Source organism: Aulonocara sp. 'chitande type north' Nkhata Bay, linkage group LG5 (genome assembly GCF_057382095.1).
Source record: "Aulonocara sp. 'chitande type north' Nkhata Bay isolate Kocher_YH1m ecotype deep benthic linkage group LG5, A_spYH_male_GT1.1, whole genome shotgun sequence".
NCBI classification, from domain to species: Eukaryota; Metazoa; Chordata; class Actinopteri; order Cichliformes; family Cichlidae; genus Aulonocara; species Aulonocara sp. 'chitande type north' Nkhata Bay.
This window is the reverse complement of record NC_141348.1, coordinates 9,215,316-9,359,494: the sequence shown is the minus strand read 5'-3', so window position 1 is coordinate 9,359,494 and position 144,179 is coordinate 9,215,316. Positions and strand designations below refer to the sequence as shown.

The 144,179-nt window shown below is 40.5% G+C and overlaps 1 protein-coding gene and 1 pseudogene across 1 annotated transcript; both read left to right on the top strand.

The window, feature by feature from the left end:
• The window catches only part of LOC147329843 (uncharacterized), an 8,661-nt pseudogene extending 5,574 nt beyond the window's left edge, over window positions 1-3,087 (top strand).
• Window positions 3,088-40,563: 37,476 nt separating this feature from the next.
• Window positions 40,564-109,844, top strand: fbln2 (fibulin 2). Its single transcript, XM_086291207.1, has 17 exons — window positions 40,564-40,680; window positions 43,223-45,132; window positions 77,227-77,350; window positions 78,391-78,520; window positions 79,155-79,335; window positions 84,181-84,390; window positions 86,078-86,197; window positions 90,050-90,151; window positions 95,929-96,063; window positions 99,229-99,366; window positions 100,699-100,842; window positions 101,900-102,028; window positions 103,064-103,189; window positions 103,908-104,024; window positions 104,762-104,890; window positions 106,295-106,418; window positions 108,144-109,844. Exons 2-17 carry the CDS (start codon window positions 43,302-43,304, stop codon window positions 108,502-108,504), a joined length of 4,101 nt encoding a protein of 1,366 aa, XP_086147333.1. The 5' UTR covers window positions 40,564-40,680; window positions 43,223-43,301; the 3' UTR covers window positions 108,505-109,844.
• Window positions 109,845-144,179: the final 34,335 nt, after the last annotated feature.

Below are 144,179 nucleotides of genomic sequence, written 5' to 3'. Positions count from 1 at the left end.
GGTCTTATATTCTTATGATCCTGTTTATTTGATGAGTATATCCTTCTGCCTTACTTCACATATTTACTGCTGCTTGGCTAGCTTTAGTCACGGTAGCATCAGCACGGGTAGAAACATCAGAGACATCACATGTAGCTTGTGTTTATGTTCAGAGTGACATCTGATTTAAAAGCAGGCAGCAAAGCACTGAGCAGCATATCAGTCAGCACAGAAAACAAGTGCCATAAATGTCATCAATTAGGCTGGAATAATTTGTTTCTAGTGGCTTCTATTGTAAGTGCTTTGCATTTCAGCATGACATCCTGTATGTGTCCTACACTGAGGACACTTGAAGCTGGTCATTTTCTTAGAATGGAGCTAAAGATAAAACCAAAACAAAGCCAAACTTTCATAAGAAATCTTTATTCTGCAGTAAGGGACATTAAAAACCTAATAATGTTATCATTAAAAATATTAAAATGTGAAGTAATCATAATTTTTGCACAAAATCAAAATAATCTGTTTATGCAATACCAGGAGCTGTAACCTTTTCCACTCTGTTATGCTCAGTCGCTGCATCTTCATGTAAGACACGTTTGTTTGTGTGATCTTTAAAGCTGTTCTTCTAAAAAGTTATGCAATCTAGGATTTTGAATGCTGATTGCTTCAAGCTGCAGCAAATGTATCTTTGATACATTCAGTCATGAGTATTTTATACTGTTATTATTCCTGTTAAGAGTATCTGGAATATGCACTTCTTACAGTGGCCATGTTACACTGTGAGACATGAGTCTCCTGGAATTAGACCTCAGTACTGTTAAAGTTGAGTTACTGACCCGTTGCTGTGTCAATAAAAGTGCAAAAAATAAGAGTGCTTCTGGTGTCTTGCTTTAAGATAAAGTCTCATATTTTTTGTAGCTTTTTGAACAGATGGTGTCTTATTCTCAGCAATTTTTTCTAATTATTGTTCTCAGAGTTGAGATTTAATTCTTATATTTAACTCAATCAAGAAAGAAACAATTCAGTCTCTTTCCTTGTCCATCCATCCATCCATTCGCTACCGCTTATCCTTTTCAGGGTCGCGGGGGGCGCCGGAGCCAATCCCAGCTGTCATAGGGCGAGAGGCGGGGCACACCCTGGACAGGTTGCCAGTCTGTCGCAGGGCTCTCTTTCCTTGTAATAAGTCAAATTTTCTTCATTTAAGCACAAATTTTAGACAGTTTTGTCTAGTTAAAAGGCATCGATTAATTTCTAGTTTTAACAATTCTAGTCAAGGAACTTTTGCTCAGCCCACTGGCAGATTTTTTTTCTTCTCAAAACAAGAAACTTTTGTCAGATTTAAGAATATGTATACATATTCTTAAATCTGATGTACACTGATGCATACATCAGTGTTGGCTGTGGAATCATTTAACATTCATTTTATTTTGGGTGTCTCATGTTTTTGGCATTGCAATGATGTATTTGTTCATGTACATATAGGAGAATTTAAAGTTGCTATTTTTTATATGTACAGTTTTGTGTGTGTCCATCTACCCCAAATCAAAAGACAAACATCAATGGAAAACATTTTGTGAGCACTTTATAATTGGCCTTGCAGCTATGATGGCCACATTGCAAATACTGGTTACCGCTGGTGTCGGTATAGCTAAAGCTAGTTAACCAGCTACATGTATTTAAAACATCAACAGACACGTGGCCATAAATGCTGTGTGAACGTGAAATCCACCCAAGCATCCCACTATGGTAAACAACTTTTTTCACTTAGCATTACAAAAATGGCTTTCAACTTTTTACATCCACCAGGTCACTGGCAACCTATCTGAGGCTGCTTTAGGCAGAAAGGTGAAAATGTGGTGCTCTCCCCGAAACATATTAGGATTACAGGACTGAGCCAAAGCTTGGGCACTGCAGCGACAGCTTTGACTCATCCACCCACATCAAATTATGAACTCACTCTGAACCCTCCTCTCTCATTCATACTAAATGAACACTCCTGGTTGCAACTGTCAAAACCACATTAGGTACAATGCATGCTTTAAGTGTTAAATTCAGAGTAATTTGATTGATTGAACAAGTACAAAAACGTAGGTATTCGCACTTACACAGTAAATGTTGCCCTATATGTTGGGATGCCTTTTTCTGGAATATTAAATAGTTTCCTCCCACAGGCCAAAGACATGCATGTTCAGTTGAATGGTAACTAAACTGGTCGTAGGGTAGTTGTGCAGTTGTCCCTCAGTGTTAACCATGTGGTGGATTTGGGACCAATCACCTTTCACCCTATAGTGAACAGGCATTGGCTACAGCCAAGCTACAACCCTGTTTTGAATGTGTATTTAAAAAATGGATGGAAATAATTATCAAAAAAGAAAACCTTAAACCCCTTGTACTAATTCATTTCTGCTGTTGAGGCTACAGTTTGGATTTGGCTTCAGATTATTAAGTGTGAAAATACTTTCCCCATTTGGCCCAGTAACATACAATGAAAGCATGTTTAAGTGTTTAATAACAGCAGACAAGGGTTCTGCAATATCACCGTGAAGGTGGTACGAGGGTTTTAATCCTAGTGTTTGTCATTGCATTCAGTTGTTCTTTGCTATTTTGTGGCTGATTAGACCTGAAGTGGCTGTAATCTTCATGTTTGTTGTTTGCCATTGCTACAGCTGTACTCTGAAAGTTTATGGCTGTAATGCAGACTTGCAGTTATTTGAAAGATTCAAAGGTGCATCTTTGAACAGCGTGAAAGCCGTATTGGGGTACTTATCCTGGAAGCTGTTTGGAAACACTCAAAACCAAACTGAAAGGCGGGCCATAGTGGTGTCTGTGCTAATTAGTTAAAGCCTTTGATCTGGCATGCTGCTTTTGAATGCAGCTAAAAGGTTTAGTGCAGTCTACCTTTAATTAGGACTATGAAAGTGTTGCTGTTGGAGGTTTGTTCTTAATACACAATGCCATCACAGCTCGTCAGAGCCTTTCTGTGTCAGCCAGTTTTTATTACTGAATCTTATGTGCCAAAATAGAACTTAAAAGCTGTACTGTATGTTTTTGCTGTGTGTAAACACTGAAAATTCCTTCTATGCATTTATCATGACATGAATAAATTCTATAACAACCAATGAGGTTCTTTTCCATGTTTTAAACCTTAAATTAATTCTTCATCTATTAAAATGATCATATTCCACATGACTGTTGTGCAAAGGAGGTCATACAATTTTACATTACTGACTAAATGTCCTGGTACAGGTTTGTAAAAGTAGCTGTTTAGTTTCATGTACAGAAATCAAACTTGGTCACCTGGGGGTAATTCAGTTTTGGCGTTCTTTCCTCAGTGCGAAGCCCATATATACATAAACAAGCAGACAATATAATAGCAACAGATCCTTATGATTCCTTAGCATAGCCATAGGCAGCATAAAAGTGGATGTAGCCACCTCACCTAAGACATTGTGAAGTCTGATTCTGAAGCCTTGAAATGAGTGTTTTTGCCACACCCGTGATGATTGCTGAGTAATCAGTCATAAGTTTGTAATCAATGAGCATATCCTGGATAATCTTCCTTTCTGAAACATGCTCCAAAAAAATTACGAAATGGCTAAATGTAGTGTTCGAGGGTGACGGAATACATGAACAAGCGTTACGTATTTAAAATACAAAATATGAGTAACTGTATCCTGTTACAGTTACTGCTTAAATCTTCACATCTGAAGAAGAAAGGGTGGAATCTAACCGTGCAACCAAGCTGCTCTCAGTGCCACTTCAGCATCTTCAATGTACTATTGCTGTGTAATATATTACCATTACTGAAGGCTGCATTACAACCTGCTACCTGCAAATAATCATGTGCAGTTCTGAAAGCAGACAGAAAGAAAACACATTACTGGTACAGAAATAGTTTTCTTTATGAGATCACTGCAAAAGGTGCAGCCTTACCTTATGTCCACCCTACTGTTACTCATTTTCCATTAAGATTGAAAAATCTAGTTGGTACTGCTTTCAGAACTGCACATGATTATTTGCAGGTAGCAGGTTGTTAATGTTATCCATCAAGTCTAACAGTCTGCAGTCTATGAACTAGCCTCCGCTAACACCAGCTAACAATGTTCATTAATAGTAATAAATCACACAGCAATAGTACATTCATTTAGCATGACAATATATTAAGTAATCCAAAGTATTCAGAATACGTTACTCTCATTGAGTAACGGAATACGTTACAAAATACATTTTGGGGCATGTATTCTGTAATCTGTAGTGGAATAACCTTCCCAACACTGGCTAAATGCTGTCGACCTCTATAGGACATGAAGCCCTTTTTCAAACCACACATTTCATCCCCTAGTGGCCATTAAAAAAATGTGCATTTAAAACTGTGGCTATATATGGTCCAGGCCAAATTCATTGTAGTTTAGTGTTTTATATGTGTTTTGTATAAGACTCTCTTCTGTTGAGAGTTCTTCTTTCTGCTCTGCAGATTGGTCCAGTCCACGAGCTGGCTTGTCAACGTGCCTGCTGCTTAAGCTACATCTATCTAACACACCACAAAGATGTTGATAATTTAAAACAGGAGGGGAAGAGATTTTTTTGTTCCTTGAAAATAATTTAGGAACCACAGTGTGCCTTCATACTTTGGTGGCTTTTACTGTGTTTATTATTTATTACTAGTATCAATGTAACATTTGTAGTATAATTAGTATAACAGAATATTTTTTTTATCTATAATTAAATTGAGATGAATATTAGTTTTGTAGCTGGATGTCACAGAAAGCTGTCCAGGTGATAAACGTAAAGTTGTAATAAGGAGCTGCAGATCTGACTTTTGTAGGAAATTCTGATGATTATCATGTATTTGATAGCAGGAATATTTGTGGGATTAATTAGCAAGACTCCTGTAAAATAGGACAATTAGCTGCTTTGAATTCTTTTTACGGTTTTAGTTTTTTTTGTTTGTTTACAGCTAGCAGTGCGTTTCACAAAACAGTGGTGACTGGTGGTTATATAATTGAAAATTAATGATTCCCACCAACAACAAGCTGTTAAATTAGCTCTTAATTCTATGCAAGTTCAGAAAATAAGCAGCCCATTTATACTATCACTTTATACAGTGAGATTTAAAAACACAATCGCAGTGTCAGTGTTTTAATTATTGCAGCCGATTATTAAAGAGGCTAAAATGACAATGGACTAAAAGTAGCGGTGACAGCACAAAGCAACATCCGAAAGACAGTCGTCCTTAAGAAAAAAATGGGTCAACAAGATTTTTGACATAATTCAAATTAATTGCCGGTCAAGTCACTGATCACCTAAATTTGGCTGTTTAATATTGTGCACCAATGAAGAAGAAACACAAAGCTCTCCAAGCTTGCTAACTGACAGTTTACAAACCTTTTAGCTCATTAGCTAATCTGCTACAGACACATTAAGGAGGGCAGCAGTTGGATGATACCCTCTGAATTCCAGTACCTCCAGTCTTACATGAATTATGTAATTCAAAAATGTTAAGTCAGGCCTCCTGCAGTCTCTCAAATTGTTGATTCCATTTAACAATGAGATGAACAAACTTCTGTTCCAGACACAGCTTCTGGTGACCACGTTACAGACAGACAACTTGCATTGAGTGTGATGTATGAAACAACAATGCAAATGGAAAACATCAGAATCATTCAGAGGTGGATGGTGAAATTAGCATAATATATCAATAATTTATCAAACAAATTGGGATTCATGATATGTAAAGATCATATAGATATTTGCTGATTTATAGATATAGACATCCTGAAGGTGTCAGAAGAAGGTAGCATACTGCTCCAGATCATTTTCCATTAACTTCATTTGATTGTTGCAGCCACAGATGATAACTGGAGACGCATAGAAAAGTCTAAATAAAGCTGCAGAAAAACTAACCAATAGAAAACAGGCCTACAGAGCCTATAGAAGCAGTATAAAAACCACGTCTACAATGAGTCTAAGTTTGATATTGAAAACACACAGTGACCACATTTGGACTATAAATAGCCTGTACACGGAGGTCCTATGGACATCACAGTAAATATAATACTTCCAGTGCACTCGTTAATACTACAGCAACGTGCATTAGTAAGGAGCTGTTGTTGAAACAGGTCTGTCGTACCTCATAGTGAATATTCTAAAGTAGGTGGGCGATGTTGTTTTAAGCAGGCAGCACACCTCGAAATCCATAGTGTGGTAAACACCTGTGTGCTTACTCATTTAAAGGTATTTTTATTTTGTTTATTTTGTTAAAGGCTAAAACACATTCAAAAAACAGAATAGTTGTAATTGATATCCTAAATGCTGTGCTCTTAAAGAATGCCTTTTAACCTAGTTATACACTACAAAGTGCTCTACAATGTTTTCATTTACTCATATGCAGTCAATCATACACTGTATATTCAAGATGAATTTAGCCACTGGAATAAAATGAGCTGATTTTGGACTCTGTATTTTGAGGCTTTGCTGTGTATTGGCTCCTGAGAACCAGCCTTTTCATTTGTTTTGCCTTTAATGGATATTTGTTTTTGGGCTCTATCGTTTGACTTATTTGATTTATTTCTTTATTTGCTACCCTAATAAGAGGACATCCTGGCCTTTCCAATGATCTGTCATGTGTTTGGGGGGGCTCCTTTAGCTCGAAATAATCACAAACAAGTTAAACTGAAAGATACTTGTTTCCTCGGCTCTCAGGGAGATATTGTTGTTTCTTTTAAAGAGCCCTAAAAGGGTTCTCAAAGTCCTTAAAGATTTAAGATTTAAACCTATTTTAGATTCCAAAACGACCAACATGATGACTAAAATAGCTTGTGCTGTTACTTATTACTCATCATTTCTGCCCCAATCCGTCTAACAGTTGTGATGAATCAACTGACAGCCCAACTTTTCCATCCCACAGTCATGCTGCTCGAAAGGCTCACGGAAAAAAATAAATAAATAAAATGTACAAAATTTAAGCACACGTGACAAAATTCATGTTTAAATTGCTCCTTTTCAAGCTGAGATACACACTGAGCAGAGTGTTCTTGTTGTGATGTTGTTTTTAGTCTAGCCTAATTCGGGGCAGCTGATTGGGCGCTGTTCATGCCTCACTTGGGTTGGATCATGTGGAGAGGTGAAAGCAGCACCGACGAGGACTGCTCAGCTGTCTCGGCGCATGTCCTGATGAACTCCTGAAGCGGTTCATCTGAGGTAAGACGCAGTCCAGGGGCCAGGCACACAGCCAGGGAATCCGGTTTAATGATGTTTCCTGCAAGGTTTCTTTGTCCTAGCGCACCAGCACATGGTCTCCAGGAAATGATGTCTATCTGCCTGTGAGCAGACATATGTTACCATAACAATACCAGATAGCCACATCACACCACAGACTCTGCATGACTGTATTTCAGAGTTTCCTTCAGCAAGTATAATAACACTTAATGGTGCACCCATTACTGCAATAGCTTTCCTACTTTGCATCACTAACGAGCTCATTTGTTGAACTAGGTCTGTCATACATCACAAGTAAAGGTGGGTGATGTTGTTTTAAGCTGGTAACACGCTGTGTATCGCATAGTGTGGTAAACACGTGTGTGTTTAGCCATTTTCATTTTATTTTATTATTTTATTTGTTTTGTTTAAGGCTAAAGATTTGCATAAAACTGAGTAGTTGGAGTTGACATCTAGATCACAACCTGACTGAGATGCTGTGGTGGGACCTTAAGAGAGCTGTGCATAAACAAAGTTAAAAGTGCTAAAATTGGTCCTACAAACTACTGAATCCTGGATTGCACTTGTTTTTTGTTCTATAATAACGACACTGTGACACGCATTGTTCATCTGTATCAAAATCTGCTGGAGGGCAGCTGATCCACAACGATGCTGAGCTAATGAATATTAGTGCAGGAGTATTATTAGATTGATTTTAACCTTTGAGTCCATAATTTTGGAAGCTGAATCCTAAATCGAATAGAGTAATGTTTTGTGTATTACATTTGACATTCTTGCTGTTTTCAGATACCCATGCAGTGCTGTCTGGAGATCCATTTCATTCTTTGAGCAAATAACTGTATTCAGTGGTCCAGTACCTGCTTCACAGATTTTAAATGGTTTTATTTGTCCCGAAATAAAAGTTCACCTCCCCTCCGGTTATGGTTTATAGTGGTAAATATGACATCTCCCTACATGCCCATCAAAGCAAAATTATTAAAAAAGACCACGATTAAGAAACATCAAGGTTCACTGGCTGTGCTGTCAGAATAAATGGGCCAAGCCAGCAGAACGGGAAGGAGATCTTACAGGAATGGAAATTTGATCATGCAGTTGTATTGGGGTTTTCTCAGGTGTTTACACTAAGTCATCAATTACTGGCGTGTTTTGCATAATGTCAGGTCTGCCGTTGCGTCCGATCAAAGTCTGCTGAAAACGCATTCACTGGCAAACAGGTTCAAAGCTGTATTTCTTGTGCCTATCTGTCATTGAGAAATTTGCAAAAACATGGTCAGCCCTCACTGTTTTCTTTCGAGTCACAGAGAAACGCGATCTTTTAAAGAACACAGACTTGGTGCCTCGGCCATCTTACAACAAAGCCTTCTGCAAAGAGAGTTTCACTAAGTACTCCTAATGACTGTTTATAACTGCAGATCAAAGTGAGTTTCTGGCATGGCCATAAAATAGCTGAGAGCAAATTTTGCATGAAAGTGCCTCATTTTCTGGGTTATTGGCCAAACATTGAGTAAATGTTGGTAGACCTTTGGCCCATTGGTCTCTGGTCAAGCTGAACGTATGAGAGGGACGTTGGAGAAGATTCAAACTGACTCTGGCTTCATCAGTCACTTAAAGTATGCATTAAACTAACCACTTGCTACATGGCGGCCTTCCAGAAGGACTGACTAATGTCAGTTTCAATTTTTCTGTTTGACAGTTTTGCCAAGGTGGATGAAGCTTGATTTGCATCCCTATATAAAGTTCAGGAAACTAGTTAGAAAAGCTAATGTGAAGTTGGCTGTGAAGGTTGAGTCGGTCTCCATAGACTGTGAGCATGTTTACAACCTGGTACATTAAAAGTTGTTGATGGTAGATAATTGACCCTTTTCATCAGTGTTTGGAAGAATTTCATTTAAATGTGTAGCACTTTTCTACTCAAGCATTCCACACAATACGTCTCTTTCACTCATTGTCTACACCTAAGTGCTTTATATTGAACATTCATATCAGGAGCAACTCAAAGTTAAATATTTTGCCCATCTTGCATATCTGGCCTGCACACTGGAGCAGCCAGGAGACTGAACCACCAACCTTCCAGTTAGTAGATGACCTGCTCTACATCCTGAGCCACAGCGAGTACAGGTGCATACCACTGTTAAGGTTTAAAGTTAGAGACATGGCTACCCTGACAGGTGTGCCAATACAAAACCTGCAGTCATCAGCTGTCTGCTAGGTATCATCTCTGCCAATTTATTCACTGAGCTGCAGTGATTCACCATATATGTGCTGTTTGTGCAACACAATTATCTCATAAATAATATGGCTTACTGTATAAAACAGAAGTCTGCACTTCAGTGTGAAAATGTCAGTTATTTTATTAGTGTTTTACTCCACACTATTAAACACATATCTGCTAATTAGTGCTTGTTGGTGGCCAAAACACGTGTTGTAGAAAAACCTGTGGGTGTTGTCACAGTAGCTGTAGCCATCTTTTATATATTATTATATACTATTATTTTAACCAGACACAGGTTTGAAGGATAATTACAGTTTATTTTAACCTGGTGAACTAATGACCCTTAACATGTGCTGTCCTGTATTAAAAAGCAGCATTTAAGTTTGGGCACACTACTTCAAAATTATTATTTATTGATAGAATTATTTATGGCTCACTTAGCGCTAGCTTCCAGAGCTCAACATCCAAAACATCTGACAAAGCAGGACGTTTGGTGATATTTGGTTCAAAAACGGCTCGAGATCTTTCAGTGGTGATTGTTGCATATGCTGCTTTCAAGTCGTGTTAATAAATGTAAACTTAATTATGGTTATTAAGAAATAAATCAGAATTGAAGTTTGCGTTGAGCAGCTCCTAGAGTCAGAAATCAGTCTTGCTGTTCAATCCAATCATCAGTTAACCTTTTATTATTTCTTCCTGACATTTTGCCCTGGGTGTGGTATGAAGAAAACAAGTGAATTATCCATTTTTTAAATGAAAAAATTCTGCCTGTTTAACCTGAAAATGTATTTGACGAGAGCACCGAGACTGAACCAAAGCAGGAAAAACAGACAATGAGGCGAAAGCTACTAAAACGCACATTATAGTTCTTTTATTTGTTTACCTGTCAAGTCCTATGAATGAACACATTTAAGAACAAGGAAACTAAATAAAAAGTAATACTTCTAACCTAGAACTACGATCAGATCTCAACATGTATGCCTTTGCCCCATGATCTTGGTCTAATCCAACTCTTCCTCATTATGTGTGAAGACATTCACCGTTTCACTTGGATGTCACTTCATGGTTGGATAGAAACATCCGTCTTTTATGCCTTTTGTAAGATTTCTCCTCAAGTAGTTTGGTTTTTGCCAAATTTTAAAAAAGGTTTCTGAGTTCATTTCTAATCGGTCAAAGCATCAGCCAGTGTCATTAAAAGGTAGAAACAGCAACATCCAGAAACGGTGTTGCAATTACTCAGTGGCACCAAGTTTCTCCTGGGAAATATGTCACTGAATGCAAGCCTAACTGAGACCCTGAATGGGGAGAATTGGGTTCTGAGTTAACAGCTTCTGATCCCAGTGTGACACAACTGTGAGGTGCAGCTGTGACAGACTAGTTATGTTGTCACAGCTTAGGTAACATGTCTGACAACAAAACCCACAAAAATCTCAACAAATCTTGTTTTCCGTTACCCTCCTCCCTTCCTCCGGATTAGTGTTCAGTGATTCAGTCACCTGTGAGCTCAGAGTCAGTGAGATATTTGTGGCAGACAGACTTTTTGTCATTGTTTCCCACCAGTTCACTGAATGCTTCACAATGGAACTTATTTACAACCTAATGGGTAACAAATTACGCAATTCTTCTCCTGCAATGCAGCGGGAATATTAAGTTGTTGCACTCTTCCTTGTCAGATTTGTGTTGTAAGAAGACTTCCCACACACTGGTGAGTATTATCTGTTTTTTAAACTCCCAGTGGTTCGAATGTAATCACAAGGACTTAGCAGCCATCTTCAAAGACATTAAATGGATATTTTCTTTGTATTAGAATGCAGGCAGTCCATGAGTCGGCAGTTTAAGAACAGATTTGTTGTGCACAAGCAGCGAGGCTGGTCCTCCCACATCACACTGACTTCAAGGCTGCAGTAACTGGGTTAGACTGTCTGATTTTTTCAGAGCCAAACATCAGAAGAGTTCTACAGCACCTGTCCAGAAGCAGCGATCCATCATTTTCAGCTATAAACAGGTAGATCTGAGTACATTTAATGGAGCTGTATAAATGCACGCCAGGTAACACGATCAATGTAAACAGCCAGAATTTAAGTAAGAACATGGCAGGACAACCTAATAATGTTAGAATGTGCCAGAACAAAACAACATGGCACCTTGGGCTGATAAGCAATGCATTTAACACGAAGTTTTAAACATAGTGATGTCAGTATCAGTTCATTCACTATGCGCTGCAAACTCGGGTCGCTTCCTGCTGATGCTACTCAGTTTTGTTGAATGCTTCTAAACAAATCTATAAAGACAAAATAATGTCTCACCCCGTGGTTCACCCTGCACACTCTTCACCCATCCTTTTAGCCACGGAGGAGGAATAATTACAAGCTTATTTTGAAGTGGCAATTAATTTCAAATGCAGTGTTACAAACAGCTCCACAAATGGGGGTTGGGGTTTATCAGGGAAGGTCAACTACTAATCAGAAGGTTGGTGGTTTGATCCCCGGTCTGCATGCAAAAATCCTTGAGGAAGATACTAACCCCAAGCTGCTCTCCAGTGCATCCATAGGTGAATGTTAGATAGAAAGGACTTAGGCATAGCATAGTGTGAATGAGGCGTGTTGCATAAAGTGCTTTGAGTGCTCCGGGAGAGAAAAAGCACTATATAAGAATCAGTCCATTTACCATTTGATAGAAACAGGATCTGATCCCCAGAGACAGGAACATTCACCTTGGTAACAGTACTGTCAGGTGTTCTGTGGCTTGCAACAGTCTTAGATTGAAGAGAAGTCTAACCCTTGGGCTAGAGCAAGTGTTGTGAGGGCCAAACATGACCCAAATGTCACCTGAATTTTAGGCCTAACCTTAGTGCCACATAGGCATTAGTGCCTACATGGCTAACTCTGAATCAGCTTCATCAGTCAGGGTTAAATGTGACCCTTAGAAAACTGCAAATGTGTTTCACATATATATTAGAATAGGAACCAACCATTTACCAAATACAACCAAACTGGTGTTTTTATGCAGTTTGGATCATATTGTGTCTGCCAGCTAAAAGTGCAGTTGCTGTTTTTTCCAAGAACAAACTTGACTGTTAGAGATGCAGAAAGACACAAAAAAAGAAAAGCAGAGAAAGATGAGGAAATATTATTATATTATTCTGACATTTAAGGACTGCTCAGTCGTGTTCATGTGCAGTGGACCTCTACACAATGTGCTGCAAAAGTTATCTGGTTATTTCAATTCAATGTTGTTTATAGCTGCAAATCTCAACCGCATTCACAGCATGGGACTTTGGATTGTAAGGTGAAGATAATACAGGGAATACTGCAACAACTGAACAACTCCCAGTGAGGAAGCATGTGGCAACAGTGGGAAACAGGAACCTCAGACAGAACCAGGCTCAGGGAGATGCAATGACCCTCGCGATTGATTCAGAGTGAGGGGACTGAGACAAAGAAACACTGTGGAAGAGAGCCAGAGTCTAAAAGTAACTAATGATTAAATGCAGAATGGTGTATAAACACAGTGAGTGACAAAAGGTGAGTGAAGAAGAAGCACTCAGTGCATCATGGGAAGTCTAGGCCTGCATAACTGAGGGAGGTTTTGATAATAACAATTAAATGTTGTTAAAAGGTTACACAATCATTGCAAGTGTGTAAATGCACGAAGAGCAGTAAAGCTGAGAGCAGCAGCACAGGTCAGCTGATCACAGCCTGTCCTCAATGAAGAAAGCTCACATTGTGTTTCTTAGCGCTGCTATACCGATCATAGTGTTACCCCACCAGCCAAAGATCACTTTAACCCAGATAATAATAACAATAAAGGAACATTTCCAGCGTGCCAGTTCAATAAACACAGCAGCCATTATGTCACTCTAATTACACAGCTCGTCCTTTTATTTGGATGCTGGTTTTATTCAGCAACAAATTCCACGGTGCCGTTTTTTGATTTGTTAATTAAATGTAGGCGATCCCTGTACACGTTTTTCTTTGAACGCTAACAAAAGGGTAACACCCACTGGGCTGCTGTATAACATTTAATGAAACGGGTAGAGTTGCTGTGCATGAAAGCCTTTGTTCACTTACAGTGAAAGACAAGGACTGTGAGTACACAGCCTTATGAGGTGATATTATTGTATTTGCTTGACACTCTGTTTTCTTTTATTATTTTCACTGAAGGCATTTTCCATTTACCTGGTGTTATTTTTATGATCCACCTCCACAACAGTTGGGAAGCTGTGTAAATAAAAACAGAACACAATGATTTGCACATCTCATAAACCCAATTTTGTTCACAATAGAACACAGAAAACATTAAATGTTCAAAATAATTGATATGTTTACTTGATTTTTATATTTTAAGAAAACTATTATCACTTTGCGTTTGGCAGTAGCAACATGAGTCAAAAAACTTGTGATGGGAGGACAAAAAGGTGGAAAACTAAATGTTACAAAGAGAAACGTTTTCCAACTGACAACAGGTCAGTGACACGGCTGGTGTAGTCTTAGAGAGACGTAAAGATGGTCACAGGTTCACCAATCTGCAAAAAAAAAAAACCTCTACGAATGTTTGAATTTCAGAATAATGTTTCTCACCATGAAGACTTTCAGTATCTCACCCGCTAAAGTACAAAATATCACAAAAACACCAAAAATCAGCAGCTCTATCACGCAAAGAAGAAGCTGTATGTGAATGTAATCCAGAAAGCTGTCTTCTTTGGGCCAAGGCTCGTTTAAAATGGACTGAGGCAAAGTGGAAAACTGCTTTGTGGTCACACCAATCAATTCTCGAGATTCTTTTTTTTAAACATGAATAATGCGGCCTTTGGACTAAAGAGGAGGAGGACCATCTAGTTTGTTACAGCACTCAGTTCCATACGATCATCTGATTGTGTGGAGGTGCATTAGTGCCTATGGAACCGGCAGCCTGTACATGTGGTACCATCATCGCAGAAAGGTATAGACGAGCTTTAGAGCAGCACATGTTCCCATCCAGACAACGTCTTTTTTTCGGGAAAGGGCCTGCAAATTTCAGCAAGACAAGGCTAAACCACATGGAGGGGTCAGGGGAGGAACGCACTCTGGAAAACAACAAACTAATAACAACTCCACGGCTTCACTTTCTTACTTTTTTCAGGCTCAAACATTTATCTTTTTTAGATGTATGTCTTTTATCTTTAAACCGTGCTTCAATTTTCTGCTCCCTTTGTTTGTTTGGCAGCATTTAGGGAATGATACTGGGATATGGGGAATCAATTTTTAGTTTTCATCCAAATATCATGTCTCATTTGACCTCTGACCTCACTTTTACATTTCACATCTGCTTTCCTTTCAAGTTGGCCACAGGTTGCGTTCTATCTTTAAAGAAAGCATTGTCAAGAGAAAGAGAATGAGGTGTCTAAAAAAATACTGTAGTATAATAATTACATATTATTGATTCTCTAGGATGCTCATATGTGTCCAGTTATTTACAAATCAACACCCATCGTCGATGACCTACTCCTACATTATGCTTGTGTAATCAAAGTAAATACCTGTCATGCTACCCTTGTCTGATTTTTACTGCACTACAAACTTCTTAAAGTATGTTTAAAAAAATAAATAAAACAGAATGTTATTGCCTTAAAAGTAATTACTGCTGAGAGCGTGAGCTGCCTTGGCACAGTTTTGCTTCCTGTTTATTCATGTATTTGATTAACAGCATGTGTGTTGCATTTTGAGATTATTTATTAAATATTGATGTTGGCATGCCTGGCCAGATTTCTGATATGTTAAAATAAAGTTGAGTGCTGCTGAAAGAGACCAAGACTGTTACAGAGCAGTTTGTTAGGTTCTAAATAAAATAATTAAAAGGCCACTTTGAATGCAGTGGTTATGTGTTTAAGTGAAATTTATAATTATATACATTAAATTGCCCGCAACAGATTTAAGCTGCAGAGACAGGAGTGATTCACTCACTGGACATCACTTTGAAGCTTGAAGCTAGGTTAATTAGCCTAAGTAGCCCTCTATTGAAAGAGGCCTGGTAAAGGAAACTTGGTCTAAGGTACAGAGATCTGTCGCTGGGGTAATCAGCAATCTTAATCAAACGGCCAAGATGAGCAAAGGACAATCTCTGACCGTCCTTGAGTTGCCCACCCGAAGCTAAACCTTCAATCCTGCAGACTGTCTGTGGCGAAACCTCGTGATGGCAGTTCACAGACATCTCCAGCCAGTTTGTCAGAGCTTGACAGGATCAGCCAGGAAGAAGTGAATAAACTGCTCAAATCCAGCCTCACCCCAGGAGACTCAAAGCTGTAATTGCTGCCAAAGGGGTTTTACTGCAAAGTGCTGAATTAAAATTCTACATACGTCTGAAAAAATAAATGTTTGCCTTTTGGTTTTATAGACACGTTTATCTTTTTCATTATGCATTTTTGGAAATTCAATTAAAATTCAGTCTACACTGTAAAAATGTCAAAAATCTTCATCTGTGCTTGCAGAGGTGCTCAGGGATTTAAGCTAATGATCTCAGTCTAAAATATGTCCCACTACCCAAGTGTTCAATAGTAAACACTACACCTTTCCCAACTTTGTATTTCGCACTGAAGTCAAAAACAACACAACTCATCACAGAAGCGTGGAACATTTTACATCTCCCCTCAGGGCAATTCACCCGGCGCCTTCTTTTATCATATCTCACTTAGTGCATATGCCTCCTGTGGCGAAGACTGTCGTTCAAACAGTTGTTGCTAGTCTGTATTGTGATATGTGATGTTGAGCCAAAAGAGCGAAGCTGGCAGCTGTGTGTGATTTGTTGATATCTTGAACGGTATGAGTCAGGCTGCCTCGCTGTTTGGCTTGCTCTGAAGTTCCTGCACCCTTACAAATGGCCATGAATTATTCAAAAGCTGAACTTGTAATTCTAGCCCCTAACCAACAGGCGGCCCCGTGATGAGAGAAGGCAGTTTGCTGGCTATAATGCTGCACTCTTTGGGGTTGGAACATGTTTTCTCACTTAACCTTCCTGCCTTCTTGGGACCTTTTTGTGCCACTGCTATGTGTTAAATGGCTGCCATTTCCACTGTGTTCAGTGGAATATAACCAAACTTGCCACAGGATAGTTTTTACCTGTCAATGTTAATATTCCAGTGTGAATTCCTTAAATCAGCCTAAAATGGCTGAGCAGCAGAAATCCCCACACCCATCACCCTGGGGACCATTTTCTGCCCATTGACTTCCATTATAAATGCTATTTTTCAACCCCAAATTATCATCATATGATTTTATTTTTTCTTCTTTTCTTGGATGTCAATGAAGACTCAGGGCCTTGAAGTTTAAATTTTTAAATTGCAAAAAAAATGCAAAAAAAATAATGGCAGGTCAAAATGTATGTTGGTGCCAATCTTTGGTCCATCTAAAGGCCTACTTATAATGACAATCACATATTACTTCAACTGGTTTTTTGTGGAAATATTTAGTTTCGTTTTTTGGTTTTTGGGGCTTATAACACAGGGCGCTCATGTAATAACACTGGGATTTGAAGGGTTAAAACAACGAAAATATAATTAAAACTTTACATGAATATTTCAGGGAGAAGTAGTTTTACAAGGTTGGCTAATTTAAAGTGGAATAAAATATGGATATATGGTCTTTTTATGGCGTGGCTGAGAATGGTCCCTAGGGTGATGGGTGTGAGTTTTTTAAAGGATGGCAGGAGGGTTAAACAATGAGACTTTTTAACTTTTAGTTTGTGTGAGTGTTCTGGGCAACAGAAACCAACAATAACACGGGCAGGAAGTATGAATAATGGATTACACTCCCAAAATGCAAACACTACACAGCAATCAAGGATCCTCGCTTCTGTTAACCGTAGACCTCCATTTGTTCACAGTGATCATTAGACAGATTTTCTCTGAAAAAGAGCTCATTATGTCTGCCATGAGAATGTAAGCCTGGACTGAACAACACAAACATGCACAGCAGCACAAAGCGCTCAGCTTGTCCCGAACGGATCTTCTTGGAGATGAATGTGACATATGATTGGACATTGGTGGTGTTTGGGGAAGGTGGTGTTGAATTGAAATTGGCTTTAAACAGAGGAAACATTAAGAGGTTTGTGCAGGAGAGGGGTATAAAATCGCAGTAAAATTACATCAAGTTGCAGACTGAATTTCTAAGAGCACCCAGCAACTGTCAGCAAGAAACAACCACAACATTTAAACAACGAGGATTTATCATCGGTGAGTCTGTCTGTTGGATTCACTCACTTGTTTTGTCTACCAGAAATAGCCCAAATGTCCCACAACCCAAGCTTTCAAAGTCTTGTTTTGTCCAGTCATGAGTTTAAATCAAACATTAGTTTATCAGATGATAACAAAGGCCCCTTAGTCCTTGATCTAAGTGATCGTGTCAACGTTTTGTTCTGAAGTGAGGTCAGCAGCACTGACAAATCTGTCAAAGCAGCCAGACCCCGAACTTTAAGCCATAGCAGTGCCCTAACTAATTATCTGCCAAGTTTTTCCCTGGAAATATGAAAGGAGCTACCACCGACACGTCTTCATTTTTCAGTTCCGGATGTTGCATCTCGACTAGCGCACATTTTACATGCACTTTTAAACACAGCCACTAGATGGCCTTCTGGGTCATTAGGTGAACAGTCTCTTAAGAAAACAGCATACTTAAGAAATCCACAGTCTGCTGTGACTGTCATATTCTCAGATTTTCATTTAAATGACCATATATTTCTAATTGAAGCTTTTTATTTTAAAATTTTGCTAAATTATAGAAAAATGGCAGTATGTATAAAATGGCAATAAGATAAGTAGTGTCTGAAATAAGAGTCTAGTTCACGGTGCGGTTAAGTTTTCGTATGATCACGCTGTAAGGATCAGGAGTTACATCCAACATTCCTTGAGCCCTTGCTGTGATTGTTGGCATGGTGAGTCTCCTGCTTTCCAAGGCTACAAATCACAGCAGACAATGTACCCTGAAAAGATTTCTCAGCTGTCAGTAATTCAACACATTCCCCCAAATTTTGCTTTTTGTCCAGTTCCTACTCATAAAACTATGTATTCCCCTTCCTATTATCTCATAAGATGTCTGTAGGTGTGTTCAAGGCAGGAAAATCCTGCCAAACCAGAGACCTCTGGAGCCGCTGGACCACACAGGGCTCCAGACTGAGCTTTCCTCCTTCAGTCCACTAACAGCCGCAGAGACATGGCCCTCTGCCTGGACACAAACCGAACAATAATCAATCAAGCTGTTGACGTATTGCACCAAGAATCACTGCAGACTTCCAGTGACGGGAGTAAGTGATGAGTTTGTGTCTGCGTCTCTTTAACACTGGTGTCTGCGGTGTGTTGTTGTTCTGCTCTGGAGAGATTTAGATGGTATTTTGCTTAAATCGTCTCTTACATTCTTTTTTTCATTAGAGTTTATGATTCAGGTCTGTGAGGTGTTCAATACCCAGAAATCATGTAATGTGAAAGTGATGATTTTATACCAAAGCCTGAAAAGCCACAAAGAGGCGATGCTGAGTACAGCTTTCTTTGGCCTGAGCCTTAACTGCTGTTCAGGAAATAGTTTGTGGAAATTTGTTGACATTCTGTCTAACAGAGAAATAGAAGGGAAGTTCCACATCGAAGCCATGCCTCGGGATTAAATGTGAAAGATCCTTGAATCAGTTGGCCTGTTAACTCACTCTCTGCTCCAAAGTTAAAACAAACAACTGTAAGCGCCACCTTTAAATTTTGTCCCGCTAAAGTCGACTGCAAAAAACTGGAGCTAGCTAAAGATAGCAGCTACTTAACCTTTAACATCCACTAGTTCAGGCTTTCTAGATTGATTGGTGCAGTTGTGGTTAGTTTTTGTTATCCACAGAAAAGAGAAGATTTTTCAAATTTCAAATGTAGTTAATATGCATTTTGGCATTACGGTTTTTCTCCTACAAGCGTTTCTATTTATGTCTTTAGAAGCTTAAAAAGGTTGTTTAATAGGAAGTACAGCTTGTAATAAGTTGAAATTCTGAAAATATATAAAATAAATGAAAATATAGAGCTGCTCTTTTAATTATGCCAATAAAATCACAGAAAAACAAGACCAGGACACCATAGTCAGTCCAGCATCCACTGAGGTTTAATGACCAAGCTTTGTAAAATGTTTTGTCTACTTGCACAACCTCAGTTGAGTCATACACTCTCACAGGATGAAGTACCTTACCAATTTTCTGGTCACTGCATTGTTAGTGCAGACTATGTCATCACAACCCTGGAACCACTTATACTGGCTTTGAGTGAACTAAAGGAGGCGGCGTTATTTACTGTAACAATGTGCTCAAAATGAAAATACAAAAAAAAAAAAACCCTGATAAAAACAAACAAAAGATAGACTAGAAACTAAGAATTTTGCAACTATGAATTTACAACTATAACCAAAGGGTCCCAAAACACACCGCAAGCAGGAATGACACAACAACAAGCAGAGGGAGAGGATTTAAATACAGGTGATGGGCAACAGGTAGGAATACAGGAGGAACAAATCAGCTATAACGAGATGGGAGCAGAGCAAAACTAAACACAACACATATGAGACAGGACTACCAAAATAAAACAGGAAACACAACATAGAGACCGAGAGCGAGGGAGGCATAACAGGCTAGGGACAGGGAAGGGAACAGACTACATGACCAAGTAAATAAGGACTATAAATATAAAGAGTTAAACTGGGAAGCACAAATCAAGACTACGAAACAAAGATCACCACAATAATAAAGAACCGAGGTCTCAAAATCCAGAAAACACTACAACTCTGAAAAAAACACATGAAACTCACTGAGGTCTTTTTCTGAACACCAGTTGTCATAACTCAGAAAATACAGTTTAAATAGAAAAAGATTTTAGTTTTTTTAGTTTTTTTAAGTTGTCTAAAGCAGCCTACTCCTTTCAAGCTGTTGCAGCATCTCCGTCTGTATAATCGTACATTTTCTGCACCCCCACAGTAATATATGCTACCACTGCTTGCGTGCATGCTGTCATGCCTTCCTTCCCTTCTCAGGAGATAAAACAGGTCATTTCCAAATGAGAAGGTCAGTGGTTTGATCCCAGGCTCCTCTGGCTGAAGTGCCCGGAAGGTGACAGGATACTGAACCCTAAATTTCCCCATCAGAGTGACTGTGGGCAAGATAGTTGGAAAAGCACTCAAAATTTACTATCAGGAGGAGTGACACCAAAAGGCATCAGCTGTTAAAATGTGAATGTTGCGGTACCTTAAGGTATTATTGTTGTACGTAGTGTTGAATGGTGCAGGATTTGGTATCAATACATTCGTCCAATTCTATTTATTTATTTCTCAAAACAGACTCTCTTTTAATGACACCTTTCTAGTCTTAGTGACCACCTTATAGACATTTGTACCTACAGGGGACATTTGCACTTGTTATACCTTTAGGAGCAGAATCTGACCCTTACTGTATCCCTGTTTCTTAGAGTGTAGAAAACTATTTTAAAAAGACGGTCTTAAAATATCCTCAAAGGAAGTCAGAAACATATTTTCTAGTGGAATGCTACAGGTAGTGATTTTTTATTTTCTGTATTTATCTGAATATCTGAGACAAAGTGGTAACATTTGGTGAAAGAAAGCATGGAAGAGTGGTGTTCAAGTTCAGGAGACACACCGGGGAAGATGTTTGGAGACTCAGAGGTTGATTATCTGACCCATTAAAACTGTTCCTCTGGGAAACCGGCTGCTCTTGCTGTGCAGGCAGCGAAGAAATCATATTCTAGCCTTCATTTGATCGACCTGCTGGTGGGCCTCGGATGGAAGCCAGGCATTTATTTCAGCCGTCTCACAGGAAGTCTCTCAAACCACCACAAACAAGTGGAGAAACCACTATCCACATCCAAGCTGCCACAGTCAATTACTGCAGGACCAAAGATCGCAGAACACAATAAGTCTTTCATAACAAGGGATCATCTATTAAAGTTTTTTAAAAAATTTTTTACAACTATTGTAGCTGACATGGCAGAGCTCCGCAGTTCTGTTTTTTAAAAAATGTGTTTGCATCATCAGGAGTATATAAGGAGCCACTTTCAGTCAGTGGAATAGCCTGAAAAGTCTATAAAGTCTATAAAGTGAATTTTATTGTAATTTACCATTAAATATTATATTTGGGCCAGTGTGATAACTCCTTTAGCTTCTCTAAGGCAGGTAGTCCTCCTATCCTCACCTTTATCTGCATTCAGATGAAGTCAGTCTGCCTTTACACTTCCATCTCAGTTGATCCACATATTGGCACGAAATCCCAATTTAACCTTGGGATGTTATTCTTACAGTTAGTATTATTTCACTGATGGCACATGAAGGAATGAGCAAAACACATGTCGCCTGGAGTCCCATCCACACTCTGCCTGCTGCAACTGATTCACGACTTCCATCTCAGGAATTCTTGGCAGGACAAAAAAGAAGAAACCTGAGCAAAGAAAAGCCTGCGAAGACTTAAAGCTACATAATGTCAGGCCTCATAAATGAGGCAAAGCAGGGCTTGGGATTTGAATTCAGTTGAACATGAACCGCTCGATGCATTCTGACTAAAAGAGGGATTATTTTGAAGTGTTTTAATCAAAAACAGGCGTGCATTCCAACTCAATCAAATTGGTCATGTTAAATTGGTTTACATGGATCAGGCTGGCCACGACTCTAACTCTGCAGCGGAGAGTCGGCAAAGTCACAGAGACGGCAGCTCGCAATATGATTTTTGTTACTGAGACCAAATTCACAAAAAGCATATATACATATATGTATATGTATATATTTAAATAAATTTGATTTTAAACATTTCTACTTGGGGTGATACATAGAGTATACAGTGGGGCAAAAAAGTATTTAGTCAGCCACCGATTGTGCAAGTTCCCCCACTTAAAATGATGACAGAGGTCAGTAATTTGCACCAGAGGTACACTTCAACTGTGAGAGACAGAATGTGAAAAAAAAATCCATGAATCCACATGGTAGGATTTGTAAAGAATTTATTCGTAAATCAGGGTGGAAAATAAGTATTTGGTCACCTCAAACAAGGAAAATCTCTGGCTCTCACAGACCTGTAACGTCTTCTGTAAGAAGCTTTTCTGTCCCCCACTCGTTACCTGTATGAATGGCACCTGTTTGAACTCATCATCTGTATAAAAGACACCTGTCCACAGCCTCAAACAGTCAGACTCCAAACTCCGCCATGGCCAAGACCAAAGAGCTTTCGAAGGACACCAGGAAAAGTATTGTAGACCTGCACCAGACTGGGAAGAGTGAATCTACAATAGGCAAGCAGCTTGGTGTGAAAAATCAACTGTGGGAGCAATCATCAGAAAATGGAAGACATACAAGACCACTGATAATCTCCCTCGATCTGGGGCTCCACGCAAGATCTCATCCTGTGGGGTCAAAATGATCATGAGAACGGTGAGCAAAGATCCCAGAACCACACGGGGGGACCTGGTGAATGACCTGCAGAGAGCTGGGACCAAAGTAACAAAGGTCACCATCAGTAACACACTACAACAGCAGGGAATCAAATCCCGCAGTGCCAGACGTGTTCCGCTGCTGAAGCCAGTGCATGTCCAGGCCCGTCTGAAGTTTGCCAGAGAGCACATGGATGATACAGCAGAGGATTGGGAGAATGTCATGTGGTCAGATGAAACCAAAGTAGAACTTTTTGGTATAAACTCAACTCGTCGTGTTTGGAGGAAGAAGAATACTGAGTTGCATCCCAAGAACACCATACCTACTGTGAAGCATGGGGGTGGAAACATCATGCTATGGGGCTGTTTTTCTGCCAAGGGGACAGGACGACTGATCCGTGTTAAGGACAGAATGAATGGGGCCATGTATCGTGAGATTTTGGGCCAAAACCTCCTTCCATCAGTGAGAACTTTGAAGATGAAACGAGGCTGGGTCTTCCAACATGACAATGATCCAAAACACACCGCCCGGGCAACAAAGGAGTGGCTCCGTAAGAAGCATTTGAAAGTCCTGGAGTGGCCTAGCCAGTCTCCAGACCTCAACCCCATAGAAAATCTGTGGCGGGAGTTGAAAGTCCGTGTTGCTCGGCGACAGCCCCAAAACATCACTGCTCTCGAGAAGATCTGCATGGAGGAATGGGCCAAAATACCAGCTACTGTGTGTGCAAACCTGGTAAAGACCTATAGTAAACGTTTGACCTCTGTTATTGCCAACAAAGGTTATGTTACAAAGTATTGAGTTGTATTTTTGTTATTGACCAAATACTTATTTTCCACCCTGATTTACGAATAAATTCTTTACAAATCCTACCATGTGGACTCATGGATTTTTTTTTCACATTCTGTCTCTCACAGTTGAAGTGTACCTCTGGTGCAAATTACTGACCTCTGTCATCATTTTAAGTGGGGGAACTTGCACAATTGGTGGCTGACTAAATACTTTTTTGCCCCACTGTAAGCAAACTTACACTTAGGGTCCACTCCACTGTTATGTTATGTACGTGTGTGTGTGTGTGTGTGTGTGTGTGTGTGTGTGTGTGTGTGTGTGTGTGTGTGTGTGTGTGTTGGTTTTGGTCACAGCCACAGACTGTATATAAAGATGGATGTAGATGTTCTTTGTTGGTTGGTGATGTTGTGAAGCCTCAAGCTGAGAGCTTTTAGCTGTTGCTGAAAGACATCACGAGTGAGCAGTCGCTGCACTAACAGTTCACTTGATCAGTTTGAAGTAGATTAGATAAACAGTTGTTGAGATAGACAGAGATGCTTGTCCCAACGTAAAAAGGGATCGAAATGCCAAAATAAGAGCTGCTTTAAAATGAGCTTACTGTAATGTATGTTTTATTGAAATTTCTGACTCCTGCTTATTTCACAGTCATGTCAAAAGGTAAACCTCTGTATGATTTAAAAAATGGGCTCTGTTGTAGTTTTGCATACACATGCATCTTCATTAAATGACAGTGATGGAGGTATAAAACTGGTGTGCTCCCTTCCCAGCAGCCACACTGTCCCTGCCACGAAGCCCTTTCAAGCAGCACATGCACCCTGCAGTGTCTACCATCAAAAATCCTTTATATTGGCTGAGACAAAGAGACTGTCGAGGACTTCTACAGGGGTTATCTAAGTCTGTGCAGAGGCCTGAATACTTTAAGGGGAAGATCAAATGGAAAAGTATACGCTTTTGTTCTGAAAATCAAGTCCTTCAAGTGCTTTGAGTGCTTTTGTCATTCTGCAACACATCCTCTGTGCTGTCTGAATTTCTCTTTGTGGCACAGTTCGCCCCAGTTGTAACACAATCTTCCCCCATAAGGTAGAGCAGAGAGGATAAATAGTTATAAAGTTTTAGTTCAATAAAGACTTGCAGATGATCTGTATATTGTCATGTTATAAGCTAAAACAGATGTTATCTGTAGAAACAAAGCACCTAAAGGAGAGAAAAGCCTCTGCAGATTTCTTGCATGTCTCTGCTTCCCACTAGCTGCAGACAGAAAAGGAGAGTGCAGGAAGTTGTGAGACACTGATTAGCTGCTGAGACAGATGGCGTTAACTGTGTTCCAGTGAAATCCAGCAGACTGCCCACAGCCCCGGCTCCCACAGGCCTCAGCAGAGCTCTGGATCACATAAGATGCACCCTGAGAACATGCCACAGGGAAGTTCCCTTACTTTGGCAGCCAAAATCAGGTTTCCAGCACCAGCACAAGATTTACTTTAATATCTCTTCTTCCTTGCTTGTGAAGTTCTATTTCATATTTTTGATCCACATAAAAATAACCCATGTTTTCTGGAAATAACAAATACTCCTCCCTGTACAGGAATAGCTATTTTTGATCAGGAAATGTCCCAGGGCCAGGTGGCATCAATCTCCTGCTCACACCCCAAAAATGACAGAATCTTTTTCCTAAAAACCATCCTTCCCCTTCATGAATAGAAAAAAGTTGCACTGTATAATTCCTTAAGGGTTCAGGATGATTCGAACAAATGAGCACCATACAGTTAGAAAGTCCACTTTCTGTACAGCCGGGACAGTTAGAAAGCTTGAAGTCACGGAGACAAACAATAATCAAGCGCATAAATGAGCAAAAGTTTTCATTGTGTTCGATGTAGACAGAGAAAGATACAGCAGATGTTAAAGAATAACAAAAGGAAATTCCCAGGGAAACTTCACTGATGCCTTCTGTCTGTTGTTTGCACACCTTTACAAGTGGTGTCCATGGTTATTGGATTTGGAGGTTTACTTTGAGGACAAGACAAAATCCAATCTGTGCTCACGTTTGCTCATGATCTGGTGCTAGGTATAAATAACAGATACCCAGTACCAGAAGCTCAACTGTAGTATTTTGGCTGCTTCTGTCTGTGTTGTGTTTGTTTGTTTTTAAGTCTGCAGTGGTAAATGGTAATCGGACTCAATCAATCAATCAATTTTACTTATGTAGCACTTTTAAAAACAACAACTGTTGACCAAAGTACTGTACAATAAAATAATCAGATAGATAAAAATAAAATAAAAGATAAGAAAGTAATACGAATAAAATAATGACAGACTCACAGAATTAATTCCCATTCTTATAAACTGCTTTTCTAATAACCCAGAGCACTCAAAATACTTTATACAACATGCCTCATTAAAAGCACTACTTTCTATCTAACATTCACACACTTTCATACTCTGGTGGATGAGACCATCTGGGGGTTACGTATCTTGCTTAATGATATTTGGCATGCAGACTGGAATACCTAGGGGTCAAACCACCAACCTTCCTCCTGCTCTACCTCCTGAGCTACAGCAAACCCAGTGACCATATGTGTGGGATGCCAAGTTATCAGCTAATGATGTTTAGTTGTGTTTAACTGTATCACTCAACTGGACCTCACTAGCATGTTTGTTCTGTTGGTGCCTTTTTGGAGCTGCAATACGGTCATTAAGTGATGACGTGACGAATCCTACTTCCGGGCCTAAAGTAGTCTGTGTTTAATATGGCTTTTGTGTTGTTAACATGTTTAATGTTATGTATTTTCTTCTATTTAATCTCAAAAAGCTCCTAAAACAGTCAGTGATCACTGTTGACCTCCCTCGGCTTTTATTACCGCTAACCATTTATTTAAGCTCAGTTTTTAAAACCTTAGGATGTAACTACAGCCCAGCCCATGCAGCAGTATATGAATGACTAACCTCGTATTGTGGATAGATTATCTCAGTTGTTCTCCTGGCTGAAGTTTGGTCCTTTTACAGCATCCTGCCATGCGATTACATTTGTTCCTGACCACCGAGAACACTCACGTTCAACTTTTATCGAGTGGAAAAAAAGTTAGCTTGTTTATATTATGCTAACATAGCTGTGTCGCTAGCGGTCACGTAGCACATCATTATATACCAGCTAGCCAAACTTCAGTAACCCTACAAACGTCACTGCTGTTTAGTTTTCTGTCTTGGAAGTGATAACAGAGCTGTACGTTTTAATTTGTTTCCAAAACCCTGCAGTCAGGACATGCTATATTGTATTTAGATAGAAGCTAGCGAGCTAACTTCCTGCTAACTTCTAACTCCGTTAAATGTCATAAATTCCATTTTCATGGATGCCTGGATGTTAAACTCAATTGTTACACCTGGTAGAGCAGAACGCTGATCATTTTATTAAAGATGAAAGACTTTAGACAGTTTTTCAACTCTCAGTAATGCCATAGTGATCGTTTGATATATGGACCTGCAGCGGAGTTTAGGTCCAGACACGGCTAGTGACGTCAGACTTTACGACCGGATTACGAGTCAAGTAGTATCACCTGCTGTATGGAACAAACCATCCAAGAGCACATGGTCTTGGATGGTTTGTTCCATACAGCAGGTGATACTACTTGACTCGTAATTGCAGCTCCAAAAAGGCACCAACAGAAGAAACATGCTAGTGAGGTCAAGTTCAGTGATAAAGTTAAGAGGAGCTGAAGCATAGCAAAACGCTACCATCAGTGTCGGGTTCTGTTGGGGTGTATGCTAATCAAAGAAGTCATGTCCTTAAAGTTAACCTTTGTTGTATCCTCAGATGAAATGACTCAGGGCACTTAAAGTTTGGTGATTCTGTATCAAAATAAGGTTCAAAAGCTTTTTTTTCCTTTTTTCTCCAGGATGTTATATTTTTACCGCCACATTTTACCGCCCCTCCCTGAGCCTGGTTCTGAGGTTTCTTCCTGTTAATAGGGAGTTTTTCTTTCCTTTTCCTTCCCACTGTCACCAAAGTGCTAGCTCATAGGGGGCCATATAATTGTTGGGTTTTCTCTGTATGTAATATTGTAGAGTCTACCTTACAATATAAAGCACCTTGAGGCAACTGTTGATGTGATTTGGCGCTGTAGAAATATGAATTAAACTTAATATTTGCTGCTACCAAATTATCCCATAGACTGAAATTCAGAGTCTGAGAGTGCTACATCTCTGTCTTAAAATACCTGTGGTCAAGTAGTCATTACACAAAACAGTTTTTTGGCATTTCTGAGTTTTCAGCCCAGAAGGCTGAAAAATAAAACCAAAGTGAGATGTACTGGTGCATTTTCAGTGCTGGATCTCTTCCACTATGTCAAGCCTATTGCCCTTTTAATGGAATTTTATTCTGGGAAGCAAAGTTGCAGCGAGCCAAATAGACATTTAATTTGAAATGTGTATTAGTGTAGCCAAAGAACTCTGCAAGCCTGACCCACTTAGTATTGACAGTCTGAACCCTGGAATGGAAACCTGTTAGCATCCAGCTCACTGACCATTCATTGAGGGTGTGAGCAAAGGTTTCACAGCTTGGTTAGCTTCCACCTCTTTTTGTATTTGGAACACGGAAATGCAAAGACAGATTACTCTTATGCATTTTGGCATTACACTTCTTCTGTAATGCCAAAATGTACGAGAGTTCATTTGAACTATAAAGTCTTGTATCCATCCATCCTCTCCAACTTATCCAATTCATGGTAACAGGATTTGAAACCTATCCCAGCTCCAATACGGCAAAAGGCAGGATACACCCTGGACAGGCTGCCAGTCTGTTGCAGTGCTAACACAGAGTGTTAGCCAACCATCTGCATCTCTGGGGAATTTAGAATCACCAGTTAACCTAATACCGCATATTGCATGTCTTTGGACTGTGGGAGGATGCTGAAGTAAGCACCTTGAGGCAACTGTTGTTGTGATTTGGCACAAATAAAATTTAATATAATTGAGTACCCAGAGAGAACCCAAGTAGACATCGACAGAACGCGCAAGCTCCGCACAGATGGTGGGGATGAACCTAGGACCTTCTTGGTGTGGAACAACCGTGCTAACCACCACCCCACTATGTGGGCATCAGATGTTGGATTTACTTGATTCAATAGTGGACATTGGTTGCACACAACTGTTTTGCTTTGGCAGAAACTTAAGCAACTGAGTTAAATCAACACAACTTATTCATACTCAATGAACATGTGCATTTTGTGTTGATAAAATGCAATTGAAACATGTTTAGATGCAGTAAGTTGAGCTCTAGGAATATTGTAATGCTTCACAATTTTGTCATTTTATTTCAACACTATTCAATAACTTTTACCCCAGTACTACTTGGTCACTTAAATACTACATGCTGTCTTCATATTACATAATGTTCAACAAAGTCTAGAGTCTGGTCATTCAACCTAAAAATTGCATGGATTTACAATGACTATCCTCATCCAGGTTGCAGGGGGGGGCTGGGGCATAACCCTGAAGTGATAGGTTAAGAGGCAGGGTACACCCTGGACAGCTCACCAGTCTATAACATAGAAACAAACAACCATTTGTCACATTCACAGGTAATTTAGAATCACCAATTAACCTAAATCTAATAACTGCATGACTTTTAACTGAATACCCAGAGAGAAACCACTGCAAACGAGCCAGATTGTGGATTTGAACCAAGGCCCCTCTTGCTGTGAGGTAACAGCACTAATCACCACGCCACCAATCCAGGCTTAACAAAAGTAGGAAAGCTATGATTTCAAGGCTTGATGCTGAATTTTCTATACATTTTTGTCCTTGACAGGTTAAACCACAATAAATAGCGATAGCATACACGTGGTGTGTGTGTGTAGTTGTCTGCCTCTTATTACCCTGGTGATTTCCCTGCAGTTTGAGATCTCGTGCGATCTTGTGAATTTCATGAGTCCAGCAACTTACCACTCTCACTAGATTGTATCATGACATCTAAACAAGAACAAATTAAGTTCTTGAATTTCATACAGATCCTACATGATTTTATTACGTTCAAGATAAAAACATGAAATTTCAGACTGGGAGGGTGTCGCAAGATTTAACATTACTATATTATTGACTTACTTCACTTGAACATGATATGAACAATTTAATCTCTCTGTATATCATGTCGTTTCTACACTATATAGTTACACTTAACTTTAAAGCATGAGGCAATTATGTTAACTACACGCAAGATGCTTACATAAATCCAAGAGATGGCCGGTCCCTCCTGGTGTCAGCGGTGAAATCACAGATGGTCAGTCTGAAATATTAACAGGAGATGTGAAATAGTCTCAGCCCCTCTCAAGGAGTCTGCTTTGAAGAGGACAAATATATTTTACATATATATATATACATACATACATCGTGTGAGTGTCTGTGTATGTATCTTTATCTCATTAATGACACAAGTGGACTAAATATAGATGTGACCTGAGAACCTGACTGCTGGACAGCTGTGCACCACTTCAGCAGCCCCGCCCACCAGCCTGTGGGTGACACACCTGCCTCTCAAGGTGTGAATGATGTGATATTTGAGGGAGTGGGAGGTGGTGAGGGTTACGTGACCAATAGAGAAATGTATGATGTCACTCAAAGCTTGGCTTGCTTGCTTAAGTAACCACGGTTACCCCATTGCTGTCATCAGCAGAGCCAGCAGTTTCATTAAGGCATGAGGCCAAACGCACATTAAAGTGTAGACGTTGGTTCTTTTAGTTTGGTGTTCCGGAATTTTTGCTTTCAACAAAATCACACCTTGATACTCTTACATTTTATTAAGACACTCTTTACACACATTTGAAATGTGTAAAGTTTTACAGCCAGTCTGTAAGGTTATTAGTGTCTCACTTACTCTGCCTTGGACGGGCTAGCGCTGTCAGAGTGGAATGACCCATTATGACTAATGCATAAAACTCTCCTCCTAATGTGACACTGGGCTGGCACTTTGCCTAAGGCTCTTACCTCCACCTTTGGGGATGGTGAAACAATTTAGGTGCAGCCCCGATGTCTAGACTTATTGCTTAATAATCTTATTGCTTTAACTTGCAAATTTGAATAAAAAGTAGTCCAAATGAAATCTGGAACGTTTTTCTTTGTACAGCTGTTTTCAGTTTCAAGTCATATGTTATAGACTCTGAGGACCTCAGTTAGCCTTTTGTGGCCAATAATGGTGATGGTGATTATGTGGCTATTAAACCTTTTTCTGCTGTTCAAAACATTTTGGTTACTTCAAACGAGAGATTTTCTCACCTTGTGTTTCCGTGTTCTGTTTTAAACCAGACCAGAGAGCAGGGCCAAAGCCATGTCCCATATTTTTTTGCAACAGCTTCTTGCAGCCATCAGGTGAGGCAAGCAATGTGTAAAACATCTTTTAACATGGCAACATGAATACAGTGAGACAAGATACTGTATGTAGGAAACAGAAAAATGTATAAATCCAGTTTGCATTGAGCTTGAAGAAGCATGTGTATTAGTTATATAAAATCCAGAGCAAAACAAATGTGCTTTTCTGCTGAGACATTGGAGATGTTCACTTAGAGACTCGAGCACATGTTGTGTGTTTTATTGCCACAGAGCCTAAGACTTCCAACACCCCGGCCCAAGGGGTGGATTATGTCACCTGAAAGCCCTTTTAATCATCATGTTGGAATGTCCTGGAGCAAATGTGTCACATCAACCTCTTTAGAATTCACATTTACTCCTAACACTCTTTTAATGTCACGGGATTAGCACCACCTGACAGATGTTTTATTCTGGTCAGTTTGTCTGTTTGAGCAGCTAAGCAACACACACACACATCACTAAGCAGAACACAAATGGAGGTTTTGGCCTGTGGGACCAGTGGTGTACAACTGATCTGGCCCGTCGGGTTTTACTGTGAGACTAAAAAGTGTGCTTGGTGCATTCCTAAACAGAGACGCTAGGTGAATACCTCTTCAGGGGCTTGATGTGGTGATGCAACATGACGGTCACATTTCTCAACAACCTTTAGAAGACATTGTATTATTTTGTCCCGGCAATCCCTGAGCCCCCCCGACTCAGCCAAATCTGCTGTCCATATGGAGTAGGAGCATTTTTTTGTAGTTTCTCCAAAACCACTGCTCTTTCAAGGCTGGATGAAACAATGGTGTACTGTTGACATTCAGCATGACTATTGATTGGGGCGACATTTGCAGAATTCAAGGGCTACTGTAATTGTTACTTATAACATGTATGTAACTTTGTAATTTTAACATGTTGTCGCCTCTTGGCCAGGACTCCCTTGAAAAAGAGGTTTTTAATCTCAATGGGACTTTTCCTGGTAAAATAAAGGTTAATAATAATACTCATTTGAGTAGCTGTTGTAATAAACTGATTGGAGAAAGAACACACTGAGCACTTTTATTCTTTTATTTCCAAGTATGCAACTTTATGACCCATTTGGCAGGTAGCTAAAACAAATGTTTGTTCTTATATTAATGGGTTGCCTGTAACCTGGTGGATGCTAATAGGTCGACATAGTATTTTTAACAACTGGTAATGTGAAGGTTCCACAGCTGACTCCCGGGGAGCCCAAGAATAAGAAATAAGACTTAGTCTTTTACTGTCACTATCCTTTTTCAGTTTATCATTTTTATCCATTCTTGCTATTCATCTTTCATTTGTCTTTGTTTTTCTCATTTTCTGTTTTGCACCTTGCATTTTTAATGCCATCTAGAATGTTTGAGTAATCTGCTGTTGCTTGTTTGTTGAAAGCATCAGCTATGCTTAATAAATCATAACATTTGTAATTCGACAGAATTAGCCTTTCTACTTCTCAGCTTGTATGTTTTTTTTTAATACATGTACCATAAAGTGCACTGCTGACCTGATAAAGATATGAACATGACCAAAATAGCTGGATGAGGATCCAGAAATCTGCAGGCAGGGATTTTCCAGAGTAAACAAGGACAATGTGTAATATTTATAAACCTTGTCTAACAGAAGCGATGTTCATTCAAGACAAAGTTCAGAGTGTTATGACATGATGAAGTTCTCAGTGCCACAGCTTCACTGACTCTCCTCCAGGTGTGGCTTTGTGTTTAAAGGTAAGCTTAGAGCATTAGCTCACTCCCAGCTTCCATCACAACAAAGGCCGATAACAGGCTGAGGCTGTGGATGTTTGCTTTACTTGAGGGCTCATTCATCAGCTCAGAACAGAAACACATCTTTCTGTCAGTGCAGGATTGAATCAGTTCTGCTGCAGCCGGTCTTTCTAACCGTACGGGTTAAGAGGATGAAGGAACATTTCAGGCAATTTGCAGTTGGTGATGTCAGAATTACACAGTTGAAACTTTTGGGCTGTAATGCCACGTTTTTTTCTTCCTGTGTGAAGACATGGGGAGCCAATTTGGAGCAATGCATAATTTGGATGCCTCCTCCGTATCGAGCAACATCCCCTGGAATCCAAAGCTCCCCGCTGAGTGCCTGCTACTTGCCCATGCATATTTCATGAAATCAGAGGCTGATTAACTGAATGGGTGCGAATAGTCAGATTCATCAAAATAATCACTTAATATAAAGATCTTTTTACTTTAGTATAGGTGAAATTACCTTTTAGATAAGACATGACATTTTATAACATTGTGCATATATTTTAATTTATAATTGCAGTGCACAAAAACAGTTCATTAACTGGCAGGAACTAAAGGAAAGTACAACTAAATTCGCTATAAAATAAAATAAAATACTGGATAGCTATGAAGTAACTGATTCCACTTTTTGTGTGTAATAAGAGATTAATAAGAACAGAGGTTAGCTGTCTTTTAAGCACATTACTTTATTATCTTAGTTAGCTAACTCTCAAGAAAACTTTTTTCTTCTCTGGTTTACTTGTTAGACTCTGCAGCAGTTCTACAAATTGAGTTTCACATAAGTACCCAGTATTTTGTTATCTTATTTTCTATAGGCAGGGTAACAGATGAATGTAACCTGCGTTCTACTGAATGGCCCCACGAGGGAGCAGACCTTGCAGTTGACAAAAGAAATTAGATAAAAGTCTGATGAGTTTAAAGGCTCAGTTGCTAGTTTTGGGTTATACTTAATGTCACATTAAGTCCATAAGAACGCTAATGACCTGTCACATGTCTGCCTGGTACAGAGCCGCATTTATCACAACCAACATGGTAGTAGCTGATGTCTGTTTCTCTATGAAGGCCTTAATTTCTAATGTGTTAAATTAGATACGCTGTATTTCCTCTGCATCGCCAAGGTCCTCATTAAGAGAAAACTTATCTGCTGAGATGATGAATCTTACAGTAATTTGCTCATTAACTCGTAGTTCTACCTCTGTTCCAACACACATTAAACACATTTGTCTTCTGTCTGTTTCCCATCAAAGACCACAAGTTTTCCACACTATGCAAACAACCAAAGTCTAGCTCTAGCATTTGTTGAAAATGAGAAAGTTGGAAGTCAGGTTGATTCTATTCCATGGGAATCTATATATGCACTCATAGATTGTCAACCACAAGAAGTCAGTAATTTATAGGCTAGATGCAACTCACAATGCATCAAAATTACTTTATTTCTTTGAATACTATTTCATTCACTTCCATATTCACACACACATGCATCAGCCCACATTTGCTAATTTTAGTCTTGACCTAAATGATTGCTTATTTGTTCCTCAGTAGTCAACATGAAGCTATTAAACTCAATCAGTGCACAGAGGAGAAAAGTGTAACATCCTGTTGACTGGCACAGGCAGCAGTCAGAGCACATGTCTGTCAGTGCTTCCTCTTTGCTTGCTCTGCTCCGTCCAAACACACAAACAAGCTGCACTGCCAAACGAGGCAGGTCAGCCACTAACACAGACAAGCTGACACAAACACAGACCTGGCATTGTGATGCTCATTTTTCCAGTTTTATTCATCAAAACTGACTGTGTTTGGTGACACTGTTTTAACAATATAAGTGGAAAGCTTCATTCTGTTTTGTGCAAATTGGCACCCTTTTGGGTAGAAAGGTGGTCAGACAGTGGGCTTTTGTTTCTTCCACCCAGGTGACAGTTTTTGATTTAGCTCGAGCCATAGCTCTTGTGGGTGCTCGGTACATTCATGTGCAAATCCAAACACAGATGGAGCTCAGCATGGATCCACTCTATGCAGGGATTAGAGTCTAGATTTCAGCACATATTATTCTTATGAAACAGTCCACTGACAGCATGCTTTGCACTTACTTATAAATGGCCTTTAGCTACTTTACCCAGTGTTAGAGATATGGGGCAGGGCTGCTTTGTCCCCTACAGTGCCTGGCCAAAGGAGATTCCAGAGCATGACAACACCCACTTCCCTCCTCTCTTCACAGTTCACCTTTGTCCTGCAAATCAGCCTGCAGACTGAGGCCCATGTGAAGGTCAGTCATCTCCATCTTCTGAGCCTATGTGCTGACTCTTTGTGCGCAGGCTACATATTTCTATAGTGCTGCCATGATGCTGTCAGTCACTGACTTCAGAGGATACGTGTTCTAATCCTTCGTGTTCTACAAGAATTTGCAGACTAAAAGGTTTTGGCAGAAATTCCCAAAACCTTTTAGTCTCCCCGTCAGTCAGTGATTTGGAAAAAATGTTCCCATAATATTTTATTTATACTTTGAGTACACATTACACTCTGAACATAGTTAGCCTGGAAGCAATTTAATGCATTTATTCTTTTAGCCAGAAACACGAAGACGGACTGAATCAAAAACATTCCAAAAATTAAATATCTCCATTATGTTTCACTGTATTTCCACCCATAATTAAATAATGCCATTCCAGGCAAACTAGAGTCAGTTGAGACATCAACAGAAATGCGTATAAACTATTAAGAAAGCAATGACACATGATAAAGACAGGATGTGTAGATCATTTGCATGATGATCACGTCACATGCAGCATTTTGGTGACCCATGTGTGAACTCCTGAGCAGATGCTGGTGTTTGAGGTGCACCGTGTGCCCTGTGTAATGAGGGGACTGCATGATTAGGTGGCTAATGTGAACCAGCTTGTCTTTTGGTGTGGTCTGAGATAGCTTGTGCATTTCGCAATTAAAATTTTGAAAAGGCAATAATAGGGAGTCATGTGTAGCCAAAGAAGCAAACTAAAAGACAATATAATATTATTATTATTGTTATTACTCATCATCATCGTCATCATAACATCTGGTCCTGACCAGGTTCTAAAATGATTATTTATTCACAACCTCAGCAACACATATGTGTGCTGATATGTGTGCGGTGTGCTTAAGCGCTTTGATTAAATTGAACTGAAATTAATTATTTATTCAATAAAAATGAGGCCAAAATGCTGAAACTGTGTAAATGTGCCCCATGCTTCAACACCTTGTACAAGAAATAACAATAACTTGCAGATTTGCTGGTGAGCGTTAGATTATTGTCCTCTTGCATGAGTCTGGCTGAGTCAAGCTTTGCCTCTAGAAAGATTTAGTATACAAAGGTGTTTACAGGATACGCAGGTCCTGTGACAACAAAACAAGCCCCAATCATCATCCCTCCACCACCCACCATGCTTGATAGTTGTTATGAGGTGTTTGTGCAGATATGCTTTGTTTGCTTTTCACTAAATGTGGCTTCATGGTGATTAAACAACACAATTAGCGGGTGTAGGAACAAAATGGCACTAAATTTAATTCAATTCAGTTTTTTATATAGCACCGAATAACAACAACAGTCACCTCTAGGTGATTTATATTGTCAAGTAAAGACTCGACAATAATACAAAGAAAACCCCAACAATCAGACGCACCCCTTTGAGCGAGAACTTGGTGACAGTGGGAAGGAAAAACATCTTTTTAACAGGAAGAAACCTCTGGCAGAACCAAGCTCAGGGAGGGGCAGCCAACTGTTGGAACCAGTTGGAGGTGATGGGAGGGAGACATGACAAAAGACACACTAACAGGAGCAACATCTTTGGTGTCTCCCACCAGACAGCGGAACAAATCTAAATTCATGTTGTAGCAGATATGCCTGCTGCTACACATTCCACGTCAGCCCACTAGAGAGTTCATGTGTTTCCTGTTTGAGCTGTTTATTGGCTCTTTGGTGACAGGCTGCCACTTTTAGAATGATAGAATTCTTCATTAATTTCATTTTGAGAATTCTTTGAATGTCACGTTTCTTCTTCTTTGAATGTCATGTTTCTTCTTCTTTGAATGTCACGTTTCTTCTTCTTTGAAGACAGTTTCTCATTTTCCTCTCCTCTCCTGTTTTTCTCGTGTCTTTCTAGATCTCTGAGAGTGAAGCGATCCCACGTTAACAGCAGCATTAACGTCACAACTTTATTGACTTTTTATGAGGAGAAAGACAAAAAAGGGTATTTCTGGAGTAGCACCATTAACTAAAAGCAGTGACAGGCTGCAGTATATGAAAAATAAGCTATTGATAATTGAAATAAACAAGTGACGTACAATCACGTCTCTGTACTTTATCGGAAATATCAATAAAAATCTACTTTTGAAAGTTATGTGAGTATCATACAGGGAAGTGCAAGGATTCAACCAGGAATTATGCACTAAACCTGCTATTCCACATCATCCTGGGTCATTTTAACCTTTGGTTCTAACAGTTTGGCCCCCATGTGATCACTAAACCATACAACAAGGACACCAGCAAACCCTGAGCCAGATGCTCACGAGTCACCCCACATGTGAAGTATGTCTGTCTGAGCCTCAGCTCCAGCCTTTCTAAAGGCTCGTCTGTGTCTGGCTGCGTTGCCTTTATCACACTGGGCTTCTACAAATCTCACTCATGTGTTTTGAAGTCCCACTCAGTGTTTTATAGCAGGCTTAGCCTGATCTTGTTATGTCCATGCAAAACCCAAGTTTGTTCTCTACACCATGGCAAGCTCTGTTTTTCATCTTGTTATCGTACACTGTGTCATCTGTACGACATCACACAAAGCTGCATTTAACTCAAAGGAGTGGCACAGACAAATCTATTTTTATATGTGGAAAAACAAGACAGCTGGGCCAGGGTACAGCAGATTTTATTTTTTTTAAAGTAGACCTACTAGCAAGTTTTGACATGTCCTTCCACTGACCCAGCTCTGAACACTCTGAATCTATTGTTTTACCTCATCTTTCATCTCCACTTGAAAGCAGGCCCACTCCCCTGGCAGCGGCCTATGTCGGCAGGGCCGATGTGTTTATCACACCACTTCACCTCAGGCCCTGACAGTTCCTCATTAGGACTTTTATATGAGCTGCTGGGTGTCGTCCAGACTTACGATTGTGTTACTTTGCTGCAGCATGATGAGTGAGTCCATTCAAATGTCATGCATGCCACATTTCCACCCAAACACTTGGTCTCCCTGTGCTCTTTGAACCCACACTCCTAATTTATGATAAATTTAAAATGACGCCCAAGAGGGATACTTCAAATAAAAGACACAAGATAGGCCTAGCTGTAAACTTGCTTAGCTTTATCCCAGTTGCTGTTTAAGGGTCATGCTCCCTGAGAACATATGAAAATTGGCTAAAGCTAAGTTAGTTCTTTAACATGTGTGAATGCAGAGACACGCTCAGATGGATTACATGTATATTTATGCCTCCAGGGAGTCGTGTACTCAGACAGGTAATCCAAAACAGACTTGTGTTTGAAGGAGATTGGTCCATTGTGTGCAGTCAAGATAGCTCATGGCCTTGTGTCATGAATGATGTGCAACTGGCAGGAGACAGACAGCATCATGAGTTATGAAGTGAGCACACGGTTCTTGTTTAACCAAGGTTACAGCCTTCAATTTAAGAGGTACATGCGAGACCCTTCAAGATGCAGCAGTGGACAGAGGCTTAAGTTTACTCTGGGGACCAACAACATGGCTCTGAAGGAAAAATGAGGGAGTCCAGAAACACAGTTGCACTGCTCATATAATGTTTTACTGCACAAAGCAAGCTATGAGAGGAGAAAGATAGCAGAATGCATTCAGTTCAGCACCTTCCTGTCAAAGTAGATGATGACTCTGGTATATGTGGAATATTAGGAAATAATCATTTTGTACATTTGCCAAAATTCTTGATCTCCACAAAAGGGACATTTTGAGAAATTTCCAATGGGTTTCTGGAAACTCCACCCATATTTGGTATACCAGAAGGCAATATTACAACACAGAGTAAGGAAGTTGAACAAGTTTGATCTTTAAGTTTCTAAAACTATATTTGTTTAGCATGTTGTTAAACAACAACCCAACCCTCCCCATCCCAGTGATCTGGTAGATGTCAAGAGGTTAACATAAACACTACAATTAGCAGAAATTACAAGCCACCACTCTATATTTCTTGACAAACAACAGAAAACAGATGTGTAACAACAAGTTCTCAACACGAACCGACTATACTAAATCATCTTTGGTCACTAAACACATCAGTAGCTTTTAGTGCGTCCTCATTAGAAGACCACAAAACAAGATAGAAACTGCTGAGAGATGCTTTTGAATAAAAAGAATATGAATATAATATCAATAAAAACGATCATCTCGTTAGAGACAATGTTATCCTGTAATACACATGCACTCCACGACACTCTCTGACAGCAGCAGCATTCCCAAACACTGCTCAGGAACATCTTGAGGAACTCACCAAAGAGTCCAAGGCATTAATCCAACTTTTTCCCAGGAAATGTCGTGTGGAACAAGTTTTATCCACAGAATCCACACCCTAAAACCCACCCAGATGGTTTAATGTTGTACTGTGAGCCGCTTACAGACTGTTTATTGGTGAATTGAACATATATCAGCTTGAATTTGCAGCAAACCAACCATACAACGGACCTGAAGACAGTTTGCAGCAACAGTGATGTGTGAACTGTGATCTACTACATGTACTCGAGTGCTTTTTTTGCCTTAGAAGAAGAAAAAGTGTGAAAATAAATTGTTAAAGAGAACGACCTAAAAGATGCCATGCAGGCAGGTAGACAGGTGGACAGGACTGTAATTACTGCTGGGCTCTTTACAGCCCTTTACCGAACAACGTGAACGCATCAATCTTTTTCTCAGTGTCTTGATTATGAAGCTTTATCTGATCAGTTAAACCTCTGGAACGACCCATAACAAATCTGTGTGGGTACATATAGCCTGTCTGAATGTTAAAACACTCTTTTGTTAGGTTTAATCAGACACAAACCTGTTTCCAAAACAGTGCTTTCCTCTGCCCGGGTGCCACTGCACCTCAGTTGGTTCAGCTCACCTGATGAAATGCTGCAGGGGCCTGGGTTTGATTCATCTCTGGACCATTTCCTGTGTGTCATTCTCCTAACGCTGATGGCTTCCAGGTTGTATTTATGCCAATGCAGTCAACTGTTTTTGCTCTTTATGTTGACTGTTTACCTGCACATAACCAAATATCAAATATGATTGGTCAGCACTCAAAGCAAAAAAAAGCAAGACATTATAGACATAACATCTCTATGATATATAAAACTGTACACTGACATTATTTCAGGTCTCGTCAAACATTCGGTGATGCTACGTGCTCTATGCATGTCATCCTCGAAGAAATCAGATGCTTCATACAAGAATAAAAGTGATCATTCAGAACTGCCTTTGACTGGTTTGCTTCCCTGTAAGAGGACAAGGATCCAAACCATGGCAGCATAACCAGAACCAGAGCAGCCCTCACTGTAGGCCTCAGTGTTTAGGTTTTTACTTTACTTTACTTTGTCACCTGTCAATGTGAGACTTTTGTCAGTCTCCTCAATATAGAAATGAAAAAGGGGGCTGGAAACAAGTCCAGGGGCATTGTCCTCCTGAAAAGAGCCCTGTGTCTGCTTTATAGGCACGGTTTTAATTCACTCTTTAATTACTGTAATAACAACTTGTTATTTTTAACACCTGTCCTGCCAAATCAAATCTTTAGCAGTTGTATTGTGTGGGCCCATGCCCGCAGAGCCTGCTCTTCATTATGGATCAGGATGGGATCTCCTCCGGAGTCTCCAGCAGGGAAACTTTTTGTACCTCCCCCTCAGCCTGCCTGCTTGGTCCCAACAGCACGTCGATGGTCAAAAGGTTCACATTTGGAGGCGCACAGAGGACCGGCGGCTCTCTACAAGGTAACACAAAGCAGCGTCTCTGCCCGGCTTTATTCCTTAAACAGTATTTGCAGCTTTTCGTCGCCAGCCTGTGCGCCGTCGTTAAAATCAGGCTGAGCTTAATTCCATGGATGTTGCGCTGAGAACTTTTACGCGTCGCTCAGCACAGATGAGCTTTTCCAAACTTTCTCCGGTGTTCACGTTTGTTCCGTGTCTGAATGCGGTGTTGCAGCAACTTTTTTCCCACAGTTATCAGGTGAAGACAGGTTGCTGCTGTTTGTGCGAAAAGATGCAAAGTCTTTCGAAACCCTTCTGTTTGAATCCGCTGTAGCCGCACTCATTTATCAAGAGAAAGTTACAGATGCGATGAAGACAGATTAAAACAGCGGCGAAATTGTAGAGTTGCTTACAGTTTGTTTGCACCATATGGTCGCGAGTTTACTGAGGGGGACTTTTCTTAACGTCTAACGCTGTAAATGAATATTTCTGCCTGCTCTCCAAAGCGAGTTTGCACTGCACAGATGAAGACTGGTACTGAAAACTTTTTTTAAAGTAAACACTATTTTGTCAGGCCTTGTCAGAGCGATGCATTACTTACTTCAGCTGTGTGTGTATAGGTGTATGTGTGTGTGTGTGTAGGTGGGTGTGTGTGTGTGTTTTGGCAGGCAGAAATGAAGGAATCCCCCCCCCCCCCTCCCTCACAGCTCTGGGAAACACCAGGCTGCTGTATTTCCATTCCTCTGCAGCCGTTCCTTGCCAGCTTTTATTGTGTCTGCTGCAGTAAAGGTGCATGACACTTTCACTGACACACTGTCATGAGCCAACTTATAGGTGTGGTTACAGAAAGCCTCCAGAATAGCATGAAGTAAGCTGCTATTGCATTACATCGGATACATCTGTATGAAAAGGGGCAGTTAAAAGGGGCTAGCATTGTGCACCTCTTTTCCATTAGGATGCTGTGAGATGGAAAGAGTTCAGCCTTGATGCCTTTTGAGAACTTGCCTGCATTTCAGAGGCAAATGTTGCTAGCATCACATTTCAAAAGTTGGTACAATTTCCAGCAAATGGGGGAAAGTTTCTTGCGGTAGCTCCAGCTACACTTGTTCACATTGGTGGTTTAAAACCAGAAATTTCAAGGACCTGTGCTGTTGCCTGCTTTTCGACACTAGCACCACTCATGTTTGCAGCTAAAACGAATGGAAATATGCTCTGGATTAGGCCCCAGTACTGTGTTGGTGAAAAGGGTTCTAAGAGAGTGTAATACACAGTTGCCACAGAGTGAATAACAGCGTTGCAATAATTGGCTCATTACAGGTCTCTACTTTATATAAATTTGGCTTCGATCTTGTGTAGTTCCCCTACTTTCTGGACCCATATAATTATGATGGAGTCAGATTTTAACCACCTAATTGTGATTCACTTTATGGCAGGCTCTGACAGGAATTTCCTCCAAACCTCCGGGAACTTTTTTGAAAAATCATAGTGATAAATGCTTCTGATAGTTTCTTGACACTGGCTTTAATGCCAACATTTTGATTTGTGTTTTTATTTATAAAGTTTTATATTGAGAATTTATGGCATGAGGTAAAACAAACAAACAAACAAACAAATAAACAACAAAACAAATTAAAGAAATTAGTTTTTAATTTAAAACATATAATGAGCTAAGCAGTTCAAATCTGTTTAGGCCATGAGCTGTTTTGCTCATCAGATGTATTACTCATGACTCAGGTGGGATTAACAGACGATCCTTGTTTGGAGCAGAATTTCTTTTTTTCCTGACAACAATGTTCATAGGAATTCTCTGTGGAATTCAGTGCTTAGAAACGTAATGTCAGTCCAAGAAGGGAGGGTGTATTTATTTGCAGAGATGACCTAAAGGTCAGGGAAAAATGTACCTAGTATCGCTGATGATGAATTAGATCAGTCCAAAAGCATTTTTACAAAAGCATAATATGTAGTTCTTGGAACGCTCTCAAAGTTAGAACATGTAGTGTAAGGCAGCATGGGTTTTTGGCACATTCTGTATGGTAAAATAAGTGAAAGATTTTTTCCTTCCTGATGAAGTGAAATAATAAAGTAAATAAAATCACTTTGAGTCTGAAACTTCCAACAAGAATCATTATTTAAAGGAGGCCAAGCACTTTGGTCCCTACCCTGCTAATTACCTTAGAGAATGTGCTTTTCTTAAAGTGTAATGACTTTCCAACAAACTCAGCAGCCAGACTGTTATGAGGCATCTCATGTATGTTCAGCTATTAGACTGCTAGAGGTTGATTGCAACACAAGATTATGAGAGGAATGTTTTTATGGAGATAATCACAGATGCACTATAAATTTAGAAGCTGGGCAGATTCCAGGTTTCATCATCACAGCCTGCATAATGATTCATAACAGTGCACTCCAGCTGATGATAATGACAAGTATGTAGTCTTAATGTTAAAAAGATGGCAAGGCTGTAAAAATTGGACTCTTATGCGCTAAACTGGGAAGCCAGAGGTTGATTTTCTTGCATTTTGAGAAATAAACCTGTCTTTCTGTCTTTTTTCCCTGTTTCTTGCAGAGCAGAGGTGATTCGCATGAGTCATTAAAGATAATCTAAAGACTTGATCTTCATCATTACTGAACATATACCAGGTGCCATGGCTCAAGCTGAAGTAGTACTACTGCAGTGTGCGCTGTTTTTTTTCTACTCGAGTGTCTGTTTGTGCCAGCTTGATTGCACTGGCACAAACTGTCCCCTGCTGGACAACTGTATCGAAGAAGTCCTGGAGAGCGGTGCCTGTTGTGCTTCGTGCTTACAAAAAGGATGTGCGTGCGAGGGATACCAGTACTACGACTGCATCAGTGCTGGGTTCAAGAATGGCAAGGTGCCCGAGGGAGACTCCTACTTTGTTGACTATGGTAGCACCGAGTGTTCCTGTCCTGTAGGAGGGGGCCGGATCAGCTGCCACTTCATCAGCTGTCCTGATATGCCACCAAACTGCATCGAGGTTTCCGAGCCTGCAGATGGCTGCATGCAGTGCGAACGAGTTGGATGTGTTCATGCTGGACAAAAGTTTGAGGCTGGATACTCCTTCCACATTGACCCTTGCCGTGTTTGCCACTGCCCTAATGAAGGGGGGAAGCTCATGTGCTACCCGGTACCAGACTGTGATCCGCAGCAAGTTCATAAACCCATGTTAGCTGCACCCACAGAGGATAATACAGTCATCAGGCATGATAATTTCCCATACAGGTTTGATCAACAAGGCCACACAGATCAATTTGCCACTCCTTATCACCTTCCTAATGGAAATCTTCCTCTCTTTAAATTGTCACCGCTTGATAAAGAGAAACCAGAAGACTATGATTATGGTCCTACAGACTTTCCAGAGACCTACCCACAGTCTTTGCTGTTTCCCACCCCATCTTCCTCTTCCTTTAAAAAAGTTCTATCTGTGTCCCAAGGCTCTGTCAAACCTGACCGCATCTCTTCTCTTCAGAGCTTTGACAGGCAAGGCAAGCAGGCGCTGAGAGAACGATATGGAGTTCGTGACCATCCTTCAGGCAGAGAAGAAGTGACAGAAAGTCCCCTGAGACTAGAGCAGACTACTGACATGCCAAATATGCGTGCCACATCTTCTTGGCAGTTCTCGCAGGGTCTAACAAGTTTGCAAGGTGTCCTTTTTAATAATTTACGTCCACAGACAGATTTAGACGATTCATTGCATGGCCACAAGAGTTTGGGTAGTGTCGTATTTCCATTACACAGAGAATTAGAGAGTGAAAAACATACTGAGTATCCACATGCGGGTTCAGAAAGTGCCATTTATCCTCAGAGAGGCACTGAAACTAAGGCACATAACAAAAATACATCAGATAGCGTGGCACTGAGGGGTTCTATCAGTCAGACCAATGTGAGTCTTCCACAGAGGGGTACAGAGATCCAATCCAGTCAAGAGAGAGGATCAGATACAGTACATTTTCCACTGTACACCATGGAAAGCTCAGAGGTTCCCATCCATCCTGAGGCAAATTCAAATGGTCCAAAGGAAACGCAGAAGCTACTCACAGTTTATGAGAAGGAAAGGTTGAATGAGGAAGAGATGCAGGGGGAGAAGCAGGAAGAAATAGTAACTTTTCAGAATGTGTCTGGGCCTGAAGGAAAGGATGTGCCTTACACTATCGACACAGTGCAAGAGAGAAGCGAGGAGGACTCAGAGAGCAGCTTTCCAACCAGCATTTATGAAAAGACTACTTCTGAGCCCGTCACTCCTTCCCAAAGGCGGCCTGAATCCCTGACAACACCTGTATTCCAGTCTATCACCACCACCCAGCCACCAATGAGAGTTACACTGGAAGAAAGTCAGCCTGGTGGAGAGCCAAATCAGATGGTGATTAACCGTCACAGTGAAGGAAGACAGGAGGAAAAGGAAGGAGTGAAAGAGATTGAGGAAGATCGCCCTGTTTTACCCATCAAACCCGAGGAGGGTGAGTAAAAAAAAAAAAAGATTACACAAGCCTTGCTATGCATGTTTTCTTCTGGATCCTAATTTGTGCTTTTTTTAGCATACAAACATAAACGGCAGCATGGATTTTTTAGTACAATTTCCATATGAAACTTGGATTAAAATTGGGGTTAAACTAACAAAAAGCTTGTACAAAATAATTTTTAGACCTGGCAAAAATGTAGATGTGTCTCATGTCACACAGCCTCGCCTCTGTCAGTGCGCCCCAGGGCAGCTGTGGCTACAATGTAGCTTGCCATCGCCAGTGTGTGAATGTAGTGTGAAGCGCTTTGGGGTCCTTAGAGACTAGAAAAGCGCTATACAAATGCAGGCCATTTACCATTTACCATGTCTACCTCAGCCAAGTGTAAAAACGTTCTGTTTCATTCTGTTTCTAATGACAGCCTTGTAACTTAAAAAAAACATTATTATCATGAATCAAATAGTAAAAGTAAACTTCTGAAGCAGTAGGAACATTTTGAGCAACTTTGTTTCTTGTCCTAAAGAGGAGGAATTTTTCATAACTGCTTTGCTCCTTACTGGGTCGGTGTCATCTTTCTGAACTTAACATTTTCCATTACATTGTAGCAAATTGACCTTGGCAGTAGAGATATGTAAGATTAATCACTTCCCCTTTTTAATAACTTTAGTCAGTTTACACCACAGCTCTAAAACCCATTTTATTTCATGGGTAAGATATACTTGTATATACTATACTGAAAATTGTCTTTTTTAAATGTAATTAAGTACTTTGACATCCATGCAGCACTCACATTTAATAAACAATCAATTTCCAAAAATAAAAGATAAATAACCTGAAATATCTTAGCATATCGTAACATGTAAATTATATTAGTAGTACTTTGTCTCTTTATGATTCAAAGACAATGTTGATCTTTCAAGGCACTTTTGACATTCTATATGTTTCACTCCTGTGTAGCAATGCTGGTACAGTGGAACCCCGGCTTACGAAGACACCATTTAATAAAAAATTCAAGTTACGAAGGCACTTAACGGCAATATTTCTGCCCGTGGTACGGCAAAATGCCCGTGTATCCGTTTCAGAAATGTGTTTTGCTGTTCCACGTGAAAGACGTATTGTTGTTGCAGTGCGCTATTTCGTGTGCTTTTCGTTTGCAATTAGCCTATCGTTCATTCATAATGGGGCCGGCATAAGGCATAAATATGAAATATCATTGCACAGTGTACATACGTACATTAATTAACATAAATGTAAGTTTTAGTATGTTTAGAATTAAATTCCATAATGTTATGTACATGTACACGTACGTATGTATGCATGCATATGTATGCTTTCTTCAGCCTCCACCAAGAACTTCGTCTTCAGCCAGCATCGCCTCACTCAAAAGGCGATGGAAAAAGGTGCTTCGAAAATTTTGACTTACGAAAGACCCTCTGGAACGAGTCGGGGTTCCACTGTATTACTAAACAGCCAATAGCAAAGTATTTTATTGAAATCCATTAGAAGTAATAATCCAGTGGGCCTGTTTTACTGGATTTATGCAGAATCATCTGGGAAATGTTACCTGCAACATGTATGGGAAAAGCCGACCTATTTATGAATGCCTGCTACATGCTAACATCATGAAAACATCCTTCACAGAGATTCTTTGCGTTACATTAATGCAGAAATATATACTTTATTTCTAACATAACTGTTCTGGTTTCTTTGACATCATGCACATATTTGTTTGAGGTTTCTGCCAGTTGTATTGATGTGATACAACCTGTTGTCAAAACCTTTGACACTGTATTCACTGTAGTTTTAATGGATGACACTGACATGTCTGCAAACACTCACCAACTGCTCTCCAAGTCGTAGTGAAACTGTGAAAGTGTGTCCTAAACTGGAAACAGGAGAAGTAACAGTAGTTTGCCTTTGAAATAAAAGTCGCACCTTTTGAAGAGTGTTGTCGAGTGTCTGCGGACACATTGGCATCTTCTTGTATTGGACGTATTGGACGTTTATTCCTGAGAGTCTAGAAACATTATGTTGACGATGTTTTTGATGTAAATTGCATATGCTTGAACTAACATTCGTAGTACCTCATAAATAATTTTAAATACCACATTCATCTATTCATTTATTACAGTCATTTAAGACTGCCTTCCTGATGTATAGTTGTACAAAGTTGCCTGCACTTTCTCTGTCCCATTCTAAATACCAGTCATGTCACATGTGTATGGAAAAAACAGCCACATGTCCCTTGGTGTCAGAGCAGGCACAGAACTAGTGAGTCCAGGATGTGTCTGGAATAGGAGTCAAACACTCCTCCCATGGCAAACATCCGCTCACAGCAGTCTCCCACCCATCACCACCATCCTTCACCCTGAGCTCGCTCAGCTCCCTCGCAGGACCTTATAAATTCTTTCTGGCCACCTGTGTCAGCTGCTTTGATTTGAGATGTTTCTTTGTTGGTAATGTTTTTGTTTCAAAGATTTAGAAATAACATTTCTATGGTATTTATTTACATTGAAAAAAGTTATAGCATTGAAAAAGAAAGACACAAAAATGTGGCTGTAGTTTGAATGACAGGACGTGGTAGTTACACAGATGGTAGACCGCAACGTCGCTGACTCAGTTATATTTAGCTGGTCAAAGCCTTTCATATGGGACTGAGAGATAAATAATCTATTGCTGGTACACGTGAGCTGTTTTTTTTTTTTAAGGATGTGTGTAGCACGAGGCAGCAACAGAACCAGACACTGGTGGCCTGAAGGGCTTAGAGATACAGAGTTACATGTGCAGTGGCTACACTATCCGGTTGTTCAGTCTGACGTCACTAGCCGTGTCTGGGCCTAAACTCCGCTGCAGGTCCATATATCAAACGATCACTATGGCATTACTGAGAGTTGAAAAACTGTCTAAAGTCTTTCATCTTTAATAAAATGATCAGCGTTCTGCTCTACCAGGTGTAACAATTGAGTTTAACATCCAGGCATCCATGAAAACGGAATTTATGACATTTAACGGAGTTAGAAGTTAGCAGGAAGTTAGCTCGCTAGCTTCTATCTAAATACAATATAGCATGTCCTGACTGCGGGGTTTTGGAAACAAATTAAAACGTACAGCTCTGCTATCACTTCCAACATAAATGAAGACAGAAAACTAAACAGCAGTGACGTTTGTAGGGTTACTGAAGTTTGGCTAGCTGGTATATGCATGTGCTACGTGACCGCTAGCGACACAGCTATGTTAGCATAATATAAACATCATCACGTCATCACTTAACAACCGGATTGAAAAATACAAGCATTGTGACAATTAATAGCATGACCTGAACACTGTAAATCGATAAAATGATCCTGTATAAGACAGGATCATTTAACATTATATGTGTTTATAATGTATTGTATAGTCTGACTAAGGATTTGATTTAAAATCAACTATTTAATCAACATTATTTCATTTGTGGTGTTCCCAGTCAAAAGTGACCACTATAGGAAATGAATGGGAATCCACCCACCCCCCACCCCCTTTGGCCTCTGACCCCCTGAATGGCCCAGTGAATGACCAAATAAATGAAACCAACTGAACGACCCACTGAATGACTCAGTGAACGACTCACTGAACTACCCATTGAACTGAATTTGGTGGTGAAAAATGTTTGTTATGTTAATATAAGACTTGTTAAAACTGACTGGTCCATTGTGACTGGGAACATTCGAGTAAGGGAGGTGGGGGTGCACACAACCAGTTTAAACATAATGACCAAATTCTTTAATTTCATTTTTTCCATAAATTAGCAGTTTTATAATAGGAACTTTGGGTCAATTATTCTGAAAATATGTTAGCAACCAACCCATGTTGTGGAGTTGGGGTTGGCTATTACTTTATCTAAATCTTATACGTTTGGAAAGTCTGCTTATGTCCCCTTAAATGGTGCCACATTTGTAGGGTTGAGCAGCAGAGTTTAGTATGTGGGTTTTACCCTCAAAAACAGTGACAAGTAATCGACTAAACACAAAAGTCATTACTTTTTGTGCTCAGCTGAGACTGAAGAAGTCACTTGGATGAGTGATGAAACGTTTCTCCCACTGAAAACGCTGCGTCCAGATGAACAGAATCGACCTTTTGGAATGTGCTATATTTAGTTATGTCATAGGAAATTGAGTTTTATTGTTTGAACGGTTTAGAGACCCCAACAATATGGTAAATGGACTGGTTCTTATATAATGCTTTTCTACTCTATCTTGAGCACTTCACATAACTTGTGCTTTCACCCATTCACACCCATTCATGCTCTGATGGATGCATCGAAGAGAAACTTGGGTTAGTATCTTGCAGACTGGAACAGACTAGGATTGAGCCACCAGCCTTCTGGTCAGTAGGTGACCAGCTCTACCCCCTGAGCTACAGCCACCCACAGGAAGCATAATATTATGGCTTAGAAGCCATGATAATAGCCAGGGTTATTCATTAAAAATGCTCCGAAAGGCACCAACAGCACGCACACACTCAGGAAAGAGGTCCAGTTTTAATTATTCAGAGTAGTGCATGAGGCCTACCAAACACTGGCTGTGTCACCTGCCAATCAACGTGGCCATACTCCTTACTGAGATTGGAAGCTATCCATAGAGGACAACATTATTTTCTTTTTCATTCATTTCCTGTTACTCCTCCCTGTGTTAAATACTTTTGGCCTTTTACGAATGAAGAATGTTAGCATGCAGGACTGTAGAGGGTTACTCTGTTAGTGTGTGTGTGCATTCAGCACATTTCATTTTTATTGAGCATGTGGATGATAAAATGTTCATTTGTTAGGAGGCTGGTTTTAATAAGTATTGTGATGAAAGAATGTGACTAGGTAATTTCTGTGCACCACATTTGATTTATTTTCAGGCCATTTGCAAAGTAATTCATTATAATAGGGAAGGATTTTTCTGCAGGACATTGCCATGTCTTCTGTAGCATATGTACTGTAGGATGATAAACTAAGGAGAAGTTATCTGTTGGGGTGTGAAAGTGCCCTTATTCCAGATAACATGCTATCTTCAGATAGAAACACTGCAGACTACAGACAGGTAGCTTCTGAAAACCGTAAAGCAAAGATAGAAGGAGATTCTCGCAGGGCTTCTCGACAGGCTGCTGATCAGCAGCCTGGCATATCATATCAGGGTAGCACAAGAAAGGCATGAAAGATTTTGCAACTCTTTAACATCTGGCTCAAGATTTTTTTTCTCTTTTCTTTTTTCAAAAACTGGCACTGTGGTAATGTTTTTTCTTGCACATTATGTGTTACAAAATCATGTGCTTATGTTTAAGCATTTGTTGTGCTTTGTGACTTTCTCAGAGTCACCCTGAATTAAATAAATTTAGCTGTCCCTTAGAGCTCGCTACTATACTCATATATTAATCACAATAAAGTAATTATTTTGGAAGTGAAGGAAAATCATTAGTTTGTCATAATAAACCTGCATCCCATCTTTTCTTGCTAACTTTTACATCTTATCAAGTAGGTTACACCTATGCTTTGACCAGTGTGTCTTTGTCCTGTCTTCCTCCCTTCACCCCCAGCTGGTCGCCCCTCCCTGAGCCTGGTTCTGCTGGAGGTTTCTTCCTGTTAAAATTGAGTTTTCCCTTCCCACTGTTGCCAAAGCGTGTGCTCACGGGGGGCTCGTCTCAGTGATGGGATTTTCTATGTTATCTTTGTATTATTGCAGGGTGACTTTTTAATTTCTGGGGAAAAAACATTTCTCCCTATTTCGGGGGAGCTTTAGGGTCCCTAATAATATATCAATCATAAAATTTGACACCCTGCGCCCCCCCCCAAACAGATATTGGTTTGTTGCTTCAAGGCAACACTGTGCAACAAGGGCAGTCAAACACCAAGTTATTCTATAATAAGTTTTATTAGTACAACAAGGATGAACAAATAAATAAACAACAAATAAACAATGTAAACATTTCACAGAACAATAAAACACCAAAATACATCCAACATTTGACCATAACCCCACACACACACACACACACACACACACACACACACACACACACACACACACACACACACACACACACACACACACACAATTACTTTACCCCCTGACCCCTGAGCTCCTAAGTGTCCCTCAAACCTGATTCAGGGATCCACTCCTCTACTTCACTGTCACTCCCTGAAAGCTCACTGTCCTCACTTTCTGAGGACAGAAAGTGCACATTCCCTTGGTTTCCTTTCATAAAAGCTTTTTACGTCTATGTCCTGTAATTATCAGTAGATTGTAAAGTAAAAAACATTGACTATGATCATATAAATGCACACAAACACATCTCTACACACATATGCTAATGAATTATATTGCCTGAAAAAAACTGGGCTAACTGCGCAGTGTTGCCTTGAGGCAATTAATGTATATTTTTTTATATACATTTATTTCACTATAAACATGTAAAATAGCGATCTTTATCTTACCTCCTAATGGAGATGTCTCTCATGTAGGGCTGTTCGATATAACGATATATATCGGATGACGATATAAAAACGTCTATCGTTTCATTTTATGATTTGTTTCGTGGTGTCGCAAAATAAACTGTTTACGGCAATATTTTTTCATGGTTTTGATGGTCACTGTAGTGGCTATATTAATTTCTCTCTTTCACTTATATTTAATATAACCACACTACGGACGGACAAGCACCTGTTTTTATGCGTTGTCGTTAGCAACAACGACGGTAAAACCATCACGTGTCCGCTTGTTTCTGTTCCACATAAACCTTTCACAATAAAGCTCAAGATCCTGAGACTTTTCAAAATAAACTGAATCACGTGAAAGAGCAGATTATTTACGGATGAGAAGTAAAAAAGAGCCACCAGGTGCTAAAAAATAAACCTTAGACTCAAACGTTAGAACAGGCTTTTTCCCCGCAGCACGCCGTGTAATAAATACTCACAAAGAAAACGGTGGCCGTTACAACTTATGTCTAAAAATGTATCGTTTCATGCATCTGTTAAAACACTCGACTCCAGCTACACGACGCCCAGCTGGAAACACTTCCCACAAGTCGAGCTGCCCGAGATTCACAGAATTTACAGAAAATGTTACATTTTTGTGATTTATATCGTTATCGGACGATAGAATTCTTAATTTAATTAATACCTGATTAGGCAATTGTTAGTCCCTTACTGTCCACCGGGTCACCAGCAACTCATTTAAGGGTTTGGGTTATGCTTTAGTGACATGCCAAATAGAAGCTTTTACAGACTCTGGATGGTGTCACATATTACATATGATTATATCAATCTTCCATGCCACAGTCACACGAGTGCTGTCCTGTTTAAAATGGAATAGCATAGAGGCTCCGTTTTGAAGCACTTTAAAATTTGGCAACATACTTCCATCAAATTTTGAGAATGAATGTCCCCTCTGCTATGTGTCTGGTGCCTTTTCTCTCACTTTCATTAACTTTGAAACCCATTCAAACAACCAGCATAGAATCAATGTTAAATTTCAGAGCATGCAGAAACGATGTGTTTTATTTTGGAGCAGTGAGTGCTACTCTGATTGTGTCATATGGCCAAAAAGTAATCATAAACAAATGTTTGTTTTCTGAGATAAACAGATGGTAACACTAGTTGTTCTTGTATTTTTATTGTTGCTCTTTTCAGAAAACTGATCATATAACAGATAAGTCAGGACTCCTCGACCTTCCAGCCCAAAAAAGATCATAGTTTCCTAGGAAACCTTAATCAAACAGGAAGTGAAAAGAAAGATAAATAGCTAGTGAAACTGAAAGTCAGTTTCAGTATGCAGACATGAGTGGAACTCTAGTTTGATATTTCTTTTTATACTTACCTCTACATCCTTAAGAAGCTTTACCTTTTCCCAGGATTCATCTGTAAATAAGAATATGTTCTATATTTGTCTGGTTAAATAAAGGTTAGCTGGTTTAACCATACTTGATGTTTGTCTTCAACACAGTTAATATTGACATAAAATCATATTATACAAATATGTTACAAATGTCTTTTGCTGGTTAAGCACCAGCTACTTAGGTGCAGCGATTTCTGTTGACTAAAACTTCATATAAAAATGTAGCATCTGCAGGATTTAAGTGTGGCAACAGTCCGTGAGTTTAAGTATTACGGTAAAGAAGCAATTTTGCATTATGCAGCTCCACCATCAGTTTTCTGTAAAATACGCAAAAGTTTAAATTTTTTTAAAGAAGCAAGTGTCCTCTGCAAGCAGTGAGTCGTAAAAGTTTCACTCAGCTATTCAGATATCCCAAACAGTCTGTCAGAGAGACGGAGTGGCTGATCAGTCAAAAAAGGATGATTTATTCTGTCAGCGAGCTGCTTCACACTCCCCGTCTCTGGACTCAGGTGAGTCAGTCTTGAAGTCGCTTTTTAAAGGTTACTGTCAAGATAAATCAGGCATGACGACAACAGCTGTCTTTGTGTACAGTAATGTGGCTCAAGTCGCCATCTGTTACATCCCCACTTCCAGATGGGATTTGGGATTCCCCCGAGGTAAAAGATTCTGATTTGAAATGGAGTTCATTTTAGAAAGCCAAGAGACATTGTGTAATGTAAATGTGACAAGAAACACTAAACTTTTATAGCTGGCATAATGAAAGAACACTTGCTAATCCAGCACAGGGAAGTACAGAAGTGCTGTTTTACCAGTGAAAACTCAAGTGAAGTTTCCCCTCACTGCTGTAAAAGTCATTTTTTTGCAAGGAACGAGGAAAAGCACAGACAACAACCTGATAAAAACTGAGAGAATGGACACAGACTAAATACACTCACCACAGACAGACAAGTAATAAAGTGCAGGGGAATGCATTAAAGAGAACAAAGGAGGGAAGTAAAAACACAGAAAACCACAGAAAACAGGAAAGAATGGCAATCCACACAGGACCCGCTGAAAATGAGACTTACAATAATAAGAAAGGATCAAAAGAAAGACCTTGACAAAAATATTGTTTTTGGATGAAGTCTTTTAAATTATGAACACAGAAAAAGTTGGAAAATGTATTTTATTCATTTTAATGAATAATAAACACATATAAATAAATATGTAGATGCCAACTATTCACTAACCTGGTATGTAAATCCAGTGTCTACCACGTATGTCATTGTGTTAGCTGTGGTAGTCGTGATACTTTTAGTGTTCTGCAGGCTTCTCTTAGTTATGGAGAGTTGCTCTTGGGAGTATGCAGTTATAGCAGCAGGACTTAGAGACTGTTTTGCTCTTAAAGGCTCCCAGGGGTATACATTTTTGCCAACTTAGTGATGCTTTTTCTGGATTTGGTAACTTTCAAACCCCCCGTAACACTTTTAGTGTTACAAGGGTTTAACTTTTAAACTTTTTTGCCACCAAATACTCACATTTGACATTTTGCTTTATTTTTTTTATCTCATATGTTTTGAAGAGAGTTGCACAGTATAAAGTGCCAGTGTACGGGTGAGCAAGAAACAACTTTATACAGACAGCTTCTCATTAGCTATAGATTTGTACACATAATAATAATGGACAGGAGTAATATCCAGATGAGCAGAGTGAGGACTAGACAGAAAAGCCAAATCATCTTTATATTCACATAGTTTTTGGTTTTTATATAGCTGTAAACGTTTGCATTGACAGACAGGTTTAAACTTAAAGGGATAAGTTGGCATTAGCTTGAACGAAAAGCTAGATTCAAGAAGTTTGTTATCATCTACACCGCAAAACACAAATGGTTACGCAGAGCAATGAAATTCTTACTTTGCAGGTTCCCCTCACACGACTAAAAGAAAGTAATAGTAAGTAAAACAGTAAAACAGTGCTGTGTAGATCTTGTAGTTTACATGTGGGTGCAAGTAGTTGCAACACTGTCACAGTGATAATAGCTCTCTCTCTCTCTCCAATACACACACACACACACACACACACACACACACACACACACACACATATATATATATAAAACACCCAGCACGCCCCTGCGGGCGGTTTATCCTTCAAGCTCGGGTCCTCTACCAGAGGCCTGGGAGCTTGAGGGTCCTGCGCAGTATCTTAGCTGTTCCCAGGACTGCGCTCTTCTGGACAGAGATTTCCGATGTTGTTCCCGGGATCTGCTGGAGCCACTCGCCTAGCTTGGGAGTCACCGCACCTAGTGCTCCGATTACCACGGGGACCACCGTTACCTTCACCCTCCACATCCTCTCGAGCTCTTCTCTGAGCCCTTGGTATTTCTCCAGCTTCTCGTGTTCCTTCTTCCTGATATTGCTGTCATTCGGAACCGCTACATCGATCACTACGGCCGCCTTCTTCTGTTTGTCTACCACCACTATGTCCGGTTGGTTAGCCACCACCATTTTGTCCGTCTGTATCTGGAAGTCCCACAGGATCTTAGCTCGGTCATTCTCCACCACCCTTGGGGGCATCTCCCATTTTGACCTCGGGACTTCCAGGTTGTACTCAGCACAGATGTTCCTGTACGCTATGCCGGCCACTTGGTTATGGCGTTCCATGTATGCCTTGCCTGCTAGCATCTTGCACCCTGCTGTTATGTGCTGGATTGTCTCTGGGGCATCTTTACACAGCCTGCACCTGGGGTCTTGCCTGGTGTGATAGACCCCAGCCTCTATGGATCTTGTGCTCAGAGCTTGTTCTTGTGCTGCCATGATTAGTGCCTCTGTGCTGTCTTTCAGTCCAGCTTTGTCCAGCCACTGGTAGGATTTCTGGATATCAGCCACCTCCTCTATCTGCCGGTGGTACATACCGTGCAGGGGCCTGTCCTTCCATGATGGTTCCTCGTCTCCCTCCTCTTTCTTGGGTTTCTGCTGCCTGAGGTATTCACTGAGCACTCGGTCAGTTGGGGCCATCCAATATATATATATCTATATATATATATATATCTATATATCTATATATATATATATATCTATATATATATATATATATATATATATATATCTATATATATATATATATATATATATATATATGTGTATATATATGTATATATATATATATATATATGTGTGTGTGTATATATATGTGTGTGTGTGTGTGTATATATATGTGTGTGTGTGTGTGTATATATATATACCCTCCATGGAGAAGGAGGCTAGAGGGCAAGATCAAAGTAGCACGGAGGGAGGTTAGCCAACTAACGGAGTTGCAGAAAGGTGCGACAAATAAGGTGCCTAAGAAATACAGCAAGCTGTCCATACCTGAGGCCTTGGAAACTGCCAAGCAAAGACTCACAGCCTTGGCCAGCCGCTTGAGGAGGTACACCAGAGAGATAGAAGGCAGGAGAATAAACCAGCTGTTCTCCACAGAACCAGCAAAGGTGTACTCTCAGTGGCAAGGGAACAATAAGAGAACAGCACCACCAAGGCTGGAGACGGAGCAATACTGGAAGAGCATATGGGAGAAGGACGCAACCCATAACGGCAATGCTCAGTGGCTAGAGGATCTGAGGGCAGACCACAGCGACCTCCCTGAACAGGGTCCACTAACCATCACAGTGGCAGATATCCAAGAAAGGGTCTCCAGTATGAAGAGTTGGACAGCACCAGGGCCCGACATGGTTCACGCCTACTGGCTGAAGAAGCTGACTGCACTCCACGAGCGTCTGGCAGCACAAATGAACCAGCTGCTAGTTAACGAGAGACACCCGGAATGGCTAACTGAAGGCCGGACGGTCCTGATCCCCAAGGACCCCAAGAAGGGACCGGTCCCCTCCAACTACCAACCAATAACCTGCCTCAGTACTACATGGAAGCATCATATCGGCTAAGATGAACAGGCACATGGGTCAATACATGAGCGGGACACAGAAAGGAATTGGCAAGAATACCAGAGGCGCAAAACACCAGCTACTGGTAGACAGAACAGTCAGCCGAGACTGCAAGACCAGACTGACCAACCTGTGCACTGCCTGGATTGATTACAAGAAGGCCAATGACTCAATGCCCCACAGCTGGATACTGGAATGCCTAGAATTGTACAAGATCAATGGGACCCTAAGAGCCTTCATCAGGAACTCAATGGGGATGTGGCGTACAACACTAGAGGCCAACTCCAAGCCCATAGCACAAGTCACCATCAAGTGCGGGATCTACCAAGGAGATGCTCTGTCCCCACTGCTGTTCTGCATAGGCCTGAACCCCCTCAGTGAGATCATTAACAAGACTGGCTACGGATACCGACTACGGAACGGAGCAGTTGTCAGCCACCTCCTGTACATGGATGACATCAAGCTGTATGCCAAGAGTGAACGAGACATCGATTCACTGATCCACACTACCAGGCTATACAGCAATGACATTGGAATGTCGTATGGACTGGAGAAGTGTAGTCGGATGGTATCAAAGAGAGGGAAGGTAGTCAGAACTGAGGGGATTGAACTACCAGAAGGCAACATTGCAGACATAGAGGACAGTTACAAGTACCTGGGGATCCCGCAGGCAAATGGGAACCATGAAGAGGCCGCTAGAAAGGCTGCAACCACCAAGTACCTGCAGAGGGTCAGGCAAGTCCTGAGGAGTCAGCTGAATGGTAAGAACAAGATCCGGGCCATCAACACGTATGCCCTGCCCGTGATCAGGTACCCTGCTGGGGTAATAGGCTGGCCAAAGGAGGAGATAGAAGCCACTGACATAAAGACAAGAAAGCTCCTTACCATGCATGGAGGGTTTCACCCCAAGTCCAGCACCCTGAGGCTGTACGCTAAGCGGAAGGAAGGGGGCCGGGGACTGATGAGTGTCAGCACCACAGTCCAGGATGAGACAACGAACATCCAAGAATACATTGGGAAGATGGCCCCAACTGACCGAGTGCTCAGTGAATACCTCAGGCAGCAGAAACCCAAGAAAGAGGAGGGAGACGAAGAACCATCATGGAAGGACAGGCCCCTGCACGGTATGTACCACCGGCAGATAGAGGAGGTGGCTGATATCCAGAAATCCTACCAGTGGCTGGACAAAGCTGGACTGAAAGACAGCACAGAGGCACTAATCATGGCAGCACAAGAACAAGCTCTGAGCACAAGATCCATAGAGGCTGGGGTCTATCACACCAGGCAAGACCCCAGGTGCAGGCTGTGTAAAGATGCCCCAGAGACAATCCAGCACATAACAGCAGGGTGCAAGATGCTAGCAGGCAAGGCATACATGGAACGCCATAACCAAGTGGCCGGCATAGTGTACAGGAACATCTGTGCCGAGTATAACCTGGAAGTCCCGAGGTCAAAATGGGAGATGCCCCCAAGGGTGGTGGAGAATGACCGAGCTAAGATCCTGTGGGACTTCCAGATACAGACGGACAAAATGGTGGTGGCTAACCAACCGGACATAGTGGTGGTAGACAAACAGAAGAAGACGGCCGTAGTGATCGATATAGCGGTTCCGAATGACAGCAATATCAGGAAGAAGGAACACGAGAAGCTGGAGAAATACCAAGGGCTCAGAGAAGAGCTCGAGAGGATGTGGAGGGTGAAGGTGACGGTGGTCCCCGTGGTAATCGGAGCACTAGGTGCAGTGACTCCCAAGCTAGGCGAGTCGCTCCAGCAGATCCCGGGAACAACATCGGAGATCTCTGTCCAGAAGAGCGCAGTCCTGGGAACAGCTAAGATACTGCGCAGGACCCTCAAGCTCCCAGGCCTCTGGTAGAGGACCCGAGCTTGAAGGATAAACCGCCCGCAGGGGCGTGCTGGGTGTTTTTATATATATATATATATATATATATATATATATATATATATATATATATATGTGTGTGTGTGTGTGTGTGTGTGTGTGTGTGTGTATATATATATATATATGCAGAGTATACAATATTAAGGTGTATATGTAGAGATATGTACAGAACTGCAAATTTACAGGTTAGAGGTAATTACAGTTGTATTATGTTGTGTATAGGTGTGCAAAATTGCAAATTTTGAGTTATGGATAAACAGTTCGACATAGTCAGTGTCTAGTCTGTCAGATCTACTTAACCTGAATGTTGTCTTGACTTTCATTTTAAGAGAATCAAGTAACTCTATCTAGGAGGAAAGACTGAAGGTGAAAAAAAGCAGAAAGCATACACATATAACACGTTACCTTTGTATACCTTTGTGTATTAAAGTTGTTTTAAAGATTTGGAAAGAAAAAAAAGACACTGCCTTGCAAACATTGTCAGTCCAAGTTTTAAGTGTTAGCTCACGGTTACAAAAGATTTTGCAGCCAGTCAGTGACTAGGCTAAAGAATCACAGAAACGTGCAGTTAAGTATATTAGTGGAAGAGTGGAAAAACAACGCTGGCTTGTCCGTTGCTTGTTTGGCTTAAGAAAGGAAACTCTCAGCCTTGCTTTCAGAAACACTGGTAGCTGAGAACATCTTGACACTGTAATAGCTGGGGACTGTTTGCTCCAATACACAGTGCAGCCTGGAACACACAAGCCTGAAATCTCTGCTCCGAGTGAAGTAATTGTTGAGTCGCTATTATTCATCATCAACGAGATATATCGGGTTGTATTATGTTGTAGACATTATTTATTACAATAATTTTTTATTACACCTTTAAAAATAAGATGCCCAACATGAGTCCTCACTGAACAGTTTTGAGATCCAGATTCAAGGTCCTCAGACAGTCCCCAGAGAAAAACTGCAATCAAAATGCCAGTCACACTCCCAGGCACTGACAGATAGGATGGTCATGGAATATGCTTCTCACAATCTGGACTGCTCATGGCTGTCCAGCCAAAGCACGTTTACTTGTATCATCAGTTTAACAGAATTTCTTTCACTTCTGTGTGCTGAGCTCATCTAGCACACTGTGCCAGTCCTGCATCGAGGTAGTCTGCACATGTTAAGAATATCCGAGACCAAAATTTCCATCTGTTCACAACTAATCACCCGGCTTTGTCTTCCATACACAATAGCAAACACTGAGCCAGGGTTCTTTTGGAAAAACAGTGACTTTGATCATAATTTTGGACTGCATTCAAACAGTGAAGTATTTACAGAAAGCTTTGAAGATACAGGTTTGTAGAAGTGATTTACCTCTTTAAGGAATTACCATGAAAACTGTTCCAAATGAGTTATGCACAGCACATGATGATTTGGTGATTTACCACATGTGAGTTTGGCTGAAATGACTGAGACTGATTGAGTGAACAGTTAAATTACATCGCATCACATACACTTTCTATTCAGTTCAATGTTATTTATTTACATAGAACCAAACGACAACAACAGTTGCCCCAAATCCCTTTTTATTGTGAAGACTCGCAATATTAAAGAGAACACCAACAATCAGACAAACCCCTACAAGCAAGCACTTGGTGACAGTGGGAAGGAAAAACTCCCTTTTAATAGGAAGAACCCTCTGGCAGAACCAGGCTCAGGGAGGGGCGGCTATTTGCCGCAACCAGGTTATGGCTGAGGGGTGGAAGACAGGAAAAAAGACATGATGTGGAAGAGAGCCAGAGTTCAATAATAACTAATGATTAAATGCAAAGTGGTTTATACACACAGAGATTGAAGAGAGGTGAGTGAATAAAAAACAGTGCATCATGTTAAGGATTCAGGGTCACCTGATCCAGCCCTAACTGTAAGCTTTATCAAAAAGTTTTAAGCCTAATCGTAAGAGGGTGTTCCAATTCCACAGAGGGGCTTGAAGGATGAAGATTTAGAAAAGAAGGCTCTATGGGAGTAATATGTATTTATATATATATATAGATATATATTTTTTAAATACTCACAAATTATTCTTTTTCCTTGCAGAAATAAAAATATACAGAAGTTAGAGACGCTAATGCCATTTGCGGTTTGTCCTTGGCCCTGCTGCTTGCAATTGAAACCAACACTGTTTATATTGTCCAAATGCCTCCTCAAGCACTATTGATTGGGGCCATTTGAATTATGGTTATTTATGATGACTACCACGCAACGGCAAAATAATTAGTGTTGGAGGCTGAGAGGGAGACATTCTTTTATTCCATCGTTTTGGAGGAGAAACACAGGATATTAAATGGCTTCCATTTACATACAATTAAAGCAGCAACATCTTTCTACAACTGACACTCCATTTTACTCATTTACTCATCATTAGTTCATATAAAACAGTTGTGATTCAACAAATGCTGCTTGTTAGTTCCAAACAAGCACTCTTGTACACAGATGGTGATAAGATTTTATAGACAATCCGTCTTTGGAAAATTGGGTGACAAAGTCTGATAAAAATAAATAATTTGTTTATTCAAGTATCTTCAGTGAGCTGAAGACTTTTTTTTTCTAAACAACAAAGCACCAGTTTCTTGGTTTTGTTGTAATAGGTTCCCACTACAGGAAGGTAGTGATGGTGAGATGAAGCCTCATGATGAACTGAAGCTTTCCATCCAATTGGTCGACTCATGGTTCGAAGCATTGTGATGATTCATTTGCTCTACTGCGCCATCAAGTGGACAATTCAAGTGAAGCGGGCTCTTTGATTATAATGATGTGTAAACCTTATGTACATCTGGATAATGACACAAACTAGTGTTTGGTGCTTCACTTTTTAATAAACTAAAAGACAGAAATCAGATTATAGGATGTGTAGTGTTGTTTATTTATATTTTGGTGTTTATCATTTGTGATATTTATTACTGTGTGCATACTTTATTAGGAGAGACAAAATTAAAAAAAAAAAACATCTCTTCCTTGCTGGTTCCATCGAAGAAGAAATGCACAAGTAACTATGTAGCACGTACGTAATCCAATTCCACAACATGGTGTGATGGGGAATCAGCTGTTTTCCTGCCCATGTTATTTCGAATCTGGCGCGAACCGATGAACCAGTCCCTGAATCAGTCACGTGGTACGGACTGCCCGCGAGGCCTCGAACGTCACTGCATACGTAATCAAAGCAAGCCTCGATACGCGCTTCAGAAAAACGCCCCCGCGATTACCCGACGCACGATTCGAAGCTTCGACACACAGGACACATCACTACAGGAAGGTATCATACACTATATTGCTTCGTTTGTGCAGACAAACGAGGTATCCTCTCGTTTGTCTGCACATGCAAATAAACTTGAGTGACATCCAGACACTGATGTTGCTCTATTCGTGCCAATGGTATTCTGTCAGGTTAAGGTCAGGACTCTGCATAGGCCAGTCAAGTTCTTCCACCACAAACTAGCTCATCATTGTCTCTATTCTGCCTTGTGTTAGGTGCCTCCCACTGTGCCTTGTAAATTGTTGTTATTGGGCTCTGCACCTTGAACCAGAACAGGAAGTCTGCCATGTTAGTTGGGGTAAGCAAGTGCACATTTGGTGAAGGGTTCAGTAAATTAACTGCTGCAATCCTCATTCTTTTTCATAACTGTATTAATCACATTGCTATTTAATTCTTTTGTTGATATGTTTTAGTTTCACTCCGATTCAATGGTATATGGTGGTGTAGCTTAAAATAAAGCACCTGGAGCTTGGATGTAGTCTTATGCATGAAGTTTGGCTGGCTGCTGAATTGTGTACCTATGCATACATACACAAACACAAGGAGAGCAGCAAAGTCTCTCTTTGATTTTACATGGTCTACTAGTTCATGGCTGAGTTGCTTTTGTTCCTAACTACCTCCACTTTGTTATAATACCACTAACAGTTGACTGTGGAATATTTAACAGTGAGGATAATTCACAACTGGACTGGTGGCATTCTATCACAGTGCCACACTGGAATTCACTGAGCTCCTGATAGCAACCCATGTTTTCACAAATGTTTGTAGTAGTCTGCATGTCTATGATTTTATACACTTGTGGCCAGGGAAGTGATTGAAACACCTGAATTAAATTATCTGTTCATGACCTTTTGGCAATATAGTGTCGTACTTGGCTTCATGCAAATATAAAATGCTTGCATCCAGCAGCTTATAGTATCTACCTCTATCTATCCACCAGATCACCAGCAACCTATCAGGCACTTTATATTGTAAGGTAGACCCTACGATAATACATACAGAGAAAAACCCAACAATAATATGACCCTATGTGACCCAGCCATCTCTCACCAGTTGGGGTGAGCAGCCTGCGCCTATTGCAGCATAACTAACGGAGGATTCAGGGTCACCTGATCCAGTCTTAACTATATGCTTTAGCAAAAAGAAGTAGAGATAGTGTCTGTCTCCTGAATCCAAACTGGAAGCTGGTTCCACAGAAGAGGGGCCTGAAAACTGAAGGCTCTGCCTCCCATTCTACTTTTAAATACTCTAGGAACAACCTCCAGATTTCTGCTTGAAAAGTCAGATAAATCTGAGGTACTCTGCACTAAAAATCTTAGAAATATGGTAACAAGCCAGATACTAACTCTGTATGGCATTATCTTGGCCAGTAATTAACTTTTCAGATGGTAGCCTAATGATGATCTCAGAGCAGCAAAAAGAGAGCCATGGCAGCTTACCTAGATCACCTCCCATCAGACACCAGAGGTTTATCCACAAAGCACATGCACAAACAAACCAGAAAAAGCTGCTCGCCTGACTCTGAACCACCTCTGAAAACACTTACCCCATTCAGACTTCAGCTTCTCTGCAATCAAGTGCAATTAATTTTGCTTCCAAAGACAATAGCCAACTGCAAGCACAAGATGGCAGTAATCAAAAGTGCGCATATAAACAGGTATTAGAGAATCTTTATGACAGGATGCTTTTTAGATAAAAGTAGAGAAATGTTTTTACTTTAATATATTTTTGTTGATGATATTTTTACATTTCACTTCCATACAAGCACTGCTTGACTTGCTTGTCACGTTGGAATAGTGCTTGGACATAACAGCATATCATTTGGCTGCAGGGTGTTAGTGCTTTGTTAGCTAAACAGGCCAATGAGAAAGTTTGTATATGCTAGCACTGATTAAATGCTGTACCATGAACCACAGTTTTATGGTTTAAGGTGATTCTGTCTTTATCAGTTTTTTAATGGTTGTAATGTGGTGAAAATTTGTTAATGATAATGAATTATGTAAGGGTTATATTCATGCTATTTTAGGGTATATCAGTAGTAGATGCAGGTTTTTGTAGGTGAGCACTGTTGCTCATTTATCTTGAAACAGACATTCATGATATCTAATGGCAGTGTAAACACTTTTTCTACCTTTAAATCTTCCCAGAAACTGGAAAACATAGTTAGGACCCCTAGGATTAATTAATTTAAGCATGGCAAAGTCATACGGTCATGAGGAAAATTTTTGACAGTGGCATAAATTCTAAATTATACTTTAGGTTTTATTTAGATTGCTTTTACGTTTCTGTAGTAAAGAACAATTTCAAGCATTTTATTATTTTCAAAAACTTTATTGGCAAAATTTTTTTTTTTTTAATTTAGGCAGTGGTGCCGCTGCCAAAACGTTTGACCAGTATTTTGTGGTAGCCAATTCTAGAAACTATTGACTGCAATGGCTTGGAAAAGAAACAGTCAAAACACACTGTGGCAAACACACAGCAGTTTGTCCCAGATGCTTGTGTAATCACGTCTCATTATCTGAAATAATTTCAACAGAGCATTTCCATTGCACTGTTTGCAGTCTGAGCCACACTTTCTGCTCTCTCAGGCAGGACAGTTTTCCTGGTTTTAGCTTTTCGTAGACGTAGCTTTAGATGACTGATCGTTCAGATGTAGAATTATGTGTGTATCTGTTTCCTGTTGGTCAACATAGATATGAAGTTACAGATGTTTATTCTGAGCCATTTTTAAGATGTTCTGATCTCTTGAAAAACTGTTTTGGAAAAAAGTCTGATAACGTCCTTTCCACTTTAATAGTTACACTGTAGTAGTAGTAATTAATATTAGCTCATTCAGGGAAAGGTGAAAGGTGGCAGAGCAAATGTCCTTAATAGTCTATAACAACAGCATGAATACAGCACAGGATTAACTCCAGTTTCTTGGAGTCACCTCGTGAAGGTCGACATCTGACCCTTTCCAGATCAAGCAGTCACAAAGTAAGAAGGAAACCCTTCAAATGAAGTATGCCAGGCTCTGCAGCAGCAACAAATCATCTGGCTCTCTCATACTGCTGCCTGCAGTATTGACTTGACCAAGACAGAGAGTCAGTCATTTAAAGACAAACAAAACAAAGGAACACAATCTCAATTATTTACAAAGTGTTTTCCAACCCTCGGGTGCCCTGCATCTTCCCATTGTCTCCAGGCCTCTGATATAACATAAGAGCTTTAAGTACCCCAGGTTTTTGTTTTTCGTTTGAAACTTGTCTCCATCTCCCTGTGTGCATGTGTGTGTGAGGAGGAAAAGAGAGCGAGTGAAAGATAGAGACAAAGACATTAATGAGAGAGCCCTACAAACCCCTACAGCCCTGTCCATGGGTAATACTGCTGTTATGAAGGTCCGCTTCCCTAACCACTGCTGCCCGACCTACTGTATGACCCCAATCACCAAAACAATACTCCATTCTCTCCAGCTAAACACAGACTGCACAGATGACTATCTGGGAATACTGTCCACTAAATATTTTACTTTGTAGAATACTGGTGTTATGGCTGTTCCAATATTTACATAGTGGCCCACATCATGGCATAGCAACAGAGCACAATGTAAGGATACGCAAAAGGACGCGCATTTCATTCGTTTCCTTTTGCTCTGCTGTTGTTTTTTCATCACAGAGGGGAACAAAGCTCAGCTCTAAATATCAGCGACAGATTTCTTTTAATCTTTTCTTATTCCCAATAACTGAAGATGCCTCTTAAGATGTCTGCATTCAGCATCTGGCATAGATGTTGTAAATAGTGGATGATATTGATTCACATCTCTTGTTACCCTCTTGCATATCTGCTTGATGGCTTTCTTTTACATATCTTGAGTGGATCTGTGAAAGCTTTCCGTCTCTCAACATGCTCTCGCTCGCTTTGTTCTCAGTGGATATTGGGGCAATTTTGCTTGTGAAGCCTCATTGGCAGGAAGTAAATCCTTTAAGTAAAAAGTAGATAATGATATAGAAGTGGCTTCCTTCTTCTTATCTGAATTTAGAAAGATGGCTTAGTTTGCTTTTGTTACCACTCTAGTCAGTGCACTTTCTTTGCGACCTGCCAGAACTAAAGTGGGGCATCAAGCAGCTAATCATCCAGAAGACTGCATTTGTTTGTGCTTTAGGACTTTGTCATGAGACAGAGTCAACAAATGCTTGGATCTACTGTTGAGTGCATTCAAATCTTTGCTACCTCTTGATGAGGAGGAGGGGTAATTGGGGAAACAGAAGATTGTTATTTTTGCAGCAAACTAGGCCACAAATATTGGTTCACAATGAAAACATGAAACAGCGAGCTGAATGAAAAGTAGCACATTATACTGTCCTGGTTGCCTTTTCATAATGGAAACCACACTTGCATCACACAAGGTGAGCACCTCCAAATTAACCAATTAAAAACTATTTAAAAAGCACAGTCTTACCAAGGCACCTCACATCAGGAAGTGACCAGTCTGTTTAGTGCCTGTTGCTACAAGTCAGCCCTCGAGAGCTTGTATGAAGTCCACAGTTTGTTAGGCTTTTGCTTGCTCATATCTTACATTCTGAAGACTTTCCCTCACCATGATGAACTCCTGGGCAGCCTTCGAGCATCCATTATGCCTGTTTTGGAATAAGAGTATGACATCGGAGTGCTGGCATAAACTTGTTATCCAATATCCTGTCTTAGCAAGAGAGTTCTCCCCCAAGTAAATTCAAGGACCACAAAGTGGCCAGATTTAACTTTTCTTCCTTCTACTCTGAGAACTGTTGTAAACATCCTGATATAAAGACTGAGCATTTGACTATGGGGAAAAATTGACCACTGTTGTTGTAAATACATTATGAGCGCTTTAATTATGTTGCTTGTTGTTCTTTTGTTCATTGTGATTCCTTTGCTCATGTGGGGAGGCTGTGAGCCTGGCTGGATCTCTAGCATTTGCCAGTGACTACTGCAATACTTTGGATAATTTTACAGGACTGTAGCTAGTGCTATAGAAGAGGAGCGAGCATAAGGGGACAAGCATTTTTTAAGTGGCAAGTAATTTCAGTTCAATTTATTTATCAAGCTCCAAACCACCACAATAGTCACCTCAAGGTGCTTTATATTATAAGTTGTAGACCCTTCAATAATACATCAAAAACCCAGACAATCAGACAACCCCCTCTGAACAAGCCCTTGGCAACTTTGGTAAGGAAAAACTCCCTTTTAACATGAAGAGATTTTAAGCAGAACCAGGCTCAGGGAGGGGCAGCCATCTGCTGAAGGAAGGGAGACAGGACAAAGATACGCTGTGGAAGGGAGCCAGAGATGAATAATAACTGATTAAATTCGGTGTGGGGTATAAACACATGGAGGATGAAGAAAGAACAATATTATGAGAAGTTCCCATCAGCCTAGGTCAGGGGTGGGCAATTCCGGGCCTCGAGGGCCGGTGTCCTGCAGGTTTTAGATCTCACCTTGGGTCAACACACCTGAATCACATGATTAGTTCGTTACCAGGCCTCTGGAGAACTGCAGGACATGTTGAGGAGCTAATTTAGTCATTTAAATCAGCTGTGTTGGCTTAAGGACACATCTAAAACCTGCAGGGACACCGGCCCTCGAGGCCTGGAGTTGCCCATCCCTGGCCTAGGTCTATTCCAGCATAACTGAGGGTTCAGGGTCATGCGATAAATCCCTGATTAGGAATTTTTTCAAAATGTAAAGTTTTAAGTCTGATTCTTAGGAGAGTTTTAAGTAGAGAGGGTGTTGTGGTTCCACAGAACTGGAGGCCAAGGTAAGGCCATCCAGAGTAAGTGTCTCATTGGAACCCATGTTTCTGAGATTAGGGCAGAATACAATCACTTCAGTTTTATTTGAATTTAGAAGCAGGAAATTAGAGGTCATTCAGGCTTTTAAGTCTTTAAGAATATTGATCTGTGAAACCAGCACCCTAATACAGGAAGTCTGAATCAACTCCTATGAGTTTTACCCAGTGCTTAGACGGAGCCGATGGGGACTCGCTCATGATTCTCTGGGTTGGTGACAGATTCCTGCAGCTACACACAGACACTAATCTGCCCAGGTCGAAGCTGGATCATGTCTACACACACAAAATCTAGAGATTAGAATCATTTTTATTACTCAAACTGCATTTCTTATTCAACATATTAATTAGATTTCTATCTTTGATTAAGAATAAAGATGATTTACTATAAGCACATATGGATAAACTCTGTTATAGCACTCTGTATCATTTTAAATATAAAAGGCTGAATGTTAAATCTTCAGATTTAATGAGCAGTAAGCCTGGGGGACTTCAAGATTTCAAGATGACACAATAAATTGGTCCGTTTCATCTGGCTTCATTTAATTAACCTGGATATCATCTGCACAGCAATGAAAATGTATACCATGCCTTCAAATGATACTGACTAATGGAAACATGTATAATGTAAGTAGAATTGGTTCAGGCACAGAACCCTGTGGAACGCCATAATTAATCTCTACTTTTAAGATTCCCTTTTGTCAAAGCTTATAATTGGGATTGGGTCAGGTGACCCTGAACCCTTCCTTAGTTACGCGAGGGAGTTTTCTTCCTGTTAAAATGGACTTTTTCCTTCCCATTTTTGCCAAGTGCTTGCTCATAGGAGTAGTGTTACTGATATGGTGACATTACATGTAAAACACCTTGAGGTGACTGATTTTCTGAAGTGGTGCTATATAAATAAAACTGAACTGAATCGAATTTTAGCTGCTAAATGTTTCATTGTGTTTTCCACCTGGTTGTACAGTTTAATGCCCGGTAAGCAGCACATAGTGAGAATGATCTCACACAACAAACTTAACATACCATGTTAATATTTACATTTTCAGCCACTATCAAAACCTTCCACTTTGGGATTGCTGTGACTGACAGATGTGAGAGACAATCTGATAGAGAAGTTTGCATTTTGTGGCCAATCTGTGCATCTCTCTCAAACTCTTGTTTTCAAGGCCATAGCTCATCCAGACTGTTGCTGCTGTGGGATTCCCAACAAAATGAGCCTTCGTGATGCAAACACCATTGAGAATAATGCACACTGACAGAATGTGAATGTACCAGATTATAAAGGAAATTACTCATTACGGACATTTGCTGTGGATAGCTTTAGAGCTTATGCACCACACTGGTGTTGTATTGCAGCAGTTTATTACATCTGTGTCTGTTTGATGTAGACCTGCAAAGATGGCAGTGAATTACACTTTTAGGTCAAATTTGGAACATTGAATTTGGATTTAAAGATGCCTGCTGTCTCATACTCAGAGGAAAACAGCAGAAGTTAATTCTCATGAAGCAGCTGGGGATAAACCCAGAGAATTTCTAGCTTTGCCTCCGAGGAAGGCAGAGCAGCACAGTACTGTATGGGGCTTTTGTTTTCAATTTTTGTCAAACCGCAGCTCTGACTCAGTGTAAGGATAGGCCTTTGAACTCAGCAGTTTCTGCTTTGCAGATGAGACCCTGTAAAGCTGAGTGGGAAGAAAGGCCAAGAAGAAATGAGGATGATATTGGTATCACTGTGGTCATGTTAAAACCTCACATGATGTTTGTTGGGAAATTCAACAACCCATACATTGACCACAATAATGTCTTAGGTTGTCTTAGACTGTTGGTCATGGCCTTTGATCGCATAACCTTGAAGAGATGCAGCAATTCATCTATAATGCGCCAACTTTACTGGCAATTTCCACAAGACGCACAAACGGAATGAGTCATGTAAATCCACGCCTGTTTCTTGAGCTGAAATTGAAAAGTGGCTTGTCTGCCAAAAAAATGGTTTGAAATGGTTGACAGGTGTGATCTTTGGCTGCGGTGTCTTCCTCCCACAGGAAGCTGAAAATTAAAATGTAGAGAATGAAATGCTGACATTTTTTGAACACGTGGAGCTTTTTCCTTTTTCTCGGGTTTTACTGAAGTATTTTATCACAGAGTTGGTTCCAAAACTGGTGTTATTATCAGTTATCCATCAATGCATGCTAGTCTGACTTACTGAACTAAACGTCTGTCTGGCATAGGCATACTAGGATGAGAGGGGGGTTGTTTTAGTAGAATATAGCCCAACTTTTCCCATAAAAAATGTATTTAAAAAGTTGCCCAGACTTGACAAACTACTCCCAGTAAAACGCTGCTGATGTTCCCAATATCGTCTGTGGTAGGGCTTAAGAGAAGTCTGCAGGCAGGGGCTAGTTTCCTCTTGCATGTTCTGGCTATAAAGGTACTTTTAGTGGAAAACATAAATGTCATACATGATGAACAATTAAGAAGATTCTAGGCTTTGCTAAACATTCAGGGCTTAATGTGATTCTGAAATCACTATATTGTATTGGATTAAGCACTTCAGTGGTGCCTGGTCAGTGAAGGCCACTGTTCATTTAAGCTACTTAAACATTCTAGGCAGTAAATCAAATATTTATTATAGCGTTATTAAGAGAAATGTACTGTGCACTTGGTAAGCATGGCAGCTTTTATTAAATATTTATTCTATTATTCACATTCTTTATATTGCCCCACATTCACCTTTAACTCTGGACTCTAGATCTGCACATCAGAAAGAAAGTAGACTGATCTTACGGGAGAGAAGTGCAAGTGTAACAAAAGAGAGAAATTTCAATGTTTAACCTTGAAAAACTAAGATTGTCAATAATAAACATAATGGTTCCATATATTGGTATAAATGCACAATATGTGGTAATATTATGTGAAATATTAGAGTTTCATCAAAGCAACTAGCATGTTGCCTTTATGCAGAGCGTAGTGTTAGCGGGCGGTGCATGGAACGGGGTTACGGCATCAATAGATTCATCTGCCTCTTTCTGAAATGAAGGCAAAGATCGCCAGTAACCAGTAACTAGTTTACTTAATGACAGGATTTAGCACCTTTCACTACTTTGTTTTTGTTTTACAATCGCACAACTTTCCCATTTTAGTTTATCAAACAGGTAGCTGAAAAATGTTCAGTAGCCTGATTCAACACCAGCTGCTGAGTATCAAAGGGTGCAAACAGTGGTGTTTGGTTGATAAACAAACAGGAGCATTTAGCAGCTGAAACACCATACATAGTTCTCTGAGGTTGGTGGAGACCAACATGGAGCTTCAAACTGAGTAAATATTAGGACTTATAATTGGACAGAAACACAGCCATAAATTCCTAAATTCAACTAGTGATACTTTTAGAAGATGATGTTATGTTTATGTTTTATGTACAGGTAACAAGTTTTTTCTAAATCGTTCAGTTGCAACTATTAAGAAACCCGAGCATTTGAGCTGGATTTGTGTGAAGTTCTTCTTTACGACAATCAACAATGATTAAAGACGCGATGAGAAAGTGAGTTCTGCTGATTTGAATGTTATTTGGTTTGCTACTACCCTTTCACATAATATAAATTAATGCACCTTTAAGCCATATCCAGTGCATGCACTTACAGTATGTACAATATTTTTAGAATTAAAAAAATATATACTGAAAATAAGTTAGACTACTTATGTTGATGTGATTTCTTTTAGTGGCAAAATACAAATAGTGTTTGGTGTCAAGGCTCTGGGCTCATCACTTGCAGGAAAAAAGCTCCATGCTGCTAAAAAAAAAAAATAGATATTTGCAAAATTCTGCCTAAATATGTATTTTACCTGGTTAATGTGTGTGGCGGGACGTGGTCTGCAGTGCCGCTGCAGGGGAGTCGGACGCACCTGAGCGGGCAATCACGCCTCGCTGCCTTAAAGTCTCTGCTGTTGTGTTGATATGTGTCGGACTCGGGCTGTGAGCTGAAAAGCTACAGCCGGCTGTATGCGTACAGCAACCCTGTGTGAAAAGTGGTCAATAAAGAGATGTTCAAAAGCATGTTCATGGAAACATCGTCGGGTCTGTCGTGGTATGTTTACAATGGGACTTCTGCTCCTGAACCTCTGCGCACAGCGTCTGCAAATCGGGGCTGTACGAAGTGACTTTACGCAGGACTGTAAGCTGTCGTCTGTGAGGCGTGACCGGTGTTTGTTTTTAACATCATTCACGGTGGAGCTGCTGACATAATGTGGATCCGAAGATCCATAACTGCCCTACCTGGGGTTGAAAGTCTCGATAAATGCACGGCGTTTCGGCGGGTACACCGGAGTGTGACGCTTATTTTGAGCGATGAAAAATAATAAAATATAATCTTAGTTTTATATTTCAATATCACAATAATCTTCCAATTTAGAACTACAAGTTAAAAAAAGAACTAAACACAAATAAAATACACTTCAGCTAAATACTTCCAATTTATTTTCCCAAACCACCCGCAGGTTGCCGACCCCTGTCCTAGACCATCCAAACTCCTGACACATTATAAGCAGCAGACACTCATGACATCACGCGATCACTGGTTGTTGTCATTTGTTTTCAGGTGGTGCAGATGGGTTCACTTGTGTCTCAGTGGGTGGGTGGTAAGGTCTGTGTTTGGCCAGACAAAGTAATGATGGGTGAACTGTGTGAGCCTGGGCTAATCTGTCCAGACAAACCCCATGGGATGTCCTTAGGTGGACGGATGTCTCTTATTTTCAGTCCATCTGCTACATGACCAGCTGGTTTGATAGGCAAGGCAGCACTGCCATCTCAGCAGCTGCTCTGACTATTTCAACAAAAGGTACTGACAGAAGTGTGGTTTCAAGCTATAAATATATGTGCTTACCTTCTAATTAGAAGGCTACTCTTAACTGTTAAGTTCCATCTGACCCTGCATCTGAAAATCATATTTGGCTTTTGGCAGGAACATATTTTTGATAACAGTGAGACATTATGCTGCTTTCCACTTGCCCCAATGAATGTCTGTATACAAACTCAGGTTTGGATAATGTTTTTTGCATGTCTATACGCTGTATATCATACATAATCCAGAAATATTACATGAAAAAATATTCTTAAAATTCTTAAATGAGGCAGGGAACATCTATCCATCAGTCCATCATCCATCTTCTTCCTCACATCCAACCTCCTTCAGCTTATCCAAGGAAACACATAGAGATTCCCAGGCCTGCTGAAAGATATAATCTGGCCCACTGTTATGAGCCCTTTAGTCCCTGTACAACTGCTGTGAAGTGTTGTTCTGAATTACTGTCGCCAATCCTTTTAACAGTGTGGACAGAATTTCTAGGCATAGCCATGCAGTGGGAAGGCCTCCACCTTTGTGGCCTCAGGATTTCATCTCTACATTTTGCGGATGATGTAATTCAGCGGTCCCCAACATTTTTTGCGCCACGGACCGGCCTTTACAACAAAATAAAACTAGTACCGGTACCGAAAAAAAGAAGATTTATTCATAACACACGTGAAAAGACCCAGGAAAACCGAGTTAACGATAAAAACGATAACAAAATAACACTGAAAACCGATAAAAACCCTGAAAACCAGACATTTCACACCTGAGCCTCAACTCTCGTGGCCCGGTACCAAACGACTCACGGACCGGTACCGGTCCGAGGCCCGCTGATGTAATTCAGTTGGTGGCCTCCAGCTCTCACTGGACCAGTTCACTGCCGATTGTGGCTGGAATGAGAATATCACCACCACATCTGAGGCCATGATACTCAGCCAGGAAAGGGTGGAGTACCCAACTGAAGTGAAGAAGAAGTTTAAGAGTCTCGGGGTCTTGTTTATGAGTGAGGAGAAGGGAGCGAGACACTGACAGGATTGGGGCCACGGCTGCAGTGGTTCAGATGCTGTACTGGTCCATCGTGGTGAAGAAAGCTGAGTGTAGTGTGAGTGTATGGAAATCTATGGGGAAATAACCTTTGGACTTCAATGATTTACAGACTTAAAAGCTATAAACAGCGTGTTCTTTCATTAATTATTGGCAAGATACACGCCTAAGAGCATTTTGTGTCCCAGAGTGTCTCAGTCAGAGCCAAAATGCTCAACTTGAAACTTCACAACAGGACTTGACTAATCAAAGGTTGATGTTACTGATGTCCTTCTTTGAATACCTTCCACATGTGCTTAAATACAGTGGGTGCAAATGTGGGCCAGGCTAGCCACAGGGCTTGTAATACACTGACAGAAACCCAGAATTGTCACATTTAAGAAAATCGCACCATTATTTTGATGTTTTTGTAACATTTTCGCTTAATGAAAAAAAAAAGATTATTTTTGTTGTTTCCTTATTTACAAAGCATCGCAACAGCTGGTGGTTCCACATGTTTTAATTGGCTGATTTTTACACAGAATTCTCTTTGTGTCTCCGCCTAGAATCAAACATGGGGTCGTTCACTTGTAAAGTGAATGTGTAATTTATTATGCTAGCAGCCACTGTTTCTGCTTCATAACTTACTTAAGCCATGAATTAATTATTCAGTTATTTCAGTAAATCAACTATTTTGTTTGTCAGTAGTAGAGTAAGAGCACGGCCATGGAAATACTGTCATGTAGCCTACACAGCAGTTTAAGTAGGTGCCCAATGAAGACAGAGATTTTTGAAAAAAACAAACAAACAAAACAATAAACAGATTTAACAGATTTTAGAAGACATTTGTGCATTTGACAGTAAAATCTCACAGATTTAACAATGACAATGTTTTGGGGAAAAAATGAGAAGCCATTTTTACTTTTAAGCATCCTACAAGTTAATGCTGTTTTCTAATGTCAATACTTATAAATTATGCACAGTAAGTTTTTGCTATAAAAGTTCTTTATCAAAAGATGTTGGACTGGGATGAAGCTGAATGCAGGCGAGTGAATTCAAATAGAATTTCAGAGTGAAGCTCGACTATTTTTCTGTGTTCTCGGGAACTATTTCTTTTCTTTTTTTTCTATACGAATGTACAAGCGTGCAGAATGGGATTAGCACAGTTTCAGACCAATTATGGTTTGAGGTGAATATGGTGGATATTACATGCATGCAGGAAATGGCTAAATCTTATCAAACTGCTATATTTGACTCTGTGGAGCCAATTCTCTGATGTAGCTGGTTTTAATTACGAGAAATAAGCTTCATGTTTCAGCACAAATCCAGACAGTGAAATGTAATTAGCTGTGTGTGTGTGTGTGTGTGTGTGTGTGTGTGTGTGTGTGTGTGTGTGTGTGTGTGTGTGTGTGACGCACTCATTTTTAATGCCTACATGCTTTTGTGCATAGAAAAGTATGAACGTTATTAAAATTCTTTTGTTTTTACTGCTGATTTTTGTAAATGTAAATGTGAGACGGTTTTGGGGACTGACGTGGAGGCGATGGTGAGGCTGACGAGCTCTTGGCTCTCTACAGTGCCAGGCAGCAACAGCAGTTTGTCTCATGGTGTGTACATCCCCCAACTAAGCTTCGCACAGAGCAGCCAGGCTTGCTGTTACATGCTCACCGGAGGGAGGTGGTGGTAGAGGGGGGCATTGAAGTCTCTGTTGGGAGCTTGCGGTGTGGCAGAGATGGCCATTGATCAGTGGCTGCCAAATCGGGATCCTCTTGATGTGGACAATCTTTGCTTGCAATCAGCTGAATGGAAGCAACAAATTGAGCTTTTTTTTCTCCCTCTTTTGAGCATCGATAGTAATTTGTTGCTGTGAAGTTTAGAAATATGAAATGCATTCATTCAGTTGTGGGGATTTAATTGGTTCCTGGTTTCAAATGCATTCTATGCTCGTTTCCTTCAGTTGATGGCATTAAAATTATGACATTTTTTTCCTCTGACTAAATGGATGGCAATTGAGACGGTTTTAAAGAGGAGCCATTACTGGGATTTTATTTTGGTATTCCCTCACTGAATGACTAAAATGGCCAGTTAAGGATTGCAACTGATTTAATTTACAGAGCCATCATGCCATCCTCAATGGGAATCAGCTCTGCGTGAGAGAACATCTCTGATCCTCACTCCCAAACACAGAGAACTACAAGCTCGTGGCCCTCACTTTTATCTGTTTATTTGATTTTATTAACTCCAGTCAGAGGCACTTTAATTAGAAAACCTCTGGTTTAAAAGTGGCAAATCATAGATGTGGCACAAATCCAAAAATGGACTCTCCAAAAGAGGGAGAAGCCAAGCAGAGAAGACGATTCTTCAGAACTTGGTTTAACTCTGTCTTGCCAAAACAACCATAGCCTCCCCAGAGAAAGTAGGATGACAGCATGCGGTGCTCAAAAACTCGGACATATTAGCTAGTATTAATGGAGACTTCTTAGATATGCACGTTACCCATGGCATATCCTCTAAATACCCCCAAACCATCACAGATGCTGGCTTCTAAAGCCAGATGCCTCAGGCCACTTTAATGAGCTCACAGAAGGTGGGAGTTTTTCTGGATTTGGTTCAGAAATATTTTTTATCTTGGAAAGGTTTTAACATGTGTAGATCCACTGATCACTGACGAGGTGTTGCAACAAACATCAGAGGCATCAACCAGACATCCACAGTTTACAAAGTTTAATTTTCTCTATGGTTTTGTGTCACGTGTACAGAGATTTCTTTCAAATCTAGGTCTGTCGTTGATGGTATTTTGAAAAAAGTTCCAAAAATGTATTTTAAAGCATCTTTCTCTACGTGTCTATGCAGTTTATCACACAGTGGTCAGTCCTTTTACCTGTTTGTTTCTGAAAGGCACAGACTGATGAAACCTTTTGGAAATATTTGCATCAAAATGACACAAAAGAGTGAAATTGCTTTCAAATCTTTTCCTTAAAATACTTTATGGATTTTCTTGTACTACCTTCTCAAATAGTGTTTTTGTTAGTTTTTACTATAATAGCAGTCAGGGAAAAATATACTATTGGCAAAGAAAATCTCATCATCTTCTGGCACACTGCCCGGAGTCCTGTATATATTCACAACCCTACCAAAGGACTCTCATTCAGCTTTTAAAAACTGTGCCGTATAGCTGAGTAGGTTATTCAAGACCTGATCAAAAAGGGAAAAAAATCCAGTAATAAAATGCACTACTGTTTTGTACCTCTTTAGTCAGCTGGAGAAATCTTTAAGGCACCGTCGAGGGCTGCTGCAGTCTACTAAATGTTTCTGTCAGACAGCTTAACGTTTTCACTGTTCTCTTTGGGCTTCTGTCTGCTCCATACAGCGTGCACACATGTAGAGTACTGCTGAACACTGCTGAACTGTTTTTATTCCATCAGTCATGTGTGTGCTGACATATGCATACCTGCATGTCTGCTGTCTGCAGATCCAGGTGTGTCCTCTGAAGACCTGCTGCAGACCTGCTGCACTGCTGGCCAGAGATGGGCCTCTGAAAATGGTCACTGCAAGAACATGCCTCTGCTCACTAATGACAACGTCTCTGTTTGCAGGTAAGTAACATGAGAGCATGAATTTTAGTTATACAAGTGTTCTTTGTGGTAGCTGCTGCACACTAACTGTACACATGAACTACTTACTCATCGTGCTGCACATCATGCAAAGTATGAGTTACAGTCAGGATAATTGAACTCTCACTGCTGCCATTTCCTACACTGCCCCATAGAAAATACATTTTAGTGCAAAAATGACCTTTATTACCTTTATAATTTAGACGTTTTGAATATACTGCAGTTGAATGTTGATAACATTGTAACCACTGCACGCTGTCTTATATAAACTATATCAGAATACCATCATAGCTGATTTAACTGATTTATCACAGACAAATAACGAAATGATAAAAATAGTGAGCTACTGTGACCGCTGTCATCAGTTTGAAGTGTTGAGATGAGCTTTTCCACATTCTCTATCTATAAACACATCTGACAAGAAAGAGACATATCTACCTATGAAACCACACGTTCATTTGTCAATCAAATGGACTTTCTTGAGCCCAAAAAAGTGAGTGAACCCGTTAACTTGTCAGGAACGAGTTTCCCATTAAACAACCACAGATACGTGGAAGCTACGTCTTTCACTTATACTGTCAGGAAGGGCTGGGGATAGGATTAACCTGTTAACATCAGAGCCACAGGATTGACCATCACTAAATTCATCGTGGATGATGTTTCTTTCACAGCAAAGAACAGAAATAAAAACGTATAAGGAGTTGCTGCTTGGGTTATATGGAGCACACTGTTTTTCTTCTGTGTAACATCAGACGGTCATAAAAGATGTCTGAAAAGTAAAGCCGCTTTTTGCAACTCCTTTTTTACAAAAAGCCATCTGGATGTATAGAAGTCTATGAGGACAGCACCTGTGACCTCAGAAACACTTTTACTAACTTGTTTATGTCTCCATTATTTATATAGTTGACATTAATATGCATAACGAAGAATTTACTTTTAACGTATGGAGTAATATGAAGCACAAGAAAGTGCTAAAATACTCGCTGTGTGTGTGTGTGTGTGTGTGTGTGTGTGTGTTCCAGTGTTGCACAGAAGCAGTGCTGTCTCAGCTCTGTGAAGGAAAGACAGTGTGAACTAGGCGTGACCTCAGCCAGAGGTGGAGACACCTGTGACGTGGATGAGCGGGACTCGTGTCTAGATGACTCCTATCAGGTACACACAGTAGAAGATTCACAGGGAAGAGGAAGGCAGTTGAGTCATGACAGATGGTGAACAGATCCACCAAGTTCTCCATGAAGCAAGCACTTTTGCTGACCAGAGGCTCACTCTTGTTTTGCTTTGTTAACAGAAACGGGGAGAAAATTCTGTTTTTTTTTCTGTCACAATAACATAGTGAAAGTTGCATTTGCCAGTTGAATTCTGAACTTAAACCACATTAGAATTTTGACTTATTTGAAGAAAACAGCTGCGAAAGCTTTTAAATTAAAATCTTTAATGTCGAAGTCTTAATTTGAAATGCAACATTTTCTACTTTCTAAGTAGTTGAGTTTTACCTTGTGGCTAATCCACCTGAGTTAAATGTTCCGGTATCAGGTCTTCTGCTTGCTGGGTTTTAGAGGATGGTTGCAAAAACCAGGTTAATGTGTGGTTTTCTTTACAAAACATGACGCAGCTGAAGTCCTTTGCAGTGCGATAAAGCAGCTTGCTCATCTGTTTCTCTTTCATGCTGATGTTTACTAACCAGCAAAAAGCAGAGGGCCATAAAGTGAGGTGATGATTAGAGATGTGAACGACACCCCGGTGATACTCTCCTAACAGGCTATGCTATTGTTGTGCGGACTGGCAGGTGTGCTGCAGCTGCTGTGTGCTTGGCTTACGTGTTCGCAGTGAAGGGCGAGGTTGTGATGCCCACCAGCACCTAGGCTATCCATGCGGCCACATCTTCCTCACTTGCTGCGAGGAAGGGGATGCTCTGAGCCTGTTGAGGAGAAAGCAGAAGCCAAGACCAACTGCCCTTCCCAGGAAAGGTATCTGTAAACCACTGCACAGTCAATTTCCACCTGGCAAAACACGTATGTTATGCACTTTGCACGTGCTAGGACTTATATTATGTATAATAAAAAACAAGCAAAGGAAGTGGCAGGTGAAACAATGTAGTAATTATGACTGAAAGTTTCAGAACCTTTGTGAACTGTTCTTTCCTGTCTCAACAAAAATATTCATGTAGTGAGGTTAGTGAAGTTAGCTATGTGCCCTTTGATCCATTCCAGTGCATGGCCTACCACATGCTCATTAAATTCAGCAGGTGCTATGTTAATTATCACAGCATGTCACATTTTTTTATAAAATAGGCTGCAAGAAGCAGCGAAAGCAAACACCCGACAGTCTTTTCAGTATGTCCAACAATTAGGTTTGAAATAACATGCCACATTGTTATTCCCACATGAATCGGGGGAGATTCTATCAGTCTAATTCATCTTTTTTTACATTTTATTCCTCTTCACGTTTGCTTTTATTTTGGGATGGTCAGTAAAGAGAAATTTGGGGAATGTCTTTGTTTCCCAGTCACAGTTCTGTGATCCAAAATACGAAGAAACAGAGATTGAGTGTAAAACTCTTTAAGAGTATTTAAAGTTACTTAAGTATGAAAAAATAAACAAATACATTCACAAACAGGAGATATTTTACATCCCGCATATTGCTCCTGTCTGTTTAAACTTTTTGTCTGTGTAGGAACTTTTTAGAACTGAACAGAGACAAGTCATTGCAGGTCAAAGAAACCAGAGACAGAAAAGGTTCATATTTGCCATCCTTTTCTCAGAAACACAGTGAGCAAGTCAGGAATGTTGCCATCAGTTCGGACATTCAGTTCAACTAAGTTCAATTCGCCTGACAATATTACAGAGAAAACAATCAAACAACCTGCTTTTGGGCAACATTTGGTGACATTGGGACGGAAAACACACTTTTAACAGGAAGAAACCTCCAGCAGAACCACACTCAGGGAGGGGAAGCCATCCCCCATGACTGGTTGGGGGTTAGAGGACTTTATGCTTTATCAAAAGGGAAATCTTGGATTCTCCTGAATCCAAACTGGGAGCTGAAAGCTTTGATATGATGCTATGAGATCTATGGTGATCTTATTAATATGGCATCACATTAATAAGATTGCTGGAAGTGCTTTCTACCAGAATCAAGAATTTAAAAAACTCTCATCTCAAAGCGACTTGAAGAAATTTGTTCATGCAGGCAGATCATACAGGTTACAATACTGTAAAGCTCAGTGTACCAGGACTATCCATGAAGCATGAGTACATGGCTGAAGGAAATTCACTGGTGTGCGCCGGCAGTATATCGCTGACTTGCTCAGTGTCTATAACTCAAATGGACCTTTCAGGTCATCATGTGCAAATAATTTAACTGCTCCCAGAATTGGATCTAAGTGTGCTGAGGGTGCTCTTATTACTGTGGTCCTGTTCTTTGGCTCAAGCTACCCACTGACCTTAGATCAGTCACATCTATGTGTGCATTCAAAAACAGACTCACAGTCTTTTTAATCTCATAGGCTTACATTTAATAGCTTTTGTCTGTTTGCATGTTTGTTATGGGTTAGGTTTCTGTGTTTTTATCTTTCATGTTAAGCACGTTGAGTTTATGACACATACACACTCCTCACCAACTTCTCACGTATTTGTGGCTACTGGCAAAACTGCACTACAACAGCAAGCAGTCCAGATCTGAGCCATCAGTATTTTATTCTCATACAGGCCTATGTCAGATGCTCAGGGTTGATCGGTCAGGAGTCACGTTACCGTGCAGAGTAATGGGGAGCTGTGATGAATCAGGAACAGATGGCAGCTCGGGCTGTTGTCTCTCTACTTGGGCCAGCAAAGTTTTCCTCTGTCTTTGATCCAGCGGGTTGTCAAGAAGCTCAGGTTTAATGCACAAGCATTTCAGCAAACCTTTGCTTTTCATTCCATCTGCAAAAACATGACTGCTTGTTAACATTTCACTGAATATGACCTACATACCTTGTTTGCAGCTGTAGGCGCTATTAGAAGGGATTTGCATGTTTTTCATCAATGACATCAGATTCGTGATGGGTGACATAAAACTTTTTACAAAAGCAGAAGAATCATTCCATAATCATTAGTTTGCGGTTTGGAAGACCCTTTTCCGGCTTCTTAGTTTTATATATTGGGAACAGACACACGGCATGGAAATGCAGTTCATTATTTTCATGGTTGTCCTTTAATGGGAATAGTTGTTTTTTAGTACGATGGTGAGGTAAGGTTGGTCTTCTCAACGCTTTAGGCTGTTATTTCATTCACAACATAAGAGGAATTCCACATAATCCTGCCCTTTAATAGGCTCTGCTTGAACAATCCACTGCAGCTCATTTCCTTTAGCTTCCAAAAAAAGTCTGAATGATGTCATTCTGAAGTGGGAATCAATTAACCTGCTGAAAGCTTTGCAAGGTTTTAAGGTTGCAAAAACTAGTGACGTCCATTGAGTCTATCTAATAATTCTCGCAAACACCCTCACAGCAAAGATGCTTTTACTGTGTGAGTGTATTTAGAATTTTAAAAATTGCATGAGAAGCAACTGTAATTATTTCCAGGGGGGATATTTTGAGTCTTATGACTCACTGCCTTTTAATTAAAGCATTTAATCATTTAACATTTAATCCTCTGAATTTAAACCCCAGGTAATGACTGTGAGAGATATTTTTTAAAACCCACATCTGGACATATTATTGATAAATTATATTTTTGCAATGTATCTCTCCATGTCTTCTGGCTCAGGGGGTTGGAAATCGCATCTGTAACCGGAAGGTCGCCGGTTCGATCCCTGGGCTCTCTGTCCTGGTCGTTGTGTCCCTGGGCAAGACACTTTACCCTACTGGTGTTGGCCAGAGGGGCCGATGGCGCGATATGGCAGCCTCACTTCTGTCAGTCTGCCCCAGGGCAGCTGTGGCTACAACTGTAGCTTGCCTCCACCAGTGTGTGAATGTGAGAGTGAATGAATAGTGGCATTGTAAAGCGCTTTGGGTGCCTTGAAAAGCGCTATATAAATCCAATCCATTATTATTATTATTCTGTTCTACAAAGGGAAAATGCATCAGTAATATCCTAAATCCCGAGCTCAACATTTATGGACATTTTTTTTCCAGTCAGCCTTTATTTAGTCCAAAAATACTTTGCTTTACAAATTTAGCCCAAAGCGGCACGTACAGCAGCCGTATTAAAGCCTTAAAATCTGATCGAGGATGCACCTGCCAAGTCATGTGACCATAAAGATTTAGCAAGATTGAACGCAGTCTTGCTTGAATATTGGATAATGGATAGTGTTGGATAATGCAGCATACAAGTTTAGCAATATACATTTATCACATCTGCATATCTACTGTTTGAGATAAAACACTTTGTTTTCAAGGTGATCTCAATCAAGTTGGGTCATTATTAAGTGTACGAGGCACAGCGCACTTTTCAGAGAGACAGTTCAGTAATCAGAGGTGTCACAAGCACAGACATTCATTAGTTAAACAGAACTACACAGACCTGTGTAAAAGTTGATGAACTGCTAACTTTTAGTTAGCAGACACACAAACAGTTTGTGTGTCTGCTGATGTTTGTTGGTCAGATAGAAAGGCTCCATGTGATCGTTGATTCGTTGATCGCAACCCTTTCCTGATGCAGGTTCTGCGAGAGGTTTTTTCCTGCTGTCCTGAGTTTTTGCTTGTGACTGTCACCCAGTTCTTGCTCAAACAGGGCTGTCTGATTGTTGGGGTTTTCTCTGAATTATTGTAGGGTCTTTAAATGAACTCAATTCTCAACTCTAATATCAATGCTTTCTAGTCGTCAGTGCTGGGGAGTAACGGAATACATGTACCAGCAGTATGTATTGAAAATACAAAATATGAGTAACTGTATTCTGTTACAGTTACAGTTTAAAAAGGTGGTATTCAGAATACAGTTACTTTGTTGAAGTAAATGGATTACACGGCGGTACTTCCCTGTTTCATATGTTAGGCTGCCCCCTCTCTATATTTGGTAATTCCACGCAGGTGGAAACCCAAACAAAACAATGTCTGTGTCTCACGGACCACGTCACTACCACTTGTGGCCCGGAGGTGGCGAGGTGGAGAAATATTTTTAAAAATTATTATTTAAAAAATGATTTAATATGAAGGCAATAGGCAGAGTGTTACAGGCATAGCCCTAAAGAATGTAGCCTTATGGGCAGTGTAGTCCGTGCTGCAGGGAGAATGGACTGCCATACCCGTTACGTTAGAGCAGCCTTTCAACGCCTCTCTCTGTCTCTCACTAGCAAAGTTGACCCAGACAACAAAGTGAAGCTAGTTTTTAGCTACGAGCCCGACACAAACCCGACGTATTAGCCAGAGGCCCCTTTACTACGGTTCGGAGCCGTGGACCTGTTTTATATAGTCTTCTATACGAGATCGCTGCAAAAAGTGCAGCCTTACCTAATGTCCACCGACTGTTACTCATTTATATTAAGATTTAAAAATCTAGTTGGTGTTGGTTGTCAAGAGCATGATCATTTATTAAGTAATCCAAAGTATTCAGAATACGTTACTCTCATTTAGTAAAGAACATTAAGCGTTCTATAAATGCAATGAGGGTTTCACAGTTGACTTTTTACATTTGTTTTCATGTAAAACTAAAACAGGAAATGTATAACTGCACTGTATAAACACACATACACACTTTGAATTTGATTGTAGGGGACGAGCAGATGTTGTTTTGTGTCTTCAAGTCAGTTTCATTAGATAAGTGTTTGGAATAAATACAGAAAATCTGGTTCCTAATATTACACCCCCCCCCCCCCTCCTCTCCACGGACTCCCAGTATCAGACAATAAGTTCCCCAAGGAAGCCTTCTCCATCAGTTCCACAGATGAAGCTGCCAACACTGTGGAGGAGCAGGAGGATGTTGACGAGTGTGAGCTCTACCCTGGCCAGCTGTGCCAGCACACATGCACCAACATCTGGGGCTCCTATCGCTGTAGCTGCCACCAGGGCTACATCCTGCAGCTGGATGGACATTCGTGTGCACCAGGTACAGTAGCCCGTCCTTAAAATCATAATTTTAATTTCATATTTGGAGAAATCCAAGGCTTGACAAGATTGTTGTGCTGTGTTTGAAATGCTGAACAATGTGTCATATGTAGTTATATATATCTGTCATGCACAATACACAAAAACATGACATGCACTAATTGCATAGAGGCTAAAGGAACAGGGTTTCCATGTGTTTGGTAGTATAGGTACATTTAAACATCTCAGGAAGAGCTGAAAGTGACAAATGGACATAAGATTATTTCAAAAGGAGTTTCACTACTCCCATTACTGTAGGCATATGCTTTATGTTGGGGTGCTAGCAGGGTGATTGAATATGAGCTGAGAGAGAGCTCAGTGGAGCACTCAGAGAGCACAACTCCTCTCGAAGGGCAAGGGCTCTACTAAAACCTTGATGTTTTATGAGGGTGGTTAATGACATCAGCCTGTTATGGCGTCATTATGACATCTTAGGTCATCATATTGAAAAAAAAAATGATTGTACAGCTCTCTCTTGTCATGGTTTCTTTAAATATTTTTTCAAGGCTAATTTTGACCTTGGGCACTAACAGTGAAGGTCATGGTCAAATGCTTAGTCAATACAGGTACTTATTTCCCCCAAGATCAAGTATTTTGTTGCAAAGTTTGAAGAATATTCATGAAAAGCTGTGGGTAATATAAAGTTTTTACTGATTTTCATATTTGGTGTGACTTTGACCCGATTTTCATCAAAATGAAATCAGCTCGAGCTATTATTGGCATCTACCATCGCACAAGATTTTAAAATGATATCTTGAAAACTTTGGATGCTACACTGCTAACAAACAGACAAATGAATGCTTTGTGTATTTATTTTAGAAAAATGACACCGTGAGAGTGGTGTATAACAATCAGCCATGACATAAAAACCACATGCCCACTGTGTCCATGACCTGTCAGGACATGGACGCAGTGTCTCCGAGGTTCTTCAAGGACAGGTTAGGCTGTTTGGGACCACGTGAGTTTGAGAACTGGATAAGCACTGTTTTTTTGAGCTGTTCAAGTATTATTGCACAGCCATGAGCTGGTGTGGGGCTCTTGGGCTGTAACAGTGCTTAGGTGGGTGGTAGATGTAAAGTAACATTTACATGCATGTCAGGAACCAAGGTTCCAAGCACTGGACATAATGAGTTGTGTTAATTACTTCATTTGTCACATTATTTGAAATTCTGTGCCTGTCATATTTAGTTTGACCCTGTGCTACTTCGGTTTAAAAAAACTCCACGTGTTCAGAATTCACTGACACGAGATGAGGCAGCTGCATAAAAAAAAAGTATTTTACTTCCACTAAAAGCTTAAATGCAGAAATCTCAGTAAGCTAATCTATGGTTGTGCTGTGGTTAAACCAGCAGCAGATTTGATCGCCATCATATTTATGGCCCTTGGGAAAAAGATATTTAAAGAGGAGTATAACAAATCCACCCATTACGACCTCAAATAAAAATGTTCATTTATTCATAGAACTCTCTCTGCTCCATAAAAGAGTATAATGACAAAAACACTCAGCATGGGTCAAATGATGTCTTGGAATATTGCTCGTTTTCAAATTTGCTGCATATATTAGAAACATTAAATGGTAGGAACGCAGTAGCCTCGGTTAGCTGGACTGCTACATGTTTCTCACAGTCTGTGCTGTTGTTGTTCTGCAGTGAGCTTCAAGGAGGACAATGGCCTCAGAGAAGTTGACGGTCCAGCTTTTTCCCCCACCACCACTACTACTAAAACTACTACAACCACCACCAGCTCCTTTAGCCTCAATCCATGTGCAGGTAATCTAAACACTGGACCACAAAGCAAATGACATCACTGGGACAACCTGTCTCGGAAAGCAGCTCTGATGTGCAGTGAGGTGGCTGTAAGTCAGGTGGTAGAGCAGGTCATCTACTAATCAGAAGGCTGGTGGTTCGATCCTGGGCTGCTGATACTAACTTCAAGTTGCTCTCTGATGCATTCATTGCAGTATTGAATGTATGTGAATGTTAGATAAAAAGCACTGCATAGAAAATGTGCTTGGGTGAAGAAAAGTGCTAAATAAGAATCGCTCCATTGGTAGAAACATCAACTGATCCCCAGAGAGCAGACACGATTGACCATAATCTGGAACATACATCTTGGTAACAGTGCTGTCAGGAGTTTTGTGGCGTGCAACAGTCTTTGATTAGTCTTTTGAGGAGAAGTCTAACCCTTGGGCTCAAACGTACTCGCTGTGAGTTTGGTTCAAGGGTTAGAGCAACTGTCACCTGAACTGTAGCCCATATGAGGTAGACCCTGAATCAGCTTCATCAGTCAGGTTAAAGGTTAAATGTGTGTCATATTTTTTGCTATTTGGATCCTTTTTGCCACATTTCCAATAAGATATCATAAACTGCATTATAGTTGTTGTAGTTGTGTCTAACTTCTCTAAATATTTTTCAGAAATTCTACTTTATTCTTAACTGAGACCCACAGGACAGCTATCACACATGTAGCATAATTAACTTGAGTAAGGCAGTAGTCCAGGCAGGTCACACCCATCTGTCATGTGCTAATAAAAAAAGCTTCATAGTAGCTTTTTTTCGTCTAATTCTGCAGCCGAGGGATAAAGAGTGGAAATGTGGTTGTAGGTGAGCATACGGTGTGGCTCCTCACACTGTGCACGATGAAAGGACACTTTTTTGTAGGTGATGTCCATATGTTTTCCTGATGCTTCAAACTTTTCTTGATTTCTTGTGTTAAAAGTTATTTTGTATAATATTAGATTTTCTGCATTCTGTGTAGCAGTAAAGATAGATTAAAATTATTGGGTTAGTAATCTGTCGCCTGTGTAACCTGGAGAGATGAATGCAAGCTGTTTTTATTGCATCCATACACACGACTTCCATTATTTCTGTCACGGTAATTTCAGTTGTAAGACAACATATTTTTTATTAGTGGGCATTTTTTGTGTGTTATTTGTGTTTCACAGTCAGATTAAGCTCTTATTAAACCCCCAAACAATGTAACCTCCTTTTTGGGTGTACCTAATCATTCAGCTAACTGGATAAACTGCTCCAGACATAATGAAGGAGGCCAGCAAAGATATTAAAGGCAAATGCAAAAGTTGCAATGCAATTGTCCCTTAAAATGTTGCCATATCTGGAAAAGATTTATGACAGGAGCTCAAAAACACAGCTCAAACAACTCGAGATGTAGGTCTATAAAGCAATAATGAAGTCTAATATAATATATTGGACCAATAAATGTTATAAATATACCAAAGTCAAAGAGAGAACATTTGCAGTCAACACAGCTGGTCTCTTATATTATTCATAGATTTACTTAATATATCAATATCACCAATGTCAGAATATGACACATGATTTTTGGCTCTGCTATGCTTCTCCACTGATCCCTTACTTGGCTCACATTTTCTGTTAGTCTTTGGACGCTGTGTGCTCTAAGCCATCATAAATGATGACCCAAGCAATCAGAATATATATTTTTTTCAACACCATTAAGTCCAAAGAACACACCAGACAGGTCAGGGATAAAGTTATTGAGAAATTTAAAGCAGGCTTAGGCTACAAAAAGATTTCCCAAGCGTTGAACATCCCACGGAGCACTGTTCAAGCAATCATTCAGAAATGGAAGGAGTATGGCACAACTGCAAACCTACCAAGACAAGGCCGTCCACCTAAACTCACAGGCCGAACAAGGAGAGCGCTGATCAGAAATGCAGCCAAGAGGCCCATGGTGACTCTGGACGAGCTGCAGAGATCTACAGCTCAGGTGGGGGAATCTGTCCACAGGACAACTATTAGTCGTGCACTGCACAAAGTTGGACTTTATGGAACAGCGGCAAGAAGAAAGCCATTGTTAACAGAAAACCATAAGAAGTCCCATTTGCAGTTTGCCACAAGCCATGTGGGGGACACAGCAAACATGTGGAAGAAGCTGCTCTGGTCAGATGAGACCAAAATGGAACTTTTTGGCTAAAATGCAAAACGCTATGTGTGGCAGAAAACTAACACTGCACATCACTCTGAACACACCATCCCCACTGTCAGATATGGTGGTGGCAGCATCATGTTCTGAGGGTGCTTCTCTTCAGCAGGGACAGGAAGCTGGTCAGAGTTGATGGGAAGATGGATGGAGCCAAATATAGAGCAATCTTGGAAGAAAACCTCTTGGAGTCTGCAAAAGACTTGAGACTGGGGCGGAGGTTCCCCTTCCAGCAGGACAACGACCCTGAACATAAAGCCAGGGCAACAATGGAGTGGTTTAAAACAAAACATATCCATGTGTTAGAATGGCCCAGTCAAAGTCCAGATCTAAATCCAATCGAGAATCTGTGGCAAGATCTGAAAACTGCTGTTCACAAAGGCTGCCCATCTAATCTGACTGAGCTGGAGCTGTTTTGCAAAGAAGAATGGGCAAAGATTTCAGTCTGTAGATGTGCAACGCTGGTAGAGACAGACCCTAAAAGACTGGCAGCTGTAATTGCAGCAAAAGGTGGTTCTACAAAGTATTGACTCAGGAGGCTGAATAATTATGCACACCCCACTTTTCAGTTATTTATTTGTAAAACATGTTTGGAATCATGTATGATTTTCGTTCCACTTCTCACGTGTGCACCACTTTGTGTTGGAATTCCAATAAAATAGATTCATGTTTGTGGCTGTAATGAGACAAAATGTGGGAAAGTTCAAATACTTTTGCGAGCCACTGTATATATAATTCTTACATGTCAAAAACACATCCTGTAGGCTTAAAACAAAATCCAACACTAGCTCTGAACGGGTAGCCAGTGACATGGTGGATGTTAAGACGTTAAAGCTTTTTTTTAATATCCTTTATTTAAAAGTAAAAATTTTCACTGAGTTTAAAATTTATTTTCCAAGAGAGACCTCGCCAAAATGTGTCCAAACATGTGTAATATGTGGTGAGAATGAGTTATGGCTTTATGTATGGTGGGGAAATGAACAAGCCATCACTACTGCATTCACTTTCTAACTCTGTCTATAGAAGTCATACATTTCTGCTCTTACTAACACGATGTGTGTGAGCGCCTCCTGACTGCTCACAGGTAAAACATTCCAGAGTTACGACAGGTCAAAACAGGAAGAGCTGCCTCACAACATGTTTTCACTAATAAACTGATTAGTATTAGTTAATCTAAGCTTTCAGCAGCTTCATTAGCAGAATCCTAATCATGTCAGTGGGAGATGAGCACTGCAAACCCTTAAGCTCAAAAGTCCAACTTCGAGTGAAAGCCTCCACTCCTTCAAAGTGTCTCTGTTAGCTATAAGAAGATCCTGATCGATGTATAGAGCGGCCTTCGCCGCTACAGAGCTTTAGAGGGGATTGTGTTGGTTAGAGATTGTGGGGAAACAGTTCCTGGCCCATGCCTCTTTGTGACAGAGCTATTGAGCTGTTAAATAGGGAGAATTGATTCTGGTGTGTGACTGCGATGGCTCATGAGAGGCTCCTTCCAGCAGGGAGCAAATGATCAGTGTGCGGGAGGGAAGGTGGGGTCCATGGTAGCCTCGGGAGAGCAAGAGAAACAGTACAAAGATGAGAAACATGACTGCAAATGACTGCCCTGGAGGTGTAGCTGTGTGGAATGCAGAGACGACTGTAATCATGCTGCTTGTCTCTTGCAGACAACGGTGGCTGCAGTCAACAGTGTAAGGCCGTGGCAGGCCGGGCTCGCTGCTCCTGCTTCCCGGGGTTCTCACTGATGACAGATGGATGGATGTGTGAAGGTAAGGGCCGCCGTGCTTTCTTGTCACATTACCATTGGCAGTAATTGGAGTGGTTCACAAAGCTCATATGTATCCCTTAAGCTGTCTCCCTCAAGCCTGGTTACCACAAGGTAACAAGCAACCTAACAGCAACAACAAACCCAGTGAATGCATAAAGGAACAAATACATGCAGGCCGGATGACAGAGCTGCAGTGAAATGAAGTGTCTGTCCATAGGTCGGGGCACTTTTCAATTGGATTCAGTCACTCATGAAGGTCTCGTGATGCTAAACAATGCATCAGCTGATTGGGCTCCCAATGTTAGGTGGTGGAAACTGTCGCCTCAAGCATGATTCAACCATAGCCAATTACTCTGTGGGAGCAGTTGTTGCAATATCACACACTACACACAGCATCTGTGTATGTACTCAGTACCTTTCTTTCAGCATGTTTGTGTGGTAGCTCGGGACACTGGTAGGAGGCTTTAGGTGCGAAATCACTAAAATTAACAAAGTGTGTGCTGGAAGTGCTGAGTCTGTTACCAGACAGGATAACACTCAAGATGAACAAGTACTACATTAAAGGAAGTGTTTTCCCTCCTATCATTTCCTTCAGTGAGCAAAGTGAGCACTTTCTTTCCCTAAAGTGCTCCCACATGTGGACTTGTGGGTGGGCAACATTTAGTGCAGAGTGGAATGAAACAAAGCAAATACCATGACAGGTCATGATTGCGAGGGGGTGCTGAGGATTTGAAAGATATATAAGTAGACTGTGAAGTAAACTCTGGAGTACTTGCTGTTGATGCTTGGTGGGTGGGTAGGTGTGTAAAATGAACAAAAATATATTGTGCTGGAATGAAGTGCAAAATAAAGTATATGCTAGTTTTGAATTTAATGCAAGCAAAACATTTCATAAAGGGGCTGAACTTATTTTTGGAGGTTATGGTCTCCAGGCTTTGTGGGCTAAAACTGGAGGGACCACCTGATTGGTTTCAGCCCACAGTTCAAATATACATATGGTACGGGGATTGCACATTAGTGCACATGTCATGAGTTAGTTGCACATCTGTGAAGGAAACTTTAGTGCATAAATGTGTTCAGGTTTTGAAGCAACATATGCCTCCACCTTTTTCAGGGCCATAGGAAAGGACTTGCTTATTTGTGCAAGACAATGTCAAACCACCGTTTGCAACTATTAGAAGACTGCTGACATTAAAAAAGGAGGAACAGCTGAAATCTGTTATGAAGCAAAAGCACTGTTTTTAAAGAAGAGGTGATGCAACACAGAGGGTTTCATATGCTCTATCATTTTAATGGAATATAGACTTTAAATGATTTGCACATGATCCTGAGTGTTTTTGAAATGAGGGTGCATCAGACTGAAAGTATTAACACCTGGGATCATTTGCACTTTTCTGTAATTTGTTTAGCAAATGGAAGCACTTCCATCAGAAAACCTGCGAGTCGTCCCTTATTGAGACTGTTATATTTTAATTTGCAGGTTTACAGGGTAAATACAGCTGCTTTTCGTGATCTCGCTTTCAGCTGCATATGAATGTGAATAACTGGTAATATTTTAGCACACAGTTCTTCCCATGGAGATGTTTTTTTTAAGAAAAGACTGTTTTTAAGAGAAGGTTTTATGCACAACTTGAATGATACATGTGGTTCAGACAAATGAACATCCCAGGGGCGTACACCCAAATGCACACACAGTTGGCTCCAGTGCATGTGGCTGACACCTTCACCCTTTTCTGAACTGGGACTAAACAAACCATTGCGGGCAGGACTGGATTTGTTTTGCATTCCTTCGAGTGTTTTGTGGAGATCGAAAGCTTACAGAGTTATTACTTGAATGAGAACTATGGATGACATCCTCCACCATGTTATCATCTCTGTGGTTGCATTGCTGCCATAATCTGGACACTTACATGGTCAGGATTGTCTTTGTGGAAGATGACACTGATTGACCACGATGTCTTCTGAATCACAGTCCAATCTAGGCTAAAGTAATCTCTAATCTGACTCTAATATCATCATCCCATACAGACGTTCCTGGTGTTTCTCAAGGTTTAGGCAATATTTTAGTGTTTTTCTCAGACAATCAAGTCATTCAGTTTATGCCTGGAAAGGAATGTAAATGAAATTTACTTCAGTTTTATTTACATAGCACTGGTTTACAACCCCTGTTACCTGAAGGGGCTTTATACTGAAAGGTAAAGACCATACAATACCTCAACAAACAGATGACCCCCTATGAGAATGCACTTGAAAACAGTGGGATGGTAAAATTCCCTTTTAACAGCAAGAAACCTCTGGTGACTGGATGGGTCGAGGTGAAACTTTCTATTTTATAATTATAGAACAATTTAAGCAATGAGCTACCAGAGCCCCAAGAGTCCTGCTGACATATGTCTTTCATTTACTAGAGCAGCATTAGAAAAACTGAGGCGTACTGTTTCAGTCCTTTTTCATATATTAACATATTTCAGTAAAGACGAGTTTCACTGCTCTGACCCACTAACATTGACAACACTGAATCAAAATTATTGGCTTTATTTTCTGTCAGTGATCTTTTGGCTCATCAATTTATCATTTTCAGTGTCTGTACACAAAAACCTGGAAACTAAAGTTGCATCTGTGCAAATTGTAAAAGCCTGAAAAAAATACCCCAATAACAGGTACACACCTGAATGCATCTGTTCCACTCTGTGTGGTTTAGCTGCCTTCATTTATCCGCTGTCACAGCCGACAGTGGAATCAGGCTCGCGGCGTGCAACTTTAACCTCCACGTTTAAAACTAGTTCGGCAAATAAGCCAAGGCTGACTTCATTCACTGCAGCTTGACCTTAAAAAAATAAAAAATAAATAAATACTTCATTGTCTGCTGGGTCAAGTGTGTAGGAAAAACTGTGTGTGTGTTTTCATCTGTGGTGCCTTTCGGACATCTCCCTGTGCTCGCTCTTGATGGAATTCCTTTCAAACTGCTGTCTCCCTTGTCCATTCAACTAAGCATTTGTATTTCTCAAAAACAAGTTGTTTCCACCTTGTACTGGATCGCTTCACTGTGTAATGAGGCTGTCTCCACGGGGCAAGTCAGCAGAGGTGTAGGGACATTGAAGCATTAGGCCCGATTTCCTTTGCTTTTTCGGATTTGAATGACAAACTGGAAATAACGTTGGCCACCAGAGCGCTGTGGTGGAAGGAGACTTTCTGCACCACTGGCAATACGCAAACTTTGGAAACAGTCCTGTCTAACCCTGTGCTTGAAGGCCAGCAGCGCCCAGAGGAAGGGGTGGTCTATGAGCTCAGGAGGATTTTGCCCCTGGAAATATCCCTCCCTACAATGTTCATAACAGATGTCTCTCAGTTGAGGAAGAAATGGAGACGTTTGCAAAGATAGCTCGCAAACAAGAATTTGTCACCACTGCGCTGCTCAAGAAGGGAAAACTGTTAATTTTATTTAGACAAATGCATTTGCTGCAGCTCCACAGGGGGCTCATATAATACCATAAAGTACGCTCTGAGCTGTGAGAGGTGATGAGGTGCAGTTTTATGAGGTTAACAGAAAAAAAGCTGCAGGATGTGACAAAGCCAGGTACACGCTGAAAACTTCAGATCTGTGTTTTTACTCCTGCCTGTGGGATGGTGTTGTAAGGCACACAGTTTATTCAAATTCCCCACGGCAAAAACTTTGAAAGTCGACAAAGACTTTTCAAAAAGGGATTGCTGGCACTCAAACACACACACGGGGAGCACAGGAGAATATGTTCCCTCTTGTTCCAGATTTTTGTTTTCTCCAGCATATTTTGTACAACACCTTTTTTGTCTGGTTCCCTGTGGAATGCACCATATTTTGGGGTGATCTTCAAATGTGGATGGCTGCCACACACAAACAAACACACATACACACACACACAATAATCCCAGCGTTACCCTATCAGTGCATCCAACTAATCGGCCTCGCATGTGATGCGTGATAAGGGAATGCAGCCGTTTGATAAAGACGAGCCACGACAGAGTGGCGATCCACCGTCTCAGCACAAGGCCACCGCTGTCATAAATCAACAGCGCCTGTTTACTGGCTGCTGCACAGTTTGACTGATAAAGATTTAAAGGCTCTCAACTGTTTTTTCATTTCACACAAACACGCTTAACAAGCAAAATATCATGTAGCTTTTGCCCAGACCTGTTATTTTCAGTTTGACTTCTTCAAAGTCAAATATTACAAAGGAACAAACAAAACTCAACTTGGTCATCTATTGGCCACATGCTGCAGTAGATAGACACATTTTTAAAGGTTATCTTTCACGTAAAGCTTGTTTATTCCAGGTGTTCCAGTTTGAAGACATTTAAATTATTACCTCTAAAAAGAGGTGGATGTTAACTGAACCCTGACCTTAACCTTAAACCTTTAAAGGTAGCTGATGAGCTGGTGGATGTTAACCCTGTGAGGTCATGAGTGGTGATAACCTCAGCTGTAGCCCTAAAGGCTGGAGAAAGGACAAACAGCCTTTTTTGGGGGGGGAATTGAAATTTTCATCTTGCGTGTTAGTTACACAAACAATTTTCTTTGTTTTTTGCCCAAACTTGGGAGAACAATTTAAAAAGAAGAAATATTACATATGTAGATTGCACAGCAGTAGAATGAGTGCCATCCAGTGATAACTGGGAATTTAGGGGGTTAAGAGACCGATAGATTAATAAAGTTCGTATAATGAGGTTGTCTGGGGTGGTGGGAGGATAAAATTAAATTATAGGATAATAATGTGTTAGATTTATGACATACCTACCTACACTGCACCGTGATGGCCACCTCCCTACAAAAGTAACAGCAGGAATACAGCTGAGTTAATAGATTATTGGTTCATTTAGGTTTATAAAGTTGATAAAGATTGCTATTTTTTGCAGTTAGTGTCTGCCTAGCACACATGGATATCACCAAATGCTCCATTTCCTTCCCTGAGATGCTGAGCTAGGCGTTTACTGCAGCTGCCTTCATTTTCTGCTTGGTTGTGGGTCTCTTTGCATTAAATTTTTTCTTAAGTACCTGAAAAGCATGCTCTGTTGGGTTGAGAAAAGATGAATGACTTGGCCACTGATTAATATCCAGATTATTTGCCCTGAAAACAATCTTGCTTTTGCAGAACGCTTTGGCTCATTATCCATTTGGACTGTGAAGGAATTTGCAATTAATTTAGCAACATTTGGCTGAATCTGAGCACAGTGCACACCTGTACACCGAAAAATTCAGCTTACTACTTCTATCATCATCATAATCAAGAAACACCAGACCCACGCCATAACATTGCCTTCACCATGTTTGACAGATGATGTGGTATTCTTCAAGCTAAGGCCTGTTTCTCTCCGTCTACATACTTTTCTCTTCCAATTATTCTGGTAGAAGAGCCTCTGTTTGTTGTTTTTGAAGTATTAATGAGCTCAGCTGTACATTTCACTGCAACTCTTGGTTTTTAGCTGGAGCACTGAATGACTTCCATGCCTGAGGCTTCCCAGCTAGATGGTTTTCATGTAAGCAAAAGCAAAAATTTGTAATTTCCTGTTCTGCCACAAATTCTTACGCATAAGAGAGACTTTTCATTTGAAGTTTTGCTGCTGTCCATCTGTTGCTAACTCACTGAGCTCGATCTCTGTGACGCTCGGAGAGCCTGAGCACGGGGGCAAAATTATGCACGGGACCCGTCCATCAGCAAGCTCACCTCCACATCATATTCTTGCACCCCCTGTTATCTTCCCTCCCTCTGTCTCACACACAGTCACCGTTGTCTTTTTCTGCAGATGTGGATGAGTGCGTGACTGGTGCCCACAGTTGCAAGCCCAGCCAGCGCTGTGTGAACACAGTGGGTTCATTTGTGTGCGAGCTGCAGGTCACTTGTCCTGCTGGTTACCAGCTGCGGAACAGTCTTTGCGAGGGTGAGTTCATTGATCCTGATGTGTTTCATTAAACCAATTTACCCAGCAGTCATTTCCAGAGCCTCTGAAATAGCTGGTGGAAATTATGTCTTCTTCAATATAATATGCAGGATTTTTTTTTATTTTCAGGATGATTTGGTTTTGTAAAAACAAAAGCAAGGACAGTGATATAAAAGCAAAATCACCTGACCCAGCTGTCTTAACTAATTATAGACCAATCTCAATCTTCTTTTTATGAATGAGTAATTCAAGATCATCTGCAGAGGAATTGGTTTGTTTGAAGAGTTTCACAGTTCAGAATTCATCATAGTGCAGAAACAGCACCAGTGAAGGCTACAAATGCTCTTCTTATGGTCTCTGATCACTTTGTATGTGATAACTATATTTTACTACAGAGATACGACCTCTCTGTATTAAAGGTATTAAAGGTACGGCACTGCAGTCTGTTTAATAGACTCCAATTTGTTCATGTAAATGGGGAGTCTTCCTCTCACGCTAAGGTTAATCACGGAATTCCACAGGGTTCAATGTTGAGAGCAATATTTACATTATACATGCTTCCCTTAGGCAGTATTATTGGAAGGCATACATTTTCAGTGCCATTCAGATGACCTCTAATTTCCTGCTTCTAAATTCAGATAAAACTGAGATTGTTGTACTCAGCCACGCAATCAGGTGCCATCTTAAAGACCTCATAGTATCATATCACACCAATGCAGCACGTTGCTCTCAGACAGCTGGTTTACTTGTGGTTCCTGGGGTATTTTAAAAGTAGAATGGGCAGGGCCTGCAGCTTTCGGACCCCTCTTCTGTAGAATTAGTTCCTAGCTTGCATTTGGGAGTCAGACAAGATTAAGTTTACAGTAAAACTTTCCTTTGGTATAAAGTCTACAATTAGAGCTGGCTCCGATGATCCGAAACCAGCCCTTAGTTCTGCTGCAATAGGCCCAGGCTGCTGAGGGCTTGATGCATCTCATTTCTTTTCACTTAGCAGCTACACATCAAGAATACAGCAAGTGCTGTAGCCATTTACAGCACGAACAACAAAAAGCAAGGGAGTTTTACTAAAGAAAATACTTTGTTTAAACTAGCATTGGTGAGCCATATTTCTTATAGTTTAATGTAGTTATTGTGAAGCTGTAGAAATTTCAGCATCAATGTCATATATTTAATAAAGGCTTGTGTACAGAGGCTGACAAAAACTGGGAGTCAGCTTCATTTAAACATTAAATTATGAGACACTAAAAATAAAAATTAGACAAAGAGAAAGTTACAGGAATCTAATTACAGATGTGAAGAAAATAATTTAAAATCTTTTGACATTTTGAATATTAACGATACTCCATTTAAACATTTCATCGAACACATATTGATGTGTGTCAAGGTATAGCTGCTGTCTTCTTATTGTGAGATTTCCTCTGGTGTAATTCCACATCTTGGCACTTACCTTTGGCTGGGGTTCGTGTTTGTGTTGGAGTGTGGGACTCACTGTTGCCACTTTTTCAGAAATTTTAAGAGGGTCCAGAAACAAGAAGCAAGCCCAGCATGCTGGCTCAAACTGAGGCAGCATATTATTGATTCACACACAAGTCATTCTGGTCCTATTGTTTGTCACCTCCTCCTCTCTACTGATCTTTTTAGCGGCATTACTGAAAACACATATTATTGGAAATCCTTTAGGGGTCATAAATCCATGAATACAAGACTGCAGTGTACTGTAGTGCATCATTATTAATGCAATAGGTGCTGCTGTTGTTGTACTGTCCTAGATCCTTGTTTCCTCACTTATTTAGATCAAATTAACACTAGTGATGAGGAAATATGCAAAAATCATTTTCACTGCAACATTCCTGCCATACTTTGTAAACTGCATCTTAAAGGAGACTAAATACATTCACTGAGTATTAGTCACATTGGTATGCAGCATATACTCACAGACAGTGTGCAAGCCTGCATCAACCAAAATAATTACAAGATATACACAAGACTGACGGTAGCATTATGTTGTATTTTATGTATTCTGTGTTGTGTATGTTGGACAACAGCCTGTCTAAACCGAATAATACCAAACCCCTAATTTGGCTGTTGTTTTTATTGTCCTTCATTAGCTCGTATAGCGTTAGCTTGCTAGCTCTAGATTAACAATGCTCTGGGGTTTTGGTGATGGTTATTTCATTAGCTAATGCAATAATTTGAAAATGGCCAGATTATTTATTAGACTGTTTGGGTATCATACGATCCATGTCTTGCAAATGGTCTATGTCAGCATAATAGCGAGCGCTAACATAAGCCAGAATAAATACAGTCCTGGGTGGATTTAATCCCAACCGAACTGCCCCTCTGTGACTCAAGTGCTTGCATACCTTTAAAACTTTTGACCTTACCTACGTGTCAACTTAAAGGGTTGTTCTGGTATGTTAATAGGTAAATATTTCATATCAAGGATTTGTTCAAACAACATGACAACATCTTTGACTACTTTTAATACAAAAACAATTACCCAAAGTCACCTAATTTAGGCTCACTCAGCAAATCGTCATAAAGACAGGAAGTTCATGTTTCCTTGGCCCAAACAGTAAAGTGTGGGTTTAAGCAGATACCAAGGTTCAATATGTTACAAGATAATCAACCAAAGAGCAGGATTATTGGTGGTGCTGCACTTTGAAGCTCATGTGACTCGTATCACAGAGGACTAATTAGTACAAGCATAACATGAAGGTAGTATCTAGTCAACCATCCAGCAGGCAAAAAAAGTAATTAGTTATATGAAAGCAGTGACAGAATGTTGGAAGAGTATCCCTCTGATATTAACAACAGAGAAAAGTCAAATTAAGACCTGCTCAAAATGAACTACTTGCGGCATGAAAAAAAGGAAAAAACTCTCATATTGCTCATGAGATTCAATAACTGTCATTTAAGTTCTGTTCAACTTCTGTTAATTGCACAGTCGAATCAAGCGATGTTTTCATTGAATTCTTCCCTCCAGTTAAACACTGACAGAGTCAAAGTGTGTAAATGTTCTGTGCTTGAGTCACAGTGCCCCCTGCTGTACTACTAACAGCCGGAGAGCTCGAGCTAAATTTACAGAGCCTCTTGTAACAGAATAATGCATTGAGAGATTGCTTTGTGCAGATAAACTAATGCAAATCTATTCTTTCTTTACAGACATTGATGAGTGCACGATGAGAACTCATAACTGTGGCATGGGCCTTGTGTGTGAGAATACAGTGGGCTCTTTCCTGTGTAATCCCAAACAGAAGTGCATCAGTGGCTTCACACAGGACTCTCATGGCAACTGTATTGGTAAGAGACTGCCCATACTCTCCAGGCTGGGTAGCATTACATCCTAACTCAGGACCAGTAAACAGCTGATAGAGTTGGTCCTATTCTTTGTAAGGACAAATCTTAAGCAAAATGAGCCTCTTTAGCAGAGCCATCCATCAAACTTACTCTGCATTGTGCCTGTGTCTGTGTGTTTTTCCATGCTGCAGTACTACTCGGACTCTTGATATTTAACTGTCTTTTAACCAGGCTTTAACTATCTTGATATTTCTCAAGAGTTTCAAACTACAAGATTTTAAATCAAGTGTCTTTTCTTCATTTTTGCATTACAGTTATTGTGTTATGTAAAGCTTTCTGAGTGTTCCAAATAGGTGAAAGGGGGGTTAAAAGGTTAACCAAAGTAAGAACATACACCTAACCTCCGATGGCATTGCTGGTGACTGATATCAAGAGATTGCTAACATGGGTCTTTTGGGGCAGTGATTATGCACAACAATACGTTTGATCAGTCTATGTATAGTAAAGTCATCTTTCTGACACAGTTTACACACATGATAAGACACAGTGGTCCATGAGTGGTAAAAGCTCTTACCTCTGCCGAGCACTTTATGCAATTAGCTCACTTCTGTATCTGTTTGGTAGGAAGGCTACCCAAAAACTTATGGATTTGCATTTACTTCTTAATTCTTGATTCTTGTGAGAGTAATGTCACAGAAGTGACATATTCTGGAGTTAGCATTAGGGTTGGTGAAAGCGCTGATGATGACTTAGCCCTCAGAGCATTAAGCTGAGCTCACCACTGGATTCAGGAATTTTTTTAAAGGATTCTTTATCATAGCAAGATGTCACGCTGTACCTGTGAAAAAGTATTTGACAAGACTTCAGATTTTCTCTTGTTCCTGAGCTCACTTCAACACAAATCACTGTACTAACACAAAGATTAAACAGAATGTAATCCAATTTTCTTTGGATTACTTGCACTTTTCTCAGTACCGTGCAGGGCAGCATCACTGCAAAATGAGCGAAACATAATATTCACCTCTGGGTGCTCCTGATGTCATAAAACTGCCCCGTGTACCTCGGCTGATCTACAGCCAAAGCAGAGCAAGTAATCATCAGTGGTAATGTCTCCCTGCAGATGACTGCACATACATCACAGATCTGTCTGAGGGTGGGAGGATTTTCTCTGTATGTATTATTGTAGGGTCTACCTTACAATACAAAGCACCTTGAGAAGACTGTTGGTGTGATTTGATGCTGTATAAATAAAATTGAATTGAAGTAATCTTAAGCCTATCAGGATTGAGCCTCCGCGCAGTCACAGCTTCATTCTTGATCTTTTTGACTCTGCAGATATAAACGAGTGCAGCAGCCTGACTGAGCCCTGCAGTTCAGGCTTTAACTGTATCAATACCGTTGGCTCCTACACGTGCCAGAAGAAGATTGTGATGTGTAGCCATGGTTACCACGCCAGCCCTGATGGAGCCAAGTGTGTTGGTGAGGTTTAGCACAACATGCACCACTCACACAGGAGGATGGTGTTGTGGAAAGGTGTGAATGAAAGCACTGATGGCCCTGTTGTTGACCAAGACACAGGTTCAATCGATTAGATACAACCAGGAAAAATGCAAGAGTGAATATTATTTATAATCACTTCTATTCTTTCAGTTAAAGGTCATCGTACAGTTGTGGCACAAGAGTTTTTCTAAAAGACCATGCATCGATGCTCTCACTCAGTTGCTGCTTTGGTACTCAAAACTGCTCAAAAAGACAGACTTAAAATGAGAACAACTAAATCTTGTTCAGCTTACATGCAGTTCTTAAATGGTGTCAAATTATGCTTCATTTAATTGTATTCTTATAAATGACAATGCAAGTACTGAGTGATTGTTTGATCAAGATGTCGATGAGCAAGAGGAAATGTCGCCGCCAAGAGTCACAAAGGGAGTGCTGTATCAGAAACCTCCTTGTGACTTTACTTTGGTCGCAAGCAGATTGCAGTCGTTGCCTGTGCTGTATGTTGATGACGCCGACTTGTCTGCAAACATGTGCCATTTACTCTACCATAGTAGTGATTCTGTATTGGATAGATCCAGTTTTAGCTCCCATCCCACTGGCCTGCCGTTGTCCCTGCTATTTAAAATCTTGCTTCCTACTCATTCATTTTTCTATCTTCACACCACTCCCCCATATTTTTAAAAGTATTACACACAAATAAGGAAATTGACTAATTAAGCTTTATTGTGCCCATTGTCTGAAATACTCACTGGTTCCCTAAACTAACCCTAAGTGGTCTGTAATTGTTGTTTTTAATAAATTGTTCTCCCAAGAAAATATTTATTCTGATACACACCAACAATTATTTTCCAAAATAATTTAAAAATAAAAATCATTTTAAAAACATAAATAACAAAATAATAATACCCAGAGAGTGAGAACATTGATGCCTGGTCTTTTTGGACTGTAACAAGCCTTAGCTGTGTTTAAGTTATACCCTCTCGGGTGCTCAGTGGGTCACTGTTGAAGTGCTTCATCTTTCTTTCTGCCTGCATAGACACTGACGAGTGTCAGATGGGGACGCACCGCTGTGGAGTGGGCCAGATCTGTCACAACCTCCCCGGCAGCTACCGCTGCGACTGCCAGACAGGCTACCAGTATAACGCCTTACGCAAAGTCTGCACTGGTACGTATCACTGTGTGACGTCTGCAAGTGAAGATGTTCAGACTGAAGGTTCACTTTATCGAGCACTTTTGAAACCAGAGAAGCTATGGGTGCAAACGTCGGCTCACTGAATCAGAGCTTTTCTGTTATGATGTCAGATTTGACCAAACTGGGTTGGATAACACTTTCTACACTTTCAGCCTATCATTTGTAAAAAATGCTTATTATTTGTGGATTTCAATTCTTGGACGAAACATAAAGCATATTTATTCCTGATATTCTCATAATTCTCATAATTATTAATTGTCAGCAGATTAGACATGCAACCGTCCAGTCTCCAGGCAGATGTCAGCAAGCAGGCTTAAACGTTCTAAAGAGTACGAAAGCAGAACTCAGCTGACATTTTACACACTGTAATTTTACGAGAGCTGTGTGTAAGCAAATCTCAATGAACTGAAGCAACGTTATAAAAAAGAATATGAGAGACTAATAAAGTGATGTAGACAATGATTACTTGAAGTTATTGTTGTTAAAGATGGTTCTACAAGGTACTGAATCACGGCATGTACTTCGTTTTTTACTCACTGTTTCTGCATTTTGCTCCATTTCTTGTTAAATAAATAATGACACGGTAAAATGAACGGGATTTTGAACTACATAACTGAAATTGAATTGATCTGAATTAACTGAACAAATTGTGAAGAATTAGCCAATAATATTTAATATTGAGTGTTTATTTTAAGAAAGTCATATTTAACTGGGTTTTATTTTTCAGGAAATTGGAGCGTATGCTGTAGTTACTTCAGTGTTGACCTAATATGTTATTTTTTTAGTTTTTGTTGTCGTGTATTACAATTGTGTGTATTCCTATTCATCAAAAGTCCCACGCAATAGGTGTTTGGACAAACCTTAAGCTTCTGAGAAGCAGCCAATCAAAAGAAAGCTGGCTTAAAAGAGGGATGGCCTTCAAGGGAAGCTCATCGAGTATGTGTGTTGAGTCCTTGGTGGGCCTCAAGGCTATCTGCTGCCTAATAGCTCCTGTTTTTGTACTGACAGACGTAAATGAGTGCTGGCGCTATTCTGGCAGGCTCTGCGCCCAGAAGTGTGAAAACACCCCAGGCTCCTACCGCTGCTCATGCACAGCTGGCTTCTCCCTCGCATTCGACGGCAAGAACTGCGAAGGTAAGCTAGACAGTTTGTTCCTCTGACATATTGAAAATTTAAATGCCACCTTGTTTAGACAGACAGTCTTATTTTTCATGAAGAACTTAAATCACAGAGGCGAGCCTCCGGGCACAACATCAGCATCAAAAGGCAAAAGTAGTCTTTGCACAGACTTTGGAGATTAAGTATATTGATGAGAAACTGTTTATGTCTCCTTTGTAAGTCACTGTTATCAATAAAGGCTATTTTCCATTGGCATTTAATTTAGTCTCCATCTCTGGGATAAGAGTAATAATAATAGTTTCCTGGTTCAGGTGCTGTCAGTCGTCAGCATGCTGGAGATGTGACTGTGCTTCAGAGAGCAAAGCCGGTCATGATTCACGTTATGTCCAGCTTGTCACAGACGTGACTGAAGGAACTTAATCCAGATGTAAATGTTTCTGTTCCGAAGGTGAAGCTTAGCGTTCATCGAGGTTTATAGATAAACGCTTGCCTGAAGGATATCATTGGGTTTTGATTATCGCTTTTAAGATCGATTTTTTTCAAGTTACTTGTCTTGAACAAAGTGTCTTGGATAAATGACTAGAGCAGCAAAGGTGTTTGGGGAGGCAGCAACATTACAACATATACATACAAATATTTGTTTTTTCTATCTAACTCCTAACATACAGCTTGCATAAATATTTACACGTTTATGTCCAATTTTATGATTGTATTTTTTTGTTTCTGTGCTCAGATACAAATGAGTGTGACCAAAACCCTTGTAGCCAGGAGTGTGCCAACATCTATGGCTCATATCAATGCTATTGTCGCCCAGGCTACTACCTGAAAGATGATGGGCACACCTGTGAAGGTATTTTCTTCCAAGGTTGCCAGTGTGGTAGAAACACTTCAGAGAGATCGATGGAGACCTCAGTCCAGCATACTGCTCTATTCCTACAGTTTATGTGATTTACACTCAACACATTTAGACACATCTAATTAGATACATGTGTGAAATTTAACAAATAGTTGCCCACAAACACTTGTGATTTACTCAGAGAGTTGTGAACCTCAGCTGCATTTACTGAAGTGTTTCTATTATCCAAAACCATACACAGACTGCACTTACATATATAATACACTATAGCTGCATTATAGTGGTTTACACAGTTGCTGGTTCAACTCCTGCTGAAGACACACGTCCTTTTTGGGGTTGTGTCAGGAAAGCCAACAACAGAAAAACATGCTTCAAATGATGAATACATAGAACACCTTTAAAATTAGACTGTCGTTCTCTTGCTGTTAGTTTCACAGTAGAGAAATCGGATGAGTGATGTATGAAATCAGACAGGACAATCAATACCAAAATAACCTACCCAGGAACGGTTTTCTATAAAACAGAGGTAAATGTGTTGGTATAAATTTCCCATAAAAGGGGCTGATGTTCCAGCTGCAGAGAACTTCTCCTGATGCCAAGTTGTAGTTGATGTTCCACATAAGATACACACAATGCTCGAGATAAAGCTGAAAAGCCCGACTGCTTTTGAACCTTTCTTTCCTCACAGTTTAATCACAGTGACGAGATGTGCATGTGTGTGTTTTACACAGATATTGACGAGTGCTCCCAGAGCATCGGGAACCTCTGTGCCTTCCAGTGTGTTAACACTGCAGGCAGCTATCAGTGTGCCTGTCCACCTCATGGATATGTCATGGCTGCCAACGGACGCACCTGCAAAGGTGAGGCTGATATATACAGTAATCGTCTTCTTGGACCTGATGCAGGTTACATTTTTGTACTGTTTGACTGGAGCATTGAAAACCTTTCTGTCAGTGCTGTTATATGCATGTAGTAACTACATTAATAGATATAGAAAAAAGTCAAAGAAATCTTGTTAAAAATGCAGTGGGTACACTTAGTGTGACAGGCTGTTAAAGAATAGATTGAGCAAATTGCAGCATCCATCCATCCATTCTCTTCTACTTACCCACAGTGCGAGAGGCGGGGTACACCCTGGACAGGTCACCTGTCTGTCGCAGGGCTAACACATAGAAATTGCCAACCATTCACATTCACACCTATGAGTTTCCAATCAACCTAACCCCACTAACTGCATGTCTTTGGACTGTGGGAGGAAGCTGGAGTACCTGAAGAGAACCCACGCAAACATGGGGAGAACGTGCAAGCTCCAGAAAAGCCCGGCTAGTTGGTGAAATCAAACTCTTCTCAGTGCTAACCACCGCGCCACCGTGCTGCTCTACGCAAACAGCAGCACACTAAATCTGAATCTGGGAGAGAACATTTACTGCTCTACCTATGCATACCTATGGGTTTAATGAGTTTCTCCCTTTTCTACCCAATTTTCACTTAACTTATTAATCCTTAAATTCAAACTGCACTACTGTATAACTTTTGCTCATATTGTATAGCCCTTATTAACTGATATTGTTTGACAAGTGTAACAGTGGTTCAATTTGGTGCTAGAGATTTATGGAAATTTCCTTTCTTGCCAAGTTAATGGATTTTTTGTTACTCTTGTGGAATTTTGACAGCAAACCTAACTCAAAGTTTTCCCACTTTATGATTACATACACAGTGCCAAGAGGATGCAAATACAGGCATCCCTGTATTTGCATCCCAATCATCATCAATGACAGATGACAACAATGTTTTATGTCATAAACATGTTTAGTCTCTGCTTAGATCAGATGCATTTCTCACTGCATTGTTTTCATTGTGTAGAACAACCAAATCTATTCTATGATTGGTTTTAGTCATTGTAGTCTAAACACCGTATGCTCAACATCACCATGCTGCAACTGGCTGAAGTCGACTGAGGTTGAGCTGTTGATGCAGATTTGCAACTGTGATCATTTTTGGTGGTAATGGGACTGGACACGGTGCTCCAGCCTGCACTGGTACCAACACCCAGCCATGCGGCTGTTCCAGTAGGACACCCACACAGTTTCAGAGTAGTGCAGGTCATTCTGAATAATGAGTGTATCCAGACACGTTGCATTTAGACTGTGTCTGTCTCCTATTCTTGGAGTTGATCATCAGTTGCATCATTCAGATTGGGTCACAAAAGTCTATCATATCAAAATGATGATATTTATTAGATTTATTGTTGGCTCTTTTTCCAGATATTGATGAGTGCACAACTGGCACCCACAACTGCTCCACTGGGCAGACCTGCTACAACCTTCAGGGAGGCTTCAGGTGTCTCTCCTTTGATTGCCCTCAACACTACAAGAAAGTGTCAAACACGTGAGTCAGATTTATATTTTCTCCCCTGCTAAAGTTTTACGCTTTTGGCTCAGAGTCAGGTTTTTACTACATCAAAGTATGCCGAGGTTAAGGCTCATTAGGCACAGGGTATTATAAGTTTCCATATTTGAGTTGTCTTTGTAAACAGGTCCAATAAAATTTGTTTTTGCAGTCTCCAGCTGCATTGGCCTATATCTGTGTATACGGTTTCTGTCCAGATCCTCTCAGGCTGTGAAACATTATACATCGATGTGCGTACAGCGCAGTGTTCTGCACAGAAGGGCCTTGTTAGCTGTGAGCTTGTTTAACTGAACATGATTCACATCCGCTGTGTGAAGAAGTCAGATGGCTTTGATCAGCTCGGTGCTTCCCAGAGCCGTCTCTGCAGCTCTCCCTGCTCTACGCTCCACTGAACAGCAACACCACACACACACTCACACACACACTCACACTCACACACACACACACTCACTCCCCTGTCAGCCCACAAGAGACGTCTTATCAGTGTTACCTAGAGACACCTTATTACCCTCAGTGTGACATCTCTTGGCTCCCCATGGAGAGACATCTTTCATTCATGAGCAGACTTGGCAGTCACGGACAGACAGCTGAGATTAAAATGTGTCTTGGTCTTCCCGTATTAGGTTCCTAGGCACTCTTGTCTTGATGTGAGTTGTGCAAATATTACGGTGCACTACAACGATAACTCCAGGCTGTAAATCCTGATGTGTGATGGATAAACAGTCACGGAGCTTCAGATTGCACTGTGGGAAAGACCCACAAAGGCTTCTGATTTCCACTGGCATCCACAGTCTTCATCTATGTTATTATGGAATCCTTGCAGCAGGGGGCAGTGATGTGAAAGAGCAGTGCTGCTACATGCTACCTCTTTTCAATAGCACTCCAGTAGCAATGGAAAAATCACATGTGCTTTAAGAAGCAAATGATTTTGCATCACGCTGCAGCTTGGTTCAAAATGTTCAGGGAGTGTAGAGAGGGGAAAGGCACTGCAACAAATGCAGAAGAAGAAAAATGCTGCATAAACACAACGGATGTTGAAAAATAGACAAGGAAAGAAGACGAAAATGCTGCAAAAGCTCTCACAAAACACCCCACACAACAGATGTGTTTTTGAGGTGATGGAACAGCTGCAGATGTGGCAAGCTGACAGTAAACAGCTCATAGCAAACATATATCTACAGTAATATATGAATCATGTAGTTAAAGCACAGTGGGATCCCTCATATGGCTTGTGTCACTTTCCCAGGTGGTCCGTCACGTCCCCAAAAACATGGCAGTTGTCTTCTGTGACATTTGTTTTTTTTCTACTTCCATTGTTTTATTCAAATTTTGCTGTGTTTTATGTGCTTTTATAGTATTTTCATATTTGCTGGTTATTTCTTACATTGATTTTCACCTCTATGGGCCCCCACAGTCTTGAAAGCCCAGAGGCTGCTGTAGCTTACTGACATGGTCTGTGATGATTAACAAGAAACCATCAGTAGAAACGGCATCTCTTCCCTACCCGTCTTATATCCCTTTTCCACCCTTGCACAGATGATGCGTTATCTAGAATTGGTTCTATAGGATCACTTCTATTTATTCGATGCCAGTTCACAAACGTAATGTCAAGACATTTTGTGTGTTGAGTGTTCAGTGAGCAGCACAGTGTCCAAACAATGTTTTGCTTACGTCTTCTCACCATCTTCCCTGGCTCATTTTCAGACGCTGTGAGCGGATCAACTGTCCCGCCAGTTCCTTAGACTGTAAGAACTCTCCCTTGTGGATCACTTACTACCAGCTCACGTATGAGACCAACATCATCATTCCAGCTCAGATCTTCCGAATTGGCCCTAACCCAGCCTACTCTGGAGATCATATTGTCATTAGCATCAGAAAGGGGAATGAAGAGGGATACTTCAGCACACGCAAGCTGAACAGCTTCACAGGTGCCGTCTACCTGCAGAGAAAGGTCCGCGAGCCCAAAGACTTCCTGATAGACGTGGAAATGAAGCTGCTGAGGCAAGGGACGTTCACTTCATTCTTGGCCAAGATTCACGTCTTCATAACACCCAGCACTATGTAATACCAAAGAGACAGACAGAGACTAGACATTTCATATGGTGCTAAACATTTTTGGCGTTTAGATTTTTGTAATGCCTCTAAAGGTTAAAGCATGATCTAGGAATCTTGTAGAATATTGCCAAAGATTGAATTATTCCTATCATGGCAGGCTCTCTGCTATGTTTCCTTGAAAGTAATGTTTCCTGAAAAACCTTGTATTTCTACGTATGTATTTTTCAGCTTCACTCTAGCAAACATAATTTAGCTTTTATACACTCGCACTATTAGTGTCTGTTCAACTGTGTGTATAGACGTTGGCTGGTCTCGGTTATTGGTTTATTCCCTCATTACCCTTTTGGTGATGTTTCGCACCTTTGGCTGGCTTTAAGATACAACTGTAAGATTGTGTTGTTTTTTCCTCTCACTTCACTGATATGTCAGCACAGGAGCTGAGAGATTTTCACATTACAGAGAGGGAGATGCTACAACGGCCTGAAAAGCTGTCATCCGGGAGAATACGGCACACTCAAGCACCAGGATGGTGATGTGGCTGTGGTGACATCACACGATGCATAGCGGCCACTTTTCCATAGATAAGGTCCAAAACTGACAAAATGAATATATGAGAACAAATGGTCTCAGAAGTCTAGGAAGCAGTATAAATCGTTCAATTTCAATCTTTATTTGTGTAGTTTAAAAAATAATCTTTCAATAGTTTTAGATAAAAAAAAATCAAATAAAGGATATTTATTTTGGTATCGTATGCTTATTTCACTTGGTATTTTTTGTGATTTGGCATATTTCACATGTAAATGATAAATGTTAGTGACATATCCACAGAGCTGGGCAACACAAAGGGGAAATGGAGCGTTTCTCCAATTAAAAAAAGAAAGAAGAACGTTTTTCTCCCATCTCATAAAATATACTAAAAGCAAAACTACGTAAATTAATGTCATCAGGGTTTTTTTTTTTTTTTTTCATTATTATTTTGCCCGTTTTGGACCTAATTTTTGATTTGGTCAAGCGTTTGGTGTATATTATTTATGAATATGTGATCTGATCAAATGAGTTCAAAACACACAAAAAAGTAGTGATGATGTCATTCTAGCACTGACAGTATTATTATAGGGGGGGTTACATTTTATTGTTTCATGTTATACTCTTTAGTTTGTAACCAGATGCATCTTTTTTATTTGACTGTGTAATTATCTCAGGGTAAAAGCCACATTCTCTTTTACACACTAGACAATTTCCTGTGTGGTGTGCAGGACTGACTCAGCCTGCTGCGTTAACTGCAGGCTGGCCTCACACAGCATGTACGTTTGTATCTGTAAACTGACTGACGATCAAACCGTTGTCAATAAAAGGTCACAGTGTCAGAGTGCGTTTGTCCACGTCAGTAACACCGTCACACGCTGGGCCGCTGGTTCCTCAGTCAACAGTGAACCCACATCCCCATCTACTGGTGTCAGAAGGTCCCACTATTAATACACTTATAAAGTAATTTAGATATTATGAATAAAAACAGCTGTGCCGCACACATTAGGCACTTCTTATCTGAAATGTTTTTATCACCTCTTCCGCTGCTCCACAAGGAACATCGTCGTCTGTGTTCCACCCTGTGGTATTCCCACCCGGAAAGTGTGCGCTCCAGCCTATTAATACATTCCAATAGATGACAGTTCAACTGGAAACTAGAGGGTGGGGTCACTGTAAAAATCAAACACCACAGTTTGGCTGATAGGAGGTTTTACTGAATAATAACACTGATATTTTAAGACTGCAGTTACTGGGTGTGAAATCACCCAACATAAAATGTCAGAAGAGCTTTTTACCGAATCCTAGAATAAATTATTCTAAAGGATGATGCCGATCTTTTTTTAACATAATTCAATAAATAAAAATAAAAACTAAACACAGTATATACATGTGTTGTATTTGCAGAAGGTACTGCAAATTCTACTCAAACATAAAAACCTGATCTCTGATCTCTGAGTGTTTGTTTGCTTGTGTTGAATTTTGTCGGTACTATGCAGTAAGAATTCATAGGCTGTGAAAACAAAATGAAGAGGCCCAACATTTCCTCTGAATCCAACTGAAAGTGACTTTATTTTCTATGAGGTCTTTTTAGTCTGACTTACTCTAAAACAACAAAAGGAGCGTTTAGATTTTCTTGGTACTTGAAATACTCTCGATGTGTCTATTATGTTTCTGAGCTCAAGTTAACACGTTTCATAGCAAAGATTCACAGAAATAAAGAGTCACTTCGAATAGTGTATATCAATACACAACAAACCAACTCTTCTTACCTGCTTCCTTTGACATATGCCGTCTTTGTTGCAGTAATGAAGACTGGAGCACCCAGCAGCCCACACAGACGTTTCTCTGTAGCCTCAACACAGTACAGGCTGAAAGCTTTATAAAATATTACGGCCTCGTCAATATTATAGCACATTTAGTGCATTTTATTGGTAACTGTATTCCTACTCCTGCTATTCTGTTGGTCAGCACGTCCTCTGCTGTGCTCTCTCAGCTGTAAGTTTCTGTGGTTAATGCCTGCTTGTCTGTTATTCTTTTACAAATTTCAAAATGAATACACAAACAAAAATAATGTAGAAGCAGAATTTAGATTAAACCTCCCTGAATATACCCTCCCAAATGAAAGCCTTTAATAGGCCTACGAGCACAGTGAAGAATCAGTGCATCCCTGTGGTTTGTGCGACTAGATGATAGAAAGCTTGTTTAGGAAACTGCTCAGCCAGTAGAGCAGTGATACTGGTGTGCCATGGGTGGCCTCTTTCCTCTCTGCTGAAGCCCGAACACATCCGGCTATTGAGGCGTCGTCCCACACATGTGGGGGTGTGACTTCTGATTATCTGTCTCAACTTCAAAGGGTTATCAAGACAGCTAAAAATATGTGGCCAGGACCCACCTTCTTACTGCAACGTGAGAACAACCAGATCTCCACACATGAAGTTGCGTTTGTGCTGGATGAGTCAACCAAAGTACTTTCACCCATGAGGCTGTGGTTTGTGTGACGTGTGAAACCAAAGGAAAATATCATTTGTAATTGTAGTTTTTCATCGCACTATGGTTTCAATTAGATAAACGTTATAGTTTCCATTAAAACAGACGTTCACAGTGTTAACTGTGCATTAAAAAGCCTTTATGACCTGTGGTTGTGGTAAATCTCTGGAGGCCACTTGCTATCTTTTTCCAGGAGCTGCAGAGCTGTGACATCACAAAAACAGCTTGGTCATTTCAGCGATGGTATATGGGCCTGACTGGTTACGATGCTGGAACATCAGGTCCTTCCAGTGGGATCAGACACAAAGCTGTTAGCAGCAGTTTCTATTTAACGGAGGTTCCCATTAAATCGAGGAAGTGAGCTGGAGATCAAACTTATTTCCAGTCATGGTTTGTAACACTAGCCAGTAGGTACTCACCGATCCTTAACGGAGGTAACTCAGCTATTTGGTCCCAGCTTTGATCTCGTCAAAGGGTTAGGAGCTAAATTTCTTCAAAGTGAGCCACAACACAGCAAAAAAGGCTGTTTGTTCAGTATTCAACTGTGTCTACTGGATTTATGTTTAGATGTGTTTGCTGCCTTTTCTGTGACTTCTCCATTCGGCTGCAGCTTTTAAATATTATTCTGTTACATTACTGTATAAAAAGATGAGGTTTCTGTATTTCCAGAAAGCACACTTCCTCTGCTTCATCCTCTTTACATCTCAATGAACGATCAAAGTCAGTGAGCTGGCCTATCACTGGTCAGCTTCTGAAACACTCTCTGATGTGCTTTTTTTCATCTTTTAGTGATGTGCTGCTCTACAGGTGGTTTCAATAAAAGTGAACATTGATATTCCAATATAAAGTCCTCTTTATTGAAATTAGGCAAATAAACTTCTATATTTTCTATAAATATATAAAAAATATTTATTTAAAAATAAATCAAACAAAAAGTGGCAGAGCATCACTCTACACCTCTGGCTCCAACACTTCAGCCAGGTGGAGCTCCAGTGGTGTGGAGGATCTTTACTTACTTACTAATACCACCTATATGAATATTGTTGCGGACCATGCAGTGTTTCGAATGTTTAATAGTAATTTTTATTTAATAAAATGTGCATCTTAACATGTTAATTAAAGCACAGATTGAAGCTGTCTCGTTGCTAATGCTTCCTCCTCTGTCTGTTTTTGTCCTGACCATTTATTAGTTTAAACTACAGTGTTTTTAATTTTTGTATGTGTACATTTGTGACATTTATTTTTGGTTATGTTTGCCTCTTAACCTATAAATCCTATATTTCACTTTGTTAACCAAATTTGATGTGCCGTTACGGTCTCTCCAAAATGTTAGAATGACATTTCTTTATATTTTCTTTCATGTGAATTTTGGAGCGCTCTGAAGCTTAGAAAACTGTGTAGTGAGCTGTAGGTGGACAACAGAGGGCAGCAGACTGCATCAATCTGTCAGCATGCAGCTGAAAGAATGTTTACTTGCACAATATGCTTGCGTAACTTGTCTGTGCATCAGCACATCAAATGCATACCTACATTTTCCATTCCAGCACATGTTAGCACAAACACATTCCCATTCTTCTCACAGGGGCTTCCTCACTGCACAACCACGCCAGTGATTCCATTTAACTGCTGTGCTCAGACCTACTCCCAGTCATCATGTGAGCTATCAGTGGGCAGTTATCATGTGTGAAATCTTGAGTAAGCTTTTCCATAGATAGATGTGATGCATTTCTTCCAAAGCAGAGAACTCCATCTATGAACACCAGGCCAGGCTTCCTTGAGGGAACCAGTTAAATGATGCCTTTGATTGGCTGATTATACACCATTTATCTTCTTTAGCTAATCATAGAGAAAATAATGTTCTCTTTATCGCACTGTGCCAGTGTGTGTGAGGCCTGTGTGTGCCTCATAAAACCCACTGAGAAATCAATAAGATCCTCCTTTTGTTTACCACGTGCCCTACCTCGCCTGCATATCCACAATTAGTCACTTATCAGAGCCTTCTTGACTTTAATGTGTTTTGGAATATTTCTTGCGACAGGCTGCATCGCATTTGGTCGTAAATGCAATAATGAAGATATGCTGTTTCAAGGGTTAGAGTATTTTTCTTGGAAAGGCTCCTTATAGAAAATTCCACATCACTTTTACCACAATTGCTCCCATGGCTCTCCTTAATTGTATGGTAAATGTGGAAAGGTACACAAATTAGAAATAAAATTGGATGAAAAAAAATAGCAGGAAAGATAAAATAAAACAAACACCAGTGTGCATGATGTGCAGCATTCAGCGGTGGTATTCAGTACTTTTTCTTTTTGTTTTTAAATACGCATTAAGTCTGAAGTAAAAACCGAACTGAAAAAGGAAAATTTAACTAAGACTGAGTGACTCTCAACAGAAACTGACACATTTTTGGATCAACTGATACTGAAGAGAAGCATTATATTGAGAAGCATTGTTGACGTTCTTTAAAATTTACCTCTGGTCATACTGTCAATTTCATGCTGCCACATAAATAACAGGTCTATAAGATAAGATAAGATAAACCTTTATTAGGCATAATTGTTTTGGTCACGGCAGAAAGTGCAAGTTAAGAGCAGTAAAATTAAGAAAAACACAATAGAAAAGGATAAGATAAAGTAGAATAACATACTGTACAAAATAGAATAAAATGCTTCGTCATAGTAGGAAATATTGCACTTGGTACTAAGCAGAAGGCCAAATTAGGAAGTTCTAGATGTTTAAATGAGATGAGACCAAGTTCTTGATAAATCCTTTACTAAGAGCACTAAAGGGCTACAACCCCTTTGCTAATTTCTACAAGTAGCTCCTTCCACCCAATTGTTAAACATGATTACAGCAAATGTCCTCAACACAATACACTGCAGTATTTAATATAACAGCAGGAAAAGACAACGTCAGGTGGATGTTGGGGCGAATCTGTGGGTCAGGAAAACTCTGCATTGTTTTCCATTAAACACGCCCTCGGCATATCGCATATAAGAACTTGATAGTTTCCATATTTACTGACAATTTAATGGCAATAAATTTATAATTTTTTAATATATTCAGTCAAAAAATTACCTCGTGTGTATTAAGTCTCCATCAGAAAGCAGTTTTTTGGTCCTCATTGAATTACCCATAATGTTGTGTTGATCTGAAATCACCGACTTTTTGTGGTGGAGGGGTTTGTACAGGGTTTGTGCACCCACACAAGCCCAGCAGCTATGTTGAACCTATGTTGGAACCGGAACCGGTGAAGGAAAGCACCTAGTTTAGAGGTTGGTTGGGCACAGCCTGAAAGCAATATATGGTCCCAGTCTCCAGTAAGCACCCTACTCAGAGGGTCCATAACAATTCAGTGCTTTGTTGATTGAACAGGAGTCAAGGTTGGAGATCCAGGCAGTCCAATCTCCTGCTGACGAATACAGGAGTATGGAATATGGAACGTCGCTTTTCTGTTGGGAGTAAGGTTGGGAGCAAGCTAATGCATGACTTCAGTATGACCTGGAGGGGTGTGACTGGCACTAACATCCTGCCCAATCTAAACTTGAGCACTGTTTTCTCATTGGACTGTCCTATCCAGTTTTTTTCCATAACAAACCCCATGTTTGAACATGACTATCCACATCTGCCCTTAGTACCAGAATGCCCCAGGTTACAGTTCATAAGCTGGAGGGGAAATAGTGTATCACTAATTTAGGAAATGTTCATTTAGCCTGGAAAAGGATCCATTGTATATTCTTCCTGTAGCCAGTATCATTGGAAGGTGTAGCATAAATCCTCACTGCTATGCAGATGATTCCCAGCTCTATCTTTCAATAAAGCAAGATGACACACACAGGAATGTCTTAAAGACATAATGACACGATAATGTCACAAGTTTGTTGCGTTTGTTTACAGCAGGGGTCGGCAACCTTTCTGATGACGAGTCCCATCTAAAATTTCCTCAGAAGTCAGTGTGCCATATGATTGCATTAGCAATAAATTTAATAACGCTCTATATTAACAGTTACACACTATATAGAACAACTTTATAGAATTATATTTGTCTGCAGATGTTGGCAGCTATCAGTGAATAGTTTTCAGCTATTTTGAAACAAAAAAAAAGACACTTTTTATCCATAACAGCAAATGAACTGTACAACAGAAAATACAAATGCCATTTATGGTCTCCTCACAACAATGATAAGAAAGATAAACTGGGCCAATACGGCATGTTTGTTAATACAGAGATACACATGTTAATGTGATCTCTGGTCTCCCACTCAGAGACTCAGGTCTCCGAGTGTCCAGCATTCAGAGGCTACCTGAGGACTCATGTGAGAGAAAATCTGCTCACACAGATATTCGAGCCAAACACTGTCAATAAGGCCTCTGCAATGTTCTGAAGACAGTTAAACCTGTCAGGTAGTGATGTCCAGCAGGTGAACATGCAGCTCCATGAACACACACAGCTGTGGATTCCAGCTGCTTCGATGTTGCATTAACTGGCATTAACTCAGCCAGTTAATGCAAGACAAGTCTAGCTGCTCATTAAAGCTTTCTGGTTTGATCAGAAAATAAAACATTGGTCCAAACACCTGAAAGTCCCAAAAACACATTGTGAATTCTGTCTCGAGTCTACGGATGTATCCGTGTATTTCCGCGGTGTTGATGCTGTGCTGAGCGGAAAGCTCCTGAAACTTTTGAAGTGTTGGAATGTGGAAAGCTAACAACGTCCCTCTCACCAGTAGGCAAAGTTATTTTTAGCCAATTACATGTTTAATCTGGTAGTTGGGGCTGTTAACTAAGACACCGTCATTAAGAATTGGCACAACTATGCGAGCTGATTTGCGATGTGCACCGCTGGTGCGGCCATTTATTTTTTAATACACCTCCTCAGATTAACTCACTGCGTGTCGTGCCCAGGGCTGGACTGGGACGAAAAAAATCGGCCCGGGCATTTTGACTAGAGACCGGCCCCCCAGGTATTAAAGCCATAAAGCCTTTGAATGAAAACAAATGCTGTGGTGACAGTGATGTACAGTCTTGTTGGTATATATATGATTTCTATACATTTTACATCAGATAAAAAGTTGGTTGTAAGCTTCAGATAATTATTTAATAACAGCCAGACATTTTAAATGAGAATAAGAAAGTATTTCTTTGTGCCCCCCTTTCCCTGTTAATGCCCTACCTGGCCCCCCTGGCAACACTTTGCTAGACCCGCCCCTGCACAGTTACCAGCTGTCAGCTACGTAAAAAAGGATCCTGGTGTTATTTGTCTCTCAGAAACAGTTCATAACTTCCCTTCAACTCATTCATGTCACCTAAAAGGTAAACCTGTTTCTCCATCACTGTTCAGCTCTGATGGTTCAGTAAGGACATCTCCTGGTTTCATCTTCATGTTTCCCTCTCACCACATAACCAAACCGACATCATGACCAGCAGCTTTACAGCTGTGGCTCCAGCAAACATCAGCTGATACTAGAAATTAATATTAAATAAATTCTAACAACAGCTGATCAAGCTTAAACGCGCTGCTGTTGTTTAGCGCGACATCTGCTGGCTTCTTCTTTCTGGTGCAAAGTGGGCGATAAACAAACAAGAGAGAAAAGACGATCAGCTGATCATTGATCAGTTTCATGATTAAATAGCAACAGGAGAAAGAGGGGAGAGAATGAGAGGAGAAGAGGCAGCTGTGCAGCGTAAAGACAGAATAACTCCACCTTTGTGTCTTTTTCCATCCTAGCTAAAGTCCGGGACAAACTGTGTTCCTTTTCAGCTCAATACGAAACGCGTAATATTTTCTCTGAATGCGGGACGATTCTGTCTTTTTACGGGACGGTTGGCAACTCTACTAACTTGTGAATAAGATAAAGTTCATGCTAGCTAGCACGCAGTACGAGTTATTGTAACTGACTGTAAAAAGTCAGCACAACGAAAATAAACTCCACCTAAACTTGGTTTATATCTGACCCAGATAGACTGCAGGTCATAATTTCTTACCTGAAGTTCAGTTCACCTGACACTCGGACCGGCAGCCGCCTCGGGTCTCTCCTCTCCTGCCTCCCCTTTCTCTCATCCACCCGCTGGCCTCCACCACTTGCTAATGTTACTGAATCTGTGGAAGCTACACCACAGCCACCACCAAACAACTGAGTTATTTTTATACACCGGCCAGCTGTCAGGGTTCCTGGGTCGTTGACCCAGTGTTTTCTGTTTTGTCATGTTCAGTTTATTTTCACATCTGTGTTTTCTGTGCCAGCATACCGCCTGCGTATTGTGTTCCAGTTATTTCCATGTATCATTAGTCAGACTAAGTTCAGCTGCGTACTCACCGGTTTCTAATCATTCATCACCCAGCGTGTATTTAAGTCCTCAGTTCCATCCGATCCTTGTCGTGTCATTGATGTACGTCTGATGTTAGTGTCGTCTGTATGTTCAGTTAGCCAGCCAGTCCTTTGTTCATTCATTCATTCATTCATTCATTCATTCATTCATTCAGTCAGCCAGCCAGCCATTTCCTCCCTCTGTACTGTTTGCTCACTCCTTCGGCAATAAACATCCACCTTCACCTACCTGCCTGTGAGTCCAGCGATTGGGTCCTCCTTCTCTCGTCCACGACACTACTCCTGACACCAGCATCTGGCCAATCCACCACCTTTGATTGTTTATACTGTTACAAAAAAATAAATAAAAAATCATCGGCCCACCGAGCAAATGCCCGGTATGCCCAATGGCCAGTCCAGCTATGGCCGTGCCATCAGTTAACCCTTCGCGTGCAAGCTGTGGCACGCGTGCCTAGGGTTGCCGACCCCTGGTTTACAGTGATCACTAAGAGGGAATGGGGCTCCAGGGGTCCAATGGAACAAATATCCAACTCTCTTCATCTTAAAACACTCAAGCAGACTCACCGCAATCCAGGAAGGGAATCCCGGGAAGGTCTTGTATAAAGGGAAATGCCAGAGATTAATAACAAGTTTGACTCAGTGCAGTTAGGTCTATTAACACATAGTGAGTGAGAAAGGTGACTGAAGAAGAAACACTCAGTGCATCATGGGAATCTCCCAGCAGCCTACACCTACTGCAGCATAAATAAGGGAGGATTCAGGGTCACAGGATCCAGCCCTAACTATATGCTTTAGCAAAAAGGGAAGGGAGGCCATCTTTAGCTCCAAAGAGGAAGGAAATCACAAAAAATGTTCAATGGAAAGATTCTTTTCCCTTCTGTTCTCTGGAGGATATAGTAAAGTTGCTTTTCCACACATTACAGATTTTCTACTTTCCTTCTGCAGTAGATCGCTCACTGCACATATGTAGGTTTCCATGTACCTTCATTTAAATAACCGAGAAATAAAGTACTGTATGTTTCAGTGAAAAGTCTTTCCTAAACAAGGAAATTACTTTCTGAAAATTCCAGAGCTTTTAAAAAACAGTATGGTAGTGTTTGGTTTTTTTTGTTTGTTTTTTTCATTGCTTTTCATACATTCCACTTTGCGGTTTTTTTTTAAATCAATTTCTATAAATTGGGGCGATCGTGGCTCAAGAGTTGGGAGTTCGCCTTGTAATCAGAAGGTTGTCTCGGTCGTTGTGTCCTTTGGCAAGACACTTCACCCGTTGCCTACCGGTGGTGGTCAGAGGCCAGTGTCCAGCAGCCTCGCCTCTGTCGGGGCGCCCCAGGGTGGCTGTGGCTACAATGTAGCTGGCTGCCCTCACCAGTGTGTGAATGGGTGGATGACTGGATGTGTAAAGCGCTTTGGGGTCCTTAGGGACTAGTAAAGCGCTATACAAATACAGGCCATTTACTATAAAGGGAGACATGAGACGCATTGAGTTTGTAGTGTACAGCAAGGCCTGGGACATTAGAGCATTCCCAGTACAAACACAAACTTGCTCTTAGTGGTGCCTGTTTAAAAGTTTGACATCATAGCATAAATGGAGGGAGCAGCAGTGATAACAATCAGCAACACTCAGCAAAACCTTTCCAACAAATGGTCATTATGTGCAAGCAGCCAATGAAATATTCCTGAATCACCCTTCAATATAAAATATTCTAACTTATTTTCACTTAATGAACATTTTGTGCTGATAAGAGTTGAACAAGTCAAGCTCTTTATGTCAGCTGATCAGCTAACATGTGAACCAACAGGAATGAATCAAAGTTCATTAAGTACATGGGTATGACTAGAGGAAGGGTAAGACTTTCCCCAACATACCAAGCACTGTCTTCCCCTACGGCACTGACAGCAGAAGGAGGGTAAACAGCTTGAAAGCTCACTTTATCATGTCTTAACATAGTTGTTTCCGGCCTGCAGGGAACGTGTCTGACATGTAACTCATCATTGTTTGGTTGAGTTTCTTTGAATAAGACCATCCATCCATCCATTCGCTTCCGCTTATGCTTTTTTTCAGGGTCGTGAGGGGGAGGGGGCTGGAGCCTATCCCAACTGTCATAGGGCAAGAGGCGGGGTACACCCTGGACAGGTCGCCAGTCTGTCGCAGGGCTAACCCACGGAGACAGACAACCATTCGTGCTCACATTCACACCTATGGGCAATTTGGATTAATCAATTAACCTATCCCCACAAACTGCATGTATTTGGACAGTACCCAGAGGGAACCCAAGCAAACACGGGAAGAGCATGCAAACTCCACACAGAAAGAGTGGCAAGAAGGTCCTTCTTGCTGTGCAACAGTGCTAACCACCGTGCCACCCTTTGAATAAGACTATTCCAGAAGAAAAAAATGCTTGTACAGTTTTTTGTAAAGGAAAGCAAACTGATGAATTGTTTTTTTCTTTTCTTTTTTTTTAATTACAGTTTTTTTTTAAATTTAGGTCTCAATTTGACTCTTTCAGGTACTAAATGAGGGGGAAAAACATACATAATGTTTTACATTTTGGAAAAATGATTGCAGATATGTTTCGTTCACATTTAAAGCTGCAAAAATAGCTTTTTGATATTATCAAATACTGTGGAATAAAACTTGAGCTATTCAGTATGAATGAGTTATTATCCAACTCTGTTGTTCCGCTTCAGATCTTCAGAAGTTCTTTTTAAGGGGGCCCGAGTGCCACTCTGGGCTTTCACTACAGTACCATTTATCAGAAAACATCCTAAACTCTGACTCAGGAGTGAGTTGGATAAAAAGATTTTTGGTAAAAACTTTCAAATTGTTACAAATTATGCTCTTGTCTTTCCTTTACACTCTTTGCTAAAAGTTCCAGCTCTTTCTATTAAGCTCAGTTTGAGCCTCTCATTGCCCCCATCAGCCACTAGGGTTGGCATAATACTAGAATTTAAAACTACATACCCAAGAAAGTACTCAATACTCTATCCCAATTTCAATAACACAGGTGGGGAAAATGCCCAAAAAAGTGGAATTTTTTCAAAATTAACATCAGAACAATTAAAAATGACACAACATTTATTTTTTTATTAAGCAATACAGTGACATAATAATACAGATAGAAGATAACAAACAGACAGACAGACAGACAGACAGACAGACAGACAGACAGACAGACAGATAGATAGATAGATAGATAGATAGATAGATAGATAGATAGATAGATAGATAGATAGATAGATAGATAGATAGATAGATAGATAGATAGATAGATAGATAGATAGATAGATAGATAGATAAGGTAGTCTGTCATTGTCTGTCATTCTGTCTAGTTGCTGATAGACTTTTCTCAGCTGCAATCTGCGACTTTTAAGAGAAAACATAACACTTTTTAGTGTAATAAGTGTGTTATACTGGTAACTGCTAATGTTACTGACAGACACTTTACTCCATTTAACTATGAATTCTGCAATCATGGAATAAATCATCAATTTATTAGCCATAGATGTTAGATATGATAACATATGGATAATGTGGCTATCGGACAATTGCGTGCTGGCCAGGTTAGCATTTATAATAGCTATTATATACTATTGGAATCATTTTTGACTAGGATATCGTTTTCAGTGTCCACATTAAGCTAATATTTAGGAGTGCCCTCATGTTCAAAATATTACTATAACCTTTTATGTGATGATGATCATCAGAATGATAAAATGTTGAAAACCTCATGTATTATTATTAGTGTGTTTATTGCTCTTAGAATGATCTATTGGAATTAATAATTAATCAGAGAGCGCATGATATTTTTACCATATCAGCTTCTTTTCATTAGCTTCCGTTTATACAGAATCACTCCTGTTTATGAAATGACTTTCACATAACAGAAGGTTGCCTTAGAGATTTCCTAAAAAAGAGAACTGGGATTTATAGAACTGTACAGTCAAAAAGAAACTCTGCATGTGTCCATTTAGGTCAGTGCATTGTATCAAATGATCCGTCTGCCTCAAAGGAAAGACGAATCTTTTCCTTTCAAGTGAGGTAATGAAGTTCAGAGCTGAGTGCTGTTTTTGAAGTTGTCCACCAGTGTGTTTGTTGAGGCTGGGAGTGTTCGCCTCTGAGTCAGTGCAGGTGCCACAGGTCAGCCACGCTGAGGGTCTGTCTGACAGCGCGGCTCTTTGTACTCAACAAGTGATGCTCGCACAGGTACGCTGAGCCGCTTTGATCCACGGGTCAGCTGAATCACCCACAGGTCATTCCATAGCTGTGATTATAAGGCTCAAAGGTACACTCTAGATAATGTCTCTGTTTTAAGCAGCAAAGCATTCACAGCTACAGAAAAATTGTTTTTGGAGGTTTTTAAGACAATTTGATATTTTAAACAACAAAATCAGGATGTCTATATTATTCAAATCTGGTCATTTCTCTGTTTGGTTTGTGTTTCAGTGGCTTGTCTTGGCTTATATTTCCTTCTGTCACTTGCTAGTAGAAATATCCTTCAAAGAACTACTTTTTACTTTTACTTTTTAGTTTTTGTAACTATGTATCTATCCTCTTATAGACATTCCGATCTGTATGATGTATACTGTATATATACGTATAAATATATACTTAAGTATCTATACTTCATATTCTAGTTACAATTAAATCAGTGATCTTTAACTTTTTCTTAACATTATAAGTAATCATTGCAGGAATCATTATTATAAAAATACTGACTATCTCCAGATCTGGTCATCTTTCTTTCTTTTTCATTTCTTTCTTTCTTGCTTACTGGAGGCAAGAAACTACAGGGACCCTTTTTTATTACTCATTGCATGCCTTGATGAGTACAGTGGAGCTATTATCAGCTCTACCTCAGCCCTCAAGGGCACCGTGGTAATTCCCTCTCTTTTTCTTCCAAAAGCTCTCTCTTTACATGATGTGTTCGCTGTGAGGATTGCGGCAGGGATTCATTCTCTGAACACGTTCAGTCTTCTTAGGTTTTATCATTTCATCAAAGTCATATATTTTCACAGATCTTTCACAGATGGTTTAAAGGTGTGCCAACAATGAGTTTACTGAATGCTGCACATTTGTAAACTGACTGAGCTGTCTCCCTTGATAGTGAAATGAGGATGTTAACTTCTGATTTTCTTTATAATTTAATTCAGTTTTATTTATTTATTGCCAATTCATAACAACAGTCGCCTCCAATAAGGCATTATTGCAGGCTCATTCTCGTCTCTCCAGACCTGTCAAGTCTCAGCAGGCTCTCTCACTCCTTTCTAATGGCCTCTGATTGCTTTCGAGGTTTATCACTGGCTCAGCGTCTCTCTTCTCTCTCTGCCTTTATACCACATTGGATTATAAATCAAGCAATCAAGATGAATGAAGAACAGACTAATTCCAGGGTTTGAAAAAGGTATTGCATTAATTATTTACAAATATCAGTAATTTTTATACATGGTCTTCTGTTTTCACAGGTTTAAAATGAATAGAAAAAACTAACATGATGTGTAACAGAAGAATTATTATAATATTTTGCAATCAATGATGATTTGTGCCACTGTCAAAACTGTTGGCTATGACTACATTGGACAAACTTGTTCTCTTACTTTAAGAGGTTCAGTCACTACGAAACAGTTAGCACAGACCCTTCCTGTCTCCAGTCTCCCTACCAGCAGGCTCTTCTGCTGTGTCCAATTACTAAAGCTAATGATGTAACTGAGCTGAAGGTTCACTCTATCCAGAACCTGCAGCAGTTTGAAAACTGGATTATATCCGTCAATGCTGGTAGCTACCGAGTCTGCAGAGCAGAACGAGGAGTACCATCACAAACATCAAGACGCTGGAGTTAGTCTGTCCAAGTGATAAGAAACCTTTGGCAGACACACTTGATATTTGCTCCTTCATTTACTGTCACAAAGTATTTTTAATATAATTTATTCATGTAATTAATCAAATCATTATTTTTTCTTTTAATCTTTTGAGGTTAGTCCACAGGACAACAACACGTTGTCTTACCAAATTATAGAATGACCAGTTAAATCGAATAAAAGTGCTGACCAACCACACACTGAAACAAATTACAACTGACTGTAATAACTTTGACTTTTGTTGCATACGTCTATTTATCTTAAGTATATCTAGCAGGCCTAAGTAGCTGTCACATTTCCTTTAGAAGATATCAGCAGTGTTTTCTCAACTATACCACAGATGTATTGTTGTACAAATGTACAATAACTTATGTAGGCATAACCTGAATAACCTGTAGGCACCTTTCATGTTTGCCATTCATTTGGGATAACTGTTAAACAATTAGAGGGTAATTAATCACATCTGTCCAACTAACTGATTTTATCATCCGACATTCTTGTAGTTGTGAAATGCTTCTGTGAGTGAGGGGTTTGCTTGCTACGTAAGGGTCATGACAGGAACTGTGCCATGTGATGGGGGATTAACAGATATAGCCCATAGAGGAACTCTCCTATATACAGATGCGATGGAGCATCTGGGCATTCCCCACGCTCATGGTTGCGTTGGTGCGAAGCACACAGAAAATTCTGCAGATTGCTATCAAGCTACCAAAAAGATCAAAGCCTGTAGTGCATGTGGGCCATTTTCTCCTGCTTGTGCTTGCTGGTGTTATGCAAATGAGACCTGTGGAAGCTGGAACTACTTTATGTGGTACAGTAAAATATGTTTTTACTTTTGCGATTCACTACTATGGGAAAATCTTCTGGAGTAAAATATAAGCAATCTAAGCAATGTATTTACAGTCTCTCTCTATATACGCATCTATACTAACAGACAGCAATGACTGCAAACCAAAAGATCCAGTCAGCTGTTTGAAAAAAATGGCCTATTGCCCTGCAACCTTTTTGGGATAAATAGGTAAATAGGAATTAAATGGGTGCTCAATCATTCAACAAATACAGTGACTCAGTTGATTAGTCACTCAAACTAATCAGGATATGGACACAATGATACACTGTTTGTCAAAGATAAATTACTCCCAAGGGGACAATAAAGGCTAATCTAATCACCTCTTTAGGATAAATTTAAAATTTATTTTATTCATACAAATCACAACAACAGTCACTTCAAGGTGCTTTATATTGTAAGGTAGACCCCACAGAGAGAAAAACCCAATAATCATATGACCCCTATGAGCACTCTGGCAAGAGTGGGAAGGAAAAACTCCCTTTCAACAGGAAGAAACCTCCAGGAGAGGCAGGCACATGGAGGGGCGGGGCCATCTGCTGCCACCGGTTCGTGTAAAGGGAAAAAGACATGATGGGGAAGAGCCAGAGACTCAGAGCAAGTAATGATTCAGTGCTGAGAGGTCTGAAGGCTCTGCCTCCCATTCTACTTTTAAATACTCTAGGCACAACAAGTAGGCCTGCAGTGTGAGAGCAAAGTGCTCTAATAGGGTGATATGGTACTACAAGGTCATTAAGATAAGATGGGGCCTGATTATTTAAGACCTTGTATGTGAGGAGCAGGATTTTGAATTCAGTTCTGGATTTAACAGGAAGCCAATGAAGGGAAGCCAAAACAGGAGAAATATGCTCTCTCTTTCTAGTCCCTGTCAGCACTCTTGCTGCAGCATTTTGGATCAGCTGAAGGCTTTTCAGCGAGTTTTTAGGACTTCCTGATAATAATGAATTACAGTCGTCCAGCCTGGAAGTAATAAATGCATGAACTAGTTCTTCAGCATTGTCAGATAACCCAAGTTACTGTTTTCATGAAATCAAAGGTAACTGGTATCATTCGCTGGCCCAGTTCCAGTTTTTTTTAAAGGAATGATGTAATTATCTGCACAATATACAATAACTGACTTCAGAGAGCTGGCTGTCTACAATCAAAGGCTTCTCTTTAATCTCATACAATCTGTAAATGAGTATTCTTTCCATTTTCTCCTTATTCACCTGTTCGTTATTGTTTTTTGTCAACTCAAGTACTAGTGCTGGCTTTTGGGCAAGATACTAACCCCAAGTTGTTCTCCAGTGAATCCATTGGAGAATGAATGTGTGTGAGTGTCAGACAGAAAGCAGTCCATTTACCATTCCTCCTCTAAGCTGTCTTTGTTTTGTTCTGTTTGATATTCTGGAATTGTGGTGCGAAACATGTATATGTAAATGACAGTGACTGCATACAAAATGCATCGAAAACCCCAGACTGCACTGTACCCAAGTTATTAGCTGTGTGTGCACAGTCTGAAACCTTACATAGAGATCAGAGGAGAAACAACACCTGATGGGCCGACAAAGTACAACTCAGCTTCCGTTCCGTCAGTTGTCTTTCGACGCACGATTTTGTGTTTCCTGTTAATTCTTCCTTCAAGACTGGCCACACAGTGTTTCCCCTGTGAAGTGGCAGATATTTTACCGAGCTCTCTGTTTGATAAACAGAAAAGCTTCAAGTATCTGTTTCATCTTCTCAACATGCACACATCTGAGGTGATAATGACTTTGGAGGAGCAGGACATGTGCAGTTCAAATGACAAGATTAAAAAGGAAAGCAGGATTTAGTAATATGATGTTTGGCCATTTTGCAAGCTAAAACAGTCCTTTTTTTGATGTCAAGTGTTTTCAGTCGAATATATTTTTTCATGTATTAGTACTTTTTGGTACATTTACATTTTTGTTGGCTTCTGCATAACAAATAAAAGTTATCTATTGGTTTGTAAAGTCCCATTTTGAAGCCTTTACCTTGTTGGCATTTTGAAACTGGAAGTTACAACCAAGACAGATTTGACTTTGATAGGTCAGTGGCGAATGAACATATCCTGGATAATTGTCCTTTCTGACACTTGTGCAATGTCCACATATACATGGGTATTTTTAAGACAAGGATTTTCCATCTTCATCCAAATGAAAAGCCTGAAGTATCAGGTGCCACCTCTAATGATCACCCATCTGAAAACACAGAAACAGAGTTCCTGAAAATCGTCTCAGTTTTCTCAGGGCCTTTTAATGACCAAAACTTAGTAGCGAAGTGTTTTAAGAGGTCCCAGCATAACTATAAGTATTTTTGCAGCTATCACTATGTGATAGAAAGAATGCAGATTTTAGGCATTTCTGTGTGGCTTCCCTTTCCACACCCAGAAGGTATGTCCATCTTACTGCCTGATCTCCCTGTATCAACAGTGAGCAACACAAACAAACACAAAAGACACAAAGAACGCAAAGGTACAACATAAATTTCCCATAAGAACAAAGAAACAATATTTTACTAATGATAATGTAAGCAAGCTTGGGCTAGCCATCTACCTACTATATAACATATCAGGCAATGAATGTATAAAAGATGGACGACATGGCTCCACTACATTTGTATAGAATAGGACACAAAAGTAGCAACTAAACCCATCAACAAAGTGTTTAGTGAGTGTAGCACTCTCGTGTGATGCGACGAGCCAATAATCACTCTCGATGTTAGTCCGCTGTAAAACTTTAATGCGTACTCCAGCACACGACAAAACACACAGACCGCACCGGAAGAACAGAACTCCCCCCACCATACTATTCCGGTTGGACTAGTCCCCCACAGTTATGGCAGGTCTGCACAAACAAATATTGCTTGGTGATCATTTAACCAATGATCTACAGTGAGGTCACAGATGCAGGGAGATAAGGACGCTATGTAACCAGAAGTCTTTTGGTAAGCAGAGTTACATTACATACAGGCATTCCCGTCCCGGTCTCACTTTTCTGACCTGGATCTTTTATACTAGAATAACACTAACCAATGAAGAGAACTAACAGTTGTTTTAGCAAGGTGGCTAAATTTTAACTGTGCAGTGTGTATTAGCTTTAGCTGCTTCAACACATATATTTTAATCTTTTACTGGTCTCCCAGCTGTTATACAACATACATGACACACAATACATATAATAGTGCAGTGTAATTATGCAGGACAGCGTGTGTGTGTGTGTGTGTGTGTGTGTGTGTGTGTGTGTGTGTGTGTGTGTGTGTGTGTGTGTGTGTGTGTGTGTGTGTGTGTGTGTGTGTGTGTGTGTGTACCATGATCCAACTTGTATATTTTCTGGTCACCTACTAATTAGAAAGTTGCTGGTTCGATCCCTATCTGCTCCAGTCTGCATGCCAAATATATTTGGGCGAGATACTAACACCAAGTTGCTCAAATGAATGAGTGTTAGACACAAAGAACTTGTGCAGAAAAAGCATAGGAAAAAAAGTCTTTGCTGAATGAGGCAAGTTGTATAAGCTGCTATAAGTACTCAGAGTAGAAAAGTACATTTTGTGTGCCAGTACAAGCTGCACATATATGCACTGCAGTGTTCACTTAACAGCCATGGGTGTCATTAAAAATAAAGGTGTACTGAAGCAGATCTGTTTGAATACACACTGAACGGTGTGTCAGTGTAAAGAACAGGGTAATTCACAGGAGCTGTTTCAACTGATCCCTGGACTACATTTCTGGAAAGCTTAAGGAAGAGGATTTTTACTTGTGGCTAGGATGAGCCCACAGCTAATGACCTAGTTAGGGTGTGGCAGACTCAGAAGAGGACATTTTGACTAACTGCCTTGCATATTCCTGTAATATTTACAGTGTAAACAAGAAAGCTGGCAGAGGAGCGTGTTCTTATGTATCTTGGTTCTGGCCTTATCAGTACAGATTAGAGCTGTTATGAGAAACATTTTTTTCTGGGTGGCCTCTCGTGCATTTGAGGTTTCCCTCTGAGTCTTATGGGTGCAGTTTTGAATCCAGTTGCAGTATTTCTGCATATTTAATCAATAATTCTCTGCTTTGTTGTAATATACATTTCATACAGTTATAAGGTTTACCACAAAGATGACAGATGCAAAAAACTCTGCCAATTCCAAAGTAAAAGAATCATGCATACTAATTGTTTTATAAAGCCACACATATGCTGTGTGCCCTTTCAGATATCTGTTTCAGACATTGTGGAACAGGCCTCATTTCCACTCCCACTGGCTCAGACAGTTAAACTTGGCTCAGATGTAAGCCAATATTGTGCGTAATATTACAGGCAGCACTTTGAGCAGTATTTCTGTGTGGAGATGGGTAGCTCATTTCCACTCCCACAGCTTGGCCTCGTTCAGACTCAAGCACCAAAAAGCTGGACTGGGCTGTGCAGTGTTCCTGCATTCCAACAACTTCATGTCATACACACTAGCCCAGACATTCCTAGAATAAAATAAATACAAAAGTAGTAAAATGGCCTACATTAAAATGGTGTATATTTTTGTCAGCAACAGCAACAACAACAAAACTTTATATATATAAAAAATCCTATCCTTCAAGCTCGGGTCCTCTACCAGAGGCCTGGGAGCTTGAGGGTCCTGTGCAGTATCTTAGCTGTTCCCAGGACTGCGCTCTTCTGGACAGAGATCTCCAATGTTGTTCTCGGGATCTGCTGGAGCCACTTGCTTAGTTTGGGAGTCGCCGCACCGAGTGCTCCGATTACCACTGGGACCTCTGTTACCTTCACCCTCCACGTCTTCTCGAGCTCTTCTCTGAGCCCTTGGTATTTCTCAAGCTTTTCATGTTCCTTCTTTCTGATGTTGCTGTGTTTGGGAACTGCTACATCGATCACTATGGCCTTCTTCTTCTGTTTGTCTACCACCACTATGTCCGGTTGGTTAGCCACCACCATTTTGTCCGTCTGTATCTGGAAGTCACACAGGATCTTAGCTCAGTCATTCTCCACCACCCTTGGGGGCATCTCCCATTTTGACCTCGGGACACATGTTTCTGTACACTATGCCGGCCACTTGGTTATGGCGTTCCATGTATGCCCTGCCTGCTAGCATCTTGCACCCTGCTGTTATGTGCTGGATTGTCTCTGGGGTATCTTTACACAGCCTGCACCTGGGGTCTTGCCTGGTGTGCTCGACCCCAGCCTCTGTGGATCTTGTGCTCAGAGCTTGTTCCTGTGCTACCATGATTAGTACCTCTGTGCTGTCTTTCAGTCCAGCTTTGTCCAGCCAATGGTAGGATTTCTGGATATCAGCCACCTCCGCTCTCTGTCGGTGGTACATACCGTGCAGGGGCCAGTCCTTCCATGATGGTGCCTCCTCTTCCTCCTCTTTCTTTGGTTTTCATTCTTGGGTTTCTTGGGTTTCTTGGCACTCCACGAGTGCCTGGCAGCAAAAATGAACCAGCTGCTAGTTGACGAGAGACACCCAGAATGGCTAACCGAAGGCTGGACAGTCCTGATCCTCAAGGACCCCCAGAAGGGATTGGTCCCCTCCAACTACTGACCAATAACCTGCCTCAGCACCACGTGGAAGCTCCTGTCAGGCATCATAGCAACTAAGATGAACAGGCACATGGGTCAATACATGAGTGGGGCACAGAAGGGGATAGGCAAGAACACCAGAGGCACAAAACACCAGCTACAGGTAGACAGAACAGTCAGCCGAGACTGCAAGACCAGACTGACCAACCTGTGCACTGCCTGGATTGATTACAAGAAGGCCTATGACTCAATGCCCCACAGCTGGATCCTGGAATGCCTAGAATTGTACAAGATCAATGGGACCCTAAGAGCCTTCATCAGGAACTCAATGGGGATGTGGCGTACAACACTAGAGGCCAACTCCAAGCCCATAGCACAAGTCACCATCAAGTGCGGGATCTACCAAGGAGATGCTCTGTCCCCACTGCTGTTCTGCATCGGCCTGAACCCCCTCAGTGAGATCATTAACAAGACTGGCTACGGATACCGACTACGGAACGGAGCAGTTGTCAGCCACCTCCTGTACATGGATGACATCAAGCTGTATGCCAAGAGTGAACGAGACATCGATTCACTGATCCACACTACCAGGCTATACAGCAATGACATTGGAATGTCGTTCGGACTGGAGAAGTGTAGTCGGATGGTAACAAAGAGAGGGAAGGTAGTCAGAACTGAGGGGATTGAACTACCAGAAGGCAACATTGCAGACATAGAGGACAGTTACAAGTACTTGGGGATCCCGCAGGCGAATGGGAACCATGAAGAGGCCGCTAGAAAAGCTGCAACCACCAAGTACCTGCAGAGGGTCAGGCAAGTCCTGAGGAGTCAGCTGAATGGTAAGAACAAGATCCGGGCTATCAACACCTACTCGCTGCCCGTGATCAGGTACCCTGCTGGGATAATAACCTGGCCAAAGGAGATAGAAGCCACTGACATGAAGACCAGGAAGCTCTTGACCATGCATGGAGGGTTTCACCCCAAGTCCAGCACTCTGAGGCTGTACGCTAAGCGGAAGGAAGGGGGCCGGGGACTGGTGAGTGTCAGCACCACAGTCCAGGATGAGACAACGAACATCCAAGAATACATTGGGAAGATGGCCCCAACTGACCGAGTGCTCAGTGAATACCTCAGGCAGCAGAAACCCAAGAAAGAGGAGGAAGACGAGGAACCATCATGGAAGGACAGGCCCCTGCACGGTATGTACCACCGGCAGATAGAGGAGGTGGCTGACATCCAGAAATCCTACCAGTGGCTGGACAAAGCTGGACTGAAAGACAGCACAGAGGCACTAATCATGGCAGCACAGGAACAAGCTCTGAGCACAAGATCCATAGAGGCTGGGGTCTATCACACCAGGCAAGACCCCAGGTGCAGGCTGTGTAAAGATGCCCCAGAGACAATCCAGCACATAACAGCAGGGTGCAAGATGCTAGCAGGCAAGGCATACATGGAACGCCATAACCAAGTGGCCGGCATAGTGTACAGGAACATCTGTGCCGAGTATAACCTGGAAGTCCCGAGGTCAAAATGGGAGATGCCCCCAAGGGTGGTGGAGAATGACCGAGCTAAGATCCTGTGGGACTTCCAGATACAGACGGACAAAATGGTGGTGGCTAACCAACCGGACATAGTGGTGGTAGACAAACAGAAGAAGACGGCCGTAGTGATCGATGTAGTGATAGTGAATGACAGCAATATCGGAAAGAAGGAACGAAGCTTGAGAAACACCAAGGGCTCAGAGAAGAGTTCGAGATTTTGAGGGTGAAGTGGTCCCAGTGGTAATCGGAGCACTAGGTGCAGTGACACTCCCCAGCAAGGCAAGTGGCTCCAGCAGATCCCGGGAACAACATCGGAGATCTCTGTCCAGAAGAGCGCAGTCCTAGGAACAGCTAAGATACTGCGCAGGACCCTCAAGCTCCCAGGCCTCTGGTAGAGGACCCGAGCTGAGTTTGAAGGATAGACAACCTGCAGGGGCAAGTGGGGAATTTCTTTATATATATAATCAGACTTTTATCAGTTTGGTCTTGAAAACCTGAGTAACTATTGCAGTTTTATCTTGCTTAAACGCAGTATCAGTTCCAGCCTGTCACATAATGACCCTTTGTGTCACATTTTGTGTCACACCTTGCTTTCTCCTTTCTCACGTTTTCACTTACATAAATGCACAATTCTTCAGATCACAGTCAGATATAGAATTTGTGGCTAAATTCAGACAATCTTGTGACATCCTGTCAGAGACCTTCCATTTTTTTAATACTTAACAGCAATGTGCAGAGCTGTCATTAAGGATGTAGCAGAAATCTGTCTTTTTGAGAGATACCCATTCTGAGCAAAAAGAGCTTTGTTATTTTGCATTGCATGAAGTTGTATTTTCATTGCTTCTAACATTTAGTATGCACTCTTAACCAGTATAAATGGCAACAAGAGACCATAAAGCCAATCACAGCTGCAGGACCTTGGGACCAGCTAACCTAAATGGAATGCAATCATTTTAATGTCATTAGCTATACCTGAGCTTTTCCTGCTACAACATGCCAAAATATCTGCAATGAACAATGTCTTTTATATAGCATGTGCAAGCATTTATTTTCTTGGTATTCACCGATGTACACTCTTAACAACTTTGGCAGACCTGTTATGACGATGTCTTGTAGTGAAACAAATGACAATGTATGTCACGATAAAAAGCTGATCGCAAAAATATCCGAATAGTGCAGACATGTTTCTGTGTACACATCAACGGCCCTGAAGAAGGCAGACAGGTCAACTGAATAAGCAGCTCCCAGTGTGGATGTGCACACGCTCAGACAAGCTCTTGTTGCACAAGAAAATGTAGCCCTGAAGCTGCAGGTTAAGAGGCTCAGCATGATGATCAGCAAGCATAAAGCAAACAGGAAGCAAATCCAAAAGAGCAAGAGCTTGCTTAATTCTAAGAAGAAAGCGCCTGGATTACTGGAGAAGAGGAAGTAAACTGCTTTCATGACAGCTTCTGTATTTGTATGAAGGAGACCATGAGAGTGAGGACTTGGTGGCAGTATGAACTAAAAAGGAATAAAGCTAGCCAGAGAGAGGAGAGAAAAGATAAGAAGTCTGAGAATGGCTGGATGTTGCTGATGGCAGAATTTGCGGGGCGGTGGAGCAGTTAAGAGTGCAGTGATGTGAAAAAGTATTTGTGACACTCACGTTTCAAATCATCAAACAAATGTCAATATTAGATGAAGATAAGAGGGGATACAAAACACATGTTTTGAAAGACGTTTTTATTTATTTGATTTATTAAGGGGAAAAGGTTATTTAAACCTCCCTCTGTGTGAAAAAGTAATTGCCCCCTAAACCTAACAGCTGGTTGTGCCAACCTTGCCAGCGACATCTGCAGTCAAGCCTTTGCGATAACTCAATATGAGTCCTTCACATCACTGTGGAGGAATTTTGTCCCAATCTTCATTTTTATAATTGTTTAAAAGTGTTTCATTCAACCTCAATGGAGGGTCTTCAAGCCTGAACGGCCTGTTTAAGGTCATGAAAAAGTCCCCTGCTCCAAATCCTGTTTTTATTTCCTCTCAATTGATCTGATGGAAACTTCATTTTTAATTTGATTATAAATTGTATGTTTGTACCACAACAATCATGAGCTCTTTCCTACATTACTACACTACTTACTGACCACTCAAAGCTTTTTTAATCCACATGGGACTTCAGCCAATTAAGAATCACCAATTAGCCTTCGGGAGGAAAACAGAGCACTCAGCTAAAACCCAGCAGACACAGGGAATGATTCAGGAAGATTTAAAACCGGAATCTCTGGGAGTCACCAATGTTAACCAGTGCAAAATCCTGGAACAGAGGTGCAAGGCAAAAGCAAAGAATGAAATTCATCAAATTGTATTAAATGGTTTTAATTTAATTTAACAATTAAAATTTAATCCTCGGGTGACATTTCCTGAATTTACCTGATTACTTTTTTAATTTGTCCAAACACAGACTGTTACCTAATATTACACATTGAAATCAAGACAAATCTGTACAAACATGTACCTTTTACTTGGGAATATATATGTATCTTGTTGACCCTTGAAAAGGTAAATATTGGCAGCTTCAGTACATTCGTACAGAATTTACATATTGGGACAGAAACTGAAGTTACCCCTGTTTCTGAGACAGTATATCTCCTGTTGAAATGCCCATAACAGAATGCAGCTGTTAAACTAATATGTACAAACTGCAGTGTATGTTTTTTTAATGCTAGATAAATACAAATAGAATTTCATGAACAAATCAAACTTCCTTTTAGGAACATTTTGTTTAAAGCTCTCGGATGTGACGTTAGGAATGTACAGGAGTTAAAAACAACTTGTGCTCTCTTGTAAAAGTGCTTTAAAAAGCTCTCGTTGAAGGTCACTGCACAGTGAGTCATCCAGTCACGTAACTGATGCAAAACGTTCTGTCCAATCAAGCCAAATTAAATTAGGGATTTAAGAAAACTGAGAGCCAGAAGCTTTTTCTCAGCCGAGTGCACTTTAACCTGAACTTTCATCGCCTGACGTAGGTGGGTCTGACTACAACAAAGGATAATGGTCGTGATGACGGATACCAGAGCTGTCTCACTGTGTGGCATGCATTCTGCTCCTGTGCTGCTACCACTGATGCACTACACACACACACACACACACACACACATTTTACAACATTAGTTTGGACTTCAATCAAAGCTTCTTGTTGGGCTCTGAGAGATCAGCTCAGTTTCAAGGTGATTTATTTTACGCTGAGAAAATACCAGACTCCAGCAGACACAAGAGAATCACACTCACAGGATTTCACACATACATACATTGCTGTTTCCTGATGTTTCTTTTATTTTATTTTTTAAAATTTCTTTTGCACATATTTGTCACACTTGCAAATCATGAATTAACTGTGATTAACCAAATTTTGGAGGAAGAAAAAAGATGATTTAATAGAATCTGTCTGGCATAGTGAAGCAAGCTCAAAAACAACCTATATCATGCCGCAATCTAAAAAAATGGCTGAGAAACAAATCAGCCATTTCTAAAGCTTTGAGACTCCAGCAAACTACAGTGAGCACCATTATCCACAAACGGAAAAACTAAGAACGATGGTGAACCTTCCTAGGAGTGGCCGGCCTACCAAAATCAGTCCAACAGTACACTGATGACTTATCCAGCAGCTTGCAAAATAACAACATCTAAAGAACTGCAGGCCTCACTTCTCTCAATTAATATCAGTGTTCATGATTCAACAATAAAAAAGAGACTGGGCAAAAATCGCATCCATGCAGGTTCCAAGGTGAAAACCACTGTTGACCAAATTGCCCCAAATTATCATGATGATCCCTAAGAAACAGTGAAAAACAGTCTGTGGAAGTTTCCAGGAGGTTTGCATCCCATCATGTCTGCTGTAAAACAGCATTTCATGAAAAGAAGATAACATACCAACAGTTAAACTTGGTGGTGATAGTGTGCTTCAGGACCTTGGAAGCTTAATTGATGAAAACATGAATTCTGCTGTTTACTATAAAATCCTGAAGGAGAGTGGGCTCTGAAGCGCAAGTACACTCGGGTTATGCAGCATGGACCAAAACACACCAACAAGTTACCTTTGAATGGTTCACAAACTAAAGAAGGTTTTGGAGTGGCCTAGTCAAAATTTGGAGTTAAACGCAAACTGAGACACTATGGCCTGACATTAAAGAAGTTCTTCATACTCAAAACCTCCAGTATTGCTGCAAAATTAAAATTTAGCAAAGAAGAGTGGTACAAAATTCCTGTACAGTGATGTGAAAGACTCACTGGAAAGTGGTGACTACAAATCTTGCTGCAAAGGGTAGTAAAGAAAACTCATTTTTAATTTAGGGTGCAAGGACTTTTTTCCAAACAGGGGTAGGTGGTTGTGGTGTCGTGCATCACAGAAGCAACTCAAACACACACTTCAGTGAGAAAATAAATGCAATCACAATTGAATATAACTAGGCACAGAAGCTAATTGGACCAAGGATCGCAGGCGATCTAAGGAGAGAGGGAAATGGCAGTTAGTGGCTGACAAACAGGGTGCAGGATATACGTTGGTGAACCGAGCCGGTGGAAGTGAAATGAAGTATTGGCAGGCGTCCTTCAGCAAGCTTCCGGGGAAGCTGGTGAGCTGAGCAGAGAATTGGCAAGAAGTAAACAAGGAGAATGCAGGTTACCACTTTGCTTTAGTGGTAACCAGTTGGTTTTGTGATTCGTTTAAACTGGAATTCTGAATTCTCAAAATGATCAACAATATTTTTTTTTCTCAATAAAGTGTCAGTAAAATGATCCTGAGGTGTGCCAGGGAAACCCAGTGCACCATAGCCACGCCCAGCCACCTACCTGTTCCTACGGGAAAGGACAACAAGAAGGAAAGTTATCCTCAGCCAGCCAGGATACTAACACAGAGATAACTATTTTCACCTAAGAAATGAAAAGTTGATTTAAAAACTTTGTCTGATATTAAAATTTGTTTGATGATCTGAAACACAAGTGTGAAAAATATGCAACAAATAAGAAACCAGGCAGAGGGCAAATCCTTTTTCATACAACTGGTCATGCAAAGAAAAGCAAAAGCAGTGGCAAACAGGTTTATAGTTTCAGTACGCATTTTTGGACACCTGAATCATAATTTAAAGTCCACCGTGTATGAAATGCACAGGGATGCAAAAGTTGCAGTAAGCTGACATCAGAGGGAGATGTATTATTTCAAGCCAACATGAAAATAATCACAGGACAGCATTTAAATACACGTTATTAACACATTTACATGTACATACATATTAGCCACCTACCTTAATAGTTTTTGGCAATTAAAGACCCTGAAATGCACTTCATATGTTTTCTTCTTGGCTTTAAATATATCATCTCCCCCTGCTGGCAATGCAACTTCTGCCCACGGACACGGTAGTATGAGACAGGATGAGAGTGATGTGAAGAGTTTGACCACACAGTAAAATAAAGTTTAAACAACGATGTTACTTGCATCCCCACATTAAGTTTTCTTTGGCCTTGTTACACTGATGTGTGGGCTACAGCAGTATCGACCACCGAATGATATCGGTCCAATTTGAAGACCCAAAAAGACCACGACTGCAGGTTGCAGCCTGCATTATATTTGTTCAAACCGTGCACCATCAAACTTTTGGAGACGGTCAGCCAAAAGGTTTGGTTGGTCTTTGATGGAAGGACCCTTGCTGGAATGTACACACCCTTTTCACTAATGTGCCATAAGCATCAGGCCACAGACACCTTCTGCTTAAATGGGCCAGGCCAACTTTGACAGAACTGCATTATGTGACACGCTGGAATGGGAACATGCTGGGTGGGAGGAGTGTTGACGGCTTTAGTGTTTTCAGAGTCATAGAACATCCTAGTTGGGGGGAAAGACATAGGTCTTTGTGCCTTTGAGGGTCTTTAAGGTCAATGTTATAACTCTAGAAACAATGGTATAAATGTTAAAGATAGTTATCACCTCTGGTTTTATAGGGAGCTTACTTTTAGTTAGTGTACGTTTTAATCTCTGTCTGTGTCTGTATCTCCACCTTCCTCTCCAGCTGTTCCTATATGCCTGAGTAGTGTTACTGCCCTAAGTAACAAATCAGCTCAGGAATGCATGTTGTCTTTTGCAAATGCGAAAGGCCAGTAAAATTCCAACAGCTAAGAAATGTACAGACTTGCACAATAAAGTTGGAAAATTCTTGTAAGAAACAATGTTTCTCAAGGATTTGCTCCAGTATTTGTTAGTAAAAAATATATTTCTGTCTTCAGTGTGGACTATTTACTAGGTTAGCTCTGATTTACACTTCACCCACTCCCAGCTTCGGGTACCTTAGGCTAAATGTAACCTCAACACTACGCTGAAGGATCTGTGACTGCAGTTGACCACACCACAAAGGCCAAATGCTTTTGAGCTTGGAAACAGCTCCCATCCACAGCTAATGAACATCCTTTCAGTGGATGACAAATTGTGGAGACAAAATGTGTGTCATAAAGTATTCTCCCACAGAGCTGAGCAGAGTGCTGCCTGTGGATGTGGGGAATGTGAATCTGCTCTGTTGTGCAGCAGTCAGGCAGACAAAGAGCCGGGGCCTGGGCCGTCAGCGACTGTGGGACATACTAAGCATCTGGTGACAGATCCGTCAGGATGCGTGATCACTTTACACTGGGCTGCATGTGTGTGGGACTCCTGGATAGATACATGGAGTGTTTTTACTGCCGACTTATTGCACACCTCAAGAATTCCAGCGCAATCCTGTTCTCACTAGTAAAACCTGCTTGTGTGCTCAACTCCAAACAGCCCCGTGTTTAATTGTGTGCGATAGTGCCTGCAAAGCACAAGCATCTTATGCTTCTGTTTCAACCTGTCAATAAATCGAGACAAAAAGCAACACCCTCCTGTCTTCTTGCAACTGTTGCTGTTGTTTACTATAATACGGAGGCCTTGCAGACAGTCTGGTGATTCAGCGCTGATGATTCAGCGGGATGAGAATGAAATATTGTTGAAATAAGGTTCAAAAAATGCTCTGAACCTCAGGATTCTTCATTAATCTCTACTTCTCGTCATATATATAAAACTAGTAGATGCGATTATGTCTTGCAGGACCTCTTTGATCATTTGCAAAACATATTACAAAACACAGAAAAACCCCTAATTGCACTTGGTTTCCTTCCCTTGGTTTCTCATGCCACCCTGTCTGAGAAAGTATAATGAAACCTGCCATTGTGTGCAGCCCAACTGTGTTACTCTGTTACAGTTGTAGCCCTATGTTCTGTGGTGCCAGCCAGTTCTGAGCAATTTAAACCTGCACAGCGTACACTTAGATGTAACAATGACTCCATGTGAAAGACTCATTATACGAGTGCCAAGAGTGTCAGGTAGAGCTGCAGTGGAGCTCCTTTTCTGCCTGACATTTCGTGTTCTTTGTAAACTGGCCGTCACATTATTGTATTATATTATATTGTACATATGTTTTGTACAATGTGGCAGGTTAAACATTAATATTTGGCTATCGGTGCCCTACAGCGGCTGATGTTGAACTCTCCACCAAAAAATCTTTGATTTCTGCATGAATCCATTTAAGTATTTGATTTAAAAATTAGTCAGATTGTACAGTTATGAGGTGTTTTTATTAGAAATGGAGAAATATTGCAGATTTTTCATTTGGTCTTAATTTTTTGTTATTTATTCATTTTACTTTTCCAAAGGGATGTTTTCTTGTTTTATTTTGTTTCAAGTTAATAATATGAATTGTATTTATGGGGGTAAATATCTGCTATCACTGAAATGTAATCATTTTGAAATTTGAGTTTGAAGGTTCTAGTGGCGTGTATTTCTGTCCACATGTATTTGTCCATTGAGCTTTCATTTGTTTTTTCACCTTTCTGAGATATTTTCTTTGGTCATATTGTATTTATTTTATTGATCGAAGCTCTTTTCCATGTTTTGACTGCTGTAAAACTGTAATTTCCCCCACTTAAATTTCCCAATATAAATAAAGCATAGTTATCATATTGTAAACAGCTTCACATAACCCCAGAAAACTATTGTTAGTAATGACATCCAAGGCCTTTAAGTAAACTGCAGTGTTGTGCAAAGCTCATGTTCCCGCATTGCTAACTTTAACCTGCCTTCTTCTTAATGGCCATCAGGGGATGCACCCCTGTTGTTGCAAAAACACTTCCAGTCCAAAAGAAGTCTATGGGAAACTGGCCCTCAAGGATGGCATTAGTAACCACTTTCATGGTCAGTTTATAGACTGATTCCCTTATTTCTGTTCACACTGAGTAGAACATTGAGTCCATGGAGGACAAGTAAATTTTGTATTTCCAACATCTTAAACAGGGTTGTATCAGACCTCTTAGACATATGAGGCATGAGCCATTTTTCAGTATTTACAGTCATTTGAAAAAGAGTATTATATTATATTATAATATTTTACATGCTAGACAATCATAACAAAAACTCTCTTTCATTTGGAGGAAGCTCACTTCCACCTCCCTGTATTTATGAATTCTTACAGTTTGTGGCCATAGGTGTAGGAACCTAGATCGGCAAGTAACTCCTCTGTTTCACTTTTCTTTCATTTGTGAACAAGACTCTGATATAGATGAAGCAACTCATGCACACATTTCTCAGGCTGAGAACCATGGCCAGACTTGGAGGTGATCATTTTTATAACAAATAGTTTACCCTTGGTGCTGCATTTATTAAAAGGTACAGAACTCATAGAGACCTCCGTATCGATTCAAATCATGACATTTAAACCAGGCCAAATTAGGTCTGACATTTCTGAACTCTGCAATTGAAAAGCTTAGCACTGTTCTGGCTAAAGCCACGTTGTATTGAAGAAAAAGGTAAAGATATCAGGTCATTCTTACAAGCTTCCCTGGCAAACAGCATCCATAAATTTTAAGGTGCAACACACACACACAGATGTGTAATGGACAAATAAAATATCATCTGACATACTAAAACTGAAGCACAGATCGTCTGTACGTCTCACAAAACCATAATTAGTTGTGTGGTTATAGCCGTTAATTAGCGGTCAGCTACATCTGCCTTTGTTAAAAAGCAGGACTTTAAAGCAGGACTGCTTTTAATTTTAAGCATTAACAAAATACAAAATCAACCCGTGTGTGTGTGTCAGAATGTTACTATGGAAAGCACTTTCACACAGAAAACGTCTGACTGACTGAGACATGTTGTTGTTTTAAGTGTTCAAATAAAGTGCTCTTCTTGCCTGCCAGAGAGGTGACTAAGGGATGTTGGGCCCTTGTTTCCTGGTTGAAAATCTTGTGGATTATACAAAGATTATACCGGCCTTTCTTGCTGATTTCATTAGTCCTCTAAAAGTCCTGCCATTATGTTGGAGATAAAACATAATTAAAACTGCATTTTGGTGGTATGGGATCATAATCACTAGGAGTCAAGACTGATTTCTTCAATGAAGACTCCAGTTTCCTCATTGCTCCACACAGTTGTCTTTGTTTGCTGCTATTTTTCATCTCTCCAGTCAGCCGCTTGATGTTTGTCAGCCCTTATTCACTAACACTCTGTTGCACTTTGTTGCTTTTGCTGATACGCTGACTTTTGCTCCGTAGGAATTGTTAAAACATTTGTAATAACATCAACATTTCTTAAACATGTGCAATAATGCAGTCTTTACCTTGAGGTGACTGCTGTCGTGATTTGGGGCTATATAAATAAAATTTAATTGAATTGTTTTGGACAACATCATGGAAAATGTAGTGATTAACACATTTGCTCAGGAACCAAAAGATCACTGGTTTGATTCCAGCCTGAGACTGAAAGGGCTTTTTCAAGAGGCAGGAAGGGCCGGGTGTAAAAATCTGCCAAATCAAACATGCAGAGCTGCCCGCTGTGACAAGGGAGCAGCCAAAAGCAGACTATCTGGTCTTTTAAGTGATGATGTATGAAAGCTGCTTCCGGGTCCAAACGAGTCTGCGTTTATTAAGGCTGTTGTGTTTTTAACATGTTTTAATGTTTTGTATCTTCTTCTATTTAATCTCAACAAACCCCTAAAAAGTCAGTGATCACTGTCGGCCTCTCGGTTTTTATTACCACTATTCATATTAAAGCTCAATTTTTAAAACCTTACGATGTAACTACAGCCCAGCCCATGCAGCAGTATATGAATGACGAACCTCATATTGTTCTCCTGACTGAAGTTTGGCCCGTTTACAACATCCTGCCATGCGATTGCATTTGTCCCTGACCATCGGGAACCCTCACGTTAACTTTTATCTTAAGTTAGCATTCATCCTTCAGCTTCACTGTGTTTATGTTATGCCAACATAGCTGTGTAGCTAGCCACCACATAGCACATCATTATATACCAGCTAGTCCAGCTTCATTAACCTTACAAACGTCACTGCTGTTTAGTTTTCTGTCTTCATTTATTTCTGAAGTGATAGCAGAGCTGTACGTTTGAATTTTTTTTTTGAAATCTCTCAGTCAGAACATGGTGGTTTATCATTAGATGGAAACTAGCGAGCTAACTTCCTGTTAGCTTCTAACTCTGTTAAATTTCATAAATTCTGTTTTCATGGATGCCTGGATGTTAAACTTAATTGTTACATCTGGTAAAGCAGCAACACTGATCATTTTATTAAAGATGAAAGAATTTAGACAGTTTGTAACTCTCAGTGATGCTGCAGTATTCGTTTGACTTTGGGACCTGAAGCGGAGTTTGGACCCAGAAATGACTAATGACGTCAGACTTAAAGACCTGATAGGCTACTGCATGTTAAATTATAGAGTAGAATTATAAAGAGCTAGATGTAAGCACACAAACACTGAATTTAATAAAACTGCACCAATACAGTACTAATGAAGCAGATTAACTTACTTTTTGTTTTTATTTTATTGCTTATTTATTCATAATAACACGTAAAAGAAATGAATAACCAATCAAAATATAATTAATTACTCTTCTACAACACTATGCATATTTGGTTTGCGTCAACAGACGTAGGCTGCCGGGGATTCCCATGATGCATTGAGTTTTTCCTTTCCAGTCACCTTTCTCACTCACTATGTGTTAATAGACCTCTCTGCATTAAATTCTACCTGTTATTAATCTCTGTCTCTCTTCCACAGCATGTCTCTTATCCTGTTTTCCTTCACCCTCCCCAACCGGTTGCAGCAGATGGCCCCGCCCCTCCCTGAGCCTGGTTCTGCCGGAGGTTTCTTCCTGTTAAAAGGGAGTTTTTCCTTCCCACTGTCGCCAAAGTGCTGCTCATAGGGGGTCATATGATTGTTGGGTTTTCTCTGTATCTATTATTGTACGATCTACTGTACAATATAAAGCGCCTTGAGGCGATTGTTGTTGTGATTTGGCGCTGTATAAATAAAATTGAATTGAATTGAATTGAATAGGTAAACCTACAATCATCACAGGTTTTTATTTTTCTTTTAAGGGTAAGACTGTAATTTACCATCTTGCAACACAACTGGGGAATGTACAAAATGAGAAGACAATTCATCAAAGTGAACTGATACAAATGCCATTTTGAGCAGGAAAATGTTCTGACAAAAAAGCAGCATGATATGAGCTGCAGCTAAAAGTATTTAGACCATATACTTGTACATGGAGGGCTATGGTTTGGTGGACGTTTCACAGCCTCAGGGCACAGACCTGGAATTCACCGTTTGTTTAGCGGATATGTGAGCGCTGCCAGTGCTGCCAGCTACAGCAGGAGGTGGTGCAGAGTTCATCTGCAGGTAAAACTTACCTGACCTGGAGCTGTCTGAATGTGGGGAAACAAAAAAAGCATCAAATGGGAAAGGGGGGAGGTGACACACGATCACAGAAGGCCACACATAAAGGGAACATTGTTCAAAATAGGCTGCATCTGAATCAGCCTTTCATGTTCTTTTATGTGTTTAATAGTTAACTGGTGGGAGTAGAAATACACCTAATCAGACCTTAATTAACCTGACAAAATGAAACTGTCTTAAATGCAGAGGTATTATTTTTCCTTAACAAAATACAAAGTGAAATGAACACTCCATCACAGATATTGTTCAAGAAAAATGTTGACATTTAAGGCTCGACTAATGACTTCTCAGACCCTCAAGAGCACACATATAAAGCAGGACATACTTTTTTCACTTCTACTGTGTCACCGTATACAAGCGTGAGTGCTGTGTGTAATCTTCTCAACTGATGCAGGAGTGCATTTTACAAATTAACAGGCCTTTCTCTTTATAACGCCTGAGGCTTTCGACATGAAGATATCAGTGTGATCTGCAGAACCCATGCTTATCCATCTTCCAGAAGATTGGGATCTTCCTTCAAAGGGAAGCTCAGGGCTTCCTATCATTACTGGTTACTTGTAAACCTGTAATTAAGTCCAAATTATGCCTATTAATAACCTGCAAGGGAGAGGCTGAGAACTTAATGACTTAATATGGAGGTGGAATCAGTTAGGGGACAACTATGAAGACGTGATAATTTGAGGAGGTAGCCTGCACGAACTCACCATGACAATGAAGAGCACAGACCAGGTGTTGAACTTCCTGAATACACATATTCAGCATACATGTGAAAGGGCTGTCACCTTCCCTCTCATTA

Bases quoted from the DNA above. Each gene is read 5' to 3' on its own strand.
- fbln2 (XM_086291207.1), top strand. From the start codon at position 43,302: ATGGCTCAAGCTGAAGTAGTACTACTGCAGTGTGCGCTGTTTTTTTTC. The intron at 102,029-103,063 runs GTACGTATCACT...TTGTACTGACAG, and splicing joins CTTACGCAAAGTCTGCACTG to ACGTAAATGAGTGCTGGCGC. The intron at 104,025-104,761 runs GTATTTTCTTCC...TGTTTTACACAG, and splicing joins TGATGGGCACACCTGTGAAG to ATATTGACGAGTGCTCCCAG.